This window comes from Pan troglodytes, chromosome 12 (genome assembly GCF_028858775.2).
Source record: "Pan troglodytes isolate AG18354 chromosome 12, NHGRI_mPanTro3-v2.0_pri, whole genome shotgun sequence".
Lineage (NCBI taxonomy): Eukaryota > Metazoa > Chordata > Mammalia > Primates > Hominidae > Pan > Pan troglodytes.
In genome coordinates this window covers 57,972,259-58,115,148 of record NC_072410.2, presented here as the reverse complement: position 1 = coordinate 58,115,148, position 142,890 = coordinate 57,972,259, and the positions used below count along the sequence as shown (strand labels likewise).

The 142,890-nt window shown below is 41.6% G+C and overlaps 1 protein-coding gene and 1 pseudogene across 3 annotated transcripts; one reads left to right on the top strand and one right to left on the bottom strand.

The window, feature by feature from the left end:
• Positions 1–21,459: 21,459 nt before the first annotated feature.
• SERTAD2 (SERTA domain containing 2) lies at positions 21,460–140,668 on the bottom strand. Of its 3 annotated transcripts, none has more exons than XM_009442562.5 (2): positions 139,880–140,668; positions 21,460–26,713 (listed from the first exon to the last, which is right to left on the bottom strand). In XM_009442562.5, exon 2 carries the CDS (start codon positions 26,707–26,709, stop codon positions 25,765–25,767), a length of 945 nt encoding a protein of 314 aa, XP_009440837.1. In that variant the 5' UTR covers positions 26,710–26,713; positions 139,880–140,668; the 3' UTR covers positions 21,460–25,764. The 3 variants fall into 3 exon arrangements, with proteins under 3 accessions (XP_009440837.1, XP_016804125.1, XP_016804124.1); XM_016948636.4 differs by lacking the exon at positions 139,880–140,668 and adding an exon at positions 56,633–59,142; XM_016948635.4 differs by lacking the exon at positions 139,880–140,668 and adding an exon at positions 43,472–43,822.
• LOC107973491 (small ribosomal subunit protein eS10-like) lies at positions 55,364–55,962 on the top strand (annotated as a pseudogene).
• Positions 140,669–142,890: the final 2,222 nt, after the last annotated feature.

Genomic DNA, 142,890 nt, shown 5'->3' with positions numbered 1-142,890 from the left:
TGGCTCACATATCCAGCCTTCTGCCAGGAACATGGACCCTTGCTTCATGGATGTCATTTATAGGCTGAGTGAAAATCTATCCCAGAAGGTTTGGGATACACTTGAAGATACTTCCAACCTTCACTAAAGATTATTCCCATTTCATAGGAAGGAACTACTTCCCTTCTTATTCCACCTAGAAAAATGCGGAATAATTCAAAAGATGTGACCATAACTTTTTGTCTTTTTTCCAGAATATTTTAAAATATGTTTACATAATATTTACAATAAAATTTAACACATTCATAACTCTGTAATGTGTCCCATCCCCTGAGACCCAAGTGTCTGCTGTTAACCTAGTGACAGGGAGGGTTAAGGCCATGGTGTGTTAAGGAATGTTGGCTCACTGCACAATATCTCCCACCAGAAGTCCATTTTGCAGCCAACAACCTTTGAATCACCCTGCCCTTGACTCAAGGGGATGATTCTGATGGTGGAGTACGGATCAGAGTGAGGGGAGATTTGGGATAGGCCGGCCAGGTCTCTCAAGTCTCATCTTCCAGGTGACCCTCTCACCTGCTTCTAAGCCTTTGAATGGATTGTAGGAGGTTGGGGGCTGGGGGTTAGGGATGAGAGGAGGGCCCCAGAAGATGGGGCTTTCTGGCTGGTCTGCTTGGGGAGGATGGGAGAGGGTTTGATAGAGCAGGGGTTTGTTCAGGGCCAATTGTGCTGTCAAGAGCCTGTTTATCCCAACAATTCTACTTCAGGAATTTCTTCTATGGGAATAATCAGAGAGGCCTTAAATGACCAACAATAGGCTGGGCACAGTGGCTCACAACTGTAATCCCAGCACTTTGGAAGGAGGTGGGTGGATCACCTGAGGTCGGGAGTTCGAGACCAGCCTGGCCAACATGGCAAAACCCCATCCCTACCCAAAATACAAAAAATTAGCCCGGTGTGGCACCTGTAATCCCAGCTACTTGTGAGGCTGAGGCAGGAGAATCGCTTGAACCCAGGAGGCGGAGGTTGCAGTGAGCCAAGATCTAGCCACTGCACTCCAGCCTGGGCAATGGAGAAAGACTCCGTCTCAAAAACAAACAAACAAACAAACAAACAAACGGAAAAACCTAACAATGTGGGAGGGGTTTAAAGAAGAGTGCTCAGTCACATGAGAGAACAATCTGCAGCCATCAAAAAATCCCATTTTCAAAACAGTTCTAATGACATGGAGAATTGCTCATGATATGAGGTGAAAAGCAGCATAGAAAATGGTATTGTATGATACCTACTTTATGCAAAATACATATTATTTGCCTAAGGAAACATATATTTTTAAAAAGGACTGGAAGAGAGTTTGTCAAAATATTAACAATGATTTTCTTTGGGTGATGGGTTCATAGGTGATATTTGGTTTCTGCTTTATTTTGTCTGTTTTCCATAATGAGCACGTGTTACTTTTGAATTAGAAAAATAGTTTAAGAACCTGCAATGTTCTAAGCATTGTGCCAGACTCAAAGATGAATAAGCTACAAGGATGTATTTTCTGCCTTGGAGGAACTCATCATGGTCAATGGAGATAAGAGGTAGCCAGAAAATCACAGTGTGGGGCAGGGTGGGACAAGTGTGTAAGAGAGAGAGGGGCAGGATGCAGTGGGAGCTCAGGGGAAGGACAGAAGACATCCCCTGAAATCTAAGTTCCCTGGGAGCTGGCACCTAGGAGGTCAGCAGAGCAGGGTGGGGTCAGAGTCCCAGCTCTGCTCCCTGATGCCCTGTAGCTTTGGGCAGGTTTCACTAACTAGTCTGGCTTTCCCGTCTGTAAAATGGGATAATGAAAGGTTTTTGTGAGCAACTAATAAGGTAATGAATACAAAACACGGTCCCTGGCACAGAGTAAGTGCTCAATGAAAATTAAATTTACAATAGAATTTCTAAAGTCAAGTCTGGGCAGGAAAGTGCAAGGGTAGCGAGGAACTGGTTGAGGTTGCTTGGGGTTCACAGGGAAAGGGTGGGAGACAGGATACAGGATGCCAGCCAAGGGGCATAGCTTCTGGCATAGGTGCTGCACTGCGCTGGAGGCTGGGGGACCAGTTGGGTGGGGGTTGCCTCCTGTGCCCCCTGAGCAACAGAATAATGGAGGATGGCTTGGGGATGAAAGGATGGAGAGTCAACGGGCACAGTGGCTCACGCCTGTAATCTCAGCACTTTGGGAAACCAAGGCGGGTGGATCACCTGAGGTCGGGAGTTTGAGACCAGCCTGACCAATATGGTGAAACCCCACCTCTAACAAAATTAGCCGGTCATGGTGAGCATGCCTGTAATCCCAGCTACTTGGGAGGCTGAGGCAGGAGAATTGCTTGAACCCGGGAGGCGGAGGAGGTTGCAGTGAGCCGAGGTCGCGCCATTGCACTCTAGCCTGGGCAACAAGAGTGAAACTCCATCTCAGAAGAAAAAAGAAAGGATGGAGAGTCTGGAGCTAAACTCAAAGCACTTAGCCCTGACTGGAGAGGGTGAGGGCGTGAAGGGACCTCCACAAATCACCCTTGGCATTAATCAAGCATCTACGGTGTTGTATGTGCTGTGTTTTTAGTCCTGTTATAACCTTGAATATCAACATTACTATCTCCATTTTACAGATGCAGAAACTGAGGCCCGGGACCACACACCTGACACCAAGTGGACTAGGATTCAGGCCGTTGACCATATTCTTTCAACTTCAGGAGCAACAGCACCTGGAGGACCCAAATTTGCTGTCATCCTCCACGAGGCCTCAGCAGTCTCCAACATGGAAGGGCACTGAGCCAGCCTGGGGGTTTCCAGGGACCTTCCTGACTGAACACTGGAAAGACCCTTTCATTCCATCCTGTCCCCCAGGTGGGATCCCACGCCCTGAGGTAGAACAGAGGTGAAGAGGAAGGGGAGCGGCTCCTGTGCATTTTAATAGAAATGAATTCAAGTAAGTTTGACAATGTCATAAATCCCTCAAGAGGGCTAGAAGTGGTGGAGGAGCCCCTGTATCCCCAAGTGATCCCTCTGATGCCTTGACAGGTTCTCTCCTGAAGGACTCAGTTCCTTGGGCCCAAACTTCTCCAGTCTCTCATGAAAGGAGATGAACTGCTTCAGATAAAGTGCTAATCTTCAGCCTCAAAGTCCTCGGAAGGGTAAGATTGCTATGTATCTGAAGATGGGTGCAACAGAAAAGCAAATGTCCCATAAGACCCCAGCTCTCTCCTCCTCCACTGAGAGCGCACACTGTCTACAGGGCAAGTCTCGTTGCTTGAGAAAGCTCTTTTAATTTTTTCCAATCCACCTGGCAAAGAGCCTGACCACAGCGTCTGTCTCACCCTCCTTCCCGAAACTTCGGTCTCCCCCATGGGATTTGCAGAATTTGGGAGGGGGTGCTGTGTTGCTTTGCAGTTCTGCTGCCCATTTTTCACAAGAGAAAACTGGGTGTCAACGAAATGAGAATAGATTCTGCAATGAAAGCATTTGGAGCCAGACAGTGGGAGAAATCTGATGTATAACAGTGGTTTTCAACCACGGCTGCAAATTAGAAGCACAAGAACACTTCAAAAAATACTCATACCCAGGCCCCACCAAATATTTATCTTGAGATGGGATGCTTTCTTGCCTGCTTTCCTTGTGTGTGGGGTGTGTGTATGTGTGCTTGTGTGTGTGATATGTGTGTTTTAAAAAGTCTTCCAGGTGATTCTAATATGCCACAGCTAAGAATTACTCACCTAAAATAAGACAACTGTGTTAGAAAGAATATCCAATAGAGAAATGAACAAAAGACATGAATGGGCAATTCACAAAGACAAAATAAAAATGGCTAATGGGCACATGAAAACCTGTTGACCCCAATTAATAATTAAAGAAATGCTAAATAAAACAATAATGAGATAGCATTTCACGTATCAAGTTGTCAACCCTTTTTTTTTCTAATGAAAGAATATTCCCAGGAATAACAACAACATGTTTGTGTGTGTTGGGGGTGGGGCTGTGGCGAGTCTCAAACACTGTGAGAATAAATAGCTACAATCTCTCCTGAGGGCAGCTGGGCAACATGCACGTTTACACCCATCAGTTTCACATTAAGATTCTATAAGGATGCACTGGGATTTAGCTAGAGCTGTTAATCTTAGCAGGAACAGAAAATTGGAAATTCCTAAATATCTACCATTAGGAGATGAGTTCAATGAATTACGGTGCTGCCATAAAACAGGATGCCACACAGTCACTGAATGTAATAGAGTCGATGACTATGTCCTGATTAGGGAAGATGTTCAGATAAACTATTGAGTGAAAAAAGAAGCAGTTTCCAAATAATAATACCATTTTTGCTTTTTAAAAAAATAATGTCCTTCCATGAAATAGAAGTAAAAAAATTAGAAGAATATGAAAAGTATATGCGTGTATGTGTCGGTACTTAGGAAAGAGCTTGCAAAAATATATGCAGGCCAGATGTGGTGGCTCATACTTGTAATCCTGGAAAGACTTGGGAGGCTAAGGAGGGAAGATTGCTTGGGGCCAGGACTTCCAGACCAGCCTGGGCAAGATAGGGAGACCCTGTCTCTATAATTATTTTTTTCTTTTCTTTTTTTTTTTTTGTAAATTAGCCAGGCATGATAGCACGCACCTGTAGTCTCAGCTACTTGGGAGGCTGAGGCAGGAAGATCCTTAAGCCCAGGAGTTCAAGGTCACAGTGAGCCATGGTTGTACCACTGCACTCCAGCATGGGTGACAGAGTAAGACCCTGTCTAAAAAAAAAAAAAAGCAAAGTTTTAGTAGTCATCACCTTTGTGTACTACAAAGGTATTTTATATTTTTATTTTTGCTTTCTGTATTTTCTAGCTTTTCCCTGCAAAGGATATACTGTATTCGTGTTTGTTAAAAGGAAAAAATTGTTTTTAATTAAAAAAATTAATGAAAATTTAAAAATTTAATTTAAAAAAATGAGCAGTTTGCTCATCTGTTTTCCTCTGGGAGGAGACAGTCAACATCTTGGTGCAGTGAAATCTCCAGAAAATCCCCAGACTCTCCACCCTTATTTCCGCACCCCACCTTTGACCAAGGAACCAAAATATAGCCTCAAACTGGACTTCTTTTCCCTCCTCTTCCAGGCCTTCTCCACGCTGCTGGGCTGTGAAAGGCTGAAGGAGGTGGAGCTGGGGAGGAAGACAAAGATCTAGAGGTCTGAGAGAGCCTCAGCTGAGTAGAGAGCAGCCTGGGTTCCAAAGTCCTGGCCCCAGCTCTGTGTAGCCATGTGACTTTAGTTCAGGCCCTTGACTTCTCTAAGCTTCTGTGTGCACAGCTATCAAATGGGAGTAATAACAGTATTGACCTCGTGGGTGGTTATGAGGCTTTACTGAGATGGTACAATGTCAAGGGCTTAGCACATTGCCTGGCACGTAACACTCAGTAAATGCCACCCTGACTGCGTTTAATTTGGGAAGCTAGACCCTTACGTACCCAAGGGCTGTGATGGTAGCAAGCCCACCTGCAGCCATCCTCAGAGGGTAGGTGGAGAGCGAAGCCAAGCCCCAGAGCCACGGACTCCAGAATGAAGGTATGGACTCCGTGCCTGGACCTGTTACTTGATTAGGGTTTCTGACCCCAGCTTCTTCCCCATTTGCCCTGTCACACCATCCCATAATGTCCTGTTGCCCCCCTCTTGACCCTTCCTCCCACCCCAATTCCATTTATCACAGTCCACTTATGGTGTCAGGGCGGAGACGCCCAAGGCACTGAACTCATCTTGCCACTGTTGGTCGCCCTCCGTGCCTTACAACAATGTGGGACTTGGGGATTCTAAACCACCACCCTCACCAATTCTCTCAATCCCCATGACCATCTCCATGCCTCCAAGACTCTCTGTGCCAGCCCAGAGGGGAAGCTGTCCGCAAGGTCTCTGGCTCCTTAGTGCAGAGCAGGGTCTACACTAGGTGCAGAGCTCTCTGGTCAGCGCAGCGGTGGGCCTGCCACCCAGACACACAGAGGTGGCTCAGCAACAGTCAGAGGCCCTCAGACAACATCGGGAACAGAAGTGGCTGTATGAGCTTCTAAAAAGCCCCATCTGGAAGCTGGAGAAACTGGGCCCATTCCCTAACTCAGAGGAGGCCACAGTCCCTGGGGCAGGAACTGGCCTCTCCTATTCTTCCCCTGCCCTCCAGAGTGGGGTTGCCTGGGACCAGGTCCTCAGAAACTGTGATGGGAGGAGGGCACCTTTACAACAGCAGGTGGAGCACCTGTAAGTCCCAAGTTCCCTTCCCCAAAGACCAAGAAAGAGTTTGGAGAAGACTGGAGCCAGCCTTGCCTTCTCCTCTCCTGAAGGAATGGATGCATGAATGAATGAATGCCTCTACTTTACTCTTTTATTTTTAGAGTTAAGGTAGAGAAAGAATAAAATAGCTGTGGATGTACAAACACCATTTAGAACACAGTTAAACAAGCCCAGAAGCTTAGTTGAATACAAGTGTCAATAGGCAACCACATTTTGCATTTGCTGCCCAGCGGCTAAACCAGAACTGGGCCCTGCAGTGCAGTAGTTTGGCCAACTGTTTAATGAATGAATGACATGACATGACCGCACATTTCAGATAAGGGGGAAAAGGGGGAGGAAGCTTTGGGGGGTGTGTCTCCGCACCCACATAGAGTTGAAGTCACTTGTACTTGGTGTAACTTGACAGCTCGGTGAGCTTTAGAATCAAGCACCCACAGATGGGGAAATCTCATTTTCTAAATGAAATTAACAAAGTAGGAGGGGCAGATCAGGGTGTTTCCATTCATACCCCAGCCTGCTCTCCTAGCAATCTGGTAACTAGACCAGAGCTTCTGCTAAGTAAGTTAATCAAACAACACCTGCTGGGGCGGTGCTGCCCACAGACTTGCCCACCATTCTAAGACCCTGTACACACACACACACACACACACACACACACACACTGTCATCCTGTTCTGGGCTATTCTATGTGTTTGATGCTTGAGCAAAAGATAGAATTTGTGTGGACTGTTTTCCCTGAACACTTAACTTTTGCCTGACCAGGTACCCAAGAACTCTTCCTGAGAGCCCAACCCAGGCCTTGAGCAGCCACATTGCCACAGGCCCTCTGGCTTTATTGCTGTGTTGTTGACTCAGCTGGGGATTTCTGGTGGCTTTGAGATTCTCTCTCCATCTGGACTCAGTCTCTGACGCTCCATACTCCTTCCTAGTCCCTATTTCCTCCTGTCTCTCCCCCTTGGACTCACCTGGGCAATGGGCTTCTCCAGTCTGAAAGGGTCAGGCCCTGTTAGGCTGGGGCCAGTGCCCTGGGCAGCATCTGGAGTGAAAGGCAAGCTGCTGTCAGGCCCTGAGAAACAGGTATTTTTATTCTGGGGAGTGGCCCCTTTTCGGGACTCAGACCCTGGGAATTCGGGTGCCCCACTCAGCTCTAGCTAAAGTTGGGCTCCCAGGACCCTCATCAGGCTAAGAGTGAATGCGCTTGGGTTTCTTAGCTCCCCTGCCCCCCACCATTCCCCATAGTGGGTTCCTTTTGTCTTCACTAAATCCCCTCCAATCTCCCCTTCCAAAAGCCAGCAGATCCAAGTGGAATTCAACACCCAAACACTCACACAAAGGCAAGGATTAATAGCTGGCTTTGTCTCGGCACAGATGTGCAGCAGCTTGGCGGGGGGGGAGCAGGGGGCATTTTTTTCTCGCCACTTGAGTCAGCTGGGTTCTGGCTCCGCACTTGAGGGTGGGGAGGGGAGGAAGCTGGGGAGGAACTGCTGCATGGATTCCCCCTCGAGGGCACCACACCCGACTTCTCTGAGCTGGTATGTTCTTGGGGGTCTGGTCCCCATGAAGGAGAGACTTCCTCTACAAAGTTCTTCTCTGGCTGGGAGGCCTGTCGGCCTCTCTTTCTTTGACTTCAACAAGTCACACTCACAAGCTGGTGCTCAGTCTCTGGACTCAGTTCCTGTTCTTCCAGAGCCTGAGCTCTAAAACAGGCCCCAGACATTCTCAAAGAAACCCTGAGAGCTGAGCGGACTAACTGGGACACTGACAGGAGGCACATGGGGGCATACTGCAGGAGGATGGGGAATGTTCCTGGAGGAGCTGGGGCCTAATCTGAGCTCCAAAGGATGGACAGAGGGGAAAGAAGGGGACTTCTTTGCAGCAACTCCAGGAGGGGTCAGTGGGGCAGGAGAGAGCAGGGCCTTGAAGGTATGGGAAGGGGAATGAATATTTCCTGTGGCAATAGGGAGGCACTGAAGTTGTAGATCAGAGTCAGAGCTGGAGAAGCACCATGGGTGTAAGGAAGCCTGTTCTGTTATTGGGCATAGAACAGGCTGGAGGAGGTGGTAGCCAAGGAAACAAATGGGTGTCTCTGGGCCAGAGCTCATTCTCACTCAGTCCCTCTGCATCCAACAGAATCCCTTATTTGAACAATCCATGCTACTATTCAACCACACAATCACGGAGTTACAAATTTGGTCCTCAATATTTAGGGACAGAAATATCATGTTTCCCTATTGTTCTATGTCAGGTAAATCAGGCTTCATTCCCAAACACAGAGCTCATTGGAAATATGATATCAGTCAAGTTTGGGGTGAAGGGGTGCTTCCCCTTCCCTAGGGTGGGACAAGTATCTGGGGTCTCCAGCCCAGCTGGTCTCTGAGGGGCTTGTTGATCAAGACAAGGCCCCTGGTATCAGGAGGTTTATATGCTAGAGGAGGAAAAACAGTAAGAAACAAGGAAGCAAATGAATAAATGGGATAGCTTTAGATCAAGTTTGTCCAACCTGTGTCCTGCAGGCCACGTGCAGCCCAGGACAGCTTTGAATGCAGCCCAGCACAAATCTGTAAACTTTCTTAAAACATTATGAGATTTTTTTTTTTTTTCTGAGACAGAGTCTTGCTCTGTCACCCAGGCTGGAGTGGAGTGGCACGATCTCGGCTCACTGCAGCCTCCGCCTCCCAAGTTCAAGTTATTGTCCTGCCTCAGCCTCCTGAGTAGTTGGGATTACAAGCACGTGCCACCACACCCAGTTAATTTTTTGTATTTTTAGTAGAGACGGAGTTTCACCATGTTGGCCAGGCTGGTCTCGAACTCCTGACCTCAGGCGATCTGCCCACCTTGGCCTCCCAAATTGCTGTAATTATAGGCATGTGCCACCATGCCTGGCCAAACATTATGAGTTTTTTTAGCAATTTTTTTTTCCTTTTTTTTTTTTTTCCAGCTCATCAGTTATCATTAGTATTAGTGTATTTTATGTGTGGCCCAAGACAATTCTCCTTCTTGCCATGTGGCCCAGGGAAGCCAAAAGATTAGACACCCTTGCTTTAGATAGTGACAAATGCTGGAGAAGAACAGACTGATATGTCTGGCTGGGATGAGTGGTCAGAGAAGGCTACTCTGAGGAGAGAGCATTTCAGCTGAGAACTGGAGGATGAGAAGGAGTGAGACATAGTAGAATCTCATCTAGTCTAGATATTTAACCCTTTTTGGTCTAAAAACAGTCATTTCGGAGAGCTCAACATAATACAGAGATAGAGGTGCTGAGCATATTTAATGCAAAGGAATGGAGGCAGGACTGAGATTGGAGTGGCAGTCTCAGCTCAGAAAAGCTGGTGCAATGACAGGGCACTGAGTGAGGGACACATAGGAAAAAGTGAGCTCGGAGGGCAGGCCTGGCTAGAGAAGGAGTTGAGAGTCTAAGTTCAGTGGGAAAAATAAATTTCGAGGGTCAGATTGTGAACTGATTCATGTTTGGAATGTTAAAATGTTGAATGTTTTACAATTTGAAATTAAAGACAATACCATTTACATTAGCACCTCAAAATAAGAAATACTCTAGTATAAATCTAACAAAACATGTACAAAATCTATATGAGTAAAACAATAAAATGCTGGTAAAATAAATCAAAGATCTAAATAAATAGAGTGATATTCCATGTTCGTGGATGGTGAGACTCAATATTGTTCAGATATCGGTTCTTTCCAGCTTGATCTATAGATTCAATATAATCATAATCAACTCCCAGTAGTCTCTTTTGTGGAACTGGCAAAGCAATTCTTAAGTTTATGTAGAGAGGCAAAAGACTAGAACAGTTAACACAATATTGAAGGAGAAAACAAAGTCAGAGGGCTGACACTACCCCATTTCAAGACGTACTATAAAAGCTATTGTGATCACCTGCAGTCCCAGTTACTTGGTGAGAGGATTGCTTGTGCCCAGTAGGTCGAGGTTGCAGTGAGTTATGATTGCACCACTGCGCTCTAGCCTGGGCCACAGAGTGAGACTCCACCCCTAAAAAAAAATTCAAAATAGATTCTAGATCTAAATATAAAGGCAAAACTATAAAAATTCTAGAAGACAACACAGAAGAAAATCTAGGTGACCTTGGATTTGGTGATGACATTTTAAATACAACACCAAAAGTATGATACATAAAAGAAAAAAATGACAAATTGAGTTTCATTAAAATTAAAAACTTCTCTGCCAAAGACATTGTTGAGAGAACGAAAAGACGAGCCACAGACTAGGAGAAAATATTAGCAGAACACGTAACTGATAAAGGACTGCTATCCAAAGTACACAAAGAACCCTTCGACAATAAGAAAACAATTCAATTAAAAATGAGCAAAGATCGGAACAGACATCTCACCAAAGGCATACAGATGGCAAATAAACATATGAAAAGATGCTCAACATAATATGTCATTAGGGAGTTGCAAATTAGAATAACAATGAGATACCACTACACACCTATTATAATGGCTAAAGTCCCAAACACTGGCAACACCAAATGCTGAAGTGGCTGAAGAGCAATAGAATTCTCATTCATTGCTGGTGGGAATGCAAAATGATACACACACATTGGAAGGCAGTTTGGGAGTTTCTTGCAAAGCTGAACATACTCTTACATATAATCCAGCGATCACCCTCAGGAATTTACCCAAATGAACTGAAAATTTATGTCCCCCCTGCACATAAATGTTTATAGCACCTTTATTCAAAAAATTGCAAAAACTTGAACCAAGATATCCTTCAGCAGGTAAAGGTTAAATAAATAGTGGTTCACCCAGACAATGAAATATTATTCACGGTTAAAAAACGATCAAGCTATCAAGTCATGAAGGAACCTTAAATGTGTAATGCTAAGTGAAAGAAGCCAGTCTGAAAAGGCTATATACTATATGATTCCAGTATATGACATTCTGGAAAAGGCAAACTTGTGGAGACAGTGAAAAGATCAGAGGTTGCCCGGGTTCCTGGGGAGGGGTGAGGGATGAATTGTGGGAACACGGGATATTTAGAGCAGTGAAACTACTCTGGATGACACTATAATAATGGTAGCCATTATACATTTGTCAAAACCCACAGCACTCACAACACTAAAAGTGAACTCTGATATAAACTATAAACTTCAGCTAATAATAATAATACATGAAGCACTTTGGGAGGCCGAGCCAGGAGGCTAGTTTGAGCCCAGGAGTTCAAGGCCAGCATGGGCAACAGAGCAAGCCCTCAGCTTTACAAAAAATAAGAAAAATTAGCCAGGCGTGGTCATGAGCACCTGTAGTCCCAGCTAATCAAGATGCTGGAGGATCACTTGAACCTGGGGACGGAGGCTGCAGTGAGCCGTGATCATGCCACTGCACTCCAGCCTGGGCAACAGAGTGAGACCTTGTCTCAAAATAATAACAACAACAATAATAATAATGTATCAGTATTAGCTCATCACTTGTAAGAAATGTAACACATGAATACAAAATGTTAATAACAGAGGAAACTAGGGGCTGGGCAGGGTGGCTCACGCCTGTAATCCCAGCACTTTGGGAGGCCGATCCAGGCAGGCGGATCACAAGGTCAGGAGTTTGAGACCAACCTGGCCAACATGGTGAAACCCCGTCTCTACTAAAAATACAAAAAATTAGCCAGGCACGGTAGTGCACGTCTGTAATCCCAGCTACTTGGGAGGCTGAGGCAGGAGAATCACTTGAACCCAGGAGGCGGAGGTCGCAGTGAACAGAGATAGTGCCATTGCACTCCAGCCTGGGTGACAGAGCGAGACTCCATCTCAAAACAAACAAACAAATGAAAATAATCATAACAGAGGAAACTTGAGGGGTTGGGGGAAGGGGTATATGAGAATTCTGTACTTAAAAAAAAATTTCTGTAAACCTAAAGATGCTCTTTCTTAAAAGCCTATTAATAAACATTTAAAAAATAATTTTAAAAAAAAACTGCTGCCTAGTTCCATCTCCTTCAGGGCAAAGCGAGGCAACCCCTCTCCCTCAGCACCAGCTGCCAGCAAACTCTCCCTTCTCCCCAGCCAAAGGCCTGGAGTGCTCATGAGGGAGCCCAAAGCACCACTTGGGGCCAGGCGAGAGCACAACATTTCTTCAGCTGGGAAAGGGAAAAATCTCTCCCAACACTAGCACACAAATCATCTCAATCCATGACCTGGCCTGGGATGATGTTGCCAGACCTTCTCTCTGCAGGGGTGCCATCCGTACTCCACATCCCCTTCCTGCCCTCCCAACCCTCTCCAGTGTCCCTGGGTGGGATGCCAGATTAGTGCAGTGCCCAGGGACAGCTGTGGCGCCCCAGCCTCAGGGGACTGGAGGGGGAAGCGCTAGATGCTTCTCCTCCCTGCAGGTTGCCTGTGCCTTGGCTCGGGACAGGATAGGGTAAGGAGGTCAGGCCACTGATCCCAGGGCAGACAGGGGAGCCCTGAAGAGCTGTGGGACAGCAAGCAGGAGGCCACCCTCCAGTGGGGGGTAGCGATGATGGCAGTGCCTACCTAGCTGGGCCGTAATGAAGATTAAACAAGATAATTCACAGAAAACCCTCAGCATAGGGCAGACACAGGAAGCGGTCAGGAAGTATCCACCATGACTATTCCCGCTCATCAGCCCCACGCCTGTCCTCCTGCTGGGGAACAAGGCTGTAGATGACGCAGAGGCCAGGCACCGGATCTGCTGTGTCGGTCCTGGAGCCCCAGCATGTAACGGGATCTTGCATTTCCTCAGCAGGCAGTACTGAGGGTCTGCCCTGTGCCAGGCTAGGGAAAGAGCCACACACATACACACACATTCCAGCCCTCCCAGACTCTGCAACTCAGTGAGGGAGACACGATCATCAAATAAACACGGAGAGGTGTACTGCGAGGAAGTGATGTGTGCTGTGAAGAAAAAGAAGGCGAGGAAAGGGCTACTGAGTGACAGGCTGCTACCTTAGGCAGGGCGGTCGGGAAAGGCCTGGGAGGCAGCCTGGGAGAAGGGAGAGGGTGCCAGGCAGAAGGAACAGTGTGTGCAAAGGCCAAGAGGTAAGAACGTGCTAAGTGTGCTCGAGGAACAGCAAGAAGATTGGTGGGGCTGGAACAAAGAGTAGGGGAGAGGGGAGCGGTGGGATTGGACAAGCAGCTGAGGCCACAGAGGCCAGGAGAAGAACTTTGGATTTTACTCCAAAAAAGCCCATGGAGTGCTTGGAACACAGAGGGAGCATAACCTGATGCTGGGCCAGCACCGCCAGACACGCAGAGCTTGTTAAACACACAGGCTCTTGGTCCCCTCCCAGACCTGCTGATTAGACTCTGCATCCTCACAAATCCCCAGGTGCTCCTATTTGGAAGCACACAGCTAACTCATTTTTTTTTTTTTCTTTTTTTCCTTGAGGTGGAGTCTCGCTCTGTGGCCCAGGATGGAGTGCAGTGGCATGATCTCGGCTTACTGCAACCTCTGCCTCCTGGGTTCAAGCTATTCTCCTGCCTCAGCCTCCCGAGTAGCTGGGATTACAGGCGCTCTCCACCATGCCTGGCTAATTTTTGTATCTTTAGTAGAGACAGGGTTTCACCATGTTGGCCAGGCTGGTCTCGAACTCCTCACCTCAAGCAATCCACCTGCCTCAGCCTCCCAAAGTGCTGGGATTACAGGAGTGATCCAGCGCGCCTGGCCGGCTAACTCATTTTCTAAAGGATCACTCTGGGTGCTGTCTTGAGAACAGACATCCAAACGACGATGGGAGCAGGGAGGCCAGTGCAGAGGCTGTGGTGATCATCCTGGTGAGAGGTGACTGGCAGTGGGGATGGTGAGATGCCAGTGGATCCTGCATCTATTCAGAAGGCAGAATAAACCAGGATTGCTGATGGGGTGTGTGTGGGTGGGAAAGGGGAAAGGCAAGAATGGCTCCAGGGGCGTTATGAGTTAGGTAAGTGGTAGTGTATCTGCTGTGATGGGCGCAGCGGCAAATGAGCTAATGGGCCACAGGGCTCCTGACCCACAGCCTCCCCAGCCAGTCTTCCTGAGGCTACCGGCCATCAGACAAGTTCTTTCTATCCTCTGGCCTGTTTTGACCCATGGGGATAGGCCTCAGTGAGTGTGAGTGAGCCCTTTTCTCTTCCAAAGATCCTCTCTTAACCATCTTGTCTTCCCTGTAGCCAAGCTGAGGGGCCTGGCAGGCCACAGTAGCAGACTACTAGGGTTTGGGGACCAGAGAGTATTCCTGGTTCCTGATTCCCCCTGGGCCAGCCTTGAGAAAGCCAGGGATCATGTCTAAGCCTTCTGCATAGTGGCATCTCCACGATAACCCACAGTGAGGCCCGGGTCCCCCGGACAGCGGGGAAATGTATCCAGCAGGGCAGAGCAGAGTCCCACAGGCACACTCAGACCCCAGCTCCCAGGTTCCAGCTGCCTTGCACAATTTGCCTAACCTTTCAGGGCCTTAGTTTCCCTTTTTGGATCTGTGAAAGGGAGACCAGAGAAGGCCCTGCCCAGAGCCCACACTTTCTGTAAAGGCAAAGAGCTTTCCACCGGTGGTCTCCCCGGCCCCATCTCCCCGAGCACAGGCTCGCAGCCTTCACTTGGGGCCCCAAGCAGCCCCTGCCCATGCCACACAGTCTGTTTACAGACCACTTAGAACAAATGACTGAAGACTCTGCTGCCTTTCAGCTGGGCAGAGGGGACAGTGGAAGTGCAGTGGAGGGCGCCTATAATCCCAGCGACTCAGGAGGATGAGGCAGGAGGAATGCTTGAGTTCAGCAGGTCAAGATCAGACTGGGCAATGCGGTGAGACCCCATCTCTTTAAAAAAAAAACAAAAAAACAAAAAAACATAAAAACAAAAACGGACTCTGTTGTCCACCCCTGCTGGTACCACCGGCTTCCATCCTCCTCCCAGGCAGTGGACGCCTCCTCAGAGCCCACCTTCCCCAGGGCCCAGCACCCCACTGGTTCAGCCAGCCCAGGCAGCCTCTCTGCCTAGAATCTCCTTCCATGCCTGCAGGACACGGTCCAATCAGAGCTTCTTGGGCAACTCAGAAAACAGAGATAGAAAACTTCTAACCCCAATGACCTCATAGCCTGCAAGCTAGGCAGCCCCAAATGGGGAAGCCAGGTACTCGGGGCAGTACTGAGGCCCTGGACACCCCCCTCCATCCCAAAGGGTCCTGGGGCCCTCTTGTGGTGACTCTGAGGACCCCAGACCTCAATGAACCTGAGCCCTGGAGCTACCCAGCCCCACCAGACCTGCCTCAATGCCCAGAAGTTGGAGCCCAGCACGTCAGACCCAGAAAACCCAGACCTCAAGAGGGCAGGGGGCTGGCCGTGTTATCCAGGTCCCAAGGTCAGACTCAGCTGCTCTGCCACAGCAAAGCTTGCTTTCAAGTAATAATGCAGAAGAGAGACAGAGACAGACACTGCAAGGGAGAGGATGGGAGTAAGAGCCAGAGACACAGAGTCAGAGATGGAGGGCAGGAGCGGGAGAGAGACTGGGAGACAGGGAGAGAGGAAGGAGAGAGAGGATGGGGCGGTTGTGGGGAGACAGCATGTATGCCAGTGAGCATGGGGGCCGTAGAATTTCTGCATTGGCAAGGCTTAGAGGCAGAGTCTGGTTGGAAGGGGACCCAGGGTTTGTCTCAAAGCTGGATTAATGCAAGTGCTGGGCTGGGTGCTGTGGTTCATGCCTGTAGTCCTAGCACTTTGGGAGGCTGAGGTGGGAGGATGGCTGAGGTCAGGAGTTAGAGGCTATAGTGAGCTATGATCGTGCCATTAGGTGACAGAATGAGACCCTGTCTCAAAAACAAAAACAAAAACAAAAAAGCAGAAGAAACACAGGAAGTGCCTAACTCTGTCTTAGGTGGAATGTTTGAGGAAGACAGTGGCCACCTGTAGCTGCATCACTTCTTCCCCTCCACTATGGCTGAGTGTGTGTGTGTTTGGGGCAGCGGGAGGAGAGGTGGTCTCCGGGACAGAAAGGACAGAATCAAAGCTCAGAATGGTTTCAGTTCCCACCCTGCCCCTGTTACAAAGCCCCAACAGAATATGTGGCTTCTGGCTCCATGGCTCACTTATAGACCTTGATTTTTTCGTAAATTTCTGGCTGTTTTTTCTAAGCCCGAAAGCCGCCACCTGAGGGTGATAAAGGGAGGGGCCTGGGTCTGGGACCTGCTCTTCTGTCTGTGCCACTTCTGTACTCAGTGGCCCATGCCCTCTGCTCCTCAGTGTCCCCACGTCTGCAGAGCCTCCCTCCCCTGCCACCTCCTCCAGAACTGCCATGAGAATCAAAGAAAGCAAATGGGCCAGGCACGGTGGCTCAAGCCTGTAATCCTAGCACTTTGGGAGGCTGAGTTGGGTGGATCACGAGGTCAAGAGTTCAAGACCAGCCTGGCCAACATGGTAAAACCCCGTCTCTACTAAAAATACAAAAATTAGCTGGGCATGGTGGTGCATGCCTGTAATCTCAGCTACTCAGGAGGCTGAGGCAGGAGAATTGCTTGAACCAGGACCCGGGAGGCGGAGGTTGCAGTGAGCCGAGATCACACCACTGCACTCCAGCCTGGGTTACAGAGCGAGACTTCGTCTCAAAAAAAAAAAAAAAAAAGCGAGTGTGTGTGAGGCGCTCAGACGCCATGAAGCTACCCACAAACGTCAGGCCCCTCAGCTCCATGGGAGCCTCTCCAGGCCCAGGGAGTGCATTCCACTCAGAGCATGGGCTGGACTGACAGGAGCAGCCTCTTTCAAACGCACTTGGCCACCTGGCACTACTTGCAGGCCATCAGCTGGGAAGTAAGTGACCATAAATCTTTTTCTAGAGGAGGCCTGACTCCCTACATTGACCCACGAAAACACGGCCACACACTTCCACCCATCATCACGTCCCGAGAAGACAAATGAAAAAGAAGTCTGTGAGGCCCTAAGGAAGGAGGGGACAGACCCCGCACATGTGGTGTGTTTGTCCCTGACTCCTCCTGGGCACGCAGGCCAGCGCCCCAGGGAAGCCGGTGTCAGGGACATTTCCCCAGCTCACCCCACCCTCCCCCTTCCGCCTCCAGCCTCTCTCCAGGAGGGTGCTGTGCTCTGCAGCCATTTCTTGTCACTGCTGAACAATAGGCCTTGCTAGCAGCTGGCAGCTTGGCTGCCCTGCCTGAGAGGGGAGGGAGGGAGGGAGGCCGCCTGGCGGGCTGTGGGGCTGGGGCAGCCAGCCTGCTGTGGTGGGGTTTCCCAGTTCCAGTTCCAAGGACAATGCGGGCATGTGTGTCTCCAGGATCATGTACACGGCCGCACTATCCAGAAGCCTCGAAGGCTGGCACCACAGAACAGCGCTCGCCTCCCACCCGAGAGCTTTTGTAAAATCCTCGAGGCCTGGATGGCATGTCCAGGGATGCTGGCGGAGACCTCCATGCTTCCAATGTGCTGTAGGGAGAAGCATAGTCCAGAGCTTGCAGAAGGCATGTATGTCCTGCTTCTGTCTTTTGCTCCTGAGTCCCAGAGAGGGGAAGTGACTGGCCCAAGGTCACACAGAGCCAGGACAAGAGAACTGAGGGGGCATTCAGCCCTGGAGAGCTATCCTAACTCCTGGTCTACTGCTGGCCCCAGTAGAAGATCTTCCTCCTCTTGTTCCTCAGGGCAATGCTGTGCACGTGCCAGGAGAAATCCACACCCCATGAAGAAGAGAGGTCCAAGCTTCAGGGAAGTTATAGAGGTAACGATCAGATTCGAACACCTTGCTCAGCTTCGAGGCTGAAGACAAGACATGTGCTCGAAGGTGTTCTAAGAGTCAGAGAGACCCAATCCCAGCTCTACCCACTTGCCAGCTGTGTGACCTTTGGCAAGCTGCTTAACCTCTCTGAGCCGGCTGCCACTTCTGTAAAGTGGGGGTAGTAAGATAAAGCTCAAAGCGCTGGAAAGAGTTCATGAGCTCACACACACCAGTATATAGCAGTGTCTGGCACATGTGAGTGCTCAGTAAGTGGTAACCCTGGAAACTATTACTCCTGATTCAGTCAAATATTCCTCTCCAAGGGGAACAAAAGGGCATTAAAACGAAGACGGAAGAGGCAATAGAGACTCTGGGACCACATATTGCCATGCAAGCATGGAGCACAGTGTTCTCTGTAAGTGGCCGACCACCACAACATGCAAGGTATTAGGAAATAATGGTTCTGCCCAGCAAACATGCCTCCAGCATTAAGATACCCCAGTTGTGCTTTGAGGCTTAACCTAAAACACCGCGCTGAGAGTGGAGAGCTGGATTTTAGCCTTGTCTGCCATCATGTTAGCTGTACTGACATTTGTGGACTTTCCAGTGCCCTAGAAATGCTCGAGCGTGCTTCACATTGACTCATTTGATCCCCACCATGCCCTGAGACAAGCTCAATTATTTCCCCCGTTTTATAGCTAAGAAAGCTGAGGCACAGAGAGGCTCAGGAACTTGCCCAAGATTGTAGGTGCCAGGATTCAAGCTTGGGAGATCTGGTAGCAGAGCCAAACTGAACTCTGATGCTATAAACTATTTTGCCCCAGACAATAATCCCTTTCCCTCTCTGGGTCTCAGTTTGCACATCTGTCAAAAAGGCCCCTTTGGTGGGAAGATCTAGCTCTACGGCCCCTCCCAAGTCTTAAGCTCTCTGAATATGTCCACTCTTGTGTAACTTTCCAGACTACTCTGCCCCGTCTGGCCCTCGAAACCCCACCTCCAGCATTCTGCGCCCTTAGGACTCCCCTGACGCCTGTACCGTATTCATCTTTCCAGGGGTGTGTGTCCCCAGTCTATGTAGCCCTGAGCCTATCCCATCTATGGTCAGACGCTGTTCTCAGTACTGGGAGAGTTGCAAAGATCAGGATTTGGCAAACTTTTTCTGCAAAGGGCCAAATAGCAAATAGTTCAGACTTTGAGGGCCATGTGGTCTTTTTGCAACTACTCAACTCTGCCATCGTAGTAAGACAGCAGACAGGGCAACACACAGATACACGAGCATGGCCAGGTTCCAGCAACACTTTTCTTACAAAAGCAGGCAGTGGACAGGATCTGGCCTGTAAGCTGCAGTTTGCCAACCTCTGTCAAAGATAAACAACACAGGGTTGCTGCTCTTAAGGATACAGGGAGTACAGAGACAACAAACTGCACAGCTAATCCGAAGACGCGGCAGGACTTGCTAAGTGCATTTGCAGAGGCATGGAGCCCTGGGAAAGCCCAAAGAGGAAAAGGCTGGTTTTGACTCCAGGCATGCAGAGGTTTCATGGACAGGCATTTGAGTTTGGCCTTGGAACGATGGGCAGAATTTCCACAAGCAGAAGGGGCAGGTGCAAGCAAGGACACGTGGAGGCAGGCTGCTGGTGCGTGCTGGCAAAGCAGCACATCCTGAGGGCGAGGGTGGTGTGAACCCAGGACCCAGACAAGAAAGATGTTGAGTGCTGGGCTTCTCTCATTCTATAAAGAAAGATGAACTACAAGATTGTTTTTTCTTCTTTTCATTCAACAAACATTTTGAGTGCCTACCATATGCTGGGCACAGCTCTAGGCATGAGGACAGATACGACATTCATAATTTGCATTTTCATTGTACTGTCAACATTTTCAAAGAGCTCTGGGAGCCACGCTTTATCTCATCCTCATAAATACAGAGATTGAATGATTTGCCAAAGTTTTATCATTAATTAATAGCAGAAGCTCCTAATTCCAGATACAAACCACTCTACTGAACAACGGACCCTCCGTCCTAGTTGCCTGGTGCTTATCTCCGCCGGGTGTCTGGAAAGTGCTCGCCCTGTTCTTCTACCCCTGCATCAGTGTGCTAGGGCTGCTGAAACAAAGTGTCCCAGACTGGGTGGCTGGGACAACAGAAATGTATTTTTCTAGAGCTAGAAGTCCAGGATTGAGGTGCTAGCAGGCTTGGTTGCTTTGAGGGCCGTAAGAAAGTGTCTGTCCCATGCCTCTCTCCTGCCTTCTGGTGGTTTGCTGGTATCTTTGGCACTCCTTGGTTTGTAGATCCACCGCCCCAGTCTCTGCCTTCACTGTCACATGGCCTTCTCCATGTGTGCATGTATGTGTTCAAATATCTTTTTATAAGGACATTAGCCACTGAATTAGGGCCCACACTAATAACCTCATTTTAACCTAATTACCTCTATAAAGACCCCACTTCCAAATTAAAGTCACATTCTGAGGTACTGAAACCTATCTTTTTGGGGGAAACAATTCAGCCCCTAACACCTCCCCAGCACTTCACGCCCCACCTCACATTCCACTGCTGATTGAGCTGAACCTTCACTTCCCAGGTCTCACACATCCATCCCTTTTCCCTCGCCAGTGGTGTGGTGGCCCAACCACACCAAAATAAAAAACTGCCTAGGCCAGGTGAGGCCAGATCCCATGACTCCATCCAAGACAGCCCAGTGGCCAAGAAGGTTGCACAGGGTCTCCCCCACTCCCCACTGGAAGACAGCAGGGGCAGGGTCCAGATGGTATAATCAGTGGGTACACCTGGAGGACGTGCAACAACCACGTGACCCACTGGCATTTTAGAATGTCAACTCCAGCATCAGGGATGGTAGAGAGACGATCACAGCAGGAAGACTGGTCAGGAAACAGGTACGGCGGTCAGAGGCAAGGAGAGAGGAAGGGTCCGAGCTGGGGACGCTGTGGTGAGGATGGAGAGGTGGTGGCAGAGGGAATGACATGGCTGGGACTGCGGAACAGGGTGCAAGGGTGGGCAACTGAGCCAAGCGTGGAGCAGAGTGCTGAAGACAACGAGCCCACAGAAGAATCAGCCCCCAGGGGAAACGAGAGCTCTTTAGACGCGCTGAGAGTGAGGGGGCAAATCTTGGTAGATACTGAAGTCTGGAGCTCAGGAGAGAGGCAGGGGCTGGAGACCAGTTTTGAGTCCTGAGTGGATTAGATCGCCTTGGGAAAGCAAGAGGCAGCAGGAATGGAGGCTCAGTGAAGTGCAGTCATGGGCCAAACCCTGGAAAAGACAATGTTTTAAAGAGAGCTGGGGCACAGATGTGAGAAAAAGGAGGTCCAGAAGGGTCCAAGAAGCAGGAGGAGAACCAGAAAGGGTGGTTCCTGAGACCAGGAGGGTTCAGGAAGACCAACAGCACCCACTCCTTCAGGGCCCCCCTGCTGCTCTCTCTTGCTGGACTTTGCTTAATGTGAGCAAACTGTCACAAATAAGCTGATTGAGCTCCCATCAAAAGAAAACTGCAAGCATGCCTCTCTCATCTTTTAACTGTTTATTGTATAATATAAAACTACAAAAGTAAGACTGCTCATTTCCATGTACATTTAATCTGTCCAATTGTTTAGATTACAGCCCAAACCTACATGTGAATACAGCCATCTGGGTTCCGATGTAACGTCTGTAATATTGCATAGAAAAGGCACAGCTCTCAGGTCTGTGGGGGAAAGGTTATACCTCCTTTTTGACAAAAGCCCTCCTCAAAAACCATGCACCAAACATGTCACTATGTACATCTTTTTTCAAAATCTCGGTCATGCGCACATATGGCCTGCATTTCTCTTCCAAAACTTGTTATCCCCAAAAGAAGTCCAACTTTTTATTGGCTTTGTCTGCAACAGCATTTGATCCTGGCTAATTTTCAAGAACCATTCAGACTCATTCTTAGAAACACTGAAAACAATTGTACATAAGCAGGATGCACACAACTCCATGCCTCCAGGTGCGGGGCAGTTACAGGAAGGTAACCATTTACAGCCAGAAAAGGTTAAATATGCTCTTTTGTTTTCAGAAAATGTATAAAGGTCCAATTTGTAACAGCAAGGTTTTCAAATTAAGACAATTCGTATAGAGTAGCAATTGCTGCACAAAGTAGAGTCTCTCTCTTTTTTTTTTTTTTTTCATTTGTCATTTAAGAAGGCTGCCCTGCGGTATTCATAATTCATTGTTTACCACAAAGGTGGTTCATAAATTTAAGCTTTAAAAACGATCTGTAAGTTGATACTTTGGCTCTTTGGGGCTTATTTCATTAAGAAATTTTCCTTGATTGACCTCAGGGCAGCTGGGGCACTCCAAGGGGCTATGGCGATAAAAAGCTCAATTGGTAAAGACACTCGAGAGGTGCAGAGGAGGCTCTGGCCACTGCTCACCCTTTGGTATGAACAAGGGTGCCCATGTGGTTGCCCCTTCTGTCATCCAGAGAAAGTGCTACTAAAAAAACTTTAAAAAATATCAACCCTTTGATGCTTTTCTTAAAAATTTGGAGGTATTAAAACATTCCTCATACCTTTTGCATATTTCAAATAGACCCATATTAGAGAAGAGTAAAAATGAATGCGGACTGTGCATACAATGAGAAGACCTGGGGGCCTGGCTTGGACCCCCTTTTAATACAGATTTACATTCCTACAAGAGAATACATTCCTACCATACATTCTGCACATGTTACGATCCAGATGTTAGCGCTCCACAGTAAAATAAATATATTTACACAGAAAAAAGGAATAAATAACTTATGGGGGGAAAAAAACTCACTTCAAATTCAAAGCTCTTACGATTCTGCTCTCATCTTGTCACTTCATTGCACATCAGTGTCAATAACTGTCCTCTCCCAGCCCCAGCTCGGTTTTCTCGTAAAGGCACCTCAAGCTGCCTGCCTGGCCCTGGATGCCATGTGATGTCTTTCATAAAGGGAAGGCACTGCTGGAAGCACATCCCACACTCAAACTGGGACTTGGAGATCCCACTCCAGCTCCTACTGTTCCCTGTTGGGACATCACTTTGTAAGAATAGGATGCAAAAGCAATTAGAACCCTAGATCATTTTGATCTTTCTGAAAATGGGCTGCTAATTTTCCATGTCTTTCTTGTTAGACTTTGAGTATCAGGGATTTATGGCAACGGTGTCAGAGTTAAAAAGCATTTGCCTGCTGTTTTTGGGGTTTTTGTTTTGATTTTGAAGCCCAGCCTTACAAATACATAAGAGTCAGAGAACCAAGTTTGGGCAACACTTCTCCGTGCTTATTTGAACTGTTGCCCAACATATGGGATTTGTTTAAACACATGATTTGCTAATCCAACAAAAGTACAGTTGTTGTAAGTTACTGTAAATCAGTTTTTAACAATGGCAAACCAACTGTTTTACCCTGTTATTGTTCAGAATCATCAATACTATTGTATATGTGTACGTAGGTAGATGTGTGCAGCATGCGGCAGGTTTGCCAGGTCCTCCAGTTATAGAAAGCATGGAATCTGGGCAGACTTGTTCTCTGCAAGAAAGGGAAGCTCTTAAAATTAACAGGCATACTGACACTGGAAGCATCTACTACAACCCTCACCTCAGTTACATGGTCCCTGGTCCTAGTAAAGGAAATGACACACCTGTAGCAGTACGAGGTGTCTGCGTGGAGGTTGCTTGTAGGAGAACAAGTGCAATTTGATCAGTTTCTCACTGCTCTACTGAGCTGATAATTAGCCTTTAAAACACATTCAAGTGGGGGGGAAAAGTAAATTAGAATGTAGAAAGCCTTTATCATATCATACTCAAATCTTTTGCTTAGATGAGCAGTTCCTTCATCACAAACGTCTTTGCTTTGCCATGTGCATTACAAAAATAAAACTAACTATGGCTTGCTTAAAGTGCCATTTTATAAAGTTGTCTTTTTTAATTAGCCAGAAAGACCCAATTTTATCCATGGCAAGAAGTGAGCAGAATTGGTGACTGAATATTGACAAATGACCAACAACAAAGACAACAACAACAACAAAACATCCCATAATTTAAAAATTTTTAAATAAATATAAAAGTTATTCCTAAAGAAGCCATCTGCATAACAATATAGGTTGTAACCTGCACTCAACAGCTAAAGTACCATTGGAAGGAAAGAAAAAACTGAAACAAGAAGGCCATAAACAGTTTCGGCAACAAGCATGATACATTGAAATTTTTAAAAATTAAATGTACACCACTAGGAATAAAAAGCTACTTCTCAAGTGTGTCCTGGGAGATAAGGTGATGGGGGGGGAATTGGGGGGAGGAGGGAAAACATGCATAGAAAGTCCTGTCTGAGTTTTGGGGTAAAACAGCCTTGACAAGTGTGAAGTAGCTGACTTAGGAAAGCAACCAGATGGGAAGCTGTGACGTAATGTGATGAACTCCAGGTTCAAGAGTCACACATGTTGTAAGAGTGCATCCCGGGCCGGCCGAGGCGAGCCAAGCTCACTGTGGTGATCACGAAGATGCCATTTTCAGCTCTTAGCAACACAGGGAAAGCTCTAGGGAAAGGAAGCTGCAGAAGACAATTAAGCAACATGATGGATGCCTTCTGGGGAGATTTTCTTCTTTAAGGGCCCTAAGCATTGCAACAGGGCTGAGTTCCATGAAGAAGTTGGTTGCTTTTCGGATGTAAAATTTTGTTCGGATGTAAAATTTCAGGTCATCGTAAAAATTATGCCAAAAAGGAAAGATCTGGGTTTTCATTAAAAAACAAAATAAAAACAATTAAAAGCGCAAACTTGGCATAAATACACTCTTAAGAAAGACAGTAGCTTTACCCTCAAAAGAGGGAGCAAAAGAGAACCATCACTTAAACCCCCAGCTCCACAGCCATCTCCCGCCAACTGCTTAATGCAAGTTTGATGAGCACATGTGGCTCTGGCTTTGGAAGTCACAGTACTGGCGGGTGTTGGTGCCAGGGGGTCAGTGCTTGTGAAATTTGGATGTGATATCACCTGGCCCTTTCTTAAAGCACTGTGTGTGTGTGTTTATGTGTGTGTGCATGTGTGTGCCTGTGTTTGCATTTGGGGACATCAACTGTAGATTGATTTGATCCAATTTTCTCTTGCACCATACACATATAAAACATTACAACTCTATAAAAGTACAAGTGCAACTTGTACATCTGAAGTTTGCAGGAACTATGTGAGCAAATCCTATCAAAATAGCTATCTCATATGTATAAACAGCATTTGTTTTTAGAAAAACAATATCATAAACTGCAGAATCTGTACAAAAATATAAAATAAATTTGGGCAGCAGTTTTCTAAACAGCCATGTAAATGCAACACTTACGAGGAGTAGTTAATGCCTCTAAAAAGGCCGAATTGCCAAGTCAACCTATACAGGGCAAAAATGCCAGAAAAGGTACTGAGATTATCTAAATAAGATATATATATATAGTTTTCTTCTTTACCTCTTGCAATAAAACTTATAGAAAAAATAGACAAATATGCACATGCAATTTACAGCTTTTCCAACTTAATCCTTGTGCTTCACTTGAACTGTTTATTTTTGTCATTCAACATTGCAACATTGTCTTCGAATGGATTCTTTCCTATACCAGGGTAGTAGGTCTCTGAGGAACCACTCAAAAAAGTGTATTAAAAGTGGTCATACTTGGATGAAGGCACTCCAACTCTGCTCAAAGCAAAAACTAGTGTGATCCTGTTGTAAAATTTTCTTTTTCTCTGAAAAAGGCAAGCAAGGGTGCATGCACAGTGTGGAGAACTGTCAGGGTTATGGGAACGCTCTGGGGTCTGGGTGGGCACAGTCGCTGGGTCCCCGGGTCTTAGGACCCAACAAGCACCTCCATGATGTGGTCCAGCTCTGTGAGGTCCATTTTGAAAGGCTGACTTGGGGCGACAGGCTGACTGCTGTAAGGAGCCAGAGTTTTGAGGAGGTCGTCGGCAGACACAGGGGCCATTTTTGAGGCTGTCCCTGATGAGGAAGTGCAGGGGTCAAAATCATACATGGACGTATCAATGTCAGCAAACAGGATGTCATCCAGGGTCAAGTCTGTCAGGAAACCCGTGGACGTCGTTATTTCAAAATTCCCAGGCAGAGAGTCCATCAGTTTTGAGTCATCTGCACGGCTCTCTTGAGGACCGTCGAGTTTCTGGGTGCCAGCCTCGCTGGAGGTCCCTTTCACACTGTCAGTCGCAGCCGCGGCCGCCTCTGTGGAGGTAGATGTGGGACAGAGCTCCTCGATCTCATCCAAGGCAGAGGAGAAACTGTCCTTTTCTGGCGAGAGGGCTGGAGGTGACAGTTTGGTGGGAGCCGTGGGCTGCATGGCCTGGGAGGTGCAAAACGTGTCATCGTCGTCCTCGAGCAGTGAGGCCGGGGTGAGGCAGGCCTCCAGGGGCGTAGTGCTTCCGAGGTCGCAGGGGTGGGAGGACGGGGACGCCAGGTGGCTGAAGGCCGGCGGGGCCTCTCGGTAGCTGTCGCTGGGCTCGGTGGTGGGCTGGGAGGAGGGGGTGAACATGGGCCTCAGGCTGCCTTCCTGTTTGAGTTCCTCCTGGATCCGCCTCAACATGTTGTTAATTAAAACGGTCTTTTGCAAGCTGGGCTCTGTCAGGGGCCTGTGGTTATAGAGTTTCATAAGGGAAATGTTGAAGATAGTCTGGCGCTGTAAGGTGTAAGACACCTTGGATGGACCGTCACAGGGAGACACGATTTTGCCTTCCAGCCCATCTTCATGCTCATCAAACTTCCGTTTTCCTCCTTTACCCAACATATATCTGCAGAGGGGAGAGAGAGGAAATGGCATTAATCACATGAGAGCTGATTTCTCCCATAAAAAAAGAGACTGATTTAGAGGGCAGGACTTGGACCTCAGTTTCCTGCCCAGGGTTATTTACAAGTACACGTGGATTAATTAGGGGTGGGAGGAAGGAAGACCTTTTACATTAAGAGAGAGTTAGAAAATCCACCTTTGTATGCCTGTGGAGCAATTTTTATCACTAGGTAGTCTGGTGAGTGTATTTCTTGAGAAATGTGTACGACACAGACAAGTTAAGAATTACCATGGAAACCATGATTTTGACTTTCTCAGCTCATGTGCTTGTGTTCGCATGCCTAAGATTATCATGCAGGTTCAATTTCCCTCCCCCACGTAGATTTATTTTTAAAGCCCAAGAAAACACTTACAATGCTATGACCTAAACAGATATAGGTGTCATAGATTACAGCTTGAGCACTTCTTAAAGGATTAAAAGAACCAAGTTAAAGAAAGGTAACATGTATAATTTGGGTAGAACTGTGTGTGCTTTCAAAATGCTTTTCCTTCCTCATTAAGCACGGAGTCTTTCTGCCTGGTTGGGGACATGTGGTGAAGCACTGCACCTGTGTTAAATGACCACAGTGACTGAGCCGCCGCCACTTTTCATTCTAGAATCAAGGGGAGGAATGCGTATGTCCCAGCCTAAGTTTTTCCTTGGCTCAACTTCATCCACGCACAGTTATGTTTGAAGACAACTGGATTAATTTTGAAGTAATTAGCTCTGATTACAAGCATTGCCGTTTGGGTACTCGAGACATTTCCTAACAAACTACCTCCTGTGATTCCAGAGATACATGCATATTTTGAGGAAACCATGACCTCGTATCTCAGACCCTGAGAATCTGGTAATGGGTTGAATTTTAAAACTGCAGCCAGGAACTCCTGCCCCATCTTGCCTGCTGCTTACAGGCCAGGCTGTGTCCTCTCTTGCTCTGGCCTTAGTGAATACATTTTATCATCTGGTTGTCACCTTCTGGGGAGTGGTCCTTCCAACTTTCCAAGGTCATGTGACATCGTCACAACCTCCTTTCAGAACTTCTACTGTCTAAACAGAACAATCTCAAGTTCATTAGCCTTTGCCTCAAAGATCTCACTTTCTAACCATTTAACAAGAAACCTGTCTTTTGGTGTTCGGACCAGGATCGTGGTTCGAATGAAGCCAGGCCCATGCTTGCTCCCTCACCGTTCCCGCCTCCAGCTACAGCACTCTCAGGGACTCCTGCTAATCCTGTCCTCAGTGTGACTCACTCTCATGTCTTCATATACAGGCAACTGCTTTGTAGTTATTCAATTTCTCTTCTAAATGCCACTTACCTTTTAATGAACTGCTTCAGCTGATGGATCACACCTCATTCAATCCTTTAATAACTTATCCACATCTACACTGTCATAGGCACTTGGCCAGGCCCAGTGGGGAGTCCCACATGAACACCCTGGCCTTCAAGAGGCTAAATAGCCCCTCCTACACCTGATCACCATTTTGAATTTCAAGTCTCGACCTAAAGAAATAAGGCTAAATGGAATATAAACTTCACAGAACTTCTTTCTCATACTTTGTCACAAAGCAGGCCATGCTGCCCTCAAAGCCAGTATACAGGTAGACATGGAGCCTGCCACTTGGGGTAACCGTCTTACCTCATGTCTCATGAGGTCTCCAGAAGAGACAGATGAACAAGCTGCGACCTATCAACATCAGAATCGGCTTGAGATTTGTTAATACTTATGAAGAATGTGGAGTTACTTGCATGAAACATTTCCCCTCATTTTGTTAACATTTAAAAAATGGCTGTCAATCACAATGACCAGTCCAGTAATTAATTGTTCTTCAGGGCAATAAAGGTTATGATAGTAACAGTTGGTTTGTCTAATACTTCACGTGATAGACATATTTCCTACTGTTTAGTGCTAAAATTCTCATTTGTGTATTTACTTTGCATAGAACATTTCCTATCTAAAGTATCTGTTTAAACTTGAAGGTGAATCAGAGTGGAGGTGGTTTCATCTCACATTGCAAAACGTTTTCTACTTCATGCATCAGAGGTACTACTGGACAACTGGGTTCTGAAACATAACTGTATTCACAGGTATACTATTGGTATTTGCTTAGAATTTAAGCATTTAAATACCTATAGAAAAATTTCACTTTTGCTAAAGAGCTAAGTGCATTTAACTCTCATATAAAGTTCTAAGATTTATGTTATGTTATAATGTGATCATGGCAACATACTTAAATGTGTGAGTACACAGATACATACACACTCTAAACTAGTGTTTCTCAAAGTGCGGCCACAGATGGTGCCTGTCTGCGAACTGTTACTGGTCCATCATGAGGTATGTAGAGAGAGACATTTTATTATTTAGAAACTTCTACAGCAAATTTACACAGTGACTGTTATGTCTGTACATGGAATTTTTAAAATGGGGCTTCTATTTTCCATAACTTTGTATTTTTATTTCATTTTATGATAATTATTTTTATTGTGTCTTACTCAAGTCTGTGAAAGATTGGGGGGCCAGGGAACCAAGAGAGCCCCTAATCACAGAAAGCTTGAGAAGCACTGTCCGTAAGTGTAAAACAAAATACAACCGAAAACAAACTAGCTTATTGCCACTGTGGATTTTTATCGGTTTTCTGGAGGAGAGGTAACATTTAGGGAAGATGGTGTAGACTCTTCTTACAGTCATCAATGCAGAATTGTCTTTTTAAAGACTTGTTACTAGAACAAACAACAGGGCTTTTTTAATACTGCATTTTTCTAGAAATAATCACTGAATCTACAGAATTCACCTATTTAAAAAGTATACAGGCCATGCAAAATATTATAGGCATTTAGTAGAATTCCCATAGCTGAAAGAGATCTTTGGAGATATTTTCAGAAGGATTTCAATGTGAGAAGCACCTAATTTCCAATTAGAATGATCCAGCTGGCCAGAGCTGTGTGCTAATCCTAATGATTTAGAGAAAGCCTGATAAGACATCTGTAATGCTGCCTGGAAGGGGAGGGCAGAGGGCTCGGTAAGCAAAACCTGTAAGCAGGAACAGACACACACACCAAATCTTGGATGCACCTCAGAGGTGTGAATACGGACCCCTGATGAAGTGTACCTCAAGGCAGTTTTGCCACCATTTCTCTATTTTGTATTATAAGGCAAAACTGACTCCACACACCCAGTAAGATTGTAAAATGCATATAATCTTGATTTTTAATCCTAATTCTATCTAAGCTGTTACAGAAAGGAATACAATGCAACATAATAAAAAGTGAAGTCATTTTCCTTAAGTTTGCCTGACACACTGCAGTAACATTACAATGAGCATATTCAGAAGAGGCCTCCAACTCCTAGAGGGGGAGGGCAGTGGGAACTCTCACTCTCAGGGCTTTGTGTAACAACCACCTCCCCTTAAGCAGGGCCCAATTTAAAGGAGAAAAGACACGACATGCCCTCAAGAACCGGAGGGCAAGAAGCCAGGCGCATCAGCCCCTCCAGGCCTCTCTGGGCCTGGCTCAGGCTGGCCAAGGTCAGGGTCGGCCCAGCTCCTAGCTCCTCAGAAGCCTCTCTTTCCTCAGGCACTCTAAGAAAATAACAATAGCTCTTTAACCACCCTTTGGAGAGGCAAGGGACCTTTCAAAAAGGCCTCGCTGGGCTGCAACTTGAAGATGAAGCAGTAGCAGGAGCTAAGGACGTGTAGGTGACTCTAAGGAGGGGGTGCTGTGGTTCCTGCGGAGGGGGGGCCTGGAGTTCACGAAAGGGGGGGCCTGTGACCCATTGGCTTCCTAGGTCACCCCCGGGGCTTTGACACTCCACTTTATCTCCTCCCTTGGCTGGTGAAGACCAAAGCCTAAAAAACCCATGTCTTCTACCCAATTTTTCCAAAGACCCAAAGTGCCCCTGAGCTCCAGGGCGGGGTTGGAGACTCCCACGTGGAGGAATCACGTGGGTGCTCCTCCATCTTCTGCCCACCCTAAGGGGCCTAAAACTAACCCCAGCCACTTTTCTACTGAATAGTCATTGGCTCTTAACATGAGGTTTGAGATCAAACGACCTCCCTCCCCAATAAACTTTTTAGAAACAAATTCCTAGCATTCTGGTTTTCTAAACATTAATTTTAACAACTATTAACTGCAGCAAACTAAGTTTCAAACATAAAGAACAAAACTCATTGGTAGAGACATAAATGAAAACTTCTGGAGTTTTCCAGGAAACTTCATACTAAACACAACTCTGTACATGAAAACTAGTTTTCAACTGTGCAACTTTTCATTAGGAAGGACCCTGCCCTCAAAAGCTACAATCTGGGTAGATGCTCAAAAGTAACAAATGTCACTAGAAGTGTCCTCAAAAGTCAAAGGACCAGAGGACCAGGAGCCTGAATGACTTGACTTTTTGGGGCTTTGCAATTCCAGAATCTGAGTGACTCCCACAGTAAGCAATCTGAGAGATTACTGTGGGCTGGGGGCGGCCGGGAGACTGCTGGAAATAGATTTGTAGCCTATTTGAAAGTTACATTTAAGGTGGGATTGTCTCTTCATATCTGTTTCCCATCTCAAGATAGTGAGCCCCCTAGGGCACAGACGGTGTGTGTTTTGTTCACTTCTGTACCCTCAGCATAAGGTAGTCTCCAACACAAGATGCTCCATAGATGGTCACTGAATACACGAACAGTAAGTGGAAATAATGAGGAAAGACACCAAGGGGCAGCCAGGGCAGCACTGTAAAAACAGAGCCAGGTGTGTGTGTGTGTGTGTCCCTGAGCGTGAACTGTGTCTGGGAGGGAGGGTCTGAGGAATGGGAGGGTTGCACAGACCTCGGAGTTGAACGGTTTTACAGGCGGGATCAGGGTCGCGCAATGCACCAGCAGCCGAGATATAGAGTAGGCAGGAAAGCTCCAGCTGAGAAGCTCTTCTGTGAGCGGCTCTCCCATCCTTCACTTCTCAACCACGGACAAGCCTTAGGCTCACCTGGAGGCCTGATAAGCACAGGCCGTTGGGCCCCACCTCCCATATTTCTCTTTCAGCATGTCTGGGGAGGAGCCCTCAAATCAGCATTTCCAACAAACTTTCGGGTGATGCTGGTCTGGGAACCTCACTTTGAGAATTACCATTTCTTCTTTTCCTCATCAGGCCATTTCAGGTTTAGGCCGGAGGATATCTTTATTCAGTTAATCTTGATTCCCAAGGCCTTCCTTATTTGTGTCTAATTTAGCAGGACAAAAAGGAATGAACAGCATTTTTGTGATAGCAACTGACAACTGACATTAGAAAACAAAATACTGCACGCAGAGTTAAGATGTCTTATACTCAATTTTAATGACAAAACTCAGGGTCTCAAACTGATGTGTCAGATCCTACTGGCCCAGTGGGGCCCAGATTCTCCTTGCTGGGGTCTTAAAGTGATGGCAGTGGGATCTTATCCAAAGCCCAGAAAGGAACTGAAACAGTACTTACGTTTAAAAGAGTAAGTAACATCTCCCACTACTACATTTTGCATTTTGGAAAAAAAATGCAAACAATTTTTTTAAAGATGAATCAGAAAAGGTTATCTTTAGCTCAAGGTTTTTCAACTATTTAAAAGCTACACCTTTTTAAAAATCTTTTTTTTTTTAAATTACTGTCCTTTAATGTTATTTGAACTGTCAAAGTAAATGTTATGATTTTTTAAAGTGAGAGTATTAAATCGACTTTTCCAAACTACCACTTCTGTCATCCTACCACCACCAACAAAAACCACTGCTTTAACCTGCAGGCTCACCCCAGCCTCTGCAGCATCACAGCATCCTGGTGGTTCCCTCGACAGACCCTGGGTTGGGGGGGCAGGGGCAGTGTGGGGGCTGTAGGAGGCCTGCACAGGGAGCCCTCCTCAGACCACCAAGGCTGGCTTGCTGGGTTTCTCTGTGCCAGTCAAAAAAAGAGGCAAAAGTCTTCACAGATGTAAAACTCTGCATTATGTTTTAACTTGATTCATCCCAAATGATTGTCATTAGCCCGGGCGGAAGGAAAACTCTCACTGATAGACTTTTCTACTCTGTTTGGAGAAAGAGAATTCATGCCACAAAATGACTTTAAAAGGGGGTCAAATTCACAGCTTAGTTCTAAATTCTTAAGAGAGGAAATAATTGGGGAAGGTGTGACTGGTCTTGTGACCAAAAAGGAATCAAAGATTGAGTGGAGACACCTGGTCCTGCACCCCTGGGGCTTGTGCAGCTCGGCACCACCCTGACCTGGTGCGGGGACAGACGGGGAACTCAGGAAAGCATCGCCTTAGAAGCCCAACTGGTTTGTACCTTGTGTACGTTTTCAAGAGCTTTTTCCAATTTCCTTTTGGGAAACAGCAACAACTACACATTCTGTATGCTCCCTTCTCAGGAGAGCAGCAGGCTTCACAATTAAGTGGTATGTTGTTTTAAAAGTCAGGTAACAAGGCAACACTGAACTACAGTGTCTGCCGTGGTGTACGGGCGGCTAGTGGGGTGAGCTGGCCATGCTCTGCCGCTCACCTGGGTGGAGAGCACAGCTGGGGCCTGCCTCATGATGAGTCACCGGCCTGCACACGCGGGATCCTGCACGGCTCTACATGCACGCTATACTTCAACAGGAACGTTTTCAAAACGCTAGCTAACAGCTCTCAGGAAAAAGGCTCCTAATTCAAAGGGGAGCTTTAACAAGCTGTATCCCTTGGCAGGGCAAGGTGGCTCACGCCTGTAATCCCAGCACTTTGGAAGGCCGAGGCGGGTGGATCACGAGGTCAGGAGATCGAGACCACCCTGGCTAACACGGTGAAACCCCATCTCTACTAAAAATACAAAAAATTAGCCAGGCGGTGGCGGGTACCTGTAGTCCCAGCTACTCAGGAGGCTGAGGCAGGAGAATGGCGTGAACCCGGGAGGCGGAGTTTGCAGTGAGCCGAGATCGCGCCACTGCACTCCAGCCTGGGTGACAGAGTAAAACTCCGTCTCCAAAAAAACAAAACAAAACAAAACAAAAAAAACACCAAGCTGTATCCCTAACCTCATCAGACACACTGTCCCATATGGCTGCTGGTGTGACCACTGGTTGCTGACAAGTCCAGAGGTGTCAATGCTAACGCTAAAACCAGAAAGATGAGGCCTTTAACCCAACGCCAACACTCAAAAGTAGTGATCTGCCCTCATGTACCCACCTCTTTGGAAGAAAAAAGAAGTGTGGCGATTGTCTTATGAGAAGGCTGGCAGCGGTCCTTCCCTTCCCCTGACATACTGTGCCACCAAAGCCCACAGCCCTAAGTGGAAACACATTCATTCTCCTGGTGTCTTTTGGTGGTGGTGGTAGAGGAAAGGGGTGCCCCTGGTAAAATTAGCTGGGCATGTGGCAGACTTCTGAGCCGAAAAGAGGCTCAAAGTAGGGCCAGGATTGTTTTGAGACAACTTCTGAAACACAGAATACGCTGTTTCTCTTCTCTTCACTCCACAGGCTGGTCTCCCAGTGCGTTTAGGACCCTGCTTTTGAGGCATCCAAGTGGGAGAGCCTCTGTTCATGACAAAAGGGAACCTCCCACCAGCCTGAGGGCGGGACGCTGAGGACCCCAGAGCCCTGCCTCCAGGCTGCTGTCGTAGTGTGACACAGCAACTTCCGAGCAGGAAGGAGAAGCCCGATCCTAACTGGGGGAAGCTGTTTGCTTAGACAACTTTCTACACTTCAAATATTACACCTTAAACAACACACTGGACTAAGAAATCTGATCATGTCCAGGCTTTTAACACCCTCCTCCCCCAAGGAACAATAAAACACACCAGCGAAAACAAAGAGGCTGCCCTGAAAAGGTTGCAGTGGTGGATGATACTGGCAGAATCAGAAAGGAAGCTAAGAGAAACAGGCGCGTCCTCAGCCGGGCCTCGCGTGTCCTGACACTGCAGCAGGCACGGGATGTGGGCTGTCCCCTCCAGCACGGTGCGGGAAGGTGCTGGGGTATCCAAACAGCAAAAGCAAACCTGAGACCCCAAAACAACTGCGTCTGGCCCAGGGGAGTGGGCAAAAATTCCAACAGGGAGAGACCGTCTCTGGCTTATTTACAGACAGGGTATAAGGATGCCCAAAGACAAGGCGGAGTATTAGTAACAGAACTCATGAAGTTCTATGGATCGGGATGCTTTTTTTTTAAAAAAAAAAACACACACCAAAGCTCATCCAGAATGTCTGAGGTCCCTGCAGTAACATCCATGCTAATTGGTAAGTAAGACAAAGCCTCCCCTAACAAATCAGCAATGTAATTATAAAGCCAGTCACTAGATCAAGCCAGTCTCCTGTGCTCCAGCGATATTCTGAACCTGTAACCCGATACCACTGTTTGCTGCCGGCGCCTCCTCCGGGCTCTCCCGCTGCGCACCGGCCGCGCGGGGGCCCGCAGGGCAACGCAGCCTAGGCTGTTTGTGCAAGATGAGACCCTGCATTTGACGAAGACCTGCAGGAGCAATCCTCCCGGCTTTCTTGACAGTGAAGAAGAAGAAGAAGAAGAAAAAAAAAGCCTGACGATACACTGAAATTCGAACAGGAAGTCAAGCCCCAAGTAAATTTAAGAAACAACTTTTACTGTTTGGGGTTGTTTTCTAAAGTCCAAATTTTTAAAATTCTAGTTTCTCCTCTCAGATTTTTACATGCTCCTATTAAATTGAAGGCAATTTCCAATACTGGAGGTTTGTCAAATATAAACTTTTCTCCTAGTAAAATAATTTTTTTAAAATGTTGACAGCTGCATTTAGTAAGCAAAAACATAGTCAAATTCTGGGAGGGAATGTTTCAAGTAAATATTTCTTTAGAATAAATTATGGCCTTGTTAGTACACATCTGGAAAGAGAATAGGCTTTTTAGAATATAAATGTCAAGTGGTATAAAATGTTTCTTATATCCTGTCTTAGTGGTTCCTCTGCCAGCTGGGAATTTTAAGTTTTAATCCCAACTCTTATGAAGCTATGGACACCAATTACCTTCTTCCAAGGACAATGAGAATGCTGCCAATTGTTTTATTTTATCTAAGGATTCTGGCTAAAAGTATGGTACACTTGATTTAAAAAAAAATTAGAAAGAAAAATGCTTTTGTTTTCTCAGTTTTAAGGAATTTTTTTAATTTATAAGGAAAAAGGATTACTTGGGAATGGCACACTTAATTCAAGTAAAAGGTTGAGTAGAATTATACAGTTTCTAACCTTAACAAAAACATAATATGCTCTGATGCCTGGAATTTGCTTTAAAATACTCCAAAACAAACAAACAAACAAAAAACCCAAAACCTGGCCATGTAGATGAAACAAGATTTGACAAAATGTTGATACCTGCTGAGTCTGGCTGATAAGTACAAGGCGGTGCTTTGTACTCTTCCTTTTACTTTTGAATGTGTTTGGAATTTTCCATAATAAAAAGTTAAAAACCACAACACGCCAATACATATTTCTAAATTAAAACATATAAAATAAGCACAATAAATTACTCACACCCCCAGTGAAAAGTATTATATTAATTTGATAGGGTTTTTTTTTTTTCTTCACACAGAAGAAAGCTATTAGTGCTCCATGTAAACAAGCACGCCCAATTCAAGTTGGAACTCTTTAAATTCTGGAAGACAGCACATCACATCCAGCCACGAGGGGGCGCAGCCGAGCAGCAAGGAGCGCAAAAGTCTCATTCTTCACTGCAATTTCTACCTACAGCTCTCTCAAAGTATACACATTTTCAAGATTGTTTCCAAATTCAGGTATCCACAGGACACTGCTAAGCAAGCTGGGAGCTTTGCCAAGGCCAAAATAAATTAAATTATGGTACGGTTCAAACTCTGGAAGTACTGTGTATAGGAAAGGTTGTTTCTCTGTATATAAAAGTTAACACTGGTATTTCAAAAACCATGGTTAAAATCCCTGGAGGATTCCTGAAATGAGAACAAACACACAACAACAAACACACACCCAAGTCATGAGATGTGAACGTGGAGAAACCAACAGTTCAGAATTTCCAGTGGGGCTTGCAACATGGACTCCCAATAAAACAATGAGTCTCAATAAATTCGGCACTAAGCTTTTACCAGTATAGACAGACGCCTTTACTAGGCCTACTTACTACTTCTTAATAACTATAAATTATCTCCATACTGAACAGATACTGCTTCAGGCAGTTATTTGGGAAAACCCTTCATAAAGGACATTGGAGAGGGGCCATTTAATTATAAAATGTAACACAGTTAACCTTAGGGAGATGATGAAGCGAGATCATTATGTGTAACTACTTGCTGGGATTCTATTTAAATTATAAGTTCAGGTTATATGATGTTGTATGTTCAATAATAATGCTCATAATAGATGAAATGTTATAATGAGTCTCCACATTTGAAAATTGGAAACTATAAACATATCTATATTTTATAATCATTTGAATTGTGATACTACTTCATAATAATTTGGTGTCAGAGTATGTTTTTAGCATTTTGAGTCTAAGGCCTCATTAACATTAGGGTAAGGAACTCTCAGATTTGACAATTTTTCCCATAAGATTACGTGCTTTACTAGTAAAGACTAGCCAGCATTGCCCAACCTCCCATTCTCGGGCATAATGAAAATATTTTTTCTCCTGTATTTATAATTGCTTGGATGGGATTCTGTTTCAATCCTCCTGTAGCATCTTTTCCCTAAAGATACACTGTTTTTCTCCCTCACACTAGAGACCCTTAATAAACAATGTCAAGGGGGTGGGGAACTTAGAGTAGAAAGGAAAGGCTTTGCCAAAAGTATGTGACAGTTTTTGTGTTAAAAAAAAAAAAAGACTCAAGATATATATAAGTCTTACTAAAACAGGGAAATATAAGGTTTTAGAACAATTCTGTGAAAGATAAAATTACATCTTAGTTAAAACCAAAGGTGGCCTTCTAGGTTTTATTAGACAACTATTTGCCACTGAATAAAACTAAGGAATAAAAATAAAGTATGCTACTTCAAGAAATGCTTCAATGGAAGCTTTTCTTAAAAGTTAAAAATTAAAAACTAGTCATGCCTTCAAATCTGGATGCTTCATTACTATCAAAGAATCACTTAAAATATTCCTTACAAATACAGAACATATTTCATCTTATAACTTATCCGTGCAGTCCAAAGAGGAAAACCTGAGAAATGTTGTTTCTTTTACTTACTGTGTAAAACTGAACATTGTATTGTACGGCCTAAACTTGGATTCCCTAGAGAACAATATCACATTTCTACAACATGACATGAGTACAAAATTTGAGGTGCAGGATAATAGAAATATACTTGAGACATGCAAATGGAAGGAAATAACTATTTTATGTAATACCTGTCCCATGTAAGTAACCTACATGTTCCGAATGTTTAATTTGGTTGCCTCTAAGAATTAGGTAGGCTAATAAGGTTTTACAAAGACAATTTAAACTTTGTATCATATACCTGAATAATTCACACACAGAAAATAATTGCAGAAAGAAAAAGGCAATGAGGATACAACTAAACTTGAGGGGAGTAAATGATACTTTGTAAATATGGCAGCCATTAAAGAATAACTACTTTGGGACTATTTTGAGATAAAATGTTTGTCTTCCCAAGGACTTCTGTGCATTGATAATGAATGGCTCATTGAACTTTAAGCTATGTCACTTAAATACAATAAAAATAATCAGAGTACTACACTAAATGTAATAACTATTTATTTTCTAAGGAAAATACTTCATAATTCTTCAATTACCTTCAATGGTCTTCATGGAAAGCCTTCCTCAACCTCCCCAGCCTGCCACCCCCAGCCTGCCACTCTATTCATTCTACCTGTCTTCTGGAGCTTTAGGAGGAGGCAGGAACCACCTGAAGAATTGAATTTTTAATGTGTAAACCAACTACTTGTCAGAGAGCTAAGAATCACTGCCAGTGAAACGTATTTTATTTTATATTTCTGGACATGGTAAAACTATTTAAAAAAATTAGTTTGCCTTAAAAAGTTCAGAAAAGACCACCAAGTTCCTGACAAGCAGAGAGGCAGAGCAAAAATTCTTCCACTCTGGATCATAGCACCCAAATTCCTCAGGCAGATTGGTTTTCTCTGATAGCATGGAAGACACAGGAGAGGTACAGATGGGCAGGGAGATGTCCCCTCAAAGAAGGAAAGAAATCTGAAAAGCAAATCTGTATCACCTATTATAAAATGGGATAACCACACAGGGAAGATCAGTTTAAAGCAGCTGCCAGCTCGATATCTCATTAGCGTGACTAGGATTTTATGCAAACCTGTTCTGGTGTAGAGATGACCTTGGGACTTTCAGATTCTCTGAGTTTAACTTGGGCAATACTTCTAAACACAAGGGTGGGGTACACCAGCAGGCCTGCTCCAAACCCCAGGAGCTGCAGTGCATGGCGTGGAATGATAAGCAGCCGGCCGGAGCAGAGGCAAGCAAAGCGCTAAAGGCTGATCTGGAGCAAGAGACTTTTGATCATTTAGTGTTTTTGACCATGGTCTATTCAAGTGTACATTTTACTTTTCTTCAACAGGTTCACTCAGCCCACTGTTAAACATCAGTGAGTGTGCATATGGATATACAGAATATATAGACATAGATCATGTCTGTAAGAACCAGAATCCCTTCCCCTTTACTATTGTATGGGAAAGTCCTTAGAAAATGCTTAGCTTCTTTTCAGTTAACTGCCTAGGAAGGTTTTTAAAGGAAAAAAGCTTAGAATTAATTAGTAACTCTGCAAAGCTACAGGTTTTTGTAAAGTGACAAAAAAGATAGTAAGGCAGACATGAATGAGTTTTAAGAACTGAAGTTTGCTGCTACCTGGAGTTACTAGAGAAACAAAGCTGCCTTTGGGCACCTCAAACTAGTCAGACCTGCTATAGCAGTTGCACAGTCAGCTCCAGATCTGTCCTCTGCTCTTCTCCCTCCAGCCCCCACACCCCATGCCTCCGCATAGCTCAGTCCACTCTCTACTCAGGGTGGAGGTGGGCCGGGCACACTCACCCCTTGATCTGCTGTCCCTGTGGGGAGGCAGGGCCAGCTCTGGCCAGACAGTGTGCAAGTGTAAGAATAGGCCGGCCAGGAGCACAGATGCCAACTCCATTCTGAGCTGAAAACTGCAATGGGTGCGGAATACAGCTTAGGTGATCTTGGGTTTCCAAAATAGATCAATCAAATTGTGGGGTTTACTTCAGAGAATCCTAGCATTAAGTTCAGATGAGGGACAGAGGATTCTGAGAAAAGACAAATGGGTCTTTCCAGCTTTGGGATCCCTCAGACCACAAAGAGGGCAGAATTTTCAAAAGAGAGTTTGCGCTGTCTATATGTGGTGCTTGTTGAAACTGGCAGTATCTGTTCTGTCCTATTAGAAATCATATATTATAAAATATATTGTGATGATTTTACTTTAAAATTTTCATTTGTATTTCAAAGAAAATTTTTAGACAGCCAATCATGTTTTGTTTGTCTCGTGATCTCCGAGAAAAAAAAAAAAAAAAAACAAGGAGTCTATTTATTACTCAGAATAGGAATGTCGTCTTATTGGGCTGACATATGCCATTCACAGATTCATACAAAGAATGAACTGCCACACAGTGCTAATGGAGAAAGACACTGCTCCACACAATGAGTGACGGACGCTCCAGGGGACAGTTCTGTTCATAAGGGTTTCCCAGCATCTGCACACAGGGCATAAGTTTGCCTTTAATATCAACTGCACTGGCCATTTGAGACAATCATTTTTTCTAGATTAGTAGCCATTTCCTTCAAACATACTGAAACTAAATGAAATAGCCACACATTTCTTAAACAGGAGTCCTGGCTTGTAGGTTTCTACCAATTGCTTAATGAGTAATTATTAACAATATGTACAAAATATATGAGTTGTGCATATAAAGTGGCCATGGCACTTTTAGATTTTCATGTTTTGCTAGTCAGTATTAATTAACAGAAAGATCTATGAGAGCTGGTGTCACCCTTATTGTGAGGCCATTTTCATGTCAACTGGAGCTTGCCTTCTGGTGCCTTCAGTACACAACTGATCTTTGGACTCAGTAATCAGAGACGGCGCCTGCGCTTGCTCTCTCTCTCACGCACCAAGTAACTATTGCAACTAGAGCTATCTCCTATAGGATATGCCATGACAGTGAATACAAAATTTCTGTTGCCAAGAAGCTTTAAAAATTCTATGAGTGAATTAAAGTTCATGGCCCCAAATACGCCTATCTATACATAGCTTTTTCCACAGGTAATATTGACAAAGTGGTCTTGATTCTGTTGATATATGTGAAATATAAAATAAAGCTTCATACTTTTTTTTCTGTGCTTTTTAACAAGAAACCACAGCAAAAGAAACCTCTCAAAGTTTCTGTTCCAGCTTTCACCTTTCTTAGTTACTAAAATGTAAAATATTTTGTCTGAGGGTAAACTTGTAGTATAATTGGACACTGATAATAAAAGTAGCATGCTGCAAGTTGATAGAAATTTTTATGTATTTGCATTCGAACATCTTCAAACTGCCTTCATACGTTTTGTAATGTTTTTTGTGTGTGATGCATGTGTGTGCCTTTCTAAAGTAGTGTTGTAACTTACTCTGCCATTGGAACCCTGTTTAAAATAGCAGATACCATAAGCTATCAGTCACCACACAAATTTGAATGAGTTTTAAAATATCAAAATATGTGCTATTTTACTAGGCTCATTATCAGTAATAATTCAGTGTGTAGCAACTGGGCAAAATTCATATTTTAGCTTCTCAATTAAATAGAAAAGCTTTAAAGAGGGACAATTCAGCAAACAGAAGTGTAAAGATTTTCTAAATCTGAATTAATATCCTTCTCTTAGTTCTTCAAGGGAAACAAGCTTGAGCAGCTGTTACCTAAGACGCTGTGACATTCGCCTGACAATAAAACCGTTCCCTAGGACACCTCCTGTCACACATACACTTGGTTGGCTTTACAAAATGTGAGTCCTCTCCCTTACCTGTCTGAATGAAGTAAGGAAAAGGGCCGGGTGTTAAGGAAAAAGGGGGTTGGGGGATGTCAAATCCAAAATAAGATTTCTCATCTGAGAACAACATGGTTATGTATATTTTAATTAGGGAGTGAAACAAGTAAAAAAAAAAAACAAAACTGTTAAAGGATTCCAAACTTAATGAACGACACAAACAATTTTATATTAACATATAATACACCTCTAAAGAAGTCAATGAAGCTAAAGGAAAACTTTTAAACATTTGTCTCTTTTAAATAAAAAGAAAAAAAACCCTGAAAAAAACACAAAAGCAGAGATCCACAAACAAACTATTCTTGTTCACTCCAGAAGTTGGGATCTTAGGATGGATATTTTCATCTTCACAGCACACCCTAGCACACTCATATCAGAATAGACTGCTATAAAAAGGGGGAGGGATGGGAGCTGCCAGGGTGAGACATGCCTTCTGCTGAGCTGAGCAACTACCCCCAACCCCCATCGGCCAAGCAGCCCAGACGCTCTCAGGTGGACGGTCCTTCAGGGGCGGAGCGAAGCCAAAAGCCCACTTCACTCTTGTCAGGGACTAGTCTCTAATTACAAAAAGCTACTGTGAACACTTAGGGCCTCAGGAATCCTGGTGACTACAACTTCTAAGCTCTTTACACACATTATGGATATTTCTTAACATATATTGGGAAATCAAAAAGCGTATTTCATGAACAAAGCTTGAAAACATGTACTCTCTACCCTAAGCCCAACTGAGGCTGCCCAATTCGATTCAAATAAAAACTGCTGTGGTCTGAGGCTGGCTGTCTCACTCTGCTGACTGTCCTCCCCATTCAGTGTCTGTGAAAACTTACTTTCTACCTCCTGAAACGACTCAGCTTGCAAGCAAAAAGTTATTCCAATGCAAACTATACCTGATATTTTCGTGAAACTTAGAAACTAAACCTAAAACTCGACTCCCATCTCAATCTATTACTACCACTTCTGCTAAAGGTAAGATAACTTATAGCCAAGAAAACAAAACAAAATACGATTTTCTGTCCATGTAGTGGCCCTGTGACGACACCCCCTGTCTTACTGGTACAAAGTCTAGGGCTTGGGACAGCTGGCTCCCCTCAGCCCCCTCCCTTTCAGTCATAGGCGGTTACCACGAAGATGACTTGTAGATTTCTAACTTAAAAACCAACGAGACGTTAAGTTTAATATACATGTAGATCCCAAATCAATTCATTTGGGCATGGACGAAAAGAGGGTGGAGAGGAAGGTTTTCAACATTATAAAAAAAAACACCGGGAAATTCACAAAAACGCACTACAGTAAGTTGGATGCAAACCCGGCCACGGAACTCAAAAGTGAAGCAGCCTTCGCGCCAGCAATCCGAGCCTTAAAAAAAGTCTCGCACGTTCACAACAACACAACCGCCACAACGCGCACACACATCCCAGCTGTAGAGGCGACAGCTCCAGGCGCCCCCGCCCGCCGCTCGGCTCTCCGAGCTCCCGACCCCCTCCTGACCCCGGCCCTGCCCCCCAGCGGCTCAGCCCGCAGGCGCCGGGGGTCCGAGAGCGCGGGGCCGGGGCCGGGGCCGCGGGAGGGAGCGCTCCTCCCGTACCTGCTCCGTCCCCGGCTCCCTCCCGCGGCGGCGCCCGGCCCCTCCTCCGCCCTCCGGGCTCTCCCAGCCCTGGCCGAGTCCCAACACCGGCCCCCCATCCACCCGGAGCCCCCCGCGCCCGCGGATCTCCTCCAGCCCGACGCCGGGAGAACTTACCACATGCAGCTCCACCTGGGAACTAACGCATCAGGAGGGGTTTCCGCCCACTCCTCAGCTACTCCCGCTCCATGCGGAGTGCCCCGCTCCAGGGGCCCGAGGGTGGCGCCGGGGAGCGGGCAGCAGGCGAGGCTGAAGCTAAGACTCCGCCGTCCTCTGCCTGCGCGCCCCGAGCATTATACAATGGTGGAGGCGGCGGCGGCAGGCAGCGGAGGAGGAAGCAGGAGGCGGGCGGAGGGGGCGCCCTGACCGAGCGAGCGGTAGCTCGTGCTCCAGCACTCGCCGTGCAGGAGTGACGTGCGGCCCGCGAGCCTCCCGCGAGCTCCGGGCCCCGGCGCCGCAGGCCCCGCCCCTCGCCGCCCGACCCCGCCCCCGCCGGCCCCGCCCCGGCCCGCCTCTCCCCGGCGGTCCCGGGAGGCGCGATAAAGGCCGAGGCCGGCCGCGGCCGCCGGAGGAGCAGGAAGGGGCGTCGGGGCGTAGGGGGCGCCTGGTGGCAGCGCCGCCCCCAGCTCCCTGCCGGGCCGGCGCGCCCCTGATTTTCTCGTAAGGACGGGCTGAAAGAGGAGGGGAGACAGAAGGAGACACTCCGGCCCGAGGACCACCACTGCCACTAGTAACGCCCCCTACACACTCTAGAAGTGCTCAGGCGAATGACGAAGCGGCTGGTGACAAAGGCGGCGGCGAGTGCAGCGCGTGCACAGCCCGCGGAGCCGCGCGACCGCAAATATGACAAGCATTTGAGCTATTTGGCAACGTGGGGCCGGTCAGCGGGGCGGGCAGGGTCCCCGCGGGGGGCGAGGGGCAGAGAGCTGGCCCGGGCGCCCGTCTCGCTGCCTGCGGGGGTTCCTGGGCGGGGGTCCGCTGCGGGACACTCCTCCGAGGCCCGCACTGGTCCGAACGGCAGGATGGGGGCTCCAGCCGTGAGCCGGGGACAGAAAAAGTCCCTTGCCCGCGTGGCCTCAGCCCGACACGAGAAGTGGGTCACCAAGTCCACGGCACTTTGGGAGCCGGACCGAACGAGTTGCATCCTTCGGGGCCGGCCGGGCCTCGGTGCAGACCCGGCAGGAGGGAAGCCAGGCTAGGAGACGCAGCCAGGTCGGAGGCGCAGTCCTCTGCCCACAAGTTTCACATTGATAGCCTTTCCCTCCCGTGGAGTAAGCTTATGCTTGGAACTACTTAAATTTACCAGGGAAATTTATACTAGTTGGAAGAGAATGTGTGTATGCCCAAATGGTGAGAATTTAAGAGCACTAGGGAAAGAGGCCAGATAGATGGTTCCACTGGAAAATTAATGATTATTTTAAAAATTACACGTGCATTTAGCGTCAAGATGTAAAAAGCAATGCAGGCAGGCACCTTAAAATTTTGGCTGCCACCCCAATCAATATCATTTCAGATCACTTTGGAGTTTAATGGTCCACTATACTAGTTGTATTTAAGAATAATAAAGCTTTAAGACCTAACATAAAGGCGATTGTAAGTCGTTAACATCAAGAGAAATTTAGACTTGTTTAAACTGTTCTGTAATGATTTGTTATCAAATTGATGATCTCATCGAAATTAAACTTGTGCTAAAATGTTGATAGAGGAGACAAAGCTTCTTGTTTTATCTTTAAGGAGGATGGAAAAGGTTTTTACTGGACCCTCAGTATAATTAAAGTCTTATACAGTATAACCTAAGCCAAAAGCTAATTATTTGTGGATATCTTTGCAAAGTCCCATTATAATGTCATTCAAAATGACATATTATGGAAGCTGTGCTCACCGGCCCTCTGCAGGTCTTGCTCAGTTTGCGCCTGAGTGGCAGAACATTCAAACATTTTGCTGTGAAGCCAAGATATTTTTCATTTCCAGAGTTCTGCAGTTTAGAGAGGGCATTAACTACTAACAGTTTCCTAACCACCCACTCACTTATACTTTCAGTGCTCACTTTAAGGAAAAGCCATTGAAATAGAAGCTGCAATAATCTCTTCCTGTGATATCTTTGTAGAGGAGGCCAGAGGCATTAGCTCTGTTGAATTTAAAGTGAATTTAAACTGCTATTTGTGAATTTAAACTGCTATTCTTGAATTAAAGTAAGCAGGAAGTTACACTTGCAGAACTTTTGTGACACTTGGGTATTTTCTAGCAAATAGATTACACCAAATGCAATGTTTCTGTATAAAATAACAGGATTTAAGTCAAAGTGACAATTTTGTGTCACTAGGATAGACAGGATTCTGCCGAAGTCCATAAGGTCTGTATTCTGTACCTGCTCATACAAAGGTGTGCGCTCTTAACGAGACCAGCAACCTGCGTTTTTTGGAGTGAAATGGTTTCCATCTCTTTATACCTCTGAAGGCTGTAACATCTTATCAATGCACACATTACAAATAGCTCCCACTTCCCCCACTTTTAGAATCTGGCATCTTTGACCAAGAAGTTAAAGTGAGCTGGCAGTTTCAACAGCTGCCAATGTGGTTAACACCAGCTGGTTAACCCTCTCCCTCCCCTTATGCAACCCCCTACCCCAAGGCTGAGCCACACATAGGCCAGGACTGCAATCTCTACCCAGCCCTAGAAATTCAAGTCTATGAGGATAAGGAAAGGCACTTTCCACACTTCTGAAGTCAGCTCCCTTCAGAATGCAATGACATGATTTGAAATATTTATTCAATAAAATATTATTTCAAATCATGTCATTGAATAAGCAGTGTTTAGTGAATATGTAAATTTTGTTCTCACTCTTTGGGAGATTTAAAAGCCCATTTAAGGGCTGGGTGCAGTGGCTCACACCCGTAATCCCAGCAATTTGGGAGGCCTAGATAGAAGGATCACTTGAGGCCAGGAGTTGACCATTCTGGCCAACATAGCGACACCCCCGTCGCCACAAAAAATGAAAAAATTAGCCCTGCATGGTGATGCATGCCTATAGTCTTAGCTACTAAGGAGGCTGAGGTGGGAGGATTGTTTGAGCCCAGGAGTTCAAGGTTGCAGTGAGCAATGACCACACCACTGCATTCCAATGTAGGTGAGATCTTGTCTCAAAACAAAATCCCATTTAAAATAATCCTACTCTGAGGGCCTCATCCAGAATTTAGAAGATCTGCCTCTCACTTTCATATAACATAACTTTAGAACAGTTATAAGAAATTAGGCTAGTCATCCACATTTAACTACCAGGAACATATCTGTTTAGGGAGAAAAGAAACATTCCTTTTGTAAGTATAGAACTGTGATGGTAAATTTTAAAAATGCTCCTGAGTTTAATTTCAGAGAAGTACTTCTCGGCATCATTTTGTAGTTCTGGGTACTAGTTTACGCTTCACTGCTTCTCCTTTGAAAGTTTCTGTGCCCTCACATCTTATAGACTAGTACACTAGTGCACTAACTGAAGGCCACTTTTGGCACTTAATTAGCACACACCAAAAACACAAGGGGCAAACTGGATATATAAACTGAGAAACAAAGACTTTACAACAGGTTTTGAACTTAATTTCATTTTTCCTTTGCTTTTATTAAATTTTTATCTTTCAGGTTCCACCTGAAATGCCCGTAATGATCATCCATCTATATACCTTGCAAATATTGGTCTTGGTTTTATGGCAAAAAAGATAAATGTTTCCGTTATTAAATGAATTGTATAGAGCCAGCTAGGCTAAATAAGCTTTTCATGGAAAATACGGAGATCCTAACTGTGGACTCCTCATTCGGATAAATGAATATTGGAATAAGTCTTCAAAATAAAGTTCTGGAAGTCACATCACCTAACTGATTAGCAAGGAGTCAATAGAGGATACAATGATTTGGAAAAGTAAATACTCTCACAAAGATGGCACAGGCAGATTCAGTCCTTTTCAGCCACTAACAATTTAAAACAATTCTATTGAAGCAGCAAGTGAACTCCTCTACTTCTGCAAACTTTTCTCCATCTCTTCTTCCACCTGCTTTTGTCATGGTTTTTTTCTGCTCCTCCCTGAAGTCACAATTCATAAAAGCAGAACTGCAGCTCCAGTGAAGGCCCCTTTGCAAAGCTTTCCATGTTGTTACGTTGAACTGCTTTGCAACGACTGCTTCTTACCTTCTGAGGGAGGTTTCACTTGTCTGTTAAAGATATACCTTTTTCTCTTTTAAAAATCTGACAATATGTAAATCTAAACCTGAAACACAATCTTCATGGCAATATTTAAAGAAAATGCTTTTAAAACCATTTCCTTTTTTTCTAGCACTTGGGGTCAGTCCCTTCGAACTATTACTGGAGAAGATGGCTTCTGTTAGGCATCAGCTTCCTTCCTATTCCATTTTCCACTGAATCTTCAAAAGCCTTGTGCAGTCTATCAAAATGCAAAGAACCTTCTTGGTGACTCTGACAACTCCAGGGTTCCCTCCTGCAGGGACACTACTCCACTAAGACTGGTGGTCACTTCTCAGAAACATCTCCCATCCCCAGCTCCCTACACAACACACATTGCCTCTACGCATCGACTATGTATTTATTCCTGTCTATAAGCCATCCATCATTCTTGAGAAGTTCCCACTCTTCTCAAGGCACTGAGCACACTTCTAGCTTCCACAGAAAATTTCAATGAATGTTAGAAATTGCACAGACCTTTCTTGCCCCCAGGAACCAGCCTGGTGAGAGGAAAAGTCCTGGACTAGGAGTTTGAAGATCTTGTACACATTAATTACTTAACCATGATAAATCTATGACTTTTTAGTTTCTTAATTGACTGGTCACGGATTTAGGATCAGCACCAGTTCTGGTCAAAAGAGCGCAGGGTTGTTGAGTCAGGTGATTTCAGGGCTAGCTCGTCAGCCACAGCGAGCAGGGAGGCCGAATCAGACCCTCTGCACTGGGCCTGCTTCGACACCTGGCAAAAAAAGGAACTTGGACTCAAAGATTTCAAGAGCCCCTCCCTAGAGCTAAGAGTCTATGAAACAGTGATTACACTGTCAATATCCTCATGGAGGAGTTTTAGGGCTAAAATGAGATAAAATGCTTTGGAAGCTGCTCAGCTTGTCTGGAAGAATATAAAACCAAGTTCATGTCCACATATTTCTAAATGAAAGGACTAGAAATACAAATACTGATAATGTGCTCTCTTCAATATGTTCTTTGAATTATTTTTTTAAGTCCAGAAGATGGACTTGAGCAGTTCTATCCATATTCTTCTAGATTTGTTACCCCTTAGGGTTCAAGTCACCCAGCTGTGAGACTGGGAATACCCCTACCCCCTAAGTTTGTATAGCAGCAGGGCAATTTACAAGGGGCTTTTTTTTTTTTTTTTTTTTTTGAGATGTAGTCTTGCTCTTTGTTGCCCAGGCTGGAGTGCAATGGCACAATCTCGACTCACTGCAACCTCCGGCATCCTGGGTTCAAGTGATTCTCCTGCCTCAGCCTCCCAAGTAGCTGGGATTACAGGCATGCACCACCACACCTGGTTAATTTTGTATTTTTAGTAGAGACGGGGTTGCTCCATGTTGGTCAGGCTGGTCTCGAACTCCCAACTTCAGGTGATCTGCCCGTCTCGGCCTCCCAAAGTGCTGGGATTACAGGCGTGAGCCACCGCGCCCGGCCACAAGGTGCTTTCATATGGATCCACTTGTTTGCTCTTCGTAATACCTTCCCTGTGCCATAGGCAGGGCAGGTACTACTACCCACATCTCATGGAGGACTAAACAGAGGATCTGAGAAGGACCTACCAATGGAATTCTTTATCAAGCTGACTCCAGGGTCAAAGAAAGTCTGGATCTAACATTCACTGAAGCATTCTGTGGAAGCCAGGAGTGCTGAGCGTCTTGAGAAGAGCATACACTCCTCAGAAACAGCAGATGGTGCAGAGCCAGGAAATACAGAGTCAACGTGCAGAGACTAACAGGAGGGTAGTGCTGGGCTAGGAACTGGATGCTGCTTAGCTCCATCTCTCTACATGGGTCATGGAATAACAATTCTATTTCTTATACAAAAAACTCCAATCCTGCCTATGCTTAGCCTTGTTAGCACCATATTTTATCCCACAGAATTAATAATCCACAACCACCACAACAAAAAAGAAATAAAACTCATCATATCCTCTAGCCCCTCACTCATTTCCAGTAAGGTTCATAACACAGTCATTCTTGTTTACCACCCTGTCTCTAGCCTCTACAGCACTGCCTGACACAGTAGGCATTCAATAAGGATCACTCAATAAGTGGACCAATGAGGAATGCTGAAGCACTTACACCAGCTTCAAAAACTCAAGAGGTTAATCTTTCCTGCTAAAATTTCTCTTATGAAGTATGTACTGTTAAGAGTTAATTTTAACAGGATCATTACACGGGGAACAACCTTGCAGATAAACACCAAATTATTGCCAGAATCTCACCATTCTGTACTTTTTAATGAAGATTCTTCTCTGCCTACTTACTTTAAGAATGAAAAGTATCAGTCAAATAACATTTTAAAACACAGCAGCATTTTATTTTTAGGTTAAATAAAAAAGCCACATAGGGGTTGAAGAAAACCAAAATATATGCTTAGGCCATCAACCTGAAGATAAATAAAAAAAAAAAAAACCATCTCTACTAAAAATAGCAAAAATTAGCCAGGCGTAGTGGTGGGTGCCTGTAATCCCTGCTACTCAGGAGGCTGAGACAGGAGAATCTCTTGAACCCGGGAGGCAGAGGTTGCAGTAAGCCGAGATCGCGCCATTGCACTCCAGCCTGGGCAACAAGAGCTAAACTCTGTCTTTAGAAAAAAAAAAAAAAGACTTATCTATCCAAATTTTCCAATGGCTACCTGAATGGTTCAAATGAGCATTTAACACTGTCACCTTCACACCCTTTTGTTCATGGAATACAAAAATATGACAGTAGTTAAGAATTTTATCTGTTAATTCTGAGGAAAAAATGGCAAAGTGATGACAGGAAAAATATTTTTTTTCCAAAGTATTACTCTAATGATAAATGTTTTCATGTTTTAAAATCAAGCAAATTTATATGATTGGCTAGACTAAATTCTATCTTTTGGTTTACATATTCTTATATCTATTGTAGAAACTATCTAGGATTGAGTACCTTTAAGCCTTATAAGTAAAGAGGACTTTTAAGCATGGTGAATTTTGTAATGTAAATAATATATTTAAACCATTTTTTGAAGTCTCAGCTATAAAAATTCTACTTAAGAGAAGTTAAAAAAAAAAATCAAGACTTTAATGTGAATAGGTGCCCAGGAAGTGCCTCCAAGTTTAGGCTATGAGGCATCATTAGAAAATAAACGTGAACAGAAGATACAGTTTAAGTGTAAAACACAATATACAACTAAAAATGAATCAGCCCTTTGCCACATGAATTTGTATTAGTTTTCTAGGGGAGAGGTAACACTTGCCAAGACTGTGTAGGCTTTACCTTTTAGTCGCTAATGCAGAATTGTCTTTTAAAGACCTGTTGCCAGAATAAACAAGAGGTTTTCAAAATTATCCAACCTGTCTAATAATACTAGTCTTTTGTTTTAAACTGGAATATATATATATACACACACACACACACAAAATTTAAAATTTATAGCCAGGCATGGTGGTTCATGCCTGTAACCCCAGCACCTTGGGAGGCTGAGGTGGACAGGTCACTTGAGGCCAGGAGTTCGAGACCAGCCTGGCAAACATGGCAAAACCCCATCTCTACTAAAAATACAAAAAAATTAGCTGGGCATGGTGGCACACGCCTGTATTCCCAGCTACTCGGGAGGCTGAGGCATGAGAATTTCTTGAGTCCAGGAGGCAGAGGTTGCAGTGAGCTGAGATCGCACCACTGCACACCAGCCTAGGCAACAGAGCTAACTCAAAACAAATTAAAGAATGAATGAAAATAAAATAAAATGTATAATTTTTGTTCTCTTTCTCTTTTTTGTTTTTAGTTTTTAAATTTTTATATCTAAAATTTCAGAAATGCAGAGTAAAGTCAAGTAGGAAGAAAATAAAGCAAGCAGCTCAGACACCAACACCACATTAGGTACACTTGTATAAGTAGTCAATTGTTTTTTCAAAAATATACTTTAAATATTGAACAAAAGATTTAATCTTGCTAAGTAATATTTGTTTCAAAGCGGTTTTCTTGGAGAAGTCTTGTTTAGGTTATAGGAAACTCCTCACATGGGCAGAGAAGCTGGCTTTAAGGAGAAAATAATAGTGTGAATGATCTATCTGCAACTTCCCTTTTTAAAAACAGAAGTTGAAGCTGTAACACCAAATTTAGAAAGGAGAGTGGATGGCAGCAAATACCCTAAGAATATCATCTATAGCACAGACGCCCACTGCTGTTCTGTTCTGTTACAATTAAATGTACACTTTACAATCCTGAACTTGCTCAGACAATGCATATATTTAAAGATGATTCATTTAAAAGAAAACATACATCTGAAAGAGTCACAACAAGTCAAAAATCTCACTTAAAAAGTGCCAGATTCCCTCACTATGAGTGCAGAGCTATTCATTTGGCCTCTTTACACAGAGTGCAGCACAATCCAGTACTGGGCTACGGAAAAATCATTTTTGTGGGACTAATGTTGATAATTTCAACATAATTTCTGTTTAGCTTCCTTTAAGAAACTAAAGCCCAAATTACAAAAAGGTAGAAAAAATTTTTAATTAATCAGATACTGATTTTCAATCCATTCTGATTTGTTGCCCCTTTAAAACTGTGAGACATCATGCTTTTAGTTTTAATAACAATTAACAGCAATGAGAATAAAGATCCCAGAATTACTATTTTCTCATTACAGCCAAAAATGAAAAGTGAGAAAACAAACACCTTTCCAAAAGTTCATCAGATGAAAAGATAAAAATTAATGGGGAGCCATACCATTTAATGGACAAGAATACTTAATACTATATACATGCAGATTCTCCCCCAAACTTATCAACAAATTACATGAAATTTAAATCCCATATTTTCCTTCAATGGAACTTGGCAAATGAATCCTAAAATTCATCTGAAATAGAAAAGGGCCAAACACAGTTGTAATAAGCTTAAGGAACAAGATGGGGGACATGTCCTATCAGAGCTTATTATAAAGCTCTAGTAATTAGAGCAGAGTAGAGTTGACATAGGTACAGATAAATAGATCAATGGAACAGAATTGAGAGTTCAGAACCACATATATATGGAAGTGTAATACATGACTGAAGTGAAATTACAGATCAGTAAGGAAAGAATTCAATAAGTAGCTCAGGGCCAGGCACGATGGCTCACGCCTATAATCGCAGCACTTCAGGAGGCTGAGGCAGAAGGATCGCTTGAACCCTGCCTGGGCAACATGAAGAGACCCTGTCTCTACAAAAATTTAAAAATTAGCTGAGCAGGCTGGGCACGGTGGCTCATGCCTGTAATCCCAGCACTCTGGGAGGCCGAGGCGGGTGGATCACGGGGTCAGGAGTTCGAGACCAGCCTGGCCAACATAGTGAAACCCAATCTCTACTAAACATACAAAAAAAATTAGCCAGGCGTGGTGGCGGGCTCCTGTAATCCCAACTACTTGGGAGGCTGAGGCAGGAGAATCACTTGAACCTGGGAGGCAGAGATTGCAGTGAGCCGAGATTGCACCACTGCACTCCAGCCCAGGCAACAGAGAGAGACTCCATCTCAAAAAGAAACAAAACAAAACAAAACAAAAAACCAACATTTAGCAGAGCATAGTGGTCCCAGATTCTCAGGAGGCTGAGGTGGGAGGATCGCTTGAGTCCAGGAGGTCAAGGCTGCAGTGAGCTATGTTGGTACCACTGCACTCCAGCCTAGGTGACAGAGCGAGACTGTCTCAAAAAAATTATAAATAAATAGCTCAGGGCCACCTGATTACCTGTATGAAAAATAAATTAGGTGCCTAATATTTACAAAAAAATATATTTCAGGTAGACTAAATAGGTAAAACAAAATTTTAAACTTTTGGGAGAGAATATATGAAAATATGTTTATGGCTTTAGGATAAGGAAAATGTGCTGACTGTAGTTCATCTGAGATTCATTCTCCACTTGCCTCTGCTTGGCTCCATGCCTTGAAATGTTGACATCTAGGGACCACCTCACCCAAGTTCCTTTGCTCACTAGCTTCCAACTGGATTCAGACAAAGAAGGTACCAGAAGGAGACCAATGGGTCAGAAGGTGGAGAAGCTGGGGTACTTCTTCCCTGCTCCTTCCTGCTTTGGGCCCTCACCTGCGAGTACACATCCCTCCACAACTACAGATTCTGCCAGGTGGCCCCTTCTCCAGGATGCCAACTCCCACCAGGTTCTAGCAACACCATTTCTTCCCCTTTCCCCTTTAGGCTTAAGGATAGTAACAGCTTCCTACAGTTATTTGTCTTCTGTGCCTCAACTTTTGTCACATCTCTGTAAAATGTCCCTTCACTAGTGTCTCTTTAGTTGAATCATCTCAGTAGAATTCTGTTTCCTGCAGGGATTCTGACTATTGAAGAAACAAAACACCCAATGAACAAACCATAAAGAAAAATATCAATAGCTTTGATTACACTAAAATTAAACATCTCTTACATAAAATACACTACAAACAAGTTAAAGGCAAGCTAAAGATTGTCAAATGATATACGTGATTCATAGAAATAGAATCAACAAAAGATTAGTATTCAGAATTAACAAAGAACTCCTCTGAATCAATCTTTTAAAAGACATATAAATCCAATAGAAAAATGGGTGAGGAAACTAAAATGTCCAATGAACACAGGAATAGGCACTCAACTTCAACAGTAAAAAGAAAAATGCAAATCAGGTTGTGTCAGTGGACATGCCACTAATCCCAGCACTTTGGGAGGCTGAGGTGGTAGGACACTTGAGGCCAGGAGTTCAAGACCAGCCTGGGCAACATAGCTAGACCCCCATTTCTACAAAAAAAGAAAAATGCAAATTATAAAGAGATATTTCACAGCTATCAAATTGATAAAAATCAAAGTTTTATATGTATACCAATATCAAATACTGATGAGAAAGCAGATAAAAAGGAACTCTCATAAAACTTGTGGGTATATAATTTGGTATGACCACTTTGGAGATAATTAGGCATTTTCTTTGTTTGTTTGTTGTTTCTGTGACAGTCTTGCTCTGTTGCCCAGGCTGGAGTGCAATGGTGCCAACACAGCTCACTGCGCCTTGTCCTCCCGTGCTCAAGCGATCCTCTGAGACTCCCAAATAGCTGGGACCACAGGTGCACATCATCATGCCCAGCTAATTTTTATGGGTTTTTGTAGAGATGGGGTCTCACTATGTTGCCTAGGCTGATCTCGAACTCCTAGGCTCAAGTAATCCTCCTGCCTCAGCCTCCCAAAGTGCTGGGATTATAAGCCTGAGCCACCATGCCCAGCCTAATTAGGCACTGTCTAGTAAAGTTGGAGATGCACACACCCTGCCACATACAGTCTTTCTCATATAGAAAAATAAGCTCTACAGAAAAGGATTCAAGTGACTGTTTCCTCAGTTCTCCCAAGGATGGTATAAAGTTAAAATCTGTGATGTGCTAGCAAATGTTTAACAACCAGCTAGGGGGATAGGGAAGGAAGCTTTTATTTGTAGCATTTGCTGATTTCTGTGGTATAAATACCCATACCATGGCTGATTTCAAGCCTCCCAACTGAACTCAAGAATTAGGAAGAGATTAGCACATTCATTCTTAGGAGTGGCTATCAATCTCCAGCTCCAGCTCAACACTTGAATGATTCCAGACTTACAGAAGTTAATTCATTACCCTACAAAGATACCTTAAGAGATTGGGGCTTAATTCCCTCAAGGAATTCTGGATGAGAAGGGCTAAGTCTAGAATCTAGAGAGACTCTTGCTTTTATCCCCATGGAGACATAGGAGAAGAATCTTTTTGGCAGTATTGCTTGTAATAGCAAAATATTGTAAGTAACCTGAAAGTTCAAGATGATACCCTTGAAAACTACAGTGGTTAAAAAGAACTAAAGGTCTTTCCAGCCCTGGCCCCAGACCCTACAGCCATGGAGATGTTGACGCCTAAGAAGAACCAGATTCCCGTTTATGAACTCCTTTTTAAGAAGGGAGTCACGGTGGCAAAGAAGGTTGTCCACATGCCTAAGCACCCAGAGCTGGCAGACAAGAATGTGCCCAACCTTCATGTCATGAAGGCCATGCAGTCTCTCAAGTCCTGAGGCTGCATGGAGGAACAGTTTGCCTGGAGACGTTTCTACTGGTACCTTCATCTGCCCCCGGAGATTGTGCCTGCCACCCTACACCACAGTCATCCAGAGGCTGGCAGGCCTCGGCCTAAAGGTCTAGGGGGTGAGCAACCTGCAAGACTCACAAGAGGGGAAGCAGACAGAGATACCTACAGGCGGAGTACTGTGCCCCCTGATGCCAACAAGAAAGCCGAGGCTGGGGCTGGGTCAGCAACCGAATTCCAGTTTAGAGGCGGGTTTGGTCATGGACGTGGTCAGCCACCTCAGTAAAACTGGAGAGGATTATTTTGCATTGAATAAACTTACAGCCAAAAAAACTTAAAATAAAAAAAAAAAAAAAAACTAAAGGTACCATGTATTGTGTGTTGATCTCAAAATATAAAGCTTTATCTCAAAAACAAATATTGACTAAAAGAAAGCAAGTTATAAAATATATACAACACCATTTATATAACATATTTTTAAACATGCAAAACACTGTATATATAGTTTACATATATATATGTATGCAATTATAGAAAATAGATTTAAAAATTCAAGAAAGTAGTTACGTCTGGTAACAGGAGGAGGGTAATAGAATCAGGGAGAGACACACAGGAGATGTCTTTTTAAAAAGTATCAAAGTCTCAAAAGCAAATAAATGTATTCTAATTATTTCATTGTTTCAGAATATAGTAAGTTAAAGAAATACATTTTCTCTTCTTTCTTCCTTATGGTTCCCATGAAGTAGAACCGTGTAAGATTTTTTTTCCTACAACTTCTAGCACCTGTTAATATTGGACAATATTTGTATTGCAAGCATTCATTTATTCCCTATTATTTCAGTAATAAACAATTTATTCTTCTCATTCGTTCTATTATCCTTCTCGCTCTCAATATTAGACTATAAAATCCAATGATAATGCTAAATCAACCTAACGTTCTTCAATAGGAAGTCCAGCTCATCGCTCAAGTATAGGAGAGTAAGTGGTTTAATGCCTGTTTTGGGTGTTATTTCTTACCTGCCAGGCGAACTTCTATCATGCTAACAAGGATAAATCTTCCTCACAAAATATGGAAGGCTTCTTGTTACTTCCTTAAAATGACAAAGAACTCAGCACTAAAAAGTGAAATCTTGGTTTGTTTTTTTTTTTAAAGTAAAAAATAGAAACACAGTTTCCCCATAAAATATCTTTCACTAGGTGTTCAGGTGACCACCAAGTGCTACACCAAACGCATTGCAGCTCCTTCTTATGTCTCTTCTTATTGGGGATCTTGACCTTTGGGAACATGATGTTTCAGTGCATGTGTAGTGTGACTTTTTTTTCAAAGAGATTGTCTTGAAATAAGCCTATGTTTTAAGTACACACTTTTCTGCAAGCTAGCAGGCATTCTGAAGCTAGGTGGTTCTAAATAAAGAACTCTAGTCAACAACAGGAAATAACTCCCACAGAAAAAAGGGGCAGAATACAAACTCTCACCAACTCTTGTACACAGCTCACAACGGCCTTTTGTTCCATGCACATTAAGCCTGAAATCTTTACTTTTCAGAGCATGTTGGGGCCTTCGCAGAGCAATTAAACATTTCTTTTCCTTTTGCTGGTGTCCTTGCCTTCTTTCCTCTGAGGAAGTTAATCTTACAACTAACTGCTTACTATGAGATAGCAAATCAGAAAACAGAACAGTTTGTATTTTAACAACTTTTTTCTTAATGGAACTTCTCAAGATAAAAACAAGTTTTGGTGTAAAAACTCACTTTTCCACCTAATACACATGACACCATGGAGAGACACACATACATGTACTAAAGGAGTAGGTTCACGTGCAGTATATGTTTCTAAATCTATCAACAAGGATACATCACATTAACCCATATATCTAGACTGATGGGTTATCAGCACTTTACCAGTGGTCAGCAAATCAATGCAACTAGAAGACAAATTTATATCCTCTTCAAAGGTTCCCATCTTGAGTCTTTAGAAAAAGAGGAAGGACAATCTAGATCCCAAGCCAACCAAACAGAAAGACATTAGATGGTAGTCTTTAAAGTCAAAGTGACACCTATTAGAACAGACTGGTGGCATTCAACTATAACACAGCACAGGTGCTCCTGACAAGGGAATGAGACTGAGCAAAAAAGCTTCAATATGACTGAAGATTGGTATTTCTTCCCTCTCTTGTACATTCAGCCTTGCCCTTCCTACTGGCTCCTTGTTGCAATCAATAAATTACAGATTCACTGTATTCTATCTTCACTTTTAAAATAGGAATCAATCCTCCCCATGTTTAATGCTGCAGGAATGCTGCTAGTAGCTACTTCTGTCTATCTACAGCTTTATTTTTCTTCCTGCTTCCTCTGCCTACTGCAGGACAACTCTACTGACCATCCCACAAATGGGCAACAGTGACCCCTAAATGGCATGGCCAATGGACACTTCTCAGCTCCTCATACTACTTAGCCTTTCTGTAGCATCTGACATTACTGACCACCTTGAAAGGTTTCCTTCAAGTTGAACTGTAGTCTCCTGGTTCTTGTCTCCTTGGCCACTTGTAGTTTCCTTTGTTGGCTCCTCTTCCTCTGCCCTCCCTATAAACCTGTAGTTTTAAACTTAAAAAACAACAACAACAACTTCCGGCTGCAGAGAGGGCCAGAGAGGGGTAAAGTACTGTGGTGGGGGCGGGATGGAGATGGCTATGGTTCATGGCCGGGTTGGGAGCAGACATGGGAATGGTTGATTAGGATATTAGAATCCTCAGAAAAATTTAGGAATGTTAAGTGTTTCGAAAAACAATTTCCCAGTTAATAATCCCAGTTACCTAATTAACTATGTAAATATTAGTATTCCCTATGGTTTTGTCTTGCCCCTTTTCTCTTCCTATCCTAGAAACTCTCCCTAGGCAATCTCACCCATTCTCAGAGCACCTACATGCTAATGACTCACAAATCATTAACTTCATTCCAGACCTTTCTCTCTGAGCTCCAGATGTGACCTGTTTATATAGGAAGACTATGCAACCCAGTTTATAAGGGTCATTCCTGGTTTATGCTTGTTATCCTGGCATAATTATTAATAGCACCCTGTGTCAATTTCGAAAAGGTCCTAGTTTGAATGATAAAAGCATATAATTAACCTATTCATGTCCCGTTGCCTATCAGACATCTCCACTGGGTATCGTAAAGGCATCTCCAACTCACAGCACATCTAAAGTTGTCCTAATCATATTCTCCTTAAATTGCCCCCTACTTCCCAAATGCCTAAATACAGTTAAGGCACAACATCCACCTGGAGTCTCCGTTGGAAATCTCAGATTCAAAGTATCTTCCATCTCTCTTACCCTCACATTCATCCAGATACAAAGCCCTGTCAATCTTCTCTCTTATTTTCCATGTATGTCCCATTTCTCCCACCGCTGCCCTAGTCAATACTCTAGTTATCTTTCACTTTGATTATGGCAACAATCTGTCTCCCAATTTCCAGTCCCGAATATTCTCCTCTAATCCATCCACATGACTTACTATATGACAGGTAGCATGCTCCCACCCAGTTCAGGTGGAAGATTAACTCATCATTGTGATGCAATGGGTTATGTGGTGGGTGTAAGAGACATGCACAGGATGACAATGGACATGCAGGAGTGGCCACAGAGCCTGGCCAGTGTGGAATGAGGCCAGGAAGTGGATTTTAGGGTAAACAGGAATTCGTCAAGGTCATTAGTCAAGGTCATTAAAGGCAGATGGAACAGGATGAACAAAGATAGGGAGGTGAGAAATAGCATGTGATGTGGGTACAGATCTGAAGTGTAAATTTCAGGCAGGGAGTAGCAATACATAACACTAGAGAGTTTGGCTGGGGCACGTCTAGGAAGGTCTTGGAGGCAACACTGAGTGTGGCCTTTATGTTCTGAAGTCATTAAGAGATCTTCCATGGGAGAATGGCATGACGTGGTTTTCACTTTAGGAAGTTAACTCCTCATTGATTCTTGAACTTTACTGAATGATTCTAACATTTACTTAGACAAACCAACAAATGAGGAAAAAATGAAATAAAAATTTAAAAAGGATATTAAAATATATTTAAAAACAATAATTAAGAGTTGGATTCTGGCAAAAGAAAAATATAAATGAATCTGAATTGAAACACTTGAAACAGACTTTAGTAAAAAGATTTAGTATACACTAAAGACACATTCTTATAAGTGAGGTAAGGGAGGCATGTGCAATGAATGGTTTATTATTTAGGGAGGAAAAACTAACATTAGGTCCTTGCCTCATACAATATGATAAAACACCAGAGATTAAAGAATAACATTAAAAAACATAAGAGAACTAAAATAAATTACAGATGGATAATTTATCTTAGAGGTAGATAAGACCTTTTCAAACATAAAGCAAAAGAGCCATGAAGATAAAACTGACTACATTAACAAAAACTATATAACAAAAAGCACCATAAGCAAAAATTTTTTTTAAATGACAAACTAGGGAAAATAACTGCAACACAGGTAACAAAGACTTAGTAACTTTATAACCTAAAGAGGTCTTATGAATCAATTAGAAAACCATCAATACTAAATTAGAAAACACTAAAACAAAATTTTATAAATGAGCAAAGGACCCAAACTAATCATTATCAAGGGAAGCAATGCATGAAAAAGCAATACAAATTTAAAATAACTGTAATTTTTACATAGTAAGCTAGCTAAAGTTGTTTTAAAGCTGTTAACAATGTGAGGGTGCAGTGGACAGGTTGTCTCACAGTTACTGATGTGAGTATAGATTGATTTAACCTTGGGAAAGACAGGGTTTTGGAGATGTGTATCAAGAACCTTTTAAAATTTCTATATCCTGTAATATGGTCGTTTCATTTCTAGAAATTTGCCCCATAGACCTAATCGGAACCATGCATAAAGAATGTGTTCATTCAACAATTATTTATTTATTTATTTATTTGAGACAGGGTCTTATTCTAACTCTCAGGCTGGAGTGCAGTGGCATGATCAAGCTCACTGAAGCCTCAACCTCCTGGGCTCAAGCGATCTGCTTGCTTCGGCCTCCCAAAGTGCCAGGATTACAGGTGTGAGCCATCACGTCCAGCCCAACAAAAATTTATTGAATGCTTACTATGTCCTAGTGTTTTTTTTTGTTTTTGTTTTTGTTTTTGTTTTTTTTGAGATGGAGTTTCACTGTTGTCATCCAGGTTGGAGTGCAATGGCACGATCTTGGCTCACTGTAGCCTCCGCCTCCCAGGTTCAAGCAATCCTCCTGCCTCAACCTTCCGAATAGCTGGGATTACAGGCGTGCACCATCGTGCCAGGCAAATTTTTGTATTTTTAGTAGGGACGGAGTTTCACCATGTTGGCCAAGCTAGTCTCGAACTCCTGCCCTCAGGTGATCCGCCCTCCTCAGCCTTCCAAAGTGCTAGGATTACAGCCATGAGCCACTGCACCCAGCCTAAGTTTTAGGAGCTGGAATATGGCTGCAAACAAAACACAAAATCCCTGTTTTCCCGGATCTTACATTCAGGATGGTGGGAGAAAGTGGAATAAATTCGTAAATTATATGGTATATTAGAGATTAAGTGCTATGGGAAAAATAAAGTAGGAAAAAAGGATGGGTAATGTGTGCTTGAGTGTGTATGTGTGGGGCAGGGCTGCAATTGTAAAGAGGTGGTTGAATGTACCTTGATAAGAAAATGACATTTGAGGCCGGGTACAGTGACTCACGCCTGTAATCCCAGCACTTTGGGAAGCTAAGGCAGGCGGATCACGAGGTCAGGAGATTGAGACCATCCTAGCTAACACAGTGAAACCCTGTCTCTACTAAAAATACAAAAAATTAGCCGGGCGTGGGGGCACATGCCTGTAATCCCAGCTACTCGGGAGGCTGAGGCACGAGAATCACTTGAACTCGGGAGGCAGAGGTTGCAGCACTCCAGCCTGGGCAACAGAGTAAGAATCCATCTCAAAAAAAAAAAAGGAAATTAATCATCCCATGAAGTTGTAAAGATTAAATAAAGTGCTTTCTTTTTTCCAAAATGACAGGAGCCATTTTATTATTTTAATTTTTTATAGAGACAGGCGTCTCGCTATGTTGCCCAGACTGGTCTCAAACTCCTGGTTTTAAGCGATCTTCCTGCCTTGGGACTCCCAAAGTGCTGGGATTACAGGAGTGAGCCACCAGCCTGAGATAATTTTAAAAGGTACAAGGACCTGACACTAAACAGCCATGTTGGAGGAGGGAGACAACAGCCAGATGAAAGGTAAGTGATGTTGGAGGGGTGCACGTGTTTCCCAGGAGGAGAAGGGAGACAGAATAATGTTTTGAGATACCATGTGAGGTTTCTTGCTGTCCAGCCTCCTGTGCAGCTGGAGATGGCCAGGTGCTGCAGTTCTGGCTAGTCAGGTGTAAAGGGAAGTCTGCTGGAACTTCTGGGAAGGAATCTTCTTTCTGGTAGCCGTCTGTGACCATGATATAACAAGAATAAGGGTAAGGCCGGGTGGGGTGGCTCACGCCCATAATCCCAGCACTTTGGGAGGCCAAGGGCAGGAGGATCACTTGAGCCCAGGAGTTCAAGACCAGCCTGGGCAATATAGCAAGACCTCATCTCTACTAAAAATAACTGTTAAAAATTAGCCAGGTGTGGTGGTGTGCACCTGTAGTCCCAGCTACTCGGGAGGTTGAGGTGGGAAGCCCAGGAGGTTGGGGCTGCAGTAAGCTATAATCACACCACTGCCCTCCAACCTGGGTGGCAGAGTGAGACCTTGTCTCAAAAAAAAAAAAAAACCCAAAAACAAACAAAAAAAGGGGATAGGGTAGGTGACAGAGCGAGAACTTGTCTCAAAAAAAAAAAAACAAACAAAAAACCCCAAAACAAAAATAAGGGATAGGGTAAAAGCCCAACACACTGAGAGGAGTAGAGCAGAGGTCCAGGTGGGGCCTGGGTCCTTGATGACACCCCTACCCCCATCCTTGCCATGCTGGGACCACCCAGCTCTAGACATCTGAGGAAAACAGTAAATGGCCTTGTGGTTATTTTGTAACTCTGTAGATGCGGGCCAACGGGCCAAAAACCACAGGCCACTAAATCACCTAAGGACTAGTTTAAACACAGCTCCCTAAACCTCACCTACTCTATTCAAACTTTATCTCTGTGGGAGGGGCTTAAGAATCTGCATTTTATACTTCCCAGTTGTACTGGTTTCCTATTGTTGCTGTAACAAATTATAACCTTAGTGGGTGAAAATGACACAAATTTATTCTCATATAGTTCTGGAGGTCAGAAGTCTAAAAATCAAGGTTTTGAGAGGGCTGCATTCTTCCAGAGGCTTCAGGGGAGGCCCTCCTTCATTGTCTTTTCCAGCTTCTAGGGGCTGCCTTGCATTCATTCCTTGGCTCATAACCCCTTCCTGCATCTTCAGAGCACATAATTCCAACCCTTGCTTCTGTCATCCCACCTTCTTCTTCTGCATTTGATGCTCCTGCCCCACTCTTATAAGGACCCCTGTAATTACACGGAGCCCAGCCAGATAATGATGATCTCCCCATTTCAAGAACCTTAATTACATTTGCAAAGTCTCTTTTACCACGTAAAGTAACATACAGGGAGGACTACTCTGACCACCACACCAGCTGATTGTGGAACCACCGAAAATCAGATTTAAGCCACTGTTTGTTGGCTTTTCTGTAACCTGCAGGTGAAAGCATCTTAATAAACCACTTACTGGTGATAAAAAACTTTAACCTAGCAGTTCTCAGTGGGAGCAGAGGTGGGGGATGAGGGGACAGAGAAAAAGGTCTGGGAAAGCTATGCACATTAGAATCATTTGGGATCTTTTTCCAAAATATATGTACCTGAGTTCTGCCCCAGACCCATGGAATTGGGATACCCTGGTATGTACAGGTGAACAAACTTCCCTGGGAGATTCGGCTGCAATCCCTAGTTAAGATCTACTGAATAACCTCCAACTATGCCTTAGCTTTCTTATCTGCAAAATATTGAAATATGTCTTGCCTGTCTCTCATGATTTTGTGGACATCAAGGTAGGCAAAGTATACACAAGCACTTTGAAATTAATAAAGAGCTACATAAGTATAACTGGTGATTGGCCAGGCGTGGTGGCTCATGCTTGTAATCCAGCACTTTAGGAGGCCAAGGCGGTGGATCACTTGAGGTCAGGAGTTCGAGGCCAGCCTGGCCAACATGGTGAAACCCCATATCTACTAAAAATACAAATAATTAGTCGGGCGTGGTGGCATGCACCTGTAGTCCCAGCTACTCGGGAGGCTGAGGCAGGAGAATCGCTTGAACCTGGGAGGCAGAGGTTGCAGTGAGCTGAGATCACACCACTGCACTCCAGCCTTGGTGACAGAGCAAGACTCTGTCTCAAAAAAAAAAAAAAGTATAACTGGTGAAATTGATGCAGGCTGTAAATGTTGGTGTGTAAAACAATTCATCCAGAGAGAACTCGTTACTTGGAACTTATAAAATAAGCAAAAATAAATCCTTCAACAAAAATAAGATAAAACAAAGCACATATACCAAACCTCATACATTAACATGTATTACCTAAGTGCCTATTTAATCTTAAAGATTAAAATATATCTGGCCTTTTTCCCAAACCACAGATTGTAAATGAAAATTTAGAAATTTAGAAGGGAGAAAGAATTAAAAGAGGCAAGTGCATGATAGTAGAAAAAAGAAAAAGACAGCTAACAACTAGAATAGAAGGGAGGGATTATAAAAACATTGATTTGGCTGGGCATGGTGGCTCATGCCTGTAATCCCAGCACTTTGGGAGGCACAGGTGGGTGGACTGCTTGAGCCCAGGGGTTCCAGACCATCCCTGGGCAACACAGCAAGACCCCATCTCTTTTAATTAAAAACAAAAACCAACACTGATTCAATAATTCAAAAAATTTACTGATCTAGGACCATTAAAATAATGGTAAATAGCACCATGTCCCTTACTAGCTCTACCCTAAAGGAATCTATTTCACAGAATATTTTAGCAATCTAAATGATCCTGAATCATGATGAAAATGTAGCATTGCTCAATGCTGTCTATGGAAAAAATATAATAATAACATCAACAACAAACATGACATAAAGAAAGATTTTTATTGAACAAGCTTATGTTAAACAAGTTTAGGTACTTAAAGAGATAAACTTCAGGTGTCTATAAAATTCACATGCACAGAAAGTTGGTATGCTATATAAATAACAAGTCTGTGTAAACAAAGGCATTATAAATCTACATATAAATTCTGCTGATGTGAAGGAAGTCCTCACAAATCATAAGAGCTCAATAAATGTGTAAAAAAATAAACAAAAAAATCCCAAAAAAACCTGTGTTTTTTAGGAGACCAAAATAAACATTATCACCTTCATGGATGAAGAATGGTGACGGATCAGTCCATCTGCTGGCTGTGGATAATTTTAAACTTGGATAATTACAGTACTTTAAAAAACTGTATAGCATTTACAGATTGTAAAGCACGCTGACATCATCATCTTATTTGTTCCCCATCCCCAAGACCCCAAGCACCAGCTACTATTCTGTTTTACACCTGAGGAACTGAGCGAGGCTCAGAGAAAACTTTCTCAAGATGACACAACCACCAAGAAGCAAAGCCCAGACTGGAATCTATATATCTTCTACTTCAAGATCTGGTTTTCATTTTCTAATTTATATTACTGTAAATATCACTTTACTTAACTGTCTAAAGAAGATTCTTTGCCAAGGCACATTTCTAAAAACAAACTCAGATGGAAACAAACTTATGGTGATCTATCTATCTATCTAGCAATCAATCATCTATCTATCATCAATCAAGCAGCATGAACCAGAAAAACTTTAATATATCTTTTTAGAAATATATTCTATTTTTCCTTCTTAATACACCCACATACAGCCTAAGTTACTATAAACAGCTTTAGCTTAGAGTGAAATTTTATGACTGAATTTTAAACACTTAAATAGAAAATGCTAAGATGGTCTTATCTAGTAAACAAGAGCATTAGCTCTAAAAACAAAAAGCTCAAAATGTACTCATTTCACAAGCATTTGGCTTCTATGTGAAAAACTGCAGGTACTTCAATGGTGTGTTTTACTTTTATTTGTGTTTCTAGAGTACTACTATGCTTCCATGCTAATTCAACCCACGTATGTTGACGACACATGCGGATCCTAAAATGCCATGATTCATCTGAGGCTGCCACAGTTGTGCAGCTTAGGGATGTACCCATCAGATGTGAGGCTGCATGCATTCACACTTTCTGTCCCTGTCACACACTGCAAATAACTCCAGGAAAGCATAGTCATCCACCTCTGACTCACCCTCCCACCTGAGGGAGAGCCTGTGCTATGAGACTGAAGTAAAGGCACCCTTCATCAGAAATCATCTTTTCTACATTAACGGTAAAAAAAAAAAAAAGAAAAAGAAAAAAGTCTTCATTATGAGTTTGGCTGCTTTTATACCATTTTATACCATCAGTACCTGTTAGTTCTTTTGCAGAGAAACCAGAGGCAAAACAAAGAGTATTTTGAGACTACTTAACATGTAACTTAGCAAACTGTGGGCAACATTTTCTGACATGCCTGCAAACACTGACTGTGGAGTCAGACAGTCCTGAGACAGACAGGGTTTCAACTTCTAGCTTGACCATGTGTTGGTTGGTTGACTTTCAGCAACTTGCTTAAGCCTCAATTTCCTCATCTGTAAAAAGGGGATAGACCCAGAACCTGCAGTGTGGTGTTACTGTGAGAATTAAATGAGATAATGTATGTAGAAAGGTTAGTGCAGCCTCTGAAAATGATAAACAACAGTAGCTATTTTTGTTAATAATTATTTAATAACATAATGCTCATCAAATTCAATACTGTGCTGGTGGTCACTGGCGCTGGATGGAGAGCTCCCTGGTTTGTCCCCAGCAGGCCTCGTCACTGCTGCCAACTGGGACAAATCTTACAGAGGCGTTGTGGTGCGCACTGTACAGGAGAGATTAGATGAAGCTCCACTCATTTAAGGCATTAGGTCAGACTGGAGTATAGGAGAAATATATTTTTATTGAATGAATCTCATCATCTGACTAGCATTCAAAATGTACCTCTGCCACTGCAAATTTAATATAAAACCAATACCCCTGTTTTTTCTTCATCTAACATTTACCGAATGTCCACTGTGCCAGGCTTTAGGCTAAGCTTAAGACAAGACTCTCTCACAAATTACTAAGAGTGTCAAACCTCTGGATTGTTAATTTTCTGAGATTCCCTCCTCTTGTCCCTTTGCTTTAGTTATATTCTGATGGGAAAACATAATAAAGTCTAGGAAAGACCAGCTACTTTCTTCAATGGCTTTATAACTCAAGTAACAGGAGGAATCAGCATGCTTCTTCCTACTTTCATTGCTATAACTGGGTTACAGCACTTTTTTTTTCTACATTAAAAAATGCCAGTAATGAGCTGGGTGCAGTGGTGCACACCTGTAATCCCAGCTATTTGGGAGGCTGAGGAGGGAGGATCACTTGAGCCCAAGAGTTTGAGAGCAGCCTGGGCAGCATAGCAAGATCTCATCTCAAAAAACAAACAAACAAACAACAACAACAACAACAAATAAAACAGGATGGGAGAACTGGGGGAATAGATACAGCACGGAGAGTTAATAGAGTGGTTAGTAGTCCATAAGTGGTAAGAGACTGTGGCTTACATTTATAATTTTAAGGTAGAAAAAAATGAATTAAAATATCAAATGATTAGCAATTGAAATGGCTTTGGATTTGGTTGGTAATTAATAGTAATAACCACAATGGCATCTTGGACTTCTGCATATAGTGCTTTTCTCCAAGGATCTCCATATGCTCCTTTACCCCTCCCAGCCACCCTGTGAGGAAGACAGGGCTCCGGCTCTGGCAGGGAGGCAACCTTCTGGACTTTGGACTTGGAACCCAATGCTCTTTTCACCACCTTTTTCCCTTTTCACTGTCTTCTCACAACATCTCTTGAAGATAAAGAAGGACCAGATACCTGGTAGAAATGAAGCAAAATGGAGCAGAGGAATTATGTAAATTCAGGGATAAAGAAAGGCTAGAAAGGGGCTGGGCGGGGTGGCTCACGTCTGTAATTCCAGCACTTTGGGAGGCCGAGGCGGACGGACCACTTGAGGACAGGAGTTCGAGACCAGCCTGGCCAACATGGTGAAACCTCATTTCTACTAAAAATACAAAATTTAGCCAAGTGTGGTGGTGGGTGCCTATAATCCCAGCTACTCGGGAAGCTGAGGCAGGAGAATCACTTGAACCTGGGAGATGGGGGTTGCAGTGAGCCGAAATTGTGCCACTGTACTCCAGCCTGGGCAAAAGAGCAAGACTCTGTCTCAAAAAAAGAGAAAAAGGCTTTTAAAAGCTGTTCAAGAGAAATACAATCTGAGTCTAATTAGGTTCACCCAAACTGAGTGTGCTGAACCTAATGACTCTTCATTAACGCAATACTCACCTCTCATCAACGAGGTTTGCTAGCATAGCCCTTGTGAGTAGTGGGTACAGAGAAACAGAAAAAAGGTCTTAATATTTAGGTCAATGTGGTCAAGTTGTCAGTGCTAGACCCATAAAGGAAGGAAGGGAAAAAAGAAGAGAAAGAGAAGCTTTGATTACTATGAAACATTTCTCAAAGATTTAGATGAAGTCAAACCATGGCACCTGAGATGTTATTCCCTGTAATTCAAATGTAAATTCAGAGATGGGTAGCTCTGCCCCAAGAAAATTCAACTTTCAGAGAGCATGTATGCAATATCTTCAGGCCCAGAATATATTCAAACTTGGTAGGGCATCACATGGCCATTAGTTAACATTATAATTTGCTTTTGAACATAGAGTGTTTCTAATTCAACCAGAGCTTATTTCCAAATCTTTAACCATTCTGTAGACAAAAAAAAAAAAAAAAAAGTAGCATTACGACATTATTACTAAGCAAAAGACTAAAAATACTAAAATGCAATGGAAACTATTATTTGAGTACATATACAACTCCCATTGTTATTAAGAGAGCTGAGCACACACACATTTAGAGGGAAAAGATACTCTGTAATGCTTCAGAGCTACTGTGATGCAGTAGCTTCCTAAAACTAAAGAAGAAAAGCAGAGACTGGTTAGATTTGCAGTTTTCAAATAGGTACATGTCCAATCAATTATTTATTTTGGGTTAATTTTAGTGAAAAAAAATTACCTCACATGAAATGGTTGCATCACTGAAGGGTTAGATCATTACACTCTTTTCAGAAAAGCAAAGATAAGTTTAGTAAGTGTAAATAATACACTAAATAAAGGTCCCCTTTCTCAGTTGAGAAAACACGTGAGTTGAAATCAAGTACGGAGAATTCTGGAATCAGTTTCACAATTACTTATGACACCACAAGTAGTGAGAACAAAAATCCTTTATAGGAACATTTTTTTTTAAGTTCACAATTATGTGGTTGGGTACTTATTTACCCACCAAAAGCTATGCAGACCATAAGGTCTCAAAAACAAAGAAGTATGCTCTCTCTGTGTTAAGACTTCTGGCTTTCTTTGGAGAAGAATGGGTGTGGTCGTGGTGGGGGAGGGAGGGCATTTAAGCTGGAAGAGGCTTGTGAAGCCCATCCAAGACTTTCATTTTAAGAAAGATAGATAAACAAACAAACATTGGTTCCTTTTATTGAGGAATCTGCCTATCTGCCCGGTTGCAATAGTGAATGAACTTCTTTTACTGTGGTGTGGGTGTTGGGGGTTGACAAGAGTTTTAATTGTATATTACCAACATGGGTTTAAAACTTTTTTTTTTTGGTGTTTTAAAACTAACCACCCTCCCCCTTCAAAAACAGTAAAACTTGTTTCTTCTGGTGAACAAAGACTTGGGCCCTCTAATGGTTTCATGCAAGTTGGTTTTTTAAGACCTGGAAACTGATTGGGTGACATTTAATCTTCGAGATTAAAATCACTTGGTGAATATTGTATTGTTCCACTGTTCTCACTGTCATTTTGGCATTTGGGGCCTCGCTCTGCTGCTTCTGCTGGAGCACTTACCAGCTAATGAAACCTAGCCCAGGAGCAGCTGCCTGAATCTATGTCAAACTGCATCTGGCACCCATCTATCTTCCAGTCATCTAAATTCACCTCGGAAATCATACAAAAGCAGCCACATCAACACACCAGTCTTTGTTTTATCAAGGCTGTAAAGCAATTTTAGACTTTTTTTAAAAAAAAATCCTATGTATTTCAGAGTGGCAGCTTTTGAAAGGATGAGGGAAAGTATTTTCTAAATCCTGAGAATATTGAGACTTTAAAATACCAAGTAAAAATTTGGTAGACCATCATTAGCACGGTTTTGGCTGAAACAGTACATTGAGGGGCTTGCCAGTAGAGACACAATGCTGCCGACAGATCCCAGACAAGGAGGCGAGTCTGCTTAAAATTCTTGAGTTGTCACAGTTATTAAATATGCTGCACCACAAAACCTTCCAGTACTCAAGGTTTTCTCACTATCAGTTCTGTGAAATTATCAGAAATGCTGGTTTTAGCAAAGAAATTATTTACATGTGCATTCAGGGAACATTCTTTTCAAAAACCATTATATGAGAGAGAGAACAGTTTTCCTGAATGAGAGTATACAGATAAATAAAATATGTTATTTAAAAGATACACTCTTACTAAAATTGTAAGTAGTTGGATCACTCTGCAGTAGCTGACTTTTCTCCTACCCTTCTGATGATGACCTGTATAAGGGGATACCGTTTTCTTTAACTGTGATGGCTAAAGCTTGATCCTTTAAGAAATGAGTATAACAAACATGTACAAAAGGATCTACAAGGAAAGCCAAGTCATAGATGATGCCTAAAGCAAACTTAGTTTTCAGGTCAGCAATACGTAAAAGACAGCTTTTCTTTTGCTTATTTGTTGATTTTAATTCTAATATATGTTATAAATTTCCCTTGAGATAGTGTTTTACCTGCGTCCTATGCTTTTTTGAAAAAAAATTGTGCACTTTGGGAGGCCGAGGCGGGCAGATTGCCCGAGCTCAGGAGTTCGAGACCGGCCTGGGCAACCCTGTGAAACCCCGTCTCTACTAAAATACAAAAAAATTAGCAGGGCGTGGCCGTGTGCATCTGTAATCCCAGCTACTCAGGAGGCTGAGGCAGGAGAATCGCCTGAACCCGGGAGGCGGAAGTTGCAGTAAGCCGAGATCACGCCACTGCACTCCAGCCTGGGCGACAGAGCAAGACTCCGTCTCAAAAAAACAAACAAAACAAAACAAAAATTAATTGTGGCACTTACATTTACCATTCTAAACTTTTTAAAGTGTACAATTAAGTTCCTTCACAATATTGCACAACCATCACCATTATCCATTTCCAGAACTTTTTCATTGCCCCAAGAAGAAATGGTATACCTATTAAATGATGATTCTCCATTCTCTACTAGCCTCAGCCTCTGGTAAGGAGGCTATTCTATTCCTCAGCTATTCTATGTTGTCTTTATGAATTTGACTATTTTAGGTACCTGACGTGAGTAGAATTCTGTTATTTTGTGCATGATTTATTTCACTTAGTTTATTTTCCAGGTTCACACACGGTGTACCCAGTATCAGAATTTCATTCTTTTTTAAGGCTAATATTCTATTGTATGTACATACCACATGTTGTTTATCCAGTCTCTGTTGATGGACATTTAGGTTGTTTCCACCTTTTGGCTATTGTGAATAATGCTGCTGTGAACACTGGCATATGATTATCTGAGTTTCTGCTTTCAATTCTTTGGGGTATATACCTAGAAGTGGAATTGCTGGATCATATTGTAATTCTATGCTTACCTTTTTGAGGAAGTGAAAAGTAGCTTTTTAAAACAAATCTTTTAAAACATAATTATGTTCTTGTAATGAGCCATACGTTCATTTAATGGCTAAAATTCTTTCCCTCTGACGTGTGGAGGTCCCAGTTGTCTCTACATTGCTAAATTCAATGATCAGTTCTCACACCTTACCTGACCTGACCTACACAGTTGATCAGGTGACCACTCCCTCCTCTAGGAAACACTCTGTTCACTTGGCTTCCAGGACCCTACACTCCTGATTTTTCTTCCTCTTTCACTGGCCACGCCTCTCAGTCTCTCTTAGTAAGTTCTTCTCCCTCTCCTTGGCCTTTAAAACTCTCAAGGGTAACTGGGGCTCAATCCTTGGGCTTCTTCAATATGCTCCTCCCTTGGAGATCTCATCTAGTTTTATAGCTTTACATACCATATAAATATTGTCAACTTCCAAATTTGTATCTCCTGCCTGTATTCCTCTCCTCTGAAGTCCAGTCTCAAATCTTCAACTGCCTATTCAACATCTCCATATAGATGTCTTATCAATATGCACTCCTCAACTTCCCCCCAAAGCCATCCCCCTGCATTTTTTTTCCAACTCAGTTAATGGCAACACTATTTGTCCAAGTCCTCAGCTGCAAAGCCTTGGACCCATCATTGATTTCTTACATCTAATCTGTCAGGAAATTCTCACAACTCTAGTGCTATGCTACTACCCCAGTCCCAATCATCATCACCTCTTGGACCTTGAATACTGAAATAGTTTCTGAAGTACACTTCCTTACTTCCACCTTTGTTCTCCTACTGTCTGTTCTCAACACAGCAGTCAGAGTGATTGTTTTCTTTCTTTTTTTTTTTTTTTTTTTTTTTTGAGATGGGAGTTTCATTCTTTTTGCCCAGGCTGGAGTGCAATGGCGTGATCTTGGCTCACTGCAACCTCCACCTCCCGGATTCAAGCAATTCTCCTGTCTCAGCCTCCCAGTTAGCTGGGATTACAGGTGCCCACCACCACGCCCTGCTATAGAGTGATTCTTTTCCAAACGGAAGTCAGATCATGCCACCTCTCCACTCCTCCAATCCTCCAATGGCCCCCATCATTCCACTTAAAGGAGAAGACAAAAGGCTCTCAATGTTCTATATTCTCACTGTCCCTCTAACCTCTCACCAAACTATTCTCCCTCATACATCTTGTTTCACCAACACTGGCTTTACCTGCTCACTGGTCTTTGAACATGCTAGAAACATTTCTATCTCAAAGCCTTTACAATGGCTGTTCCTTCTGCCTGGAACTTTCTTCCCCCATATATCCACATGGTTTTCTCTCTCACTTTCTTCAAGCCTTTGTTCAAATGATATTCTTCAAACTGTTTAAAATTGCAACCACCCACTCTTGCATGCCTTTCTATATCCTTAACCCGTAAACACTGCTTTAAAATTTTTTTCCATAGCACTTATTACTTCCTAACATATTGCATAATTTATGTATTACAGTCATTGTCTTCTGTTCAGTTAAACTGTAAGGTCCCTGAAAGCCAGGGCATTCCCCCCTGATTTTGTTCACTACTATATTTCTAGCTGCTACAGTCTCAATGTTTATGTCCCCTTCTCAAATTCATCATTGAAGCCTTAATCCCCAGTGTGATAGTATTTGGAGGTGGGGCCTTTGGCAGGTAATTAGGTTTAGATGAGGTCATAGAGTGGAGTCCCCATGATAGAGGTTAGTGCCCTTGGAGAAAAAGAAAGAGACAGGGGATCTCTCCCTCTCTGTGTATGTGCTCAAACCAAGGAAAGGCCATATAATGATATAACCACGAAGAGGGCCTTCACCAAGAGCCCAACCATGTTGGCACCCTGATCCCAGACTTCCAGCCTCCAGAACCATAAGAAATATTTGCTGTTTAAGCCATCCAGTCTGTGCTAATTTGTTACAGCAGCCTGAATTAAGACACCAGCACTCAGAACAATGCCTACCATAAAGTAGATGCTCAGTAGACAGTTTTTAAATGAATGGGTCAGCAGAGAGTTGCCCTTCATTTGGAGATGTACTGTCAGTTGTGGTGCTTAATATGGCTACATTCAAATGGTTAGCCTCTTTCACCTAAGGCAACCCACAGACACTTTTCAAACATCTTCTACAAGTCAGCACTGTATCAGCTGCTGAATAAATAAAATACTTTCCCTCAAGGAGTTCACAGTCCAATGGAGTTTTAAGGAGCTCATAATTTTTTAAGTAAACTTTGTTTTTGAGATAACTGTATTTTCATATGCAGTTGGAAGACACAATCCTAAGAGATACTATGTCCCCTTTATACAGTTTCCCCCAAGGGTGCTATCTTGCAAAAGTATGGCACAAGATGTTGCCATTGATAGAGACAAGATACAGAATATTGCCATCACACAAATCCCTTGTGTTGCCTTTTTATAGCCATATCCACTTCCCTCCCTTGAACTCCCCACTCCCCACCTTCCTTACCTCCTGGAAACCACTAATCTGTTCACCATTTCTATGATTTTTGTCATTTCAAAAATGTTACATACATGGAATCATACAGTCTGAAACTTTTGGGATTGGCTTTTTTTCACTCAGCATAATTCGTCCAGGTTGTAGAATGAATCATTAGCCCGTTCCTTTTCGTTGCTGAGTAGTGCTGAAAGTACCATAGTTTATTTAACCACCTACTCACTGAAGGACATCTGGGTTGTTTACAGTTTGGGGCTATTACAAATAAAGTTGCTACTAACACTTGTGTATATAGGTTTTTGTAAGAATTTAAGTTTTCATTTCTCTGGAATAAATGCCCAAGTGTGCAATTGCTGGGTCGTGTGGTAGTGTCATGCATAGTTTTTAAAGAAATCGCTGAGCTGTTTTTCAGAGTGCCTGCAATATTTTACATTCCCACCAGCAAATGTGCCTGTGAACCAGATTCTCCATATCCTCATCAGTACTTGGTGTTTTCACTATTTTTTATTTTAGCCTTTCTGAGGTGTGTTTGTATCTTGTGGTTTTAAAATGCATTTCCCTAATAATGTTGAACATCTTTTTGCACTTGTATATCCTCTTTGGTGAAATGTTTCTTCATGCCTTTTACCCATTTTTAAATTTGATTCTATGATTTTTTTACAGTTGAGTTTCCAGTGTTCTTTATATATCTTAGTTGTCAGATACATGGTTTGCAAATATTTTTTCCCCAAGTCTGTAGTTTGTATTTTCATCCTCTTAACATGGTCTTTCCTAGAGCAAACTTTTAAATTTGACTGTCTAATTTGTCAATTTTTCCTTTTATTGATAGTGCTTTACATGCATAATACAGCTTATTTTACAATGGGACTTGGTCTTAAGCAAATAAAGGTTTGCCAGATAGAGAAATGGGAAAGAACATTCAAGAATAATGTATCAGGATTGCAATACTACCTAGTATGCCAGTTGGCTTAAAAAACATGAGAACATGGGAAATTTTTGACAATCCTATACCTACAATAATACTTTCTGTGCAACCAGAAAGTCCTATACTCTTTATAGGATAGGGAGGTGGGGATGGAGAGTAACTGCTCTGTGTCTACAATTTGAAATATTTGGGGATTGGTGAATATAATAAGCACTTTCTTCAAAAACAAGGAAAAGTACTAGTGCCAAACCCTCTGAGATAATATATAATCCTAGACTCCAAAAATGGAATTCAGAAGGCATTTTCCTACACAAACAATGTGGTGTTAATTAGATGAAGGTGAAAAGAATGGCAAGCAGAGGGGCCTCTCCTTTATTTGACAGAATCACTTTCATAGAACATTATACATAAATGAAAATTCCAGAAAACTGATGAAGCTTACCTTCTTTTAGAGTGTCAAAATGTTTTTTCTTTTAACCACAGTGGAAGACTCTGGATCTTGATTACTTAACCTAAATATTTTACTATGTGGCAATGTTGTTAAATGGGCAATGCCTCGGGGCCACTAAAGTTCATAGGACTATTTGCCCCTGTGTCAGATTCCTCTGAATTGCCAGTTTAACTTTTGCCTCAGCCTTTTGTACATCCTTATTTGTTTTGGGGCATTCTGCTCTCAATTTTTGCAGCTGTCAAGATGCCTGCCACTCACTACACTTCCTTTTAATCTGTAACGATTTAGGAAGCCCTATAACCAAGCTAATAAGAATTCTGTCTAAATAAGACTAAGAGGCTCTGAACTGGGGACATGATTTTAGTCACCTCTGGGTAAAATGCATTAATGCATGGCTGTGTGATATCCATTTTGATGTTGTTGACAGCCTTGGGCAGAGACTTCTAGCTTTCCATATATATTCTCCCCTTTCCTCTACAATAATTAATTTTTAGTTGAGTCCATGACTGCCCAACCAAAGACTAAATTTCCTAGCCTCTTTTGTAGCTGGGTGTGGCCATGTGATTGGCAAACAGGATTTGAGCTGAAGTGAGCTAAAGTGACAGCTGTCACTTTTGGGTTGTGCCCATCCCCCCTCCCTTTCCAACGGCTGATCTAATGGGTGTTCAGCCATCTTGGACAAAGGCAATGCTCCAGGGATGGTGAAGCAAGTGAAGATAGAAAGTTATATGATCATAGTGCTAGTGCATTGTTCCCTAATCTTTCTTTATATCTTTGAGTATCACTAATATTTTCGGGAGATACCACAAAATTCTTAGTAAAAAATGAATTCTAAGTTGAAATATATATTATGTAGAACCTTCTGAGAGACACGTTGTGGTAGGCAGCCTCTAAGATGGCCTCCAAGTGATTCCTGCCTCCAGGTATTCACACCCTAGGGAAATTCCCTTTTCCTTGAGAGTAGGCTGGCCTAGCGATTCACTTCTAACAAACAGAGGCAGTAAAGGTCATGGGATGTCACTATCAAGATTAGGTTTACAAAAGGACTGTGGCTTCCCTCTTCCTTACCCTTTCTTGCTCTTTTGCTTGCTTGCTCTGGTGAAAGCCAGCTGCCATGCTGTGAGCTATTCTAGACAGAAATTCCTATGATAAGGACACCATCCAACAGCCCATGAGGGGCTGAGGTCCTCATTCCAATAGCCTGTAAGGAACTGAATCCTTCCCCCAACCATGTGAGTGAGCCTGGAAGTAAATCTTTCCTTATTTGAGCCTTCATATGCGACTGTGACCCTGCCTGACACTGAGACACTGTGGGGCAGAGGCACCCAACTACGCTGCAGTTGGATTTTTGACTCATGGAAAAACTGAGATAATAAATGCTTGTTGTTGTAAGCTGCTAAATTTGAGGTAATTTGTTATGTAGCAATAAATAGATAACTGATACAGACTTACAAAATAGAAATATCAATGATAAGAGGTAATTTTTGAGGGCTGGGCACAGTAGCTCACGCCTGTAATCCCAGCACTTTGGGAGGCCGAGGCGGGCAGATCACCTGAAGTCAGGAGTTCGAGACCAGCCTGACCAACATGGAGAAACTCCGTCTCTACTAAAAATACAAAATCAGCCTGGCTTGATGGCACATGCCTGTAATCCCAGCTACTTGGGAGGCTGAGGCAGGAGAATTGCTTGAACCCGGGAGGCAGAGGTTGCGGTTAGCCGAGATCACACCATTGCACTCCAGCCTGGGCAACAAGAGCAAAACTCTGTCTCAAAAAAAAAAAAAAAAAATAGGTAATTTTTAAAGGGCATACATGCATTTCATTTCATGATTTTGCTGCTTTTACACATACTACAATCTTGTAGGTAGTATTTATATGAAAATAAAGGGAATACATCATTGGAGTATTAAAATAACTTTGTTTATAGCTACAATTTGAACACTAGCAAAACAGCCTTTGAAAGTACTCAAATAATTAATTTTGTTTAAATATTTTAAGGCCAATGATTTCATATCAAAGTAATAATCTATATTATAGTCATAAAGATCTCTTACTCTTTTCCACCAAGATAAAATAGAATCTTTATTATAACTCAAGATGAAATTCTATCTGTGAGATTTATAAAATGTTATAAAACTCATGAGGTATCAATAAAAACAAGCAAATTTCTAAATATTCAGATTTGGAAATGTTTAAGTATTGATAATTTAAATATTTACATCTTGGTAATTCCAACCCTCTAAGTAGACTCTCTCTTGCATAGAGAAATCATTTTTTCTTTTGTTTCCCTTCAGATTTATTTTTTAAAAACTCAAATACAGTGGAGGAAAATATAACAGATCTATTGAGTTAGAATTCACATACCATACAACTCATCCATTTAAAGTGTACAATTCAACGGCTTTTAGTATATTCACAGAGTTGTAAAACCAGCTGCATTTTGCACATGGTGTTTTGAGAGGGCAGGATGATAAGAAAGTAGAAAGGAGGAAATTTTCCATAAATTACCACTCTTTTCAAAGACTAAGGCCTATCTTCCAAAGCTAACCTGCAGGAATTTTTTCAAAGCTTATTCTCAGCTGGGTCCAGTGGCTCACATCTGTAATCCCAGTACTTTGGGAGGCTGAGGCAGGCAGATCTTTTGAGCTCAGGACTTTTAGAGCAACCTGGGCAAGATGGCGAAACCTCATTTCTACAAAAAATAAAAGAAGGCTGAGGTGGGAGGGTTGCTTGAGCCTGGGAGGCTGCAGTGAGCCAAGAACGCGCCACTGCACTCCAGCCTGGGCAACCAAGCGAGACTCTGTCTCAAAAAAAGAAAAAAAAAAACCAAAAACGTATTCTCCTCCACAACTGGCTAAAATCCCTAGATTACTTTTCAGCCTTTATTCTTAAATGACTCTGCCCTCCAGCCCCACTGCCATACACTTGCTCTTGGCCACTGCTCTTTCTCCATTTTCTCTAACTATAACCTCCAGATCCGCAGACCTCCAATAGCACATGGTACTCTCCAGTGCAGAGCTTCTGCACGGTGTGCAAAGTACCATGAATGGGTGGCAGGTACACTGAGATGCTGATCCTTCCATCTGCAAGGCAGCCACCAAGGGCCCAGAGCAATGGAAACCCTCAAGCCAGTGCCTCAGGAGGGCTCGCTCTCTTCAATATTTTTTGTGTGTCATAACACAGAAAAAGCTGTGAAGTGAAGCACTGTTCTAGTTTGACTAACTTGGTAAACAAACATATCTTGAAACCAACCATGTTCCAATTATTCTGTTAGGTATTGGGGCAATATAAATAAAAAGACAGTCCCTTATAATCTGGAAAAATAGACATCTAAGTCAGTATAAGACATTGTGATAGGAGTACCCAGGTAATGGTATAACAGAATGTTAACAAAGAAAACCCCTGGACATGGTTTGAGAAACAAAGAGAAGAGAAATCAGGCAGCAGATGAGAAATGGCTGCCTCTAGCTAAGGATCAGATTTCTCAGGGAACCTGGAATGCAAACCTCATGAAGGCAGGGACAACTTCTACCTTATTTACCACCATATCCCAACACCACACAATGCCTAGATTATTCCAGGTATTAGATACATTTTGTTGAATGAATAGAGTTCACACTCCTCTTCTTATGCAATGTGACCTAGTAACCAAGGGTTCATTTTTGCCAGTCTCTACAGAATTACAAAACCATTGGGAACATGGTGACCTTTGGCTTTAGTCTGCTGGGATTAATTGATCCCTTTCTGGGGACTCTGATAATCTGGGTATTTCTCAATTCTGCATTAAATCTAAGTAAAAGAATTCATTTTAATTAAGTCAACATATGTTTATTTAGTGCCCACTATGATGGAAAGTTATTATTTTACTAGAAAATTTACAGATTTCACAATATTCATTTTAAAAAATGTTATCTGCCAAATAAACCGTGTAAGAAAAGTGAGGTTCTAGACAGGTCATATTTTTTTTTAAAACGAAACAGGGAAGATCTAGTTCTGAGAAGAAATAATTAAGTACTGCTTTAGCCCAGGAAGAAACACCTAGGAATAAGAAGAAGAAAGAGGGAAAGAATAAGTTGAGAAGTTGAATTCAGAAAAGGGAAACACTCACTAAAACAAATCAAAAAGAAAGGCAGAGTGAGTGCAGATGGTCACAATTCATTTTATATCTATTTATGATGGCATTAGATCTTACCCTCTGCAACAATAAATCTTAGAATTCAAATTTGTCTGGTGTTTTATTTCCTCTTACTTCATAAACACAGCCCCAAATAAATAAAAACAAAATAAATAAATAAAAAAGAGAAAATTACAGAAAATAGAGTTACATCTATATTACATTCAGTTATGTTGAACTATAAAAATACTACTGTCAAATAGCACAGCTGTCAAATAGAGTAAACTCCAAAAATGTGGAAGGAAGACATGCATAAAAGAAACAAGAGTGCAAACAATTCCCACCAATAACGGGTGTAATTATTACTCTGTCTTTACTTAATCCCTGGGATTCACAGCACTTCAAGAATTCCTGGTAGCTGAAAACTGTACAATAGGCAGAAAGAATGATAGTCCTCTTTCCTTAAAACTGGTTCTCCTCTGGGCCAGTCAAAAGTCTCCTTTTGTTTCTAGCATTGTTCCCTATCTAATCAAACCATCAAAATTCCCTTAGAAAAAATGAATCTTTATAAAGTTTTCCCTTTTGTCTGCCCTATTGTCTATTAACTCTCATCTTTTGCCTGGGGTGAAAATTCATACTTCAGAAGGAAGATAATCAAAAACAGAAACAAACTATTCTTGAGAAGCGGGTGGACAAGCATATTACAAACTAAGAGGTTAAATGAAGCTAAAAATCAGAATCTGAAATTCAATTCTACCAATAATCCTAAAATTGTGGATTAGTTACTTAGTTGTTTTATCATTCATTGTATATCCATCCTCCACCCCACTTCTCATCCACTACAACATGAAGAAATCTCTTAAAAGCACCATTAGAATATAGCAGAACTGACTGGGTCAATTTTAAGTATTTCTTCCTGTATCTGGGAGGCTCGTGTTCACTGAAGTGTTCAAAAGATGAAAAGTAAAAGGAAACTGAATGAGGGGCAGGACTATATTTCTGATTCTAAGATTTTATAAGCAAACAGAAAATCCATATAGTCTATGAACTAAATAATCAGATAGTGAACCATCATGAAACAACATAAATTTACTAAATATCCTAGTGGTTATGAGAATTTTAATTAATTTTACATTTTCCTTGGGCTTGTACTCAGTATTTGCTGAACAATCAAGTAGTTTATTATCTTACAAATTGAAGAAAACCAAATAGTTGAAATCATTTTCATTAAGAACAAAATTACTCCTTATACATACATATTTACTTCATCTTTATTACAAGATTCTGTCACGGTGAATAACTACAAACAGTGGCACAGATTACTTATCAATGGGTTTAGTAACTGAAGAGATAAACTATTAAAATTGCACATGATCATTGACATGTTGATAGTTTGGTCTTTGCATAGTTTTCTTTCTTTTGGAAAATTTAAAAAATAATCTATAGTATCTGAATAACACCTTGCCATAAATGTTGTATATTATGAAAATACACTTCTTGCGAATGGAATCTACGAATGTCCAATATGTGTCTTTCAACATCTTTAACTGGATTTTTCTGGAACACATATTTTTGGTCTTGATCTCAAACTTTTCATCACCCGCTTTACATACCTTTTTTGTTCAAAATTAAAGACAAAATAGAGAACACATAGATTGTAAGGTTTTTTCCCAAATACTATTTCTCCATAACTACCTTTCAGAGGAAACTTTCTGAAATGTTTGGACAAAAATAAATACAATTTATCATAACTAAACTTCTAACTGACACTTGCTTAAGTAGGTTTTATTTTGGCTGAATACTCAGAACAAGGCCACATATCTCAAATAAAGAACAACGAGGAATTCAGCATTTTGGCTTTCAAAAAGTCATGTCAACAGTGTATTGTATTTTAAGGATGCAAAAATGCATCAGACTCATTTAATCAATTTTATTATTCTTTGTAAAGAACCAATTTTTTTGTTTCATAGATTTTTGGGGGAGTATTAGCTGCCCTTTTTCTATTTTATAGATTTCTCTTTATTAGTTTCTTTCTTCTACTCACTTTGGATTTAATTTGCCCTTCTTTTTCTAGTTCCTCCAGGTAAAAACTTAAATAATTGATTTTGGCTCTTCTTTCTTTTCTAGTATAAGCATTTAAAATTATAAATTTCCCTCAAGTACTGCTTTAACTGCATCCCACAACTTTTGACATGCTGTGATTTCGTTCAGTTAAAAATATTTTCTATTTTCCTTTGTGATTTCTTCAAACCATCCATGTGTTATATTTAAACTACAAAGTTTAATTTCTACATATTTGGAGAATTTCTCAGGTACATTTTTGTTACTGATTTCTAGTTTCTCTTGTAATCAGAAAACACTCTCCATGATTTCTATCTTTTAAAATTTACTGAGACTTTTTCTATGGGCCAGAATATGGTATATTTTGGTGAACACTCCATATGCACTTGAAAAGAATACGTATTCTGCTACTACTGGGTAGTGTATTCCGTAAAAATCAATTCAATCACGTTGGTTGATAGTGTTTTTCAAGTCTTCCCATTCCTTTCCAATTTTTTGTCTATTTTTGTACTATCAATTACTGGGCTGGGAGTAATGAAATTTCCAACTTAATTGCAGAATAATCTATTTCTGGTTTTAGTTTTCTCAGGTTTTATATAGTATATTTTGAAGGTGTCAACTGCATACAGATTCATGATTTGAATATCTTCTTGATGAATCAATCCTTTTATCATTCTATTGGATATCTAAAGCTAGGTAACAAATTATTCTAAAACTTTGCAGCTTAAAATAATAAACATTTATTAAAAAAACAAACACTGGTTCTGCCGATCAGAAATTCAGAAATTCAGGGGTAGCTTAGTTGGGTGGTTCTGGTCTGAGGTCTCCCATGAGGTAGCCGTTAACAGGTTGGCTGGGGCTGCAGTTATCTGAAGGCTTGACTGGGGTTGTTGGATATGCTCCCAAGATGGCTCACACACGTGGCTCTTGGTTGGAGGTCTTCGTTGCTCACTATGTGAACCTCTCTTCATCCATAGCAGCTGACCTCTCTCAGAGCAAATGACTAAGTAGAGAGCAACTAAGTTGGAAGCCACAATATCTTTTATCTCTTCTACCATATTCTATTCATGAGTCACAAAGTCCAATCAACATTCAAGAGGAGAAGAATTAGGCTCTACCTCTTAAAGAAAAGTATATCTAACAATATGAAGACATATTTTAAAATCACCACAATCATTATAAAATGTCTTCTTTATCCCTGGTAATGTTTCTTGTTTTTTTTTTTTTTTTCTTTTTTTTTTTAAGACAAAGTCTCAGTCTGTCGCCCAGGCTGGAGTGCAGTGGTGCAATCTCGGCTCACTGCAACCTCCGCCTCCTGGGTTCAAGCAATTTTCGTGCCTCAGCCTCCTGAGTAGCTAGGATTACAGGCACCTGCCACCACACCTGGCTAATTTTTGTATTTTTAGTAGAGACGGGGTTTCACCATGTTGGCCAGGCTGGTCTCAAACTCCTGACCTCAGGTGATCCACCCGCCTCGGCCTCCCAAAGTGCTGGGATTACAGGCGTGAGCCACCATGCCTGGCCAATATTTCTTGTTCTGAATCTACTTTGATATCGATATAGCCACTACAGCTTCCTTCTGATTAGTGTTTGCATGGTTTATTTTTCCTTATCCTTTTAACCTGTGTCTTTATATTTTAAGTGCAGATAACATATAATTATAGATGGCATATAGTTAGGCCCTGCTTATAGATAGCGTATATAGTTGAATCATTTTTTTCCCCACTCTGAGTCCCTTACACGGATTGTTTAAACCATTTACACTTAATGTAATTATTGATATGGATTTGCTCAAGTCTAGCATCTTGGTACTTGTTTTCTATTTGTCCCATCTGTTCTTTGTTTTAACTTTTAATTTTTATGGGTACGTAGTAGGTGGATATATATATGTGGTACATGAGATATTTTGATATAGGCATACAATGTGTAATAATCACATCAGGGTAAACGGAGTATCTATCACCTCAAGGATTTATCATTTCTTTGTGTCATGAACATTTCAATTATATTCTTTTAGTTATTTTTAAATGTATAATATATTGTTACCTGTTGTCCTATCAAATACTAGATCTTATTCATTCTACCTAACTATATTTTTGTACTCATTAACCATCCCGAACTCCCCCCGCCACACACACCCTCATACCTTTCCCTGCCTCTGGTAACCTTCATTCTACTTCTTACCTTTCCCTGCCTCTGGTAACCTTCATTCTACTCCTTACCTCCACCATCTGTTCTTGACTACATTTTCCTCCCTTCTTTTGAGTATTTTACTATTTCATTTTATCTTTTCCATTTATACATTAGCTATTTCTCTTTATTTCTTTATTAGTATTTACAAGATGCTTTTTTTTTTTTATTGAGACTTAGTCTTGCTCTGCTGCCAGGCTCGAGTGCAGTGTAGCAATCTCGGCTCACTTCAACCTCCGCCTCCCAGGTTCAAGCGATTCTCCTGCCTCAGCCTCTCAAGTAGCTGGGAATACAGGTACACGCCACCATGCTCAGCTAATTTTTGTATTTTTAGTAGAGACAGGGTTTCACCATGTTGGCCAGGTTGGCCTTGAACTCCTGACCTTGTGATCCACCTGCCTTGGCCTCCCAAAGTGCTGGGATTACAGGCGTGAGCCACTGTGCCCGGCACTATGCTATGCATTTTTAATTTAACAGAATTAGGATCCCTAACCCAAAAATCTGAAATCCAAAATGCTCTGTAGTTGGAAAAGTTTAGCCCTGACATGATGCTCAAAAAAATTGTTCATTGGAGCATTTGGGATTTCAGATTAGGGATGCTCAATCAGTAAGCATACTGCAAACATTCCAAAGTCCAAAATCTAAAACATTTCTGGTTCCAAGCAATTTGGATAAGAGATATTCAACCTGTACTTTCAAATAATATTAGATCACTTCATATATATTGTAAAAGCCATTCTTGGTACTATATTGGTTCATACATTTACTTCTACATAGATTATAAGGCCCACAATACAACATTCTCATGTTTGCTTTAAACAGTCAATTGTTGTTTAAAAGGATTTTTTATAAAATTTTAATGGGGAAAGAAGTCTCCTGTATTTACCCATATATTTGCCACCTCCAATGCTCTTTATTGTTTTGTGTATTTCTAAATTCCCATCTGGGATCTCTTTTTCTTCAGCCTGAACATTTTCCCATTACATTTCTTGGTGTGCAGGTCTGCTGGCCATGTGTTCTCATAGCTTTTGATTTGAAAATGTCTTTGTTTTGTCTTCATTTCTGAAGGGTATTTTCACCTGGTATATAATTTATTTTATTTATTTATTTATTTATTATTTTGAGACAGAATCTTGCTCTGTTGCCTAGGCTGGAGTGCAGTGGCGTGATCTTGGCTCACTTCAACCTCTGCCTCCCGGGTTCAAGCAATTCTCCTGGCTCAGCCTCCCAAGTTGCTGGGATTACAGGTGCCCACCACCACGCCTGGCTAATTTTTTGTATTTTTTAGTAGAGATGAGGTTTCGCCATGTTGGCCAGGCTGGTCTTGAACCCCTGACCTCAGGTGATCCACCCACCTTGGCCTCCCAAAGTGCTGGGATTACAGGCGTGAGCCACCGTGCCCGGCCGCTGATTTTGTTTTGACTAGCATTTAAGTTACTTGCAAATCAACTTAATCCCTTCCAGGCTTGTTGTTAAATTCTGTTAGGGTAGGTCTAGACCAGAGTTTCTCCACCTTGACACTACTGACATTTTGGGCCACATAATTTTTGGTTGAGGGGATGGGGGCTGTTCTGTGGACTGCATAGCATTTAGCAGCATTCCTGGCTTCTATCCAATGTATGTCTGTGGACCTCCCAGTTATGACAACAGAAATGTCTCCAGAAATTGTCAAATGTCCTCTGGGATCTCTTACAGTTCTCTGCCCAAAGCGTATTAAAAAGTTAACATAGCAGATGCAAATGCTGCCTTTTGAAAGCCCTGCTTACAAGGTTGGCCCCTAGCTAACACCTGGGAACTTGGATTTTAGGATCATTCTGAACACCCTGTTAAGAGTGGCTCACAGTGCCTAAATTATTTGTGTAAACAATATGGTTTGTGCTGAACACCTGATTTCTTTGTGAAAGTCTGGAATTTTGGTATGTGGCAGGCAGAATGTGACTACCCCTAATAAAAATCCTGGCACTGAGTCTCTAATGAGGTTTCCTGGTAGACAACATTTCACATGTGTTGTCACAACTCATTGCTAAGGAAATTAGATGCATCCTGTGTGGCTCCACCAGAAGAGGACTCTTCGAAGCTTGTTGTGCCTGGCTTCCTCCAAACTTCATCTCATGCATCTTTTCCCTTTGTTGTTTTTTTGCTTTGTAGCCTTTCACTGTAGCAAATCTTAGCCAGGAGTACATCCTGAGCCCTGTGGGTCCTCCTAGAAAGTCATCAAACAGAGGGTGATCTGGGAACCACCAACACATCTGGCCATGGGGAGTTTAACTGTAGGCATGCATAGCTGAGTATCTGGCAACAAACTCAAGGGATCCTATGCAGATGTGTGAAGTTCTTTTTCTGCATAGCTCCCACCTCTCTGGCACTTTGCCTCACAAGTCCCAGTCTTTTCAGCTTCACTGACCTCCAATCTCTCTCCTCCCTCAGCTCTGCTACATGGTGGATGCATAGTGCCTGCACTCAGAAACCTGTGGTGATCCCAAGACTGACTCTGTTCCCCTCTCTTAGAGATCCCTGTCTGCACTGCCTGTTGTCCAGTGTTGGAAACAGTTCTTTCATACATTGTGTCCAGTTTTCTTGTTACTTGAAATAGGAGGGAGGACCAGTGCCAGTAACTCTATCACGGTGGAAAAATAAATTCTCATTGTAATATATTTTAAATGGGGTATAAACTGAGCTCATTTGAGGCATAAAGCTACTTTTTGCAATCCAGAAGCTTTCCAACTCAGAAAATAAAGTTTTATGTATCTGCAAAGGACACTAATACTGATTACCCCCGGCGTTACTATAGTACTATTATCAATGTTTCCTCTTACTCACTTAGTCTAGCTCTTGATAATTTTTTCTTCACTTCTTACCCACATCTTTTTCAATAGGACCATTTCCTAGCACTCCATCCCACCTGCCTGTTTATCTGAATCTCATTCATCTATTTGTTCCAATGGAGATTTACTAAGCACCTACTAGGAGGTAGCCTAGTGTGGTGATTAATAGCTTGGAATTTGTTCCAGGCTGCCTGGGGTCCAAATTCTTACTAGCTTGTGGCCTTAGACAAAGTACTTAACCTTTCTATGCCTTAGTTAAATGGACGAAACAGTATCTCCCTCATAGAGTTGTTGCGAGGGTATTTGAAGGAGATACTTCCTGGTGGAGAGGAAGATCTATAGAATGCTTAATACTAATACTAATAATAGTGCCAAGCACTATCATAAATATTGGACAAAAATGAATAAGATACAGGAATAAGATACAGCCCCTTCCCTCAAGGAGGTTACAACCCAGTACAGGACACACAACAAGATTTTTTTTTCCAAATATTTGATAAATATTCAGATAATCATTGTAAGAAAACATTTACTGTGCACTAAATAACATTCTCTGTCACTTAATCCTAGTGACACAGTTAGAGACTACTGTTATATCCAGGTTACAAATAACAAAACTGAGTACTTGAAGGTTTACACAATTACCCAAAGTCATTCAGCTGCTATATAGCTGGGATCTACACCCAGGTAGTCTAATTCCAGAGAAATAGAGATTTACTGGCTCACCATAGCATAATGGTTAAAAGCATAAGCTCTGGAATCACAAAAGAAAACACCATTAATTCTCCCTACTAAGGCCAAGGAAGAGATAACATTTGGGTTACGCTTAAAGGAGGAATAAAATTTCACCATGCAGAAACAGGGAGAAGCAACCACAAAATGATGTAATTAAGGATGGGGAAATAAAATGGCAAAGTGTGTGTATTTAGGATACTGAGACTTTTTTTGATGAGGTTATAACATAAAATGTACTTGAGGAGAGAGGGAGAGGATGAAGCAGAAGTCAGTTGGGGTCATTTCTGGCACAGCTTTCATATGAGTGTAAATTCTATCCTGAATACTTTCCAAACCTTTTCACATCAGGGCATACAAAAATAAAACATTTGTACAGCATACTGCAGGAAATGAACCCACCTGTTTGCTGCTGGAGCCCACAGGTGACCAGTGCAGCCAAGATCTATTGCCCGCTCTCCCCTAAGGGCCGAGGGGATTGGATATGGGGTGTGAAATAGAGAGCTGGGATTCCAGTTTAGATGATTAAGGGATGGAGAGAGATGCCGTGACAGGAGATACAGAATTTAGAAGGGTGAGCTGGGAAAAACAGAACAAGTTTAATTCAGGATATGCTGTCACGGGCCTGCAAGACAATTAGGAGAGAACTTTGTAATACCTTACCAGAGATCAGGAGAAAAATCCTACCATTATCTGACTCATCAACCCACACTTTCCAAAATCCTTGCTTTCTTACCTTAATTAATTATTACCCCAGTGTTGTGTTCAAGCCATATGTCCAATGTCTTTTGGATCCATGAAAAAGAAGATTGAATATTTTTTGGGAAATGTGTTTATAAATATGGGGAGAAAGTAGAAGGATTAGAAGGACAGGGAGTGAAAATGACTTGCATTTTTAGAAAAGGTGACAAGTGCGGCTTTTGATATATCTTTATAAGAGCACAGCCTACAAAATGGTTCTAAAAAGTTAAGGGGAATAGTTTGTAGCCAAACAATTAAATTCACTGGGTATTAGGGAAGGTACAATGCAATTGTGCAACACTGGAATTTGACCAGGTCATTAGGGTCAAGTAGTTAAATGTAGAAGGTACTTCTGATTACCTAGAATATGAAAACGTCTGTTTTCCTATGCATTAAAGGAAAACTTCTAAATCACACTGTCTTTCATTTCTCTTGTCCCTTAATTCTGAATGTAACCAATGATACTTAAGTGGTACAACTGGAGGGGAGAAAAGATAATACTCCCAAAATACGATGAGAAAATGTTTTAATTAGTGATTTTGAAGTAGTTAATGTGTGTTAACAACTGTGGTTCTATAAAAAGAAACCATGCGGAGAATATACCAACATTTAGTTTATGTTTTCACAAGTATATGCTGACTGTCTCATTATTAAGTACACAGAGCTCAAAAAAAGCCAGTGCTACAGAGAGTGTACACTAACTGTTAAACATTGTAGAAGAGGTTGAGAGATACTGGCTAATGACTACCATAAAAGGAGTAGATGACTAAGAACAGAGAGGATGTGTGACTAAAAAGTCCCTCTATGGTTCTTTGAAAATTCCCTGAATAACTAGGCATGCCAAATGTGTTCTGTCATAAAATTATTTGATGCTAAACTCTGTAGTTAGACGACAAACATATGCTGTGTCCAAAGGAGAAAGTCTTTGTATAGACCATTCAATTGCAAAGTGCCAAGACAAATCAAGACCATTAATAAGTGAAAGTGTTAATCAAATTAAAGTGTGACCCAGAGTTCAAACACTCCTGGGCTAGATTGGGCTCACTCTACAGACTCATTCAATTTTTAGGGGGCATGACCACTGTGCAGCGGCCAGGCACTTTGGGCCACCACTGCTCCTTTCTACTCCTGAAAATGTACAGGAAGTATTGCTTCTCACAGATCACTGTAGAGTAATACTAGCTGGCACATCACAGCCTATCTCTAGTAAATCAACCTTTTCACCCCAAAGGCTTACTTACCACAGCTATACCAAAACTGCAGATATTAAAAAAAAAATCCCAGTACACATTTGGAAATGTATCATAATTCTCCTACACATACAACCGTCTCTGAATATGCTAATTGGAACAACCGATTTTCTTTAAAAATGTTACTTTTCCCTCAAGTAATAACTCCAAATTATTATAATAATGGTAATAGTTACTACTGTTACGTAAAAACATCATTTGATCCTTAAACTCACGAGGTAGGTTTCAGATGGGGAGACATATGCAAGGTCATATCCTTTAAGATCAGACTGGAAGCCAGGCACAGTGGTGTGCCCCTGAAATTCCAGCTGCTCAGGAGGCTGAAGTACTAGGATCGCTTGAGCCCAGAGAGGCAACACAGTAAGATCCTGATAAGGTCTCGCTCTGGGTCCCCACACAAATCTCATCTTGAATTGTAATCCAAATTGTAATCCCCATGCATTGGGGGAGGGACCTCGTAGGAGGTGACTAGATGATGAAGGCAGTCCCCCCATGCTGTTCTCATGATAGCGAAGTGAGTCCTCACAAGATCTGATGGTTTTATAAGGGGTTTTTCCCACTTTGCTCGCACTTCTCCTTGCTGCCACCATGTGAAGAAGGACGAGTTTGCATCCCTTCCGCCATAATTGTAAGTTTCCTGAGGCCTCCTCAGCCATGCTGAACTGTGAGTCAATTAAGCCTCTTTCCTTTATAAATTACCCAGTCTCAGGTATGTCTTTATCAGCAGCGTTGAGAATGGACTAATACAGATCTCATCTCATATCAAAAAAACAAACAAACATCAGATTGAAACCCAAGTTTGTCTAACTTCAAAACCCATGTTTGTTTCACTACACTACATTGTTTCTTGATACTCTTCTGTTTGCTAAAATACATATTACAGACATTCATGGGAGAAAATATATTGAGTAACTAGTGACTCAAATGGGGAAACAGTTTTGAATGACTACAGGACTGTCTTGTAAAACACAGCAATGACTTTTTATGCCATGTGATTGAGGTTTTTTTTTTTTTTTTTAGTTTTAATTTTGGCTTTCCTAGTGTATGCCTGTTATGTATCCCTCTAGACGTGTCTAGAATACTATATCAAATTTCACTAATATACAGTCCTTTAGTAAAATGTATACCCTCACCATGTGTGAATCCTGCATATTTAAGAATCCATATTCCACGTATACAATGAAAAATAAGCAAATCTTTACTCATCTTTACAGCTTTCTTTCTTTCTTTCTTTCTTTTTTTTTTTTGAGACGAAGTCTCTCTCGTCCCCCAGGCTGGAGTGCAATGGCGTGATCTCAGCTCACTGCAACCTCTGCCTCCCGGGTTTAAGTGATTCTCCTGCCTCAGCCTCTCGAGTAGCTGGGATTACAGGCACCGGCCACCATGCCCGGTTAATTTTTATATTTTTTAGTAAAGACGGGGTTTCACTATGTCAGCCAGGCTGGTCTCGAACTCCTGATCTCAGGTGATTCTCTCGCCTCGGCCTCCCAAAGTGCTGGGATTACAGGCTTGAGCCACCGCAGCCGGCCCCACAGCCTTCTTTAATTCAAGATAATTGATTGAAAAATAAAGAATGAAGCTTACTTTCCTTATTGGTATTTTAATAAATCCTTACTGGTATTTTAATAATCCCATGTACAATGAAGAACAGATTTTATAAAAAGTTTAATTTTCTGAAATGATAAATTGTAAAATGGCACTTTGTTCTCCTAAAAGAATACAGTCAAATATTAAAAATATATACCATAGTCACAGGGGATATTTATTTCTCTTGTTGCATCTATTCCCCTTCTTTCACAACCTCACCCTTCTTTTCTTTGAGAAACACCTCTCCCTTTTTTCTCAGTCTGGATGACTTAATTCTCGGCACCAGGGATGGGCACATGGCCTAGGCCTGGCCAGTCAGTGCATTTCTTCCCCTTTGCCACAGTGGTTGGTTCACAGGTGCATACATATCCCAAGACAGACCAATAAGATTCCACACCAAGATTTCCACACAAAATATTGGGAAGTGCCTTCTTTCTTTCTGGGATGCTAAAATGGTAAGACTATGGATTCTTGCTGTCTTTACTACCACATGGGAACAATGCATGTAAGAATGAAGACACTACAGGGGAAACCAATGAAGAAAAGTGGGAAAACAACATATTCCTGATATCATTTGAGCGGCAGCAAGTTCAGGGATGGGGAAGGTTGGTCTCACCAGCCTATCCCTGCTATGTGGCCTTACTGTGATGCAGGGCACCCAGCTCCCTTAACACCTTATTTCTAGTCTTCCTGCCAATGCTAGGAGCACCGGATACCATTTTTGTTTTTGTTTTTTTAAATAGACCACAATCAGTTTCTGTTTTTGTTTGTTTGTTTGTTTGTTTGTTGTTTGAGACGGAGTCTCGCTCCTCTTTCGCCCAGGCCGGAGTGCAGTGGCGCTATCTCGGCTCATGCAAGCTCCGCCTCTCGGATTCACGCCATTCTCCTGCCTCAGCCTCCCGAGTAGCTGGGACTACAGGCACCCGCCACCGTGCCCGGCTAATTTTTTTTGTATTTTTAGTAGAGACGGAGTTGCACCGTGTTAGCCAGATGGTCTCGATCTCCTGACCTCGTGATCCGCCCGCCTTGGCCTCCGAAAGTGCTGGGATTACAAGCGTGAGCCACCGCGCCTGGCCCAGTTTCTGTTTTTACAACCAAGAACCCTGGCTACTCCAATGAGTGAACACTTTCATAATTTTAGGGTGGAGAAAGCCTGCCTAGAAAGATACATCTGACTACATAACAATCAGACGTTGGGGGACAAACTGGCAACATCATAAAATATTGTAATGTACGTTCTGCTAGACTCAGCAAGCCCATACCTACAAATGTACCCCATGGAGAAAAATGAAAAAAATGTGAGAAAATGTTAGGTTTAAATGATGTTCCCAGCAGCACAATGCCTACAAGAGTACAATGAAAAACAAGACAGATGCCTGGAAATACTGGTTTGTTGAATAAATTATTATACATTCACATTGGAATACTATGCTGCCATTTAAAAAGACAGTCTATACTGACATGGAAAGATCCCCATGACTGAAAGTAACAGAAAGCAAAACAGCATCTATAGTATGATTTTATTTATATAAAGTTATCTATCTCTCTCTCTATATATATATACCCTGGGGGAGGGTGGGGTCTAGAAGCTCATTCATTAAAATGATGCCAGTTGATTCTGGGTGGAGGGCTTGCGGGAGGGGGGTTATGCCTTTATGGTTTGAATCTCTTGCACAAACGTATCTTTATAATCACACAAAATCATAATGCAAACCACACACATGCACATACATAAAATCAGTATAATTTCCAAAGGAATTAAATTTACTCTGGAGTCGGTTAAGACATAAGAGAATTTTAATCTTTTCATATGGCAATGTAAGCCTAAAAATTTACAAAATTGACCTAATAGGAATAACTCCCCTCTCTTTTCATTCTAGAGATATAAGACCTAAGGGAAAGGCCTAGGCTAGACCAGCAACCAACTGAAGCATCCTGAGGAAATAATTTGTTTTATCTTCGGAATAAATGAACGATGCTCTTCGGAACCTTCCCCATCCCTGAACTTGCTACCGCTCAAATAATGGTATCTTGTAAATAATGCTCTTCTGAATTTGCACAGAAAGCAAAGGTATATGAGGAACTATGAGGGAACAAATGAAGGCCATAAAGACTTGTTCAGATGGTTGTTGTGTCAATTTTGACCAGTCAGAAAAACTACTTGAAAAAGCATCCAAAACGCAAGGGAATTATTTTGTCCAAAACCACCCAGTATCTCTTCTTTGCTACAAACTCAAACATACCCACTGCTTATCCCCAAATCCTCAGACATAGAATCAATTTGAAGAGTAGTAAGTAAAATACTTGGCATGTATTATCAAAGGCAAGATTGATAACAAGAAGAGGTAATGTAACACAACCTGTCAGTCTACTACACTAAATAGTACAACCAGCACATCTCAAAGTCTTGTTTCAATGGCCCATAATATTCTGAAGTATTTAAATTCTCAAGAATTCTACCTTTGAAACAGAAACCTCTCTACAGGGTAGCATAACTAGTACAATAAACCCAAGTTAATTTTGTAAATTTGCCCTACTTCTTTAAAAATTAAGATATATGAGAATTCAAGGATGTTAAACTCTAACTCAGAATTTATGTATTCAAGTAGAGGCAGTCTAGCCTGGTGGTTAAGGCCCTGGCAGTGGCTGATATGAATACAAATCTTGGCGCTGCCGTATACTAGCTATGAAGTCTTTGGCAAGTGACTTTACCTCTCTATGCCTCAGTTTCTTCATCTATAAAAAAGGGGTAACAACAAGACCTGCTTCACAGAGGTGTAATAATTAAATAAGTTAATATATGTAAAACCCTTAGAATCGTTTCTGGCAAAAAAAAAAAATGCTCAATAAATATTAGCTACTGTATGACTATGAGGCATAAATTATTCTAGTACTCTAATGCTATGGGATAGCCATAGAACTAACCAAACTAAATTTAACTTTTAAGACATCTATTATTCAACTCATTATGGTTCTGACTTTTTAAAAAAGTAGTGAATAATGAACTTTAATTCTTCAAGGCACTATTAAGCTCAGTGGTAACTAAATGTTATTCATAAGTTTACACAGTACCATAGTCTCAAAGCACTAAGAAGCTTAATTTAATTATTTTCTGAACCAAAACTGTAGTAATTCTTTTTCAAATAGACAATTTCTAAATGTGAACATGTTTATCGTGGCTGCCAGCTTCATTCTGAAAAAGAAATCTTTACAGACATGACAGGTATACTTCAAAGAAGTGGTAATGGGAAGTTTATGCCAGTTATTACTAAAAATTTGAATGGGACTATTGCAAAATCCAAACATGAAAAGCTTCGTGCTCAAAACTGACCTATCTTAGATGTATTGTTTTTCCCCCCACACTATCAAAATGAAGCTTCTTTTTTCCCCCCACTTCACCATTACATTTTCACCCCTTTTTTTTTTTTTTTTTTTTAGACCACGTCTCACTCTGTTGCCCAGGCTGGAATGCAGTGGTGTGATCTCAGCTCACTGCAACCTCCGTCTCCCAGGTTCAAATGATTCTCATACCTCAGCCTTCCAAGCAGCTGGGACTACAGGTGCACACCACCACACCTGGCTAATTTTTGTATTTTTAGTAGAGACGGGGTTTTACCATGTTGGCCAGGCTGGTCTAGAACTGCTGACCTCAAGTGATCCACCTGCCTCGGCCTCCCAAAGTGCTGGGATTACAGGCATAAGCCACCGCACCTGGCCACCATCCTTTAACTTTAATGATGATTAACACATCATTAGACTTCATTTAATTGTCCCTTTTCAATAGGGATGCTCTTTTGAAATAAATGTCTCTCTCTCTCTCTTTGCAAAAAATCATGAGACCTAAAATCTGGTGAATTTATCATATCACATCACCAAAAGAGTCTGCCTTTAACACATAGAGCACCACAGGTTTTGGTAGAAACAATCTAAAAAGCTTTAATTAACTAAGAATCGACTACATCCCAATGTATTTACCATTTATCTTAGTCCAAAGATCATGATTTTGTGTCTTGATTGGTGTATTTGTTTTTTTCTGAGTTTTGAAAGAGACCCCCCACTTTGGGCAGGCGCAATTTTTTTAAAGTCATGAATAAGCCTCCCCGCCCACAGCTTTTTGCAGTAAAACATCTGAGCTTTGTCAGCAGCTCTTTCATCTGGCCCTTGATTTGAAAGGCAAGATAATATACTGGGCCACAGCCTAAGCTCCAGTAAAAGCCTGACCTTGTGATATAAGCTGTAGCCTAACATCAAATCACACTTATGCATCAGCATACACCATTACTACAACAATAATAATTTCTGACAGTATTGAGTGTTTTACCTGTATTAACTTACTTGGTCCTCACAACAAACAGATGAGGTAGCTACTATTTTCATGCTGACTTGATAGATGAAAAATTGGAGGAAAAGTGAGATTAAGTAACATAACCAAAGTTACACATATTGTGAGTGATGTTGACATGATTGAAACCCAGGTGGTCTGAGCCAGGGCCCATCCTCTTAATGACTATGTTATACTCTCTCAATTTTGGGCAAGTGAGAAATAAAAAATGCAGTGATGCCAGCTGCATCATCATGCATTTAATTTACTCAAATTCAATTATATGTGCTCAATTAAAAATGAAAACTGACTGTCAACTGATCATAGGATATTTAAAAAGAAAAAGAAAACTGAAAATTACAACTTAGTGTACACAATTCCTCATTTTATTCATCACATACCTACAAGCAGAGAGACGGGGAACTAATTCTTTTGTACCCTCAGTTAATTTCCGTACTTAAATATCCCTCATTAATGACCCAAGTACTTCTTCTTAATGAGAATATTTAATTAAACTGAGCACGGCTTTGGTGTAAAGAGTCACATTTTTTCATATAACATTAGCTGTATACAAGTCAACTATTTCACCTGGTGCTCAAGTGAAGAATATTCTGCTGCTTCCAGGGAGAGCTGGCTCCCTGTGGAGATGGAAAGGCAGTCGCCACTTGCACCTTCCTAAGAGATTTATAAGAACAATTTTGACCAATGCCATTTTTGCCTTACATGCTAACTTCAAAATCTGTCTCAGGCCTTAGAAGCAACTCCACTACATGCATCGGCACTGTATGCGTTACATCATTAACAGTCGGTAATAGGGGCCACATAATTACAGAATGCAATTCATACTCTTCCAGGCCATCACTGTGGCCTTGCAGACTCTTCTTATATTCCTAGGAGCATCTCTTCAGTGCTTCCCCACTCTCCACGAGTCTCAGAAAGTTCCACAGCTCAAAAAGATCCAACTCGTAGCAGTTAACAATATTACCTCATAACATCGGGGCCATGCAGCATCAATTCTCTCCATGTACTTTACATTGACCACAAAACCCTGTATCCTTATCCAGCCCTTCCTGCTATAAATTGGAATCTAGTCTCATCACTTTACTGAAACTGCTCCCTCAAAAGCCACTGATGTCCTGCTTGCCAGATCCAATCACTTCTTAGTCTTCATCGGACTCTCTCTCTCTCTCTCTTTCTGGCAGGGATTCTCAACCCTGGCTACGAATTACAAGTTTGTAGTACAAAAAAATCAACTCAAGATGGATTAAAGACCTATATGTAACACCTGAAACTATAAAAGCCCTGGAAGATAACTTGGGAAATACCATTTTGGACATAGGAACTGGCAAAGAATTCATGATGAAAATGCCAAAAGCAATTGCAATGAAAGCAAAAGTCAATAAATGGGACCTAATTAAACTAAAGAACTCCTGCACAGCAAAATAAACTATCAACAGAGTAGAAGCAACCTACAGAATGGGAGATAATATTTGCAAACAATACATCTGACAAAGGTCTGATACCCAGAATCTACAAGGAACTTAAGGAAACGTACAAGCAAAAAAAAAAAAACCCATTAAAAAGTGGGCAAATAACATGAACAGACACTTTTCAAAAGACATACATGTTCCAACAAGCATATGAAAAAATGCTCAATATCACTAGTCATTAGAGAAATGCAAATCAAAACCACAATGAGATATCATCTCACACCAGTCAGAATGGCTATTATAAAAAAGTAAAAACAAATGAAAAAGCAGATGCTGGTGAGGTTACAGAGAAAGGGGAATGCTTATACACTGCTGGTGGGAGTGTAAATTAGTTCAGTCATTGTGGAAAGCAGTGTGGAGATTCCTCAAAGAACTAAAAACAGAACTACCATTTGACCCAGCAATCCCACTAATGGGTATATACCCAAAGGAATATAAATCATTTTACCATAAAGACACATGCATGCGTATGCTCACTGCAGCACTATCCACAATATCAAAGAAATGAAATCAAACTAAATGCCCATGCACAGTAGACTGGATAAAGAAAATGTGCTATATATACATGATGGAATACCATGCAGCCATAAAAAAGAAATACCATGCAGTCATTAAAAAAAATGGCCTCCAGTTCCATGGAGGTCATTATCCTTAGCAAACGAACACAGGAACAGAAAACCAAATACTGCATGTTCTCACTTATAAGTGGGAACTAAATAATGAGAAGACATGGACAGAAATAGGAGAACAAGAGACACTGGGGCCTACTTGAGGGAGCAGGTTTGGAGGAGAAGAGGTTCAGAAAAAAATAAAAACCTATTGGGTACTATGCTTAGTACTGGAGTGATGAAATAACATGTATACTAAGCCCCCAAGTCACAAATTTACCTATATTACAAACCTGCACATGTACCCCTGAACCTAAAATAAAAGTTAAAATATTTTTTAAAAAGAAGTTTGCAGTACAAAGAAAAATAGTGATGCCAGGGCCCCACCCACAGATTCCAATTTAATTGGTCTTGGATTGGCAGAGGCATGGGTATTTGCTTAAAGATCCCCAAGTGATTCCAACATGAGCCAAGGTCAAGAATCACTACTTTACAAAAGTGACCCCACTCATTAACTCACCCCTTCTACTTGAACCTTTCTCTCCTCCCAACATCCTCCCTTAAGTAGGCCCCAGTGTCTCCTGTTCTCCTCTTTCTGTTCATGTCTTCTCATTATTTAGCTCCCACTTATAAGTGAGAACATGCAGTATTTGGTTTTCTGTTCCTGTGTTAGTTTGCTAAGGATAATGACCTTATCTTGGTTGCCATGATATCATACTTGCCGGGTATTTCTATTTCTCCTGCTGTTTCCCTTCAGCTTTCTCCTACTGTTCCTCCTTATCTGGAGTTTCTTTCTCTGATTCCCTTTGCCCTGCCAATTGTTCATTTTCTATTCAACCATTAACTTAAATTTTCTAACAATCCCAAATCTCCATATCTAATCTTAAACTCAAGCCTCAGCTCCAAACCCTCACCTCACATAGATGTTATCTCTCTGGAATTCAAATTCCATATGTCCAAAATTATCATACTGTGTTAATTGCCTCTCTCTCCCTTTTCCACAGTAGCTATTTCAAACTTTCTGCATTTTCCTCAGACTCCTCATTCTCCTCATTCTGCTGCTTTGTTTGCAGCAGAAAACTCTGCTCCTACTTCACAGAGAAAATAGAAGCCATTAGCCTCTCTTAACTTGATCCCAACCCAATGCAGTCACCTACACATGCACTTTCTCTGCACCCAACCCATCTGGGGCTTTTGTTTTCAGCCTCACTGGAGACCAGGATCTATCAATTATTTCCCTTCTCTCTTCTGGATCCTTCCCATCAGTATCTAAACATGTCGATGTCCTTCCCCATTTTCAAAAAAGAAACTCAGAAAACTGTTCAACTCCACATATTCTCCTAAATACCACCATCTTTCTTTTCTTTGCAGTGAAAATTCCTAACAAGCTGTCTCCAACCACTTTTTCCCCTTCTCAGTCTCTTTTGGAGGCCCCTCTCCCTCAGGTATTCCTCACGATGCTGTCCTCACTTGTTCGCTTATATGCTCTTCCTGTACACTCTCATCTGCTCCCATGATGTCAACTGTGAGCTATGTCCTGATGCCTCATAAGTTTATCTCCAGCCAGATCTTTGATGACATTCAGATTTACAACGTCAAATGCCTAACTCTACTTCTCTTCTGAGATGTCTTATGGGTATTTTAAATTCAACATGTCCAAAACAGAACTCATTCTCTTCTCCATGCCTCTCCTGAAACCTGGTCCAATTTCTCTCTCTCACTGAAAGTCATCATCATCATCCATCCAGTCTCCCAACTCAGAAACTGGGGCACAATCCTTCTCTCCTCCTCTTTCCAAGCCCACCACACTGCAAGCACCAAGGTCTGCCCATTCCACCCCAACCACCCCAACTGCTTCAGTTCAGTTCAGGCTGAGATGCTCTCTTGCTTGAATTTCACTGGAACAGAACTCCAGCTAGCCAGCGCAATCCCTCTACAAATGTGGATCTGATCATGTCACTCAGCTGCTGGGGATGAATAAGACACTTAATAAAAGTCCAAACTCTTCGGAAGAACACATACGGTGTTAGCCTTGCCTGCTCTTTAACATCCTCTCTCTCCACTGCCCCTACTCCTGCTCTCAGATCCCAGGAATTTCTTGGTCCAAGAGATGCACCACATATGCTCTCTCACCTGAAGGCCTTTGCAATATTCTTTTTGTCCTCTCCAATTTACTCAACTGTCCCTCCTGTTCGCTCTGATTTTATTATTTTGTTTTGTTTTACTTTATTTTATTTAATTTTTTTGAGACGGAGTTTTGCTCTTGTTGCCTAGGTTGGATTGCAACGCCACGATCTCGGCTCACTGCAACCTCCACCTCCCAGGTTCAAGCAATTCTCCTGCCTCAGCCTCCTGAGTAGCTGGGATTACAGGCATGTGCCACCACACCTGGCTAATTTTGTATTTTTAGTAGAGATGGGTTTTCACCATGTTGGTCAGGCTGGTCTCGAACTCCTGACCTCAGGTAACCCACCTGCCTCGGCCTCCAAAAGTGCTGGGATTATAAGCGTGAGCCACGGCGCCCAGCCTCCCTCTGATTTTAAATGCTGTATTTATCATATGTTAAATTTGGTTCTTTCTAGAGCAGGGTTTATAAGAAGAAAAAGAGAAAAAAAAAATTTCTTTCTAAGTCCTTTTTTTTTTCCTGGATTCTATTCTGTTTCAGTGATCTGTTTGTCTCTTCTTGTGCTAATGCCATAATGTTTAAATTTAAGATATACTTTTATACCTGGTAGGACTATTCCTCTCAATCTTCTTCATTCAAATTATGAGGAACCTCAGACTAAGTTTATCAAATTAAAATTCCACTGGGACTTTTGGTTGGAATTACACTGAATCTACAGATCCCTTCAGGGAAAACTAACATTTTCTCTTCTAGGAATATGTTTCTCCATGAATTTAATTCTTCAATAAATATTTTTTGCAATATGTGTCTTACAGAATTATTAATTTTTTTCTTGGGTATTTTATAATTTTAATTGCTATGGTGATTGGAGTTTTATTTCTTTAAATTGATCACTGGTGACGTACCGGAGAGGTGTTGACTTCTGTATAGTTACTTTGTATCTGGCCACCTTACTGTTTTATCAGTACTCCAGGAGACTGAAAGAGTATTTGGTTCCACAGGAAAGAAGAAGACAACAGTTGAAGCAGGTTTGTAGGCAAAATAATGAAGTCCATTTAAGAAAGACTGGGTTAAAATGACAATATTATATTTAGCTGAAGATGTCATGAAAGTATGCAGAAATAGAGAACTGAAGCAGAGGGGAGAGGTGTGGGCTGGACAAGATGTAGGAGTCACACGCATACAGGTAAGAGGTGAAAATACTCCTTAAGGCAATGTCATGCCAGGATTAATGAAGAAAAAATGTTTCTCTATTCTAAAATCTTCTATTAAAAATAGAGGCCAGGCGCAGTGGCTCACACCTGTAATCCCAGCACTTTGAGAAGTTGAGGCAGGAGGATCACCTAAGGTTAGGAGTTCGAGACCAGCCTGGCCAACATGGCAAAACCCCTTCTCTACTAAAAATATAAAACTTAGCCAGGCGTGGTGGCGGGAGCCTGTAATCCCAGCTACCCAGGAGGCTGAGGCAGGAGACTCGCTTGAACCCGGTAGATGGAGCTTGCAGTGGGCCAACATCACGCCACTGCATTCTGGCCTGGGACACACAGCGATATTCTGTCTCAAAAATAAAAATTAAAAAAAAAAAGACAATACATTTTTATATTGTGTGGTGGTTTCATATTACAGTTATGGAGTACAGACATGTAAAGTGTACTTTTCCAAAAGAATTTCAGGAGACCAAGGGTGGGGTCTCCTGACTTTAGATATGACTACTACATTACTACCATGGGATTCATGTGAAAAAAAGATTCTGACGATCAAACGTAAAGGCAGGAAACGGGTGGAGGGAAGAGGAAATGCTGAACTACAAGGTCATGGTCAGGAAACCAATTTGGCAAGGTATGTGGAAAACCAAGGCATATAGAATCAAATACCACACACAGTAGTGCGCAGCCCAAAGCCAGCTTTGTTTTCAGTAGCAGGACTCAAATGGCAGAGTGAAGGCCAGCGCCTGCCGTTGACAGTGGGAACCTCCTCAAAATTCCCTGTTGAGCTAATTTTCTTTTAGTCACTCTTACTGCTAAGACAGGCTTTTTAATGGATCCCAGACAAAAAGCTATCTAGGTCTTAAGAAACGCATTAGTAATAAATGCCTATTGTTGGTAGCTAGCAATGTATACAAAATCTCCTTTTCATTCATTTCCATTAATTTGTTAAATAAGTCAAAGAACAATATTTGTAAATCACAAAATAAAAGAAAATTAAGATATAGTATGTACAGTTAGATCCTAATTTTATGAAAGGTGTGTGTGTGTTCATTGAAAAAACAAGAAGGACATTTATCAAAATGTTAAAAGTGAGTATCAGTAAGGAGTAAAATGCAGGAGTTTTTATTTTTTAATGTATTCTTTTCTGCATTTTTACACAGTTTTCCACAATGAATATATATTGATGTGGTAATAAGGAAAAATACAAGTGTTATAAAAAACATAAATCAAAATTGTAATATCAAAGGAAAATAATCGCAACTGTAATGCAGAATTTTAGACGACTCAGGAAGATAGGAATCCTGATTAAATCTCCAAATTTTCAGAATATGAGTAATAAAATACAGGAAGATGTACACCTAAATTTCTCCTTTGGAGAAAGCCAGAATAAAACAGTCTTTAAAGGACTAAGTGTGAAATCCACAAAAGTAAGTGTAACAGCATGAAAAGGGAAGGTAACTGACACTCTCATGATGCAGAGAGAATAAAGAAGAGGTCGGAGAAGACAAGTAGCTCAGAAACGACCCCTTAAAAACAGCATACTTTTTGGGAGATGAATCCAGCATCTCTCTCAAATGATAAGGTCTACAGAGTTAACAGTGTCTTCTCCATATGAAGTGATTGCTAGGTGCTATAGGGGATATAAAGAATTACTCACAGCCTTATGGGAGCTAGTGTTGATAGGGGTGGAAGTAGGGAAAGAAAGTAAGTCAATAGTAATGCATTATAATAATGAGAAGTAGCACAGCATGGCAGGTAAGAGTGGGCTCTAGAGTCTGAAGCTTTTCAGCTGCGTGACCTCGAGCAAGTCACTTAACTTCTCTGTCTTAGATTCTTCACCTGTAAAATAATAGCAGTATTACCTCATAGGGTTGAAGGGAAGGGCTGGTGAAAACATGAAGAGCTTAGGACAGTCCCTGGCATATATTAAAACACTTGCTGGCTGGGCTCAGTGGCTCACGCCTGTAATCCCAGCACTTTGTGAGGCCGAGGAGGGTGGATCACCTGAGGTCAGGAGTTCGAGACCAGCCTGACTAACATGGTGAAACCCCATCTCTACTAAATACAAAACAATTAGCTGGGCATGGTGGCACATGCCTGTAATCTGAGCTACTTGGGAGGCTGAGACAGGAGAATTGCTTGTACCTGGGAGGCGGAGGTTGCAGTGAGCGGAGATTGCGCCATTACCCTCCAGCCTGGGCAACAAGAGTGAAAACTCTGTCTCAAAAAACAAACAAACAAACAAAAAAACTACATTTGCTATGATTTTGTGCCTACTATGTAGTGATGTGCTAATATTTTCTTTCTTTTTTTTTTTTTGAGACAGGGTCTGCTGGAGTGCAGTGATGCAATCTCGGCTCACTGCAATCCCTGCCTCCCGGGCTCAAGTGATTCCCCCACCTCAGCTTCCAAAGTAGCTGGGACCACAGGTGTGTGCCACCGTGCCTGGCTAATTTTTTGTATTTTTTTTGTAGAGAAGCAAGGTTTTGCCATATTGCCCAGGCTGGCCTTGAACTCCCGAGCTCAAGCGATCTGCTGCCTTGGCCTCCCAAAGTGCTGGGATTACAAGCGTCAGCCACCACGCCCAGCCAATGTTTTCTATCTTATATCAAATAAGGTAGGCATTATTCATCCTGTTTATAGACGAGGAAACTGAGAATCAGAGAATTAGGCAATTTTGGGTAAGATCTAGAGAGGGGGGGAACAGAGTTGTGATTTGAGCCCCCATCTGCCTGAACACGAAGCTTGTGACTTTTATTACTACTATTACTGTGAAACAATAGCACCTAACATTTGTCTAGTGCTCACTCTATACCAATTATTATTGTACATATAATTGCAATTTTTCTCACAAGATATCATTTGACCCCATTTTACAGAAAGCAGCAGCCTATGCTTCGAGAGGCCTGCACCCACGCTGGAAATCACTGAGTTGTAAGTAAGTGGTAAAGGCAAGATAGGAGTCTACATCTGCCCGTTCCTAGTGCCAGAGCTCACCACCCCTGGCTAGTGGTGCTTCAGCTGTGGAGCTTTAAAAAACAAGAGATTCCAGAGGGTCCTACACCTAGAGGTTTCTGAGCAGGTGGCTCTGGGCCAGGGGCCTTGGCCACCCACTTTATCTCCTCGCCAGTGGTTCTCATGAGACTGCAAAAATATGTCGTGTTGTAGGTGTTAAATGCCAAGGTGAAAAGCTTCTGCTCAATTCATCTAGAAATGGGGAGTCAATTAAGGTTTTTCAGTGAGGTTTTTCAATAACCAGTGTTTTAGAAAAATTAATCTAGGAGTAATGAATAGGATGGACTAGAGGGGAAAGAAAAGTGTGGCAAAGACCGACTGGTTAGGAAGCTATTCTAGGCCACAAAGTTTCTTTTAGTCTTAATAAACCCATGTATCAGACAACAGAAAAATGAATCCTTGGGAAAGACCCATCTAAACATAGAAAGATTTGCAGCTTGGAGAAAAATGTACTTCAGTATTCCAGATCTACATATACTGGCTGAAGTAAAAATCAGGTTGTTCCTTTTTAAAAATTAACAAAAGAGCCGGGCACAGTGGCTCACACCTATAATCCCAGCACTTTGGGAGGCCAAGGCGGGTGGATAACTTGAGGCCAGGAGTTCAAGGCCAGCCTGGCCAATGTGTCTAAACCCTGTCTCTAGTAAAAATACAAAAATTAGCTAGGCGTGGTGGCACACACTTGTAATCCCAGCTACTTGGGAGGCTGAGGCATGAGAATCGCTTGAACCTGGGAGGCAGAGGTTGCAGTGAGCTGAGATTGGGCCACTGTACTCCAGCCTGGGTGACAGAGTAAGACTGTCTTAAAAAAAAAAAAATTAACAAAAGAAACATATGTGTGTGTACAAACATCAAATTTTATAAAGTAAATTCTGAGACATACTAGATATGTAAATATGGTTGACTGACCTAAAATATTATAAAGAAAAGAAAATTAGAATTGTATAGTGATTTATAGGTTTAACAAACTAGTGATATAAGCTTTCTGGAAATAATGAATCTAAGATAATGTGTGGAGTTTTAAAATATATAATAAAATGGGAGGCCACGGCAGGAGGATCACTTGAGCCCAGGAGTTTAAGACTAGCCTGGGCAACATAGTGAGACCTCATCTCTATAAAAAATAAACAAAGTTAGCTTGGCATGCTGGCATGCACATGTGGTCCCAACTACTTGGGGACCTGAGGTGGGAGGATCACTTGGGCCGGGGAGGTGGAGGCTACAGTGAGCCATGATGACAATACTGTACTCCAACCTGAGTGATGGAGGAGATCTTGTTTCAAATATATATATATAATAAATATAAAATAAAATAAATATATAAAATAAAATAAAATAAAAGATATAGCTTATTTAGATATAAAAGATATAGCTTTTATAATTATATTTTATTTTATAAAAAAGATATAGCTTATTTAGATAATTATACATTCATGAAGTGAATTTATTTTTAAATGATGTAAATGTATTTATGTGATGTTAAATTTAAGGGAATAATAGTTTTTATCAATTTGGGATTTAAAAACTATAATCAAAACTGTGGTAAAATAAGAAACCTCCATAGTTTCTAGGTTTATTATCATTAGAGTGTTGAGCAGATAAAGTACTCATTTTCAGAAAGGAATTGGGACAAGCACCATAAAGATATTATACCCTTGACTCAATAAATATGCTCCTAGGAATCTATTCTAGGGAAGTAATGGAAGGAAAGCAAAAAGGCATATGTAGAAGATAAACAATGCATTGTTTCTCTAGTACCTAAAAATAAGAAATAATAATCAAGTATTAGAGAACTGCTTGATAAATTATGAATACATATAATAAAATATTTATAATATTAAATTTTTATTCTAAAAATGAGATCGACATACAAAAGTATCACTGCTATATTTTAAGTGCTTATTCTTGGATACAGCATTGTATGTGTATTATTTACAACTGCATAAAAACATACATACATGGAATAAGGCAAAAGACAAATATAAAAATAGTTCAATGGCTGTGATTGGGTATCCTTTATCAAATTAAAAATGTCTAATGTTTTTCTATTGTCTTCATAACTATATTAATTTTTCAACTTCATTAAAGCAGAGGAAACTTCTTAAGGGAAAACCACCTTCCTACCCCCTAATCTCACTGATTATGACTTCTATCATGCACAGTTTTGCCTTATTAGTCTCATTTCTAAGGCAGCACTAATAGTAGCCATTCTTCTCACTTTTAACATTTATATTAACTGGAAATAACACAAATCGCTGTCCCTTTCCAAGACTCTGAGTCTGTCCAGGGCTAATCCAGGGTGCTTCTATACCTACACACCTTCCTTACTTTCTGGATATGAGAGTCCTGCAGCCACATGGATTGGCTTCCGATGAATCTCTTCCTATTTCTAAATAGAGTATTTCTCTGTGCTTGTTAGTGGAAAAGCACCTATACTCTCCTGAAGAGTTCATTTTATCTAGGCCATTAGATAAAGAATGCCTGACAAAGGGAGAATGAGATTCGGGGAAATAATAGCTGCGGATGGTTTTCCAGGGAAGTCTTTCCTGTTGCTGGGTTTTTAGAAGTAATCTGGGAGGAATCAGCAGTTATGAGAAGGTTGCAATTGAAACATCTTCTCTTAAACAATTTTTCCAATATTCCAGACTCAGCTTCAGAAAAAAATTCTCAGCCAAAAAAAAAGGTAGTTTTCAAAAAATATTCTAGCTTTTTTTCTGTGCCTTTGCATCTCTAAAAATAACCCAAACAGTGGTTTGAAATGGGCCAACATAGATCTTGCGGAATAAAATGTAGACAGTATGCAACAGAGGGTGGAGTAAAAGAATGAGCTCCCCCTCAGATCCAGCCGCCTCCCCTCCTGTTTCCCATTCTCATCATGTCAGCCCAACCACCATTGTTCATTGTTTAACACACACTGTTCCCTCACTCCTTCACACAGCCCCTTTTCTTCAGAAAAGACATATGTCCATGAGAACATATCCGCTTCCAGTCCTCTCCCCTCAGTTTACTGTCATTCAGCTTCCTAAAAGACAGCTCTGTCCACATCACCCTCCTCAAGACCTACGTTAACTTGCCATATTCCTTAGCATGAACTTCACGTCTCTCCCATCTGGTCCATCTATTGTCCCCGCTTTTTAGTTAGAATTTCTTTCCTTAACATTCTCTCTGCTTCAATCACCCAGCACAAGGAACTACTTCCTGTATATATGGCTCGGGCTTTGCCATTTCCAAGTCTTTCCCTGCAATTCCCTCTCTCTGAAATATCTCTCCCCTGCTTCACCCCTACAGTCCAAAACCCTAACTGTCCTTTAGGATCCAGTTCAAATGGTACTTCCTTCAAAAAGCCTTCCCTGCTAGCACTGAAATGTTTTGTCCTTCCTCTGAACTGTCATCCTAATTTGTACCTCTATTTGGCATTCATAATATCTCGGAAATTTTATACTTAATTGTGAATAAATTTTACCCCTCCATTGACAATAGCATTTATTCTGCACTCCTTATGATTGCTGAATCAAAGAAAGACTGTTCTGGTGAAGTTAAAACTGCATATGCACATTCGTGTGTGTGTGCGTGGGTGGGTGGGTGTCTGTGTGTCTGTGTGTGTCCGTGTATAGTTCGCACTTGTTTAGAAGATAGAATGGGGCCGGGCGCGGTGGCTCACGCCTGCAATCCCAGCACTTTGGGGGCCGAGGCGGGCGGATCACGAGGTCAGGAGCTCAAGACCATCCTGGCTAACACGGTGAAACCCCGTCTCTACTTAAAATACAAAAAAATTAGCCGGGCGTGGTGGCGGGCGCCTGTATTCCCAGCTACTCGGGAGGCTGAGGCAGGAGAATGGCGTGAACCCGGGAGGCAGAGCATGCAGTGAGCTGAGGTCGTGCCACTGCACTCCAGCCTGGGTGACAGAGCGAGACTCCGTCTCAAAAAAAAAAAAAAAAAAAAAGAAGACAGAATGGGCAGGTTTCCAGGCTAGCCTTCACTAGTAAACTTAACTCAAACATAGTTCAACAAGTGCTTCTCACCCTGGCTGTGTATCAGTTACCTGAGGTGCTTCTGAGTCTCACCCCTTAGAGATTCACATTTGAGGGACTAGGGCAGGGCCCAAGCATGAATATTTGTTTTAAGCTTTTCAGGTGATTGAATGCACAGAGAGGGAAGATACAGTATTAATAGTCTAGGCCTGAATTTAGGGTTCTAACAATGAGTAAGTGGTTCAGCTGCAGGAAGAATACACCCATTCCCACTTTTTAGAATTCTCCTCCCCATTTCCCAGGTCCATATGATGTTATAAATCTCCTGAGTTCCCCATCCTGACCTGCCTTTTTCCCTAACATCTCCATGCTAAAAGTTCCCAACTGTCCCACTCCTCTCAAAATGTCAGTGCCTCCAGGGAGTAAAGTTCTAGTTGATATTTGAAATAAAGCACATAAATCATAAAAATAATTTATGATATATAGATCATTTAAAAACTTTCAGTTTGCATATACATTAAGAGCTACTGTCTAGTAAGAGCTTAGTACGTCTTTGGCATGGGGTCATGTACACTGTATGTATACAGATCTTCATTTAATCCTTAGAGTAACCCTGGGAGGTAGGTACAATCATCCCCATTCACAGAAGACAAAATAGTCTTGACAGGCGAGGTGAACCAACCTGCCCAAAGGTCACACCACTGGGAGGTAGTAACGCCCAATTTCAAGTCTGAAGTGTCAGACTCCAAAGCTCATGCTCTTAACCTTTTTGACATATGTTAAAGAAGACGCTTGTTACCCTAAACTTGTTACTCTGTTCAGTGGCACTTGACAAGGATAAATAAGAAAAACTCCAACAGCAAACAAGAGGGCAGGAAAGCACCACAATAGGTCCAGATGGGCTCTGTTCCTGGGATCTGCTCCCCTGGTTACTGTTTCCATAACTTTTCCTCCTTCCTCGGCTCTGACCCTCTCATTCTCTACAAGCACTGACAATGCCTTCTGTGGCAGCAGCATCTGGGCCTGGTTAGATGGGGAAAACTGGGGCAAGAGCAGCAGCCATTTGTATGTAGGGGAGGCTTATAATTAGAGACTGCCCTATTTGAAATGCATCAGGAAAATTGCAAGTAGCAGATTCATTTATTAGATTTCTGTTATATTTCACTTGTGAAACACTTGGATTAAGACCTTATGCCTTACAAATAATATCCTGCCAGGATTTAGTGAGAAAAGTATTTACTGAATCGGGATTCTGTATTGTGAAATACAGGGTCTATAATGTTCAAAAACGTTTTTATTTATTCAGAGACACCAACATCAACAAAAGTAAATCTTATTTTTTAAAAAAGATTAGCCTGGACAAACTATATAAAGAGCCTCAATTTATTTTCTAATTACCTCATTCTTTTGCCAGATATTCTTAGCTGCTTTTGCGAGGATTTTACATGTCCATTTAAATCAGAGTGAGTTCTGTGAGGACGCCATCCCACATACACAACAGAGCCCGGGCAATCTTTGCTGATCTGTTGCAACCAAGCTAGAATAATTCTTTCCTCTTACTGCATACACTCTTGCATACCACCCAGGCCCCGAGTGGGTGAACCAATGCCAAGGAACAGGAAGATATTCCTGTTGGGAGATCAGGTACATCTCAAAGTTAATCGCTTTTATCCACAGCCCAACTACACCGCTTTCCAGTCATCTTGACAGCTGATAAATGGAGAATTAACATGCCTCTCACTTATAGCACCGGGGTTCATGCTGACAACTATGCTTAGTAGCAGAGATGCACACCTCAACGGACTCCATTTCTAACAGACAAAACTGAAATTTAATTTAGTCTTTGTGGTCTCCTAAATGTTCTCATTTCAAGTCTCAGAATGTAAAGAAGCACAGCAGATGATGCCAACACATATATAAGGCAGACCGAAGACAGGAGAGCTTGGCTTGCTGCATGATGACCCACGAGGCACGGACAAAAAGGTCCTCATTTTGATGGCTATCCTGAATTGCTTACAATTAAACCAGCTTTGTGGGAAAAGCAAATTCTAAGAGTCATGAACTAGACTAGTTCTGGCTTTGCTACTGAATTAGTTATATGTAAGTCACTGATATTTTCTATGCCTCAATCTTCTTATCTATAAAATGGAAGTATTAGTACCTGTTATGCCTAATTCATAGCGTTGAAGAGAGAAAATGAAACAACTGAAGCGAATGTGTTCCTAAAATTTTAAAGGCATGACCATAAGCCATTTAATACAGCAGGGCCAAAATCTTACTATATTTTATTTCACTTACAAAGCCACCATAGTTTTATGATTTAGTAACAGCAAAGTTATTAAGGAAGTTAGAAATGGTTTTATTCTATACTTTGCGTTCTTATTCGTCACTCTTCATTTTGTTCCCCTTCCAGAAAATAATGATGGTGGGAATTGCTTCTATGGTAAGGTTGCTAAATCTCAAGTAACTAAGCACAATATAAAGCTGTCGATTTTTAAAAAAAAGTACTCCAGTCGGGTGCGGTGGCTCACGCCTGTAATCCCAGCACTTTGAGAGGCTGAGGCAGGTGGATTGCTTGAGGTCAAGAGTTAGAGACCAGCCTGGCCAACATGGTGAAACCTCGTCCCTACTAAAATATAAAAATTAGCTGGGAATGGTGGCAGGCACCTGTAATCCCAGCTACTAGGGAGGCTGAGGCAGGAGAACTGCTTGAACCCAGGAGGCAGGGGTTGCAGTGAGTCAAGATTGTACTGCTGCACTCCAGCCTGGGCAAACAGAGCAAGACTCTGTCTTAAAAAAAAAAAAGTACTCTACATAATTTTCACTGCCTTAATCATGTCAGTAACTATGAGGGGGAAACTGCACATGAGAGTACTTAAATTCCTACCTCACTTATAATATAACCAAAGGAAACACAGCCCAAAAAGCAGAAAAGGTTCAACAAATAAATCCTGCATACAGCATAAAGAGGGAAGTATCAGAAATGGTTCTTTCCGTCTCAACACCGTCTGCATCACAAAACCAGAGGCTAACAATGCAGTTTACAAAACTTAAGAGTCAAGGCTGTGTGAGAAAATTAATTTTTAAAAAACCTTAAAAGTATAACAGACTTTTAGAAAAGTATATAAATATAAATGACTGATTGACATCGTCTAGAACAAATGCCCCTACCCAGGTCAGTACTGCAAAACTCCCTCCCTCCCAGCCACACACCCTCCTGGATCAGGGCCCCTGGTTCCCATCCCGTTGGAGTGCATATACTCCCGGTGTACAAGAGCTGGGCATGCCCTAGGGCTTCCAAAGTGTGGTCTTGTGGGGAGGGGAGCAGGAACCCTGGGAATCCCCAGACCCTTTCAGAGAGTCCACAAAGTTAAAACTATTTTCACTCTAGTTCTAAGATATTCTTTGCCTCTGTCACTGTTGACATCTGGGCTGGAAGAACTGCTGGTGCCTTGGCATGAACAAAGGCAGTACTAGCAGTCATTGTATTCCTCTCCTCTACACACTAAAGAAAATATGCCAGTTTCACTTTAAAATGTCCTTGGTGAGGCAGAAGAAATATTACTTTTATTAAATCTCTACCCGTGAATATATGTCTTTTTAATATTCTGTGTGACAAAATGGTAGAGCACACACAAAGCCCTTCTGCCGCACACCCAGGTAGGAAGGTTGCCTGGAGGAAAAAAGCACTGGGGCGGTTGTTTGCTTTTGAGCTGACATCGTTGCTTTTATCACAGAACACCATTTCTACCTGAAGGAATGACAGTCAGACAAACTATGGTTATTCCAATGTGAGTATCTGGCAGACAAGTGAACCTATCACTTGAAGAAAAATAACCGACAGGCTGGATATGGTGTCTCACACTTGTAATCCCAGTGTTTTGGGAGGCTGACACAGAAGGATCGCTTGAGGTCAGAAGCACAAGACCAGCCTGGCAACATAGTGGGACCCTGTCTCTACAAAAAAAAATTTTTTTAATTAGCTCAATGTGATGGCGTGTGCCTGTAGTCCCAGCTACTCAGGAGGCTGAGACAGAAGGATGGCTGAGCCCAGGAGTTTGAGGTTTACAGTGAGCTACGATCACACCACTGCACTCCAGCCTGGGTGACAGAGCAAGTCCCTGTATCTAAAAAATTAAAAAGTTAAATAAAAAAATAAAGCTGGAAACCAATTGACAGTTGGTGCCAGTGACAAAATTCAGGCTTTCAAGTGAAAATTAATTTTGGAAAACATGTCTGCCACTACGAGCTTGACAGTTTCCTAATACTTAAACACTTTTCTAGTAAAAAGCTATAGAAATGATCCCTGAAAGTATAGCTTTACTAAACACTTTCCTAATGAGATCAGTGGTAAAGTTACAGAATGTGATATTTTAATACTGTATAATGAACTGTGTCAACAATGGAAAGATCTACATAACTCAGTAAACTAATGTTTCCAAATAATCAATGTATGATATTACAAAATCATACATAAGTAAAAACCTACTCAGCATGCAAGGTAAACCAAATATTTTAATATAATAAATATTAAAAGTTCACTGATATGGATTCAGATTTCACACTGCCACCAACCTTTCAAACTATCATTTGTCAAAGTTTTAATTAAGTATCAAAAAGGAATATCTACAATTATTTAAAAGGTTATGAAAATACTCCTCGTTTTTCCAAACTACATAGCTGTGTGAGGCCACATTTTCTTTATATGCCTCAAACAAAACAACACATCACAACTGCTTGAATGCAAAAAGCAGATGTGACAATCCAGCTGTCTTTTATTAAGCCAGACAGTAAACTGATTTACAAAACTGTAAAACAATGCCACTCTTTCTACTAATTTTTTTATGTTTTGGTAAAATGGTATTTTTCTTTCAAAAATTGTTATTTATATTAACACATAATAGGTTTTTAAATGAATAATATTTTTAAATGTCTCCATTTTGTACTATGGTAGATATCAACAGATATTATCCATATAAACAAAAGTTCTTTGAGGTCCTCAGTAATTTTTAAAAGTGTAGAGGAGATCAAGTGTCAAGTGAGATCAAAGGTATGAGGAACTGCTGCTTTAGGGTATAAACCTAGGAGTGAAACTGCTGGATCACAGGGTATCTTATCTCCAGCTGTATGAGACACTGGTAAACATGGTTGTACCCGTCTATACTCCCACCAGTAGTTATTTATATATTCTGAATATGGGTCGTTTGTCTCTTGTGTTCTACATACTTTTCCCAATCTGTCTTTGAGTGAATAGAAGCTCGTCAACAGAAGTCAAACTTATCAGTCTTTTCCTTAATGGTCAGTCTTGTTTATGAAATCTTTCTCTATCCCTAACTCTATATTCCTAATACATTTTTCTAAAAGTTTTATTTTAGAAGAATGAGTCACGGAATCATTTAGGTGGGCTACAATCAGCATTTTTAAAATATAAACTACCTTTGAATATAACAGAAAATAGCAGAATGCTTTGCACATAGTGAGGATGAGTATCGTTTCAAGGAAATGTATTGCTTTGCATTTCATAGTTAGATCCCTGCCACTACTTACTTATTAGTTATTAAGGATCTCTTTGGGCTTCCAACTATGGCAAGGAATTCTGACACTCTTCTCTGCATTTTCATGTCACATTCAGAAGTCATTCTGTACTACTGTTACTAAGTTTCCATCTGAATCTTTAAGAGACAGAAGGTTATAGGTTCAAATGTTTCAACAGAAAATTAAAAACTGGAGACCTTAGAGTTCCCCACCCCGCCTTTTTTTTTTTTTTTTTTTTTTGAGACGGAGTCTCACTCTGTCGCCCAGGCTGGAGTGCAGTGGCGCGATCTCAGCTCACTGCAAGCTCCATTTCCCAGATTCACGCCATTCTCCTGCCTCAGCCTCCCAAGTACCTGGGACTACAGGTGCCCGCCATGACGCCCGGCTAATTTTTTGTATTTTTTAGTAGAGACGGGGTTTCACCGTGTTAGCCAGGATGATCTCGATCTCCTGACCTTGTGATCTGCCCACCTCGGCCTCCCAAAGTGCTGGGATTACACATGTGAGCCACTGCGCCTGGCCAGAGTTTTTCAACTGATTCCTGGATAGGTAAAGATATCATCCATCCTTTTACAATATCACAGTTATCACGAATACTGCCACAATAAAGCTTTCAAGAAAGCTGTGTTGATGTTTTGTTTTAAGAGAGAACTGAAAGCACTTTGGGACATTTTCTAGGTCCACAGAATTTCAGTATTTCTCAGCAAAAGGTAAATCCAAAACAAAGAGGAGGGAAGCTGATAGCACAGGGCACTTGTTTTAACTTGCTTGACTTTATAAAGGGCTGAGGAGAGGCTCCAGAACATTCCTCAGTAGGAAAGCTGCTGCCATCTCCACCGTGGGAACTGGAAAGGACATTCACGTCACATATTTGTCACCCTTGAGTCCCTAGTATCTTTCTAGAATGTAAGTTATTCCTTCAGGACTCAACGAATATCTATACCCAAATATCTACTGACACATGAACTTACCTGATACTTTTAATGTCTAGCGCAGTATTTTTCAAACTACAGATCATTATCCACTGAGTCATGAGATCATTTAGATGAGTTACAGTCAGAATTTTTTAAAAATGAACTACCTTTGAATATAATAGAAAATAGCAGAATGCCTTGTACATAGTGAGGATGAGTATTGTTTCAAGAAAATTTTTCTCAATCAAACCTGTGTCTATATGTGTGTCTCAATGTAAAATACATTTCTTACTGTGGGTTTCTGTCCAAACATTTGAAAGGCACTAGTTGGGCACACTGTACTGAGCATACATGCTGGGTAACTTTCTGCCCAGCAACTATCTCTTATCCAGGGAAATAGTCACCCAGCCACTTATAGTCATACAGGCAAACACACATGTCACCACATTTCTATGTGACCCTCACCTCATGAGTTACTTGCTTACAATTTTTTTTTAACTTGGCAGTCACAGAACTTTTCAGTAACAGAAGCTATAGGATAAATTGCTGGTGGCCATGTTTCCAGCCATACGGAGAAATGTCTGTTCTGAGAAGGAATGGAATAAACATGCAGAAAGAGGCAGAGATGAAAGATGGAGAGAATTCTGGCCCTACTGAGGCCAGTTGCATTACTGCTCTTCCCACAGTTTGGTGGCCCAATTCTTTCTTAGATCCTGTAAGCCAGTAAGTCCCCATTTTCCACTAAGTTACTTTCATAGGCTTCTGACACTTTCAATCAAATATATATGCAACGCCTGTTTTTGTCCTAAAGACTTGGGGGCTGAAGTGATGAACTGAAAATTTCAATTCCAATAAATAATAAACACATTATTGTCCTAAAATTCATGAACCTCCCTGTCCTCACCACACTCCATTTATCATGGAAAAGGGAAAACTGGAACAATTCATTAAAAGCTACAAATATAAAAAGATTATTGCTGGCCGGGCGCGGTGGCTCACGCCTGTAATCCTAGCACTTCGGGAGGCCAAGGTGGGCGGATCATGAGATCAAGAGATCTAGACCATCCTGGCCAACATGGTGAAACTCTGTCACTACTAAAAATATAAAAATTAGCTGGGCGTGGTGGCACGTGCCTGTAGTCCCAGACACTCGGGAGGCTGAGGCAGGAGAATCACTTGAACCTGGGAGGCGGAGGTTGCAGTGAGCCAAGATTGTGCCACTGCACTCCAGCCTGGCAACAGAGCAAGACTCCGTCCAAAAAAAAAAAAAAAATTATTGCTGAAATTCAACTGTCATCTTCACTACTATAATGAAATAAAAAATATTTTGGGGTAAACATGGTAAGTGGAGGTGGAATCCTCAAACCTTCTTTGGCAAAGTTCATGTATGCACTATTTATAATATTTTACTTCTGTCTCTGGCCTGATTTAAAGCCAGTGAGACACATTATGGTAGTTAGGTACTACACAATCCTTTATCAATAGAGTGTCTTTATTTTTTAAAAACTAACCCAAAATTGGCCAGGCGCGTGGTTCACGCCTGTAATCCTAGCACTTTGGGAGGCCAATGCAGGCAGATCACCTGAGGTCAGGAGTTTGAGACCAGCCTGATCTCTACTAAAAATACAAAAATTAGCTGGGCATGGTGGTGGGTGCCTGTAATCCCAGCTTCTCGGGAGGCTGAGGCAGGAGAATTGCTTGATCCCGGGAGGTGGAGGTTGCAGTGAGCCGAGATCACACCATTGCATGCCAGCCTGGGCAACAAGAGCGAAACTCCATCTCAAAAAAAAAAAAAAAAACCTAACCCAAAACCATTCGATACTATTGAGTTCTTAGGCCCTGGAGAACTAACTGAGGGCAAAATCACCTGATTATAGCCAAATACTGCTGACTGAGAGGCAGAAACATGAGTAAATGAAAAGAGGTTGGCTAAAAGGCAAAAAATGGAAGCTGAGTATGATCCACGCAAAGCAAGCAGGATACTGAATGCGTTTTTATAAATTAAAGAGAAACTCATCCCTCTAAGAATGTAACACAGCTTCCTCCCATACCTGCTTTATTGGACACTAGTTTGCCCTTGAAATTTACAATCCAACTGCCTTTGTGTATATCTGAATATTTCAAGCAGAGTACTGTGAAAACTGACCCACTTACACGATGCAGTTTGTTTAGTTTGGGAAGCAACTATTGAGAAAGACAAACTTAATTCTGGTGCAAATTAGGTCTGTAAAGGCATTCTGTGAGTGTTCATTGGCAAAGTGATCTCTTTCATATAATGGCATTTGTAATTATTCTGATCAATTTTGCATTCCCTATCAATTCATCTTGACTTGGAGACAGCCCAAATTATCAGGGGTGCATTCAGAAAGGCTCTCCGGGTTGTCAGCTGATCAGTGCTGAGGGAAGGCCATGAAACATGTGGCTTGCTCACCATCAGCTCTTTGAAAATGTATTTTAAGGAGTTCAAAGTTATTAGCAGAGCTTTTATAATAAGATATGAGTAATATGTGATTTTCTAAGTTAAAACTTTTAGGGGCAAGACCTAAAGAGAAACTTGGTGCTAACAATCACAGTTTGATTTGCTTTTAATCTTATACTTCAGCTTCTCAGGGATGGGTGGCATTATTCCAAAAGTTCCAAAGTGGCCACAGTTGCTATTTTTCTACAAATAGGAGGTCATATAAGAACATATAAGAAAGGGCTTCTTCATAAATGTTTCCAGATGACCAAGACCAAATTTGGATTATCTATGACATTCTTAGTCTTTTAAATGGCTCAAGACTTAGCACTAGGTGCATTTTCTCCTGGATTAAGTCTCTCCCACTAGATCCAAAACTCCTCCAGAGCTGGTTCCACACAGGGCTTTGCACAGAGTAGATACTCAGGAATATCTGCTAGAATCTCAAGTCAAATTAGCTCTTGAGACAAGAACTGTACCTCTGTTGAAGGAGGTGTACTTTAAAAGAAAGAACACAATGGTCTGAGTTTGAGGAAGTGGGCCCTAGTCTTTGCAATTAACTGGAGTTTCACTTTCCTTATGAAGGGCTTTACTCTAGATTTAGATATATACACATATTTGAACCAAATGGTCCCTAAGGTTCATTCAGCATGGTTCTAAGTAAGAAATAACAAGGCTCCTCTTTTATTCAAGTATTGACTTCAAAGTCAATCAAGAAGCTACCCTTTGACGGTATATATGTTCTTATTGTGAGTAACATGGAATGGCCACCGAGGAAGATTTTTAGACGGTGATTTTCTGTGTAAATATGAGAATGACAGGGAAGACAGGAAGCTAGATGCTATCAAAGTGCTGGTTATATGGTGGAGGGAATACTGGAGCAGGATGGCTCTAATGACTACTAGCTGTATGCCCTTGGACAAGCTGTAAACTCTCAGAAGTCTGCTTCCTCGTTTGTAAAATGGGAGACAATACCTCACAAGGTGGTTGTGGCTGTGGGTGTTAAATAGGATAATGCTCATGAGAGCACTTACAAACTGCAAGGCACCATACAAATACAGATGGTATTATTCCTTGTACCAACCTGCCAAGACGGTTTTTTCAACAAACTCTGAAGTATTAAAATAAAAAGCTCATGTTTTCCCGAAGAACTAAAATTGAAATTCTTTGTTTTCTGCTCATATTATATCTAGGTGTGGACTGGACAGCAAGACAACTTAAGAGTTAAAATCTAAGCCCAGCGTGGCTCTCCAGCTGGTCTACCACTGACTTCGGTTATCTAACATCTGGCCTCTGCCCTTACTACTATTAGTTTACAATTACAAACAACCTCAGGCAGTGCTGAGAAACTCCACTGCCTGTTAGATGATAAGCTGGGGCACTTTAGGAATTGTTTCGCTTTGTTTTGTTTTTAACTTAAAGCTGGTTTGGGCAGACCCCCTGCTGCCATTCCTGTAAGAATAGGTGTGGGTTTCCCCAAGGGCAGTGTTGGGGAAGACCCGGACTGGCATGCATGCTGCACTGGCTTTTTCTGCACTGCATTCCACAAGGTGCCCACAGCACTGCAAGGGCTGCCCTCTGCTTGAGCTCCTGCATGGCTGTTCCCTGCATGAGTAGCTTACGGCATGGCTGCTCCTTGCATGGGCAGCTCCAGCAAGGCCAGCACAATGCATTGCACGGGCCGCTCCCTGCACGCACCACTCCACGCTCACAGCAGCCCCAGACTTTGAGACTTTAACTGCAGAACAGAAGTGAGAGGCTTTGGCTGGCAGCTGTTAGTTGCTCCTTATTCTTTGTCACTCACAGAAAAAAGAGAAAGACGGTAAGAAGGCAGTGACTTGTTTTCTTTGTTTCTTCATAAATGGAGGCTTTAAGAATGTTCTATATACTTTATTCCTTCAGCCTGCTGTAATTTTAGTATCATCATTTAAAGGCAAAACATTTTTTCCATTTAATGCAATAAAATGCAAAATAAATAGCCCTTTTAGATTGTTTTACTTTATTCAGTAAGATACATTTCTTTCACCCAAAATTTTTTTTTTTTTTTTTTTTTTTTATTGAGACGAAGTCTTGCTCAGTCGCCTAGGCTGGAGTGCAGTGGTGCAATCTTGGCTCACTGCAACCTCCGCCTCCCAGGTTCAAGTGATTCTCCTGCCTCAGCCTCCCGAGTAGCTGGGACTACAGACACACGCCACCAGGCCCAGCTAATTTTTGTATTTTTAGTAGAAGTGGGGTTTCACCATGTTGGCCAGGCTGGTGTCAAACTCCTGACCTCAGGTGATCCTCCCGCTTCGGCCTCCCAAAGTGCTAGGATTACAGGCGTGAGCCACCGTGCCCAGCCCAAATGTACTTTTTCTCTTGGGTATATTTTAGTCAACTATTGTATAGATGCTAGCTTACTGAGGTTGCTAAATAATTAACTTCTGATTATCACAGCTTTATTTAAAACTCGTTTTTTTGAGTGCTTGCTATCTGCCAAAGTACATTTTAAAAAGCCGTTTATTTTTTAAAACTACATTCGCTTTAATATATAGGATGTTAATACATTTTCAGTCTAGGGTAAACTAAAATCAACATAAATTTGTATTCCCTAAACATACACCTCCCAGGTGAGCTGCTCCAAGTTCCGGGCATTCAGCAGAGAAGGTCCACATACTTCACTATGGATAATCCACGATATCTAAGCACTCTTCCTGCCTATTCTTAATGTCACCCTGAAAAACTAACTTAGTCACAAACAGAAAACCAAGAGCTACCTACAGCCTGAAGTATTCCCACATCATATATGCAACTATATAAATCATGGAAGGTAATAGTTCTTTTTCTACTTTTTGTAACTGCCTGAAAATAAACCAGAAGTGGGGACATGAGAAAAGACAACTATTTTATATAACAAATAAGTTATATTTTCACCAGTGGCTATTCAATTTTCTCCTCCTCCCCCAATAAAATTCTAACTAATAGAGCAGTCCTTTCATGTTGGTTTTGTCTCTTCCAGTTAACAACACAAAAGAATTACGACGATTTATCCTGTCAATTTTATGTAGCTTTCAGAAGCCAAATGAGCAACAGGATCATCTTGTTAATAAATCTTTCCAATTAAGTTGTGAGTGTAGGCTTATGTTAGATTTTTCAAAGGCTCTCTCAGAAGCAGAGGAGTGGGTTACCTTATTGTCTAGGAGTTCCCAAATGCAGAAAGAGTGTATCTGATGTTAATGCACAGATGTCTTGACTGGGGAAAAAAAGAAAACTCATAAATCATCACCCCACACATTTTAGATGGGAGAGGAAATAGCAGAATGGAACAATTAACAATTACTATTCTACAGAAATTATTTAATATAGTGGAAAGAGAGACAAGGCAGGGTTTAGAAGGCCTGAATTTCAGTCACTCCACCACCACTTACTAACTTTTTTATTCTCTGGACTTGAATTGGCACATTTCTAACATAGGAATAGCCACAATTCTCTTGCTGATCACACAGATTTGTTGTTGGGATTACATGTGAAAATTCACAGATAAGTATTTTAAAAACAGTTTTAAAGGGCTACTCCAGTATTTCTGACATTAACAAATTTCTCTGCATTGCATTCACTCAAGCGTGACTGAAGATGATCAAAGCCAGCCCTTCCACAGCTCTGTCAATTGGGAATCTCTGAAGTGGGTCTGCTATCACCACTGCATGGGGTGACGTCAGGCTGTTGTTTACAGGAGAAGAGAGGCTGCCAATTTCCACTGAGCCCAAGACCTCTATGGCCAGGCTTCTCAGGCTGCACGTGAGCAAGAATGGACTCTTTATGCGTGGCATGTGTGGACATGCACCAGTTCACGTTCAGCAGCACTAAAACAACAAAACTGCTTAACTGCTTGGTGTGTGCACAACAGCATGTACTTTGGATCTTACGATTTCACTAAGAAGACTAAGCAAAATTGATCAAAATGCAACTTTCACTTTTGTTACTCTGAAAGCGGGGAAAACCTGTCATTCGGCAACTTTATCCTCAGTTTGATTTTTAAAAAGCATTTTGAAAGCAAAACAGTTGATTCTAGTTTTTACAGAACTCTCCTCAAGCTCTACATTCACTAACAAAAGAACTACGGACAAAATATTTCAAAGCATGAAATATATTCAGACTGCAGTAACCAAGTTTTATAGGAACCACTTCATTTTCAGAGTGGTTGCAGTTGCTTCCTCCTATAAGTTCAGGAAGTACTCACTCAAGTACTAACATAGTCTAACTGAATCCACTTTGGGGAGATATTTTGTTACGTTTATTACTATAAACGGGAAGAAAATCTGGCTTATTAACATTTGCCCATTCATGAAATTTCCTGGCAGAAAGCAGCCTGTTAAATCAAATTTAGAGGGCAAAAAAGAAAATAGGGGCTGCTTTCATTATAATCTTTCTTCAACTATCCATCACCTTCTGGGACAGCAGTCAAATCAGGAATAATATGGGAGCGGATCGTGTTTATAACTGGCAATGAAACTTTACCTCAGACAATAAATCTCGTGTAAATCCTAACACTGGACCACTGAAGAAGAGATGTGGGAAATATTCTTGGTCCCTGGAAATTAGTTTCTTTGGTCCTGTTTTAAGTGTAGCTGAAGAAACACTTAGCCAAGATGGGCCTTATTCTCAGTGTATGAGAAATGGTGATGATAATAGAAAATACTACTTTTCAATTTTTAGGAGGACATAAGAAAAAAAGAAGATGACGAGTAAAAGTTTTATGCAACATTACATTACAGGAACTAGAAAAGAACAGAAACATGGACTGCGCATCCAGCCGGACCCTGGCCAACTCCTCCGAGAGCTGCGGAGGAGAACTCACTAAATAAGGGGGAAGTGCCATGAGCACTTCCTTCATTTTATAGTTAGACGTAACAGGAGCATAAAAAGTATGACACCAGTTCAACTTTTTCAGGGTTGGTGCCAGCAAGTAACATTGGCCACATATCCTAAACACGTCAAGAAACCTAAAGAGCTATCTATCCCAGGGTTCCTCCCCAACATAAGTGCTAATCCAGATGCCAAACACCTTTGTAGAAAAATGTGGAAGTAGTTTCAGATTATACTTGAAAATGGCTGTCATCAGCTTCATTCCTTTATGTGGTGAAAGACACCTGAATACACGAATCAATGATGATGTGAAACAATGATAGCAAAAAGGCGGCAGGCAGGAGCATTAATAGTCTCAGTTAGGAATGCTTTAAATGAGCAGGAATTTTATCGACTGAACAAAGCAATGATTAGAGCAGAGCTTCACACGTTTGGAGCCAGTACAAAGTTCATGAACTCTATCTTTAAAAGAATAAAACCTCACATAAAGTAAAGCAGTCAACTTGTCAGTCAAGGCAATCAGTAAGAGGAATAGTAAGAGAAACTGAATTGACAGGAACCCTTATTCTTAATATTTGCCCCTATCCAACTTTTACTTAAAATTCTAAAACTGGCTATTTGGACTTTACTTTTCTAACCTTTTCTGTTTGTCAAATTGACAGGATCACTAAAAGCAATTATAAATGCACACAAAGAAAATAGGAGGACATGTGAAGAATAGACATTTATAACTGGGTTGACCAAGGGCCCGAGTTCCCACTTGACACCCCATGGCGAAACTGCTTGTTGCACTCCAGTACATCAAAGCATCATGTGCTCAATGGTGTGATAGTTAGAAAAGTCATAATACACTTGCTTACTATACATTTGCTACATAAACTGCCTCTCCAGGAGCACAAAGGGTTCCGAGAACTCACTACATGAACGCTCATAGGTGACTGTAAGCACTGAATCACTTTAGCTTCAAAGACACACCTAATAAAAAGCGGGTGGATCACCTGAGGTCAGGAGTTTGAGACCAGCCTGACCAACATGGAGAAACCCCATCCCTACTAAAAATACAAAATTAGCCAGGCGTGGTGGTGCATGCCTGTAATCCCAGCTACTTGGGAGGCTGTGGCAGGAGAATCGCTTGAACCCGGGAGATGGAGGTTGCAGTGATCCGAGATAGGGCCATTGCACTCCAGCCTGGGCAACAAGAGTGAAACTCCAACTCAAAAAAAAAAAAAAAAAAAAAAAAAAGACTCAGTTCCATTTCAGTAACTGACTAAACAAAACAGAACTTTTCTTTGTCAAGAACTTTTTCCTAGTCATTAAAAATGCCTATTTTTTTCCCTCATCATATAATGGTGTAATAAGTTTACATTGATACCTGCATCTAGCATTCAAAAGTTAAGATTTAAGTATTCCATACTGCATCTCATTTTGTATTCCTAAGGTGAGAGGTAGGGATACTGCTAGCTGGAATGTTAACAACTTGAACTGAAGAACAATGTAAAAGAGTAATTCTCACACCAACAATGTCAATAAGTGTATGAATAACTAACATAAAGTGAAGCAAAAGAATCTTAAAGAAAAGGCCTCTATTTTAGGAAATGGGAAATCCATTCTAAAAAAACTCCTCATTCACATAATTATTCAATAATAAAAGTCACAGTTTCTCCAAAATACGAGAACCTAGGTCACCAGAACAGCTGTCAGAGGCCATATGAACTGATTTGTAGATTGCACAGACAAACAAAAGGTAGTGGTAACAAGCACCTCTCCTCCATCATGAAAGTGATCTCTTCTATGCAATGCTTCTTTGTCCATCTACCTGTCCAATCATCATGTAAGATCAAAACAGAAAAACGAGTGGTCAAATGCCTGTATAACTCTATTAATAACCCTAAATTAGCCCACATGGAAAAAGTTTCCATTTTTATCATATTGTTCTTAAGATGCATAAGTACTGCAAAAAATAAAACCAAATCTTCATGACCCATGTCAATCTAGTGTACTTACCATTCAGTAATCACTACACTAGTGATAACGTGAAATTAGTGGCAGTGGAACACAACAGTGCTGAGAAGACATGAGTGTCTTTGTACCACATGGATTTCATGCTAAGGTAGAAAAGATGGATCCATGACCTGGTACACAATAAAGCTTATGTCTAGGGACTTAGCCAAAGTACAGACAAATTTTCTCCAAATATAATCTCTTTTCCAAATAGTTTTTAAAAACTATTGTAAATACATTTTCCTTAGCTGGTCAACAATTTTTCACTGGTCATCCTGCAGTTTTCAGTCAGAATAAGAATTCCTCGAGAAAAATGAAAACAATAAATGACCTGGAACTATGGCAGTTTGCCCTTAAAATCCATCGCACACAACTTGAAGTTGTAGATCTTGCCCATGAGAAGCTCCAAGAGAGTACACAGGAATGACAGAATCAAGAAAGAAGCAAACACAAAGACAAAGCGCTAGTGATTGCTCTATCATTGGAGTATAAACCTTCAGTAATAAGTGGCAGATAATACACTCTGGACTCTTCGTTGCTTTCCAATCCACTGAATTAGACTTTTGTTCCATTCTCTCAGGTAGACCAAGAAGTAGGGGCAAGAAACACAGTTAAAACATTTCTCAACAGAGACGAAAAAGAGAAATTGAGTCAGTCCAACTGCTTAGTCTCGACTGGTTTTTACCTGCTTGATTGTCTGAAGACAAGAATACACCCTGATCCAGCAATGAGTATGGTCAACTGCACAGCCATGAATAAACGTTTCCCATACAAGACTTTCACATCACGGCAAGGTCAGTCTTAACTCTAGTTGGGAAATTAAATGTTAGTTTGTTTGAGCTTTTGGATCTTGATCTTGGCTTTCTTTTTTTAGCACTGGGTAGTGGAAATAAAAATAAAATCAAGCTACTAGATGGGAAACAACAGACATTTCACTTTTCATTTCAGCCTCTGAGCCGTTAGTAACAAACCTTGGCTAAACAGTAAAAGCATTTGTTACACAGCAAAGGGAATCTCGTCCACAAAACTTTTCTGCAAGGCACTAACATTTAAAATGTGCTCAAATGAAACCAAGCTTCATAAGTTATAATCATATTTCATCCTTCTTAAAAATAACCAATAGCACTTCAAGGAATGCAATATGAATTTCAAATTTTTATATTCTCAAAACTCAGCACTTTTAAACAAAATTATAGCCACAATGTCCCATTCTCTGGCTTCTTTAATAAAATTATAATTTATCTCAGAGTTTTGCTTTCATTGTGCAGCATTACAATTATAGAACCTAATTTGAGATGTGTTAGAATCATCAACACACACTTAAAGAGTTCCTTTAAAAAACATCTCTCTGGCTGAAAAGATTCATGCCAGCAGAAGCTCTGAATTATGGATCGAACCATCCAAAATCTGAGTATTTTCAGTATTCACAGAGCCTAACGGATCAATAGCTACTTCAACACTAAATCTAAAAATTAAAGACACTGAAAAAAAGTAACAGAAAGGAACAGGTCAGGGTTCAGCATCTTCCAAGTCAAGAGAGAGACCAGACTTTTCACCCTTCTTCCATTCTCTTGCCATGGAGGATGGCAGAGTTAAACGTTCTACTTACAGGGGTCAACAGGCATCAATAACTTTCCTTCAAGAGTGATCCTGTCATTTTGGAAGAAAATTCAAAAGGGAAGAACATCCCATGTAATTGGGTTGTGGCAATTTTGCAGGAAGTCACAGGTGTTTCAGAAGTGCTTTAGAAATACCATAGCGAGAAAAATATGACAGTCCTTCTCTCTCTATTTTGAAAAGGGCATGCCTGAACAAAGACCCTCCATTGTTCCTGCATAGAGTATTGGAAAACATGTCTTTGGAAGATGACTCTCTCTTGCAGTAGGTATGAGAGGGTTCAAGACCAAAGAATCCAAAAGAGATTTATTGGTAAATTAGACACGTTTTTTTTTTTTTTTTTTTTTGAGACAGAGTCTCGCTCTATCACCCAGGCAAGTGTGCAGTGGCGTGATCTCGGCTCACCGCAACCTCCACCTCCCGGGTTCAAGTGATTCTTCTGCCTCAGCCTCCCGAGTAGCTGAGATTACAGGCACCCGCCACCATGCCTGGCTAATTTTTGTATTTTTAGTAAAGACGAGGTTTTACCATCTTGGCCAGGCTGGAATTAGACACGATTTTTTTTCTAAAGGAAATTCTTTGAAACTGGAGCAGCTACACTACTGTGGTGAGTCTAGATTTTCCTAAAATATCAAAGACCTGGTCTATCCTGGACAAACAAGTTACTATATTTCAAACAGCATTTTATTTTGCTTACCTTTTCATGGGTCATCATGGTTTTCTTTTCATAAAGGGGGAAATCTATTTCAACTCTGTGTTTATGGACAGCAAAGCTGAAGAGATTTTTTTTTCACATTTGATAAATATGTACAACACACTGTTTTTTAAGTGTTATTTTTAAAATATGGGGTCTTGCTATGTTGCTCATGTTGATGTCACACTCCTGGGTTCAAGTGATCCTCCTGCCTTGGCCTCTAGAGTAGCTGGGACTACAGGTGCATGCTGCCATGCCTGGCCTTGTACACATTGTTAACAATTTCCCTTCCTCGGTTTTAGAAAAATATCAAGTGAAGTTGAAATTATGTAAGATGTTTCTAGGGATATATTACAGAAAAATTTTAAAATAAATATATAAGAAAAAAATAAGATGGGCAAGATAGGTTAATGGAAGGTCTGACCAATTTGCAAAGCTCACATAAAATGCTATGCCCTAGACAGTGAGGTGAGAGGTCAGGTAGGAGACCAGCCAAGGGAGAGTCACTTACAAATGCTTACCAGCGGCCAGGCGCGGTGGCTCACGCCTGTAATCCCAGCACTTTGGGAGGCTGAAGCGGGCGGATCACAAGGTCAGGAGATTGAGACCATCCTGGCTAACACGGTGAAACCCCGTCTCTACTAAAAATACAAAAAATTAGCTGGGCTTGGTGGTGGGCGCCTGTAGTCCCAGCTACTCGGGAGGCTGAGGCAGGAGAATGGCATGAACCCGGGAGGCAGAGCTTGCAGTGAGCCGAGATGGCGCCACTGCACTCCAGCCTGGGCGACGAGTGAGACTCCATCTCAAAAAAACAAAAACAAAAAGAAAAAAACAAAAAAAAAAAACAAATGCTTACCAGTATGGAGGGTGGCAGCATCAGTGGAAGATAGGATTTTATATAAGATTGAAAGGAGAGAAGAAAGAACAGGAATTAACATTTATTAAATATCAGCTTTGTGTTTGTTGTTTTACTTATTTTATGTCAGTAATAAGCATAGAGGTAGATATCATTGTTCCCATTTTACAGCAAAGAAAATGAAGTCTTAGAGACATACCCAACATCCATTCCTCCCTTCCTCTCCCTAAGTGAACACCATCCTGGCTTTAGGGGTAGGGTTACAGGTTAGTCCAAGCCATCCAGGGCAGAACGCTCTCTGAAGACAGTTACTGATCCAGAAGTGGGCAGAGATGCCCAATCAGACAGGAAAACTGACGGTCCATCCCTGTGGAGAGGTTTCTGACTTCTGAATATGGTGATATATGGCTATAAACCAGCTGGAGGAAGGAGGTGAAACAAAGTCAGAGCCAACAAGGAGCCTGGCAAGGCAGAAGGACACTCAGAACCTGAGCTCCAGAACTGACCAACCCTGAAGCCTGCCCTGCCTCTGAATTTTTTTTTGTGAAAGAATACATTTCCTGATGATTCCAGTGAGCTTGAGGGCAGTTTCTAAAAGCATCTTAACTGATAAAAGAACTTCACTTCTGCAAGGTCACCTCCAGTGAACGGGCAGAGCAACTATCTAAACCAACACTGTTCCTTCTGACTCAAGACTGAACTTCTTCCACTAAACCACATTGTGGCATGAACTTTGAGAAATGTTTCTTTCTTCTCATTGCTATGATCATGAGTTGGGAGAGCTAGAAAAGATTTTACCTCACTAAACATAGAAAATGTGTTTACCTCATAAAAATGTTTGAAGTAGTGGCCTCACTTGTAAACACAGAGAAGAAATGCATATCTTTACCAGAAAATTTCCAAAATTCCATATTCTGTGAAACTTCTCACTTTATATGCATTTAATTTTTAGTAGGATATAAATTCATATGTCTTTAATGAACTGAATTTTTGAAAAGCATTCCAAGTTATTACCAATTTTCCTAGGGATGATAATGGCATTGTGGTTATGTAGAAAATGTCCTTATTCTCAGAACATATATTCTGAAGTATTTAATGGTAAGGACTCATGATGTCTGAAACTTACTTTCACATGGTACAGGAAAAAAGTATTCATACAGAGAAAGAGGGACAGACTCATAAAGCCAATACAGCAAAAGGTTAATAACTACTGAATCTGGGTAGAGAGAATATGGGTGTTTGTTGACTTATTCTGTTAGGTTTTCTACATGTCTGAAAAGTTTTATGATAGAAAGCTTGGGTATGGGGGAATACGGTATGAGAGACAGCATCATAGAGCACAGTGTGGCTACACATTACAATAACCCAGGGCCTCACCTCTGGGTTGTGGCCTAGACATAGGTGATTCCAACGTGTCCTGCTAGTGTTGTAAAAAGAGCTAGAGCTTTCAAATCACTCATTAATGCCCTGATAGCCCCAACCCCAGAAACACAATTCTGATCATTTTTATAGACTATTTTTTTAATTCATGAAAATTTGCCAATGTTCTAAATTTAACATAGGCATTAATTCCAACAACAAAGAAGCTTCAGCCCAGCACTGTGGCTCACAACTGTAATCCCAGCACTCCAGGAGGCTGAGGCAAGAGGATTGCTTGAGGCCAGGAGTTCAAGAAAAGCTTAAACAACCTGGTGAGACTCCATCTCTACAAGAAAAAGTTAAAAATTGGTCAGGCGTGGTGGTTCACGCCTGTAATCCCAGCACTTTGGGAGGCCGAGGCAGGTGGATCACCTGAAGGTCAGGAGTTCGAGATCATCTGGCCAACATGGTGAAACCCTATCTCTACTAAAAATACAAAAACATTAGCCGGGTGTGGTGGTGGGTGCCTGTAATCCCAGCTACTCAGGAGGCTGAGGCAGGAGAATCGCTTGAACCTGGGAGGTGGAGGTTACAGTGAGCTGAGATTGTGCCATTGCACTCCAGCCTGGGCAACAAGAATGAAATTTCGTCTCAAAAAATAAAATAAAATAAAAATTATCCAAGAGTGATGGTGCACACCTTGTAGTCCCAGCTACTGGAGAGGCTGAGGTGGGAGGATTGCTTGAGCCTGGGAGGTTGAGTCTGCAGTAGGCAGTGACCACACCACTGCATTCCAGCCTGGGCAACAGAGCAAGACCTTACCTCAAAAAAAAAAAAAAATTCCTGATATTATACATACAGAAATTTGCCTGATATATATACTGGGCAACATAAGGAATGTTTGATTAACATTAAACCACCAATTAACAAACTTATATTAAGGTATCTGTACTGTGCTGAAGACCATACAGGCAAGAATAATTGAACAAACCTGGTTCTTCCCTAAACAAATCTATTCATAGAGTCTATGGCCCAACATGCCAAAATTTAATGTATAACATGCAGGGGAGACAAAGGAATATTTAAAAAGCATTAAGCCATTTAACCTCTTCCAAAAAAAAAAGAAAGAAAGAAAAGAGGAGGAAAAAGACTCGCTAAAATCATGCTCTTTACTCCTTGCCAAAGATAAGTCACAATCTGTTAAACTATAAGAAAAGGATTCCTTGAAGAATACACAACTCCAATTCTCCAAATTCAAATTTGGGCAAATTACTTAAAGATACTCCAGTGAGTCTTACATATGGTAAAAAAGCTCTCTAAGGTCCTATATCTAAATTTCAACGGGCACAAAGCCCTCCTTAATTCTATTTGTCTTTCTTACTTGAAATATGTGTTTCTGGGGTATGAGATATAGGTGAATAAAGGGTGGATGAAATAAAGAAATAAAACATAAATAACAAACTTTAAAAATATAATTCTTGGCCGGGCATGGTGGCTCACGCCTGTAATCCCAGCACTTTGGGAGGCTGAGGCCAGGAGTTCGAGACCAGCCTGGCCAACATGGTGAAACCCCGTCTCTACTAAAAATACAAAAAATTAGCCGGGAGTGGTGGTGGGTGTCTGTAAACCCAGCTACTCGGGAGGCTGAGGCAGAAGAATCGTTTGAACCCAGGAGGCGGAGGTTGCAGTGAGCCAAGATCGCGCCATTGTACTCCAGTCTGGGCAACAAGAGCAAAACTCCATTTCCAAAAAAGGAAAATACCTATTATAAGAAATGTGTGTGTGTATATATATAATATACAATTGTATATATAATATATAAAATATATATTATATATAATCGTATATTATATAATATATAAAATATATATTATATATAATCGTATATTATATAATATATAAAATATATATTATATATAATCGTATATTATATAATATATAAAATATATATTATATATAATATATTATATAATATATAAAATATATATTATATATAATATATATTATATAATATATAAAATATATTATATATAATTGTATATTATATAATATATAATATAAAAATATTATATATATATATATTTTTTTTTTTTTTTTTTCTGAGACGGAGTTTCAGTCAGTGGCCCAGGCTAGAGCACAGTGGCACAGTCTCGGCTCACTGCAACCTCCGCCTCCTGGGTTCAAGCAATTGTCCTGCCTCAGCCTCCCAAGTAGCTGGGATTACAGGTGCCCGCCACCACATCTGGCTAATTTTTTGTATTTTTAGTAGAGACGGGGATTCACCATGTTGGCCAGCCTGGTCTTGAACTCCTGACCTCAGGTGATCTGCCTGCCTCGGCCTCCCAAAGATAATAAGTATTTTATCCTGAAAATATACCTTACAATCTGGTTGGCTTTTTTAAAAGTTTTATTGATATATAGTAAGTGCATATATTTAAAATGTACAATTTAATAAGCTGTGACATATGTATACACCCTCAAAACCATCACAACTTTCTAGATAATTAAAAAAATTAACATCTTTGGTGGCTTTTTGAATCATATAGATTGATGGTTCTAGGAGAAATCATTTTCAGGAAAAGAAACTTTTCATACAGATAATCTTTTTTTTTTTTTTTAAAAGAAGTATCCACATAAGTATCCGAATACTGTTATTAACAGATAAACATTGAGACTTTGGGTTTTTTTTCCCCTAATTTATTTATTTATTTATTTTTTTGAGACGGCATTTCACTCTGTCTCCCAGGCTGGAGTCTAGTGGCACGATCTTGGCTCACTGCAACCTCTGCCTCCCGGGTTCAAGCAATTCCCCTGCCTCAGCCTCCCGAGTAGCTGGTATTACAGGCACGCACCATCACGCTCAGCTAGTTTTTGTATTTTTAGTAGAGATGCGGTTTCACCATGTTGGCCGGACTGGTCTCGAACTCCTGACCTCAGGTGATCCGCAAGCCTTGGCCTCCCAAAGTGCTGGGATTACAGGCATGAGCCACCACGCCCAGCCTTTTCCCCCTAATTTAAATATAAGAGATAAGCATACGTTGTATTATCCTATCTTAGATTTAGCTCCAAATGAACAAACACCTGTACTATAAAAACAGAGATTCTTACTATTTTCAAATATCCAAGAAAATGAAAACAAAAGCCACAGTCACATAACATTTCATTTGAGAATTTAAACACACACACACACATCAGGAACTTCAGCTAATTCCAAAGCAAAACAATTTAGAGAGATTATATCTATAAATCATAGCAATACATGCAAACTTCCTAAATTTGTTATATTAGGTCTGGAGGACACCCATCTTGTAGGCAGGGCTGCTCTAGGGAAAACCGAGGAAGAAAGCGTCTTCAGTAACTGTCAAAAGCCTCCAACCCACGTTTTATTCCCCTTCCAGTGATTCTTCCATTTTTTTAGGAACTTCCCTTGTCCATGGGGCCCATATTGATGTATCAGGCTTCTCAAAGCTATGAAATAATTTTTTTTAAACAGTTTCTCACTCTGTCACCCAGGCTTGAGTGCAGTGGCTCAATCATAGCTCACTGCAGCCTTGACCTCTTGGGCTCAAGCCATCCTTCTGCCTCAGCCCCTCAAGAAGCTAGCTGGGACCACAGGTGTGCACCACCACCTATAGCTAATCTTTTTTGTGCAGAGACAGGGGTCTCGCTATGTTGCCAGACCGGTCTCGTACTCCAGGCCTCAGGCAATCCTCTCAACTCAGCCTCCCAAAGCACTAGGATTACACGTGTGAGCTACTGTGCTCAGTCTTGAATAATTTTTATTCTCAAGAAACTAAAATATATCCATACTGTGTCCATATATTCTATTCTCAGGCGCACTTTTTGCTTCCCAAGGTGATAGCTAGTGAATAATAAATGGGTAAAATGTGTGCTCCATTCCCTTTTCCTCCCCTCTCTTGCTGAGCCACGGCAACAGCTAGCGCAGAGACTATTCTACCCTTAGGTGTCCAAGGACAAAAAGAAAGCCTGCTAACCATTTTTGCCCAGACTTAAAAGGAAAGATGGATTCCCAGGAAGGCCACTTAAAACTTCTTCTAGAAGGTAAGTTCACTTGATGCAAGACTAGGCTTACTGTAGTGGTCCACCCTAGACTTCCCATTAAGCTAAATTACATATTGCCTAATATAAATGATTTAATTTTCATATGGAGCTCTTTTGTCTCTAACTGGACTGTGAATACCATTATAGGCAGATGCCATGTCTTATTATTAGTCTCTGATAGCCTCAAGCACTTGGGACATGTATTAAATATTAATAAAAATGAAACAATTAATGAAAATCATTATATGTTATACTGTATTAATGCTACTTGTACTGCATAGATACTTAGGTATATCTACTTTAATATTTGAGGTGGAAATGAACCCTAAGCGTTTTATTTATTTGTTTCTTTAGGAAATTACATAGTACAATCATAGAAACAAAAAATTAGTTCTTAATGTATACTAGACAAAGAAAACTTAAGATTTTCTTGCCAATTGTGCAATATAGCAGAGACGACTCCATTTCCATTGTGTAATTTTCAGTGTTACCCTTTTTCTCAGGCTCTATTACAAAGAAAACAAAGCAATAGGATAAAACAACTTAAAAGTATAAAGAAAACCTAGGAGAAATTTCAGACTCTGTCCACTGTAAGGTTTTCCAGGGTTCAGAAATGAGGATGATTCATGATTTCTGTTGGAAACTATTGACATTATTGTTTTTAATATTTCAACTCAAATTCAAATAAAAATCGTCCATTTAAATGAAATTTTGTTTTAAGATTTAGGATTCCTTTTATACCAAGTCAGCAGGCATAAAATCCATGTAAAGAATCCTTATTTTTTTCAGGTCATTATTGTACAATGTTTCATTATAACTACTCCAAATAGTAGATAACAAGCTGTAAATACCCCCAAAATAGTTTGGAATTTCCATAAAGGCAAGCGTATTCATCCCTCTTCTTCCCCGCTATATCATACGTGTTTAATAAGAGTAGCTGACCCATAGTAAGTGCCCAATAAATATCTGTTGAATTAACTGAATGAGTAAATGAACAGAAGCCCAAAATGGGACGTATAGGTATAAAAAAGATCAAACTTCTTCCATGAGGCATAGATTTTATAAAGTACCATTTCTGGGAAATATCTTATTTAATCAACTCCAAAACTCGGTTTATCTAATTTTGCATTCAAATTGTTTAAAAAGTAAAAATAGACTTTGCTTTTTAAATCAAAAGGAGGATTTATTTTTGTTTAATCAAATTTAAAGCTTTTCTACTACTGATGTCTAAATATGTCAGATATTTTGAGAAACTATTAAATATTTTCTCCAGATCAATGAAGTTTGGTCCGTACGAAAACTCTTACTTACAGGATTTTTATGTAAATCTTTCATGTTTAAAAATACATTTTTTATACTCTGATTTTCTGGATAAAAAGAACCCTTAAAATCAAAACTAAAGTTAACTCAAAGGGATACATTTCATTTGAGTTGAAGCCATAGAAGACAATGAAGCTGATGGTTACTTCACCAACGACCATTAATCATTCCACAACGGTGAACCTTGGAAAATGTCACAGTGGACATGGTCTGATGTTCTGCCTGGCTTTAAGGAGCCAACAGCAAAACAAAACAAAACAAAAGGAGCTGCTCATCCCGGCTAATGTGATGTTCTCGGGCAAGCCACCCTCCTCATGGTCAGGTGGCGATGATCATGGCAGAAACCAACTCCAAAGCTCACCAGGGAACCAGACACGGAATGAAAAAAAAAAAAGCTTGGATGAAACATTTCAAGATAATGTGAAAAGAAAAAAATCTGTGGGCTCCTCCACATAAAATAGATTAATAGAAAATCAGTAAATAATAAATATGTTACAGTTTTCCCTTGTTACCACCTCACACAAGCTATAACTTGGTCTTAGGTTTACGACGTGGTCCCTTAAGTTTGTGTAGATAAGATGATTGGAGAGCTCATCTTCCGAAACAAGGCAAAACAAATGTTCTATAGAGAAGGTCTTTCCATCAGTCTCATAAAGCAGACTGAAATAAATAAAAACTCGTACTCCATACCTTATATAGAGGCAAATGCAAAGGGAGCTAACAAAAAAAAAACCTGCTATGATCAAGGAAAAAGAATTCCTATGATTCTTGGGAGGCAGACAGGACAGAGTAAAATGAAGATGCTGCATAAAAAGAAAAGACAAACGTGGAAATATTAAGAAAACTGAAATACAATATAAGAATAAAAAGAAGGGTGTGAAAAACAGATGAAATTTAAATAAAAGGTAGACTAGTTTGACCATTTTATTTAATATGTTAAAGGTAAATATTCAATACCAAAGAGTTATACATACCAACACACGACACATTATAAACATCAATGTGAACTTTAAATTCAAAAAGAAAACTGATCATTCTAAGTTTCAGTGGGTTGGCTACTGAACAGTAAGGACAATATGTTTTTTAAAGTTACTTTCTGCTTAGAAACCTCACATTTGAGGATCACTATTCACTCTTCTTAAAGTCAGTTAGAAGAAATATTTCTTTACATGCCTTATTTGTTTTAATAGTTGTTATTCTGAGTAAACTAGAATTTCATTTTCGCTTAAAAAAGTGAGTAACATCATGAGGTTGTGACAATTCTGCTAATAATCACAGAGACATAAAACTGAATTCAAAGGAATGTATATAATGCTAATTATATACATTGACTTTTAAATTTTAATAATTCCTAACTCATCACTAGGGACACAGTTTCTTAAAATGCAGCCTTTCCACACGGGCCTTCCCTAGCTTTCCTAAATACAAAATTAGCTGAAATAAATTAAATCCTCCAAGCCACTATATTTTGAAATAATGCATATTTCACTGCATTCAAGGTAAAAAAAAAAAAAAGTTAGTATAAAGAAGGGTCCTTTCCAGGGATTCCATTCTTCTCAAAAAAATAAAAATATAAAATAAAACAAGATGGGTCCTATAGCCAAGTAATCCTTTTGAAATTTAAAAGTAAATAATATGATTAATTTTTCTATTTAAATACACTGCTAATGGAATCTAAGTCTGAACATGTTTTCCTGCAATGCAAATATAAGTTTTATAAACTTTAACTTAATAAAATGTATTAACTCTCAAGATACCTGAAGTTTGTTCTCAAAAATATCAACATCTGTTATAACCCAGGATGTACCAAAATCTCAGTGTTACAACATTTAAAACCCCGTTCAGCTAAACCAAAGTTCATTGCTTCTTTAAAAGGTACCATATATATATTTTTGTGAACATACTAGTAAGAAGTCTCTTCACATATAAAATTAAAAGGAAAAATGCCCATTAGGTAAAAAATCTGAAAGGTCACAATTTTTAAATAATGATGAACAAATATTCATTTATAAATGCTAATGTTTACTTTGTATTTGCTTGCATTGTGTCCTTCTCAAATGCTTTTAAAAAGCACTTACAACTGACCCCTACAACTTCCTCTGTGAGTGAGCAGAGGGTAACTGCCTTCACTCATGGAGAGTGGTAAAGGTTAAGTGTAATGCTCAAGGTCACATGCCAATCAGTAGCATCACTCATTATAGAACTTCATGGACCTTAATTCTGAGTTTATGCCATAAGATAATGCATACGTTATTTTCTTCTCCTTTTGATTACTGACAAAGTGTATAGATAGTTATCCATGTTCCTAATGTTAGAAGACAAGGATAGAAATCGCAAGCCTCAAAGGTTATTTCTACCCTTCCTTGCTCTTCTTTCCAAATAATTGTACACAACAAACATTGTTTAAAAAAAAAACCTGCGGAAATTGTATATGTCTGTAAAACACTAATAAATACCCAAATGTCCTCGCAAAAAAAAAAGCTGAAAGAAAGAAAGAGGTGTGACCTATAGAATAAATGGCATGCTAAAATGTGTCAAGTGAAAAATAGACTTTCGATCTTGCATACCAAACACTTAAGCATAGGTTCTAAGTGCTTATAAATTATTATTTTTTAAAGTTTCACTGTAGATTAGCTGCTTTAAATGTATCAAAACAAAAAAGGGCAAGTTTTCTAAATTAATTGTTTTAGCCAATGAAAATGTAATATATTAAACTGAACTGGGTAACTGATGATTTGGTTAAACGAAGATTTATATACACAAAATTGCCCACATTGTAATAGATATTTCATATATGTGTTTGAAAAGTTTTAACAATGTGATGGAACACTGTAACAATTCTGAGTAGATTAGTATTCAGATTTTATTACCAAGGATCTCTAATGAAAGATAATTCTGGCTTTTTATAACTTCAGAGGGCTCAGTAATTAGACTGGATTTTATTGACAAGTAAAATAGAATGATTCTATAAACGAGGCAGGCGGTAGGCCCCATGAACTTTGCTTATTTTGAAAAATATATTCCCCAATTGAGTAACCATATTAAGCGTATGGTAAAGTTTAAAGTGTGTTTTATTTACTAATTACATATGCTTCCTTTATGATTCCTGCCACACTATTTAGTGCAGCTATTTCAATAGCTAATTATTTATTAAGACTGCTCAAGAGAAAGTTTCACTCTTGAATGGAAAGAGAATAAGGATGTGGTCCCTAAGGAAATGATGCCATTTTAAATTTCACAGGATTAGGCTGATACATTATTATTATTAATCTGTAACAGATAATAACATCATATCATCATTTTTGGGACATTCCAAATCTAATTCACATAATTCATATTAATTATTAACAACATCCAACTTAATGACAGAAAGTGTGGGAGTCAGATTTTATGATTAAAAACTGGACATGTCAGGTATCAAAGAAGGATATGACAGGCATACTTTTCAGACTATTTTCTGTTTAACCTTGAAAATAAAAAATAGTTCCATAATGAAGAGTAAATTATACTGTAATTCCTCTCATTTATTCTCTATTTGCAAAAATAATTGAGAAAGTGAAAATTCAATTCAATAATACAAATAATAGTATTACTTATATTTGTATAAGTATCACTTATAATGTCACTCAACTACTATAAACATGAGAGTAGCATTATTTAATTAATTTCACATGCATTAATTAAGCTTCTTTAAATACAAGGTACTGGGCACTGGAGATTAAATTATAAATGAAATACTATTCTTACCCTCAAAGAGCTTTGTTTAACAGGAGGGAAAACCACAGATAACAGCAAATGTGTGATATGTATTACACTTTAATAGAGGTATGTACATTCTATTATGCAAGTTTAAATGAAAGGGGATCAACTCAATTCATTCAATAGCTAAATTTCTTTTTTTTTTTTTTTGAAACAGGGTCTTACCAAGCACAGTGGCTCATGCCTGTAATCCCAGCACTTTGGGAGGCCAAGAGGGGTGGATCACTTGAGGTCAGGAGTTCAAGACCAGCCTGGCCAACATGGTGAAACTGTGTCTCTACTAAAAATACAAAAATTAGCTGGGCGTGGTGCCGCACACCTGTAATCCCAGCTACTCGGGAGGCTGAGGCAGAAGAATTGCTTGAATCTGGGAGGCAGAGGTTGCAATGAGCCAAGTCTGCACCACTGCACTCCAGCCCGGGCGACAGAGAGAGACTCTGTCTCCAAAAAAAAAAAAGAAAAGAAAAAAAGAAAAAGAAAAAGAAAAAGAAAAAAAAACAGGGTCTCTGTTGCCCAAGCTGGAGTGCATGCAGTGGCGTAATCACAGCTCACTGCAGCCTCCACCTCCAGGGCTCAGTAGCTGGGACTACAATCATGTGCCACCACATTCAGCTGATTTTTGTATTTTTTGTAGAGACGGGGTTTTGCTGTGTTGCCCAGGCTGGTCTCAAAGTCCTGGGCTCAAAGTCCACCTCAGCCTCCCTAAGTGCTGGGATTACAGGCATGAGCCACTGTGCCTGGTCCAGTAGCTCTATTTCTTAAAGAGTCATACAAACTCTAGATTAAAAGTATAAATCCCATAAAACATTAGGCATATTGATAAAAATTTTGATTATTTTATTGATAACAATAATTTTATCTTTACAAAAAATTGTCTAAAAAACATATTCATATTTCAAGATATGCAAAGCACATAAGAGTTAAACTTGCAAAGATGCACCAAAGACTACTCAAGATCTTTGCATATATTAACTCATTCTGTGCGATCACAATAACCCTATGAAGTAGGTGCTATTATTTCCATTTTACAGATGAGGAAACTGAGGCTAACTTGGCCAAGGTCACAAAGATAATGAGGAAAAGCTGGGGTTTAAACTTACGGAATCTGGTTCTGGAAGCCCCACTCTTTTTTTTTTTTTTTTTTTTTTTAAATTATTTTGTAGAGACCGGATCTCACCATCTTGACCAGGTTGGTCTCAAATTCCTGAGCTCAAGCCATCCTCCCACCTCAGCCTCCCAAAGTGCTAGGATTACAGGCATGAACCAGCGTGAGGTCCTACTCTTAACCACTACACTAGACACCTCTCTAAGACTGCTGGTGATGATGGGGTAGCTAACCTGGAGTGCTCTGTGACATGTACTCTCATGCAACCTTACAACAACCCCTTGAGAAGTCATTCTTTCCATCTACAGGACAAAACCCACAAAAGCCAGGTTAGAAACGTCCCCAAGGTCACACAGCCAGTGAGGGATGGTGGTAAGATTCAAACTCTGGCAGCATGGCTCCCTTGTGCTATGAGGTCTTTCAATAATTCAGTCTTAACACTCATAAAAAAGGTCACATGATAAAATTTACTAAACAATTCAAAAAGGTTTTGTGTAAGTCTTCCTGAAACACTCTGGAAGGTTTTGGGGCTTATGACAAGCATTTCTTTAAGACAGCATTTACATTTAAGTCACTTTTCATCTTTACTACTTTGGGCTGATCATAAACACATTTCTGCTCTTTAAAAAGAAATATTTCTGTAGCAACTTGGCAGATTTCGGTACAGGAACAGTCTATTCTTTAAAATTAAATTTAGTAACAACTTATTCTGGTTACTCTGAAAGAGAAGGAGAGAATGAACTATTAAGAGGCCTTTCCTGTACTTCAATGTTTCAAAACATGTTTGGTTTGGCCTCATTTGAATCTTGTGGACAACTAGCCCAGAACTTGACTCAAAAAGAGTAATACCATTTTAAAACAGCTGAATTCTAAAAAGCAACCTCAGAAGCCAACTCTGAGCAACTATTTCTCATAATTTTTACTTTTATTTCAAACAAAATATGAAAGATGCATATGGCAACATCCTCATAAAGCATATATAGACAGGTATTTGTACTTCTGAGCTATGGACAACCAAGAAACCAAATCAAAATTTTACAAAATTCTGTAGTATGACATTGCTGAACAAGCAATGAAGTACACAAAAGATGGATATCAAAAGAGAAATAATCCATATTTCTCTCATATCCTTAACATGCTCCATTGTGTCCAGTGACTGAGAAATTTAAAACTCTGTGTTGTAATGCCTCCCTGTAACAGAGGTGAGCTAAAGATGAAGTGTCAAGCTGGATTTCCATCTTACCTTGCTTTCCTCCAACAGGTTCAAAGACTTCATAACCTTTGATACGGACTTGATATTTTTTCAATAGGGAACCCATAAAACTATTTTCAAATAAAAACACTAAGCAATGCCACTAGACAATCTGTCTTTCTCTGCTTTATCGCTGCCCTATCGCCACGCATTAAAATTATAAATACCTTTCTGCCTTGCCTTTATTGAATAAAAGTTTAACTTTGAATTAGAAGAAAACGTACCCATCGTCCCTTTTACACTTTTTGCAGGTGATAGAATCTATCAGATCACATTGGTGGCTATCACTGCTCTCTAAGCATCCTAAAGATAGAAAGCATGCCATTACCAAATGTTTTATAAGCGTTATAATGCCCCGATGGTGGAAGTCTGGCAATACCTAGACATACAGCAAGGCTGGTGAATAAGGAGCTGAGGGGCGGGGGAAGCGGGAGCGAGGGAGGGAGGAAAGGAGGGAGTCGCCACCTTAAATCCACGCCGGACCGGGAACCTGCAGCCCACAACCTGATCCCTGCCCTCCCCAACAGCGGACCGGCCACCAAATTTTTTCAGATCCTCCCCACCCAACCCAGCACAGCACTCACCCTTCTGCGAAGAAGTCGGCACCCAGTCCAGCTCCGAGACGGGTCGGGGTGGCAGCGAGGGAGGGGGCGTCTGGGCTGTGGGCGGGGGGTGTTCTGTGCGTCACTCGAGTACAGGACGGTGAGTTCGAGGGGTGGGAGCGCAGAGGAGCGGGGAAATCAAGTCACGGCCGAAAAGGGAGAAGGAGAAACGGAGGGGTGGGGTGATGGAGCGCCCCCTCCCTAAAATAAACCCACCGGCCCCTACGATCTCTGCCCCAGAGAGGGAAAATAAAATCAGGGGAAATAATAGACCAACCAATAAATCTCTAAAACGACGAGGAGCGAGGAACAGACTTTAATTTAAAGGGGGGAAAATTGAGCGAGGGCTGGAGGGGAGACAGAGGGAAGCGGCTCTGGGTCTATCCCATGCCTTTGCAGTCCCCAGGCAGAGGAGGAGGCTGGCTGAGGGGAAGTTGCAGCGGCTCCCGAGGAGGAGGAGGAGAAGGAGGAGGAGGATGTTACACCGTAACAAGTACAGACAGACAGCCATGGATCAGAGGGGCGCTGCAAGCAGGAGCAGGGGCGGCCGCGGCGGGGCGAGCGGCGGCGGGCGGCAGCACCGCCTGCTCGGCTCGCTCAAGACATTTAATTGGATTGATGGGTTGTGCAGTGACTCACAGACTTTACAGAGTCGTACAGCAATCCCCGCCCAGCTGGACAGGGGTGATGCGGCGGGGACGGGCGGGGTAAGGGGGCCGAGAAAGAGCTGGGCTAAGAGGCGGCGACGAGAGGGTGAGGAGCTGAGGGGGCGGAGCGGAGCGGAGCTACCCAATGGTGAGGCCCATCGTTCCGACGGGCGTGGGCCTCGACCTATGGCGGCGCGGCTCGTTAAGCGGCTGGCTGCACCCCTGGCCCAATGAGTCTTCTAAGGACACTGCCGCGAGCGGGGCGGGGGCAGTGGAGTGGGGGGTGGGGAGAGGTGGGTGGACGTTCAAGTGTTAGGGTGGAGGGAAGGAGGAGGCGCCGGAGACCCGCGGAGTCACTCGGCCCTCCTCGCTCCAGAAGTGCGCCTTCTGCCAATCCGAGCGCCTCGCGGGAGTGATGGACGCGAGCGTGTGGCCAATGGGGAGGAGATGGCTTCCGCCGCCGGCCAGAGGGGAAGGAGCGGGCGGGCCAGGCCTCCCCCTCTCCACCAGCTCCTCTCCGGGCCAGCCCTCCCCTCCCGCGCGGCTCGGGTCAGTCACGCAAATAACAGTGTGAGGGCCGGGGCCGCGCGGGGGGGCGGCGGCCCGCTGCTGGCTGCGTGACAGCGATAGGGACTGGCTGTGCTGCCTACTCTGATCCGGCAGGAGGAGGCGGCGGCGGAGGCTGGCTCCTAACTCTGCGTGCAGGCGGCTGCTGCTGCTCAGCCTCTGCCTGGCGCTGCCGGGGAGCCCCTGCGGCCAAACCCCACTCCCGGGGGACAGCCAGATTTGGAGTGAATCAGATCACGCAGTGCCCACTCTTGGAGACCGCTCCGGGGGAAGTCCGGCGGGGCTGTGTGCTGGGATCTGAGGAGGCTGGAAGCCGTAGGCGGGAGGCTTGGCCGTGACATTTGCCCCTTGCTTGCTTGCCTGTTTTCTGGGAAAGTCAGGGTAGGGTGTGGGCAGGTCGAAACAGCTCCTGAATACGTCCTGTTGCTTTACTGAGTTTCTGGAAAAGGCACTTCTTAACCTGGTATGAGCGAAGCTGTAAATGCATGTCGATACCTCAGCTTCCTCCAACCCTCCCTCCCGCACGGATCTTCCTCCCACTGGCTCACCTTGAACCCTGACGTCGGTGCTCCGCAGCACCCACTACTAGATCTTCTCCTCCCTGCTGATTCCCAGGAGTTATGGCTTTTCACAGTTTCTTGGCTACTGTCCAGCAATCATTTTACAGACCTTAACCCTTTACACACCCTTGTACTTGAAAGTACTGTAACTGTAACCACCAATAAACCTGAATGGAGATGTTCACTAAAGCAAATACACTGGCAAGAACCCACCTTCTTCCCCACAGGTGCATTTCTGCACGTAATTTGAGACTTAAAGACAATTGCTTCTGTGAAGAAACTAAGGAAAGGCAAATTAGACACTGTATCTCTACTCAAATTCACTTAGAATACCCGACATCCCCTTTCCACAAAGGAGTCATCTGGAGAGACCTAGGAATAATTTAGCTTTGGAGTCTTGAAGTGAGCGAAATCTTTACATACGTGTGTGTGTATGTATATATATGTATATATTTCAAATATATATATGAAATTGAAACCTACAGTGCTCTGGAATTCAGAAGAGAGATACTAAGTGAACACAAAGGTTTACTTTGGTCATATTGGGACCTTCCTTGATTATTGTCATTTTAGGATACAGATCCTTCCCCTGGGCCTGTTAAGACATACAGCCTGACACTTCTTTTCTCTTCCCTTTCTGATTTTAGCCCTACTCCATGATTTCTTTCAGTAGTCCTGAGTCCACTTACAAAAATGAGCTGTGCCACAAACTTCTTGTAGCACACAGCTTGTGTATGTGTTGCCTCTCAGTATGCTGAAACTCCTTTGGAATTCCACAGTGCAGGAAGGCCAGTGTCCTCATCCCAAGACATGATTTGCAAAAAGTGGACAGTGTTCCCTTAGCCAGGTCACCCTGTGGTAAGTGAAACAAATTAGATCCCTTGTGTGGGAAAAATTCACTTTTTTCCAAAGTGGGTTATTGAACTACATTTAAGAATGTGCTGGCTGGGTCCAGTGGCTCATGCCTGTAATCCCAGCACTTTGGGAGGCCGAGGCAGGCGGATTACCTGAGATCAAGAGTTCGAGATCAGCCTGGCCAACATGGTGAACCCTCGTCTCTACTAAAAATACAAAAAGAAAAAAATTAGCTGGGCCTGGTGGTGCGTGCCTATAGTCCCAGCTACTCGGGGAGGCTGAGGTAGGAGAATCGCTTGAACCCAGGAGGTGGAGGTTGCAGTGAGCCAAGATCGCGCCACCGCACTCAAGCCTGGGCAACAGA

Excerpts from the sequence above, each read along its gene's own strand:
- SERTAD2 (XM_009442562.5), bottom strand. The coding sequence starts at position 26,709 with ATGTTGGGTAAAGGAGGAAAACGGAAGTTTGATGAGCATGAAGATGGG.